This window comes from Amblyomma mixtum, chromosome 7 (genome assembly GCF_055824585.1).
Source record: "Amblyomma mixtum isolate Tamu chromosome 7, ASM5582458v1, whole genome shotgun sequence".
In the NCBI taxonomy this organism is placed as follows: Eukaryota; Metazoa; Arthropoda; class Arachnida; order Ixodida; family Ixodidae; genus Amblyomma; species Amblyomma mixtum.
Genome location: NC_143018.1, coordinates 83762326 through 83906504, shown reverse-complemented (window position 1 = coordinate 83906504; position 144179 = coordinate 83762326). Strand labels below are relative to the sequence as shown.

The following is a 144179-nucleotide window of genomic DNA, read 5'->3' as shown; positions in this document are numbered from 1 at the left end:
TTAAAAGCGTACGTTGTTGGGCTAGTCGGTCAATCATGGTGAATACAAGGGGGGTACTGCGCACAAAAAGACAAGGACAAGAAGATAACACAACAAGCGCAGACTCGCGACTAACTTTATTTGAAAACACGACACTCCTTTTATAGTTTCAAAACTGTCACATCACACACATGATGAAACCAAAAACCTGTCTTCATTGTGATACAGTTTGATAGAAGGGTCACTTACGCAATCTTTATCCTTCTGTTTGATGCAAAACGCCTCCGCCAACTCACGCGCCACCTGGTCACGGCTCCTCCTCAAAACTTTTGTATCTGTCAGCAAAGGCAGGCAAGGGTTATTGCGCGTAGCATCCGGGCATGCGCCACAATGCAGGGGTAAATTCGACCCTGTCCCTGATTTCATGGAAAGCTGGTGTTCTCTTAAGCGCTCATTCAGACATCGGCCTGTCTGACCGATGTATACCCTGCCACAGGTGAGGGGAATCTGGTAAACGACACCCGTCTGGCACCTGACAAAACGAGTGGCATGACGCTTCTCGCAGTCCGCTCTCCTCTTCCCTCCGGACGTGACCTGAGGGCACAATGAGGCCAACTTGCATGGGGCGGTAAAAACTACCGGCACGCCGTACCGTTTCGCCACGTTCTTCAAGTTGTGGGAAATTCTGTGAATATACGGTAGAACCGCTGGCCTCATTTCCTTAGAACGGCCACTATCCCGGCACGTCCTATTTTTCAGTTTGCGCAGAAGCTTCTCTGCCACTGCAACAATGATTGAAGCAGGAAAACCAGCCTTCGTCATCCTAATTACCTGATTATTGAGGCTCTCGTGCACCAGGTGAGCGCAAGACTTAGACAAGGCGCCCTGCAGACAATAGGTTCCGATAGCCCGTTTAACATTCTTGGAATGTGCTGACCTGAACGGCAACAGGTCTTTCCGTGCACGTGGTAAGTACATCCTAAACGCCTCCGCGTGAGTTGGCGGAGGCGTTTTGCATCAAACAGAAGGATAAAGATTGCGTAAGTGACCCTTCTATCAAACTGTATCACAATGAAGACAGGTTTTTGGTTTCATCATGTGTGTGATGTGACAGTTTCGAAACTATAAAAGGAGTGTCGTGTTTTCAAATAAAGTTAGTCGCGAGTCTGCGCTTGTTGTGTTATCTTCTTGTCCTTGTCTTTTTGTGCGCAGTACCCCCCTTGTATTCCCCAACACGCACACATGCGCACACACAGCGGTTGTCTCAACCCGCACACAGAGAAGGTTAGGACACCAGTCAGCACATTCCAGAACTTGCCATGTCCGTTCCCTGCATGTCATCTGCCATGCTGGCCTGTAAACCTCAATTTACACTATGACTGCCAAAGTTAACAAAGATCATCCAAGCACTATTCATACTCAAAACTTTTTCCGCAGTAGCGAAAGAAAAAGCAAACAGAAGGAACTTTCATTCTTCGAATCCGCTAACAACCCACGTCGTGACTCGAAAGGGTTCCCTATTCTTCAGCCGTGCCCTGCGGGGTCACAGACCAACATTGGCTTCAGCCGCCGAGACCCAACAAAAGCCGAACAGCTTAAGTGCGCGTTCACAACTTCGATGATGATGACCAATGATGATGATGATGATGAACAAACATGATGATGACCAACTGGAGGTCATCCACCGGAAAGTCATCAAGCGGGCTCTCGACCTCCCGGTCACCACGTCCAACCAGCGACTTCTGGCCTTGGGCGTGGTGAACACATTTCGGGAGCTTCGAGAGGCCCACTTAGTCAACCAATACACGCGTCTTGCACAGACCACGTCCGGTCGCCGCCTCTTGGACCGGCTACACATCAAACATGACTACCATATTGAGGAAAGGGAGAGAGTGCCAGCACCCTGGAGACGCGCCCTCCGGGTCCGACCCCTTCCCCGCAACATGTCCAGAGAAGACCATAGCGGTCGTCGCCAGGCGCGCGCGGAAGCGTTGGCGCGATACTATGGTAACAAACAACATGTGTATTACGTGGACGTTGCCGGCCCACACCACGGGGTGTGGTACACGGCCGCAGTCGTACACAACACAAACACAGTCAAAACGGGCTCACTTTCAAAGCCTACAGCGCAACACACGCGGAGGAGATTGCCATTGCTCTTGCTCTCACTACTCCCAAGTCGAAACACATCATCACCGACTCGCGAGGGGCCTGTCGGAACTACGAGTTGGGCTGGGCTCCCCCGCTTGCCTGGCGCATACTGGAATATAGCTGTCGATGTGAAGATCCAACTCCACGCAACCTGATTTGGGCCCCCGGTCACCAGGGACTCCAGGGAAACGAACAGGCCGATCAGGCCGCCCGCGCACTCTCTCCCCGGGCTATCTCCCTGTCCTTGGAAGGGTACTCCCAATCAGACAATCTGGCCATTACATTCAAACAAATCACCGATTACTACAAGGAGGAGCACCGGCGCTACCCGGCCCCTTGTAAGGGTCTGGATCGCGCTGACGAGCGCCTCCTCATCAAAATTCTTACTAACACTGTACTGTGCCCGGCGGTGCTTAAACATTTCAATACATCCTTTGATGGCGCGTGCCAGTTCTGTGGGGAGGTGGCTGACACCTTCCACATGGTTTGGGCGTGTCAGTCAAACCCATCTATCCCCCCCAACCCCAACCCCAGCAGAGAGGACTGGGAGGCGGCCCTGCTCGGCTGTCAGGACCTAAAGACCCAAAAGGCCTTGGTTCACCGGACGCGGGCGGCGTTGCTTGCCAATGGGGCCCCGGAATAGGGGCTCCACCTAGTATTGTTAGGGGAAAGGGCCAATAGGGCCTACCCCAATCACCTCTCTGTAAATATTTATTGTATTATAAATGTTTTTCACCACCACCACCCCGGCCGCGCGTTTCGTCTCCTGAGCAGGACTTGACGGCAGCGTGTCTCCACGCTTCTCGTAACGATATATCGTCTCGCTGCTCCACCTTAAAATTTTGAGCCCTGGATGTAGTCTGACATTGCTCGTTCCTGCCCTATACCAAAAGCTGAGGAAACAATCGGCTCCGCATTATCTTCCTCCTCGAACTCGAGTGTAGCCTCTGTTTTGTCCTCATCCACCCCGTGTGTAGAGCTCAGCTCTTGTTCGAAAACAGCTCTCTCTTCTGGCACGGCACACAACACTAGGACCCGCTGACTAGCTTTAGCAGCTTTCACAGCTGTAGACATCGGAACACAAATTAGATCAGCGTCCGCTACCTGGAGAACCACCCCTTCCTATTTTATTTCATCGGAGCACTCGCCCCTAGAAGCCGATTGAATTGTTTCTCCTGTTAGCGTTATTTCGGTCCCCGAGTCCACACATGTTTCAGTACTCTGATCTTTGGCATGCAAGTCGCCGCATGCCTGATCTATTAACTGTCGTCTCCGATTGGGAACACAGCTTGTCAGGCACCAGCATCCCCGCATGGGTTACTAGTTTGCACACCCCTCTCCTCACAGCCGAAACATTTTGTTCTCGCTTCGAGTTCGGACACTCAGTCATTAAATGCCCAAATTTCACGCAGTGAAAACATTGAACTGCAGAAAATTACACCTCGCTATCAGCTTTGGCTCCCTGTCTTAATTTGATCTGCATTGTGCACGTTTGATCTTTTCCAGCTCAGTTTGGAGCTTTAACTTTTCAATTTCACACAATTGAACCTTATGCTCTTCTTCTACAACCAACGGTTGAGTCATATTTGCTAGTGCCTGTTCTGTCGCTGGCACTTTCTCTGCTGACGCAGGTTGCCTGTTAGGCTCTAGACCATTCCCAGCGGCGTCCATCACTGTATCAGTCATTGCATCTACCTATAGCTCACAATCTCTACGCAGACATGACAACTTCGGAGAAAGTAGAAAGGTGTCCTACCTCTCTCGATGCTTCGTCGACCGCACTGCTTCCCCAAAGCAGGTAAAGCCGTGACTACGGACAACTTGAGACCCATCTCATTAACCTCGTGTGTGGGGAAGCTCATGGAGACGATGGTTCGGGATCGCCTCTCTCCATACATGGAGGGCAAGGGCCTCTTTGCAGACACTATGTTCGGGTTCCGCCCGCACATGTCTGCACAGGATGTCCTACTCCAACTACACAGGGACATAATACGACCCACAGCCATGCAACAAAACGACAAGGCCCTTCTCGCCCTCGATCTTAAGGGGGCGTTTGACAATGTTAAACATGGCACCATACTCTCTAACTTGAACACCACTAACTGCGGGGCGAAGGTCTTCGCCTATGTCAGAGACTTCCTCTCTGCGCGTCAGGCACTCCTCCGGATCGAGGACGAGGAATACGGCCCGTACTCCATGGGTACACGAGGTACACCACAGGGGGCGGTGTTATCACCGCTCCTTTTAAACATCGCCATGATGCACCTGCCCGGCCGACTGGCTCAGGTGGATGGCATAAAACACGCACTCTACGCAGACGGCATTACAATCTGGACCACCGAGGGGAGCCTTGGGGAGATGGAGGACCGCCTTCAGCAGGCCGCCTCCATAGTCGAAGCATATGCTGCCGACTGTGGTCTCCAATGTGCTCCCGCCAAATCAGAGCTTCTACACGTCAGGACAAACCACAAGGACAACACGTCTCTACACATATCTCTGTCGGGCGGTCCCATCAGAGAAGTGGCGGAGCTCCGGATCCTGCGTCTGCTCATCAATAACAAACTTAGGCCGGACTCTACTATAGCGAAACTCAAGAGCATAGGTGAACAGGTAGGGCGCATGATCCGCCGTGTTTCCAACAAGCGGTGTGGTCTGCGGGGCAGGGACGCGCTACGGCTCGCCTATGCCTTCGTGACCAGCCGGATCCTCTACGCCGTGCCGTACCTACGCACCACCAAACAACAAGATGAGCGCATTGACGCCATCATCAGGAAGGCAACAAAGCGAGCACTGGACCTCCCGGTGGCTACCTCCAACGCCAAACTGAAGGTGTTGGGAGTGGTAAACTCCTATCAGGAGTTGCGGGAGGCCCACCTCGTGAACCAATATACGCGGCTATCGCAGACGGTGCCTGGGCGCCGCCTGCTAAACCGCTTACACATCCAACACACATGCATACCAGAGGGGACGGAGAACATCCCGGTGCTGTGGCGCCACATGCTCTTGGTCGCTCCGCTCCCGCGTAACATGGACATGGCTTCATATGAAGGCAGACGACAAGCGCGGGTTCGCACGCTTCAGAGGCAATATGGCTATAAAGAGGGCGTCTATTACGTGGACATCACAGGGCCGTCGCCCGCGGGATTCTTCACGGCTGCCGTAGTCCACCGGGGAATGAATGCCGATGGGCTATCTTTTCGGGCCCCAAATTCAACACGAGCGGAGGAAGTCGCAATAGCTCTTGCTGCCGCCGATCCAAACTCGAAAACGGTTATCACAGACTCTCGCCGGGCCTGTGAACATTATCTTGCAGGCGAAATATGACCTCTTGTTCTAAGACGCGCTCTCGCCGATCCAACTCGCACAAAAGTGATCTGGGCTCCTTGCCACCAGGGTCTACGAGGCAATGAGGCCGCTGATGCGCCCGCCCGAGCGCTCACACACCGGGCTCCTCATCCTAGCTCTCATGGCCCAGAAGCTCATAAACCGCTTCTGCGGTTCCGCGAAATCCTAATTTATTGTTGCGACAGCCACCGTCTCTACCCGGCACCTGCCAAGGGGTTGAGTAAGGCGGAGGAGCGAACTCTGCGGCGCCTGCAGGCAGGAACCCTTCTCTGTCCTGCAATAGCAAAACACTTCGATCCGAACACAGATGGGCGCTGCCCGCACTGTGGAGAGATCTGCGATATCTTTCACATGGTGTGGGCATGTACTCAGAATCCTCACCTTCCCCCCTCCCCCACCCCCACCCGAGAGGCATGGGAGACTGCCCTCCTCAACTGCTCCACACTGGAGTCCCAAAGGACTCTGGTCAAGCGGGCGCGAGACGGGGCCTCGTCATGCGGTGTCCCGGACTGAGGATACCGACCATGCAGCAGGGTTTTTTTTTTACCCTCAAGCTCTCTTTGATTAAAGTTTTTCACCACCACCACCGGGAAGGTATAGACGCACACGGGTGCGTCCCACTGCAGCTCACTGCCTTGTAACTCGATTCGCTTGGTCGCCTGGTTCTTGCTCTGAACCTTTCGATGTGGACGCCTGGTTCCTTTCAGCAACTTGCTGTCTCGAACCCTCGACGATTTGCCTTCGCCCAGCTCCTTCAGCTCCTCGCCGACTTGAGCTTCCGGCGTCCTCTCGAACTCGACCTGCGTTCTTGAAGAATCTCGACGTCTGTTGCTCGACGCAGCTTCGCGTTTCCTCCTTTAGGACGAGCTCCTCTGTAGCTTGTCCACCGACTTGTTCTTCTCACCTTCCGTCCAATGCCTCGAGTAGAAAGACGTTGCGATCCTGCCACGACTGCGCCAGTTGAAATCCTGTCATCGTCTACGCCAGTTGAGATCCTGTCTCTACTGCGCCAGTTGAGTTTCCCCTTCAGGTGGTGACGTGAGGAAACACTTGATGATGATGAATAATAGATGGTTCGGAGTCGAAAACAATCACGTTACGCGATGGCGGGACAAGAAGGTTAAGTATTCATTAACAAATGAATAAACGAGAAGAAACAAGCTAGGAGAAAAGTATTTTCAACATGACTGAAACGTTGATTACACGAAATCGGCCCCACTTAACCGGGAGCGTTCCGTTGTAAGCCTTCTGTCTCCGCCCTTGGCGGGGACAGCAACCAATCAGATACTGGGGAAAAGATACCAGCCAATCAAATAGCTAGGAAAGGAGAGGTTCCGAGCACGCACACAAAAAATGGCCCGGCTTAGCTTATGGTTCAGCCTAGAATGCGAAGCCTACCGCCGGCGGATGCTGCGCGTCCGCAAGCGAGCGCACGAGTTGAGCCCCAGCTTTCACAGCTGTTGTGACGTCATATCACGTGGTGCGCCGACGTAGGTCAAGTGGTAGCTACGCGGCCGCGCGCGGCACAGCAAGGAAGAGCTCGGTTTTGCGGCTAGTATGCTTCACATAAAAGCACTGAACTCGCCGCGTTCCGAACCTCCGCCTTCCTCTTCGTTTCCCCTCCCGCAGACGTGCATACGAGACGCACGTATGCCACGGGAACAATCACCGAAGGCTCCTTATACAATAAAAAAAGGAAAGCTGTCGCTGAGGGATCCAGCGTCCAGTGGCAACAAACGACTGCAGGCGTTCAAACCTGCACTGTAGAACGCCTCGTGCTATAAAGTATCTGTGGTGGCCCGACCGCGGCGGCCGCGTTTCGATGGAGGCGAAACGCAAGAGGCGCCCGTGTACTGTGCGATGTCAGTGCACATTAAAGATCCCCAGGCGGTCGAAATAATTCCGGAGACCTCCACTACGGCACCTCTCTCTCTCTTTCTTCTTTTACTCCCACTGTTGGGCTCGACGCGCCGTCTGCAGCGACGACAGTGGCGCCAGCGGGACTGGGCTACGTGAATAACGGCCGGTTTCAGCACGCTGAGTGTGTGTGTGTATTTGTGTACGCGTTTGCTTCCGGTGTCCCGTTCTGGGAATTGTTTTGGTCGCGCACACGTGCGCCCGCCGGTGGCTCCTTACCCTCTCCTTCGAGGTCGAGAAACGGCCGTCGCCCCCTCCTTTACGGCCGAGAGACACTGCTGGCTAACCTTTGCGGCAGCCTTTGTCGGCGGCTGCGGCGGGGGGGGGGGGGGGGGAAGCGTGGCGGCGCAACCAGGGGACGGAGGCCCCTAAATCGGTTGTCGGCGGAAACGCGTCTGTTTGGATTCTCAAGTTCGCTCAAAACCGACGGCGGACCGACAACGAAAGGGAGTCCATCACGGTGCGAACGGCTCCGACTTGACAGCGAGAATGTGTATATCACCTTAGTTGCCGCCAAAGGACTCCTAATTCCACGGAACGATGGGTGAACAAAATACACAAATCGACCATCTGTGCGTGGGAGGACCGGCGAGAGTGTGAATTTCCCGCCTTTTTGTCACGGTGGCGAGAGGGTGATGTTCCGCCCTTTTGTGGGCGGGTTTCGTCAAGGAATGTGATTGGCGACGTTCGAACAACCAAGTTTCCCCCAGATAGGTACCTAGGGAATCGAAAATGTATAAAACGTGGCTTCAGTGTGCTTCTAGAGAGAGACTCCTGATAACCTGCTTTGTAAATAAAATCGTCTATCTTGTCTGGCAGTAACCGGCTGCATCTTATTCCGCACGTTGCTGGAGAGAAGAACTTCGGAGACCATCCCGAGGTACGAACAACATTGCACTAAAACATATCTGGCGCAGTCGACAGGATCTCCGGCGATGGGCGAATGAGAGCAGCAGCGGTGGACAGCGGACGAGACTGGTGGCGTGGACGGCGGACCCGAGAACGTCACTGAGGAGCCAGCGGCCTGCCAAAGCGAGTCCCTCCAGACTGTGGAAGAAGAGAGCACCGCGGAGCGACTCTTCAGAAGTCAGGCGAGTGCCTCTTGGTTTCCTGTCGGGCGCAGTTGATGACAATGCCATATAACTTGCGAGACAGGGAGGTTAACACCACAGATGCGGAGTCGGACGGGGTTGAAAGCTTGCAGGAGTTGGCGGTGACCAGTGACGCGGTGGGGGATCTGAGTAGCGCCATGGCGGAAACAGCGTCGGAGCAGCAGATGAGAATGCTGGAGCTTCGATTCAAAATTGCTGAAGCAGAAAAAGAAAAGCAACGCTTAATTCTGGAGAGCCAGAAGTTGCGAGCCCAAGAGCGGGCTGAGTCCCACGAAGAGGGTAACAGCGGAGCGCTAGCTGTGGATAGGTCAGAGGAGGATAGGCGCCTAAAATATGCATCCTTATTGAAAGGAGTACTAGCACCGATGCCGAGTCGGGAATTCCTAGTGCCCGGGTGGTTTGAGGATGTGGAGGCGACTCTTGATTCATATGACGTCCCGTCTGAGTGGCGGGCCGGGCTTGTCTTGCCACAGTTGAGTGAAAGAGCACGCGGATTGCTTTCTACGTTGACAGCCGAAGAAAGAAAAGACTATAAAAAAATGAAGCAAAGTATTCTAGATGGATTGAGGTTGTCAGCAGCAGAATATAGAAGGATGTTTGAGAGGTCGGCAAAAGCAGCAGATGAGACATGGGGCCAATTCGCAATCCGGCTGGGAAACTATTTTGAATACTATACAAAAACCTCGAAGGCTACCACTTTTGCAGAATTGAAGCAGTTAATGGTCACAGACAGGTTGAAGGACTGCTTAGCAGCTGAGGCACGGGCTCATATTGTTGTCAATGAGAATCAGAGGTTCCTTTCTCCAGGCGAAGTGGCCAAGCTGGCGGAGAGTTTCGATGAAAGCGTGAGATGCAAACCAGGGTCAGCAGCTCATTTGGGAGGCTATCGAAAGAGGCCGAGTGGGGACCAGAAGGAGCGGGCCGGTGCAACACCTCATCAAAGGGAGAATTTTTCTTTAAGAGGAATGAAAGGACGGTGCTTTGAGTGCAAGTCACCAAATCACTTCGCTAGAGATTGCCCTCTCAAAAGGACAGGGGATAAGGCAGGCAGACGAGGCCAAGAAAAACCAGGAGACCGCGCCGTGGTGGCTAAAGTGAATGCTCCTTTGGAAGAAATAGCTCCCGCGAATGAGGTTGGCATGCAGGAAACAGAGAGGGTAGGTAGGAATTGCCTCGAAACTGTAACATTGAAAAGTTCGGAACAAAGCATTAATGCTGTGATTGATTCCGGGACTGAAATGACTGTTATCAGGCGAGCTCTAGTGCCGAAGTATGAGGTAGCTGGTTCCACAATAAAACTGAGGGGAGCTTTCGGCGATGAAGTAAGAGCTGAGCTTGCGTATGTGCCTCTCAGAGCAACAGAAGGTGCACCGTTTGTCTCGTTAGACAAACCAGCTTTGCTATGTGCGCTGACAGACAAACTGTTGGCCGGAATAGACGCGCTCATAACTCCCGCAGACTACAGACAACTCCTTGAAGAAAGGGCAGTTGTAAATGAAGTTGTTTCAGAGGCAGAGACCGAAGGCGGTGAAAAGGAGACGACAGAGCATAATAATCAGCAGACGGGTGCGTCCTTGGCGGTTACGGGAACAGACGAAGAAACCGAGAAAAAGAAGAGCGCGCGGCAAGTTTTCCGTGAGGCTCAGGAAAATGACTCGTCGCTGCAGGAGGCATGGAAGCAGGCTAGAGCTGGCACACATGGAATGATAATCCAGGATGAGTTACTCTATCACCAGGAGCACGTAGTGGGACGGATGTGCACACAGTTGGTGCTGCCATCGCATAAACGACAGGAAGCACTAGTGAGGGCACACGATTCGCCTTGGGCAGGACATTTGGGAGAGCGAAAGACTTTGCAGCGCATAAAAATGTCATTTTATTGGCCGACCATGGGCCGGGAGGTCAAGGAGCATTGTCAGTCCTGCCACCAGTGCCAAATCAGGGCCCCTATGAAAACACAGGACCGCGTACCCATAACGGCATTGGCCAGGCCTAGTGCACCATTCCAGGTGGTATACATGGATTGTATCGGTCCACTGGACCCACCATCAGCAAGGGGACATCGCTACGCACTGTGTGTAGTTGAGTTGCATACTAGATGGCCTGAGGTTGTTTGTTTGAGGTCCTTAACAGCTAAGGCTACCTGTGACGCGCTCACCCAGATATTTTCCAGAATGGGAGTGCCAGAGACCATATGCTCAGATCAGGGCACAAATTTTACATCAAATTTAACGCAAATTATGCTGCAGAAAATGGGAGCGACTCCCAGATTTTCCACTCCCGATCATCCACAAAGTAATGGACTGGTAGAGCGGTGGAACGGCACTTTTAAAAGGATGCTGTTTCACATTGTAAGTGAGCATAGACGCGAGTGGGATCGAATGGTGCCATTCCTGCTTTGGGCTTATAGAGAGGTGCCACATGCCATCACGGGCAAATCACCATTCCAGCTTATGTATGGTAGGATGCCTGTCGGACCTCTGGCTATACTGCAAAAGACGTGGTCAGGAGACTGGGTTGTTCCCGACTCATTGGCAGTGCCAGCAGCAGACTATCTCGATAAATTGAGGAATGATCTCGAGGAAGCCAGTAGGGAAGCGGCAAAAGGTAGCGAGCTCACGCAGCAAGCTTATGTGGGGAGGTACAATTTGAGGACCACCGACAAACAATTTTCTCCAGGTGACCAGGTTCTTTGGCTGGAGAAAGAAGGCGATGGGAAGTTAATGGCACACTGGAAAGGTCCAGTAACAGTTGTGGAAAAGGTGCGGCCATATAGCTATACGATTGAGCTAAGTGATGGCAAGCGCCGATCCGTGCATGCAAATAAGCTTAGGCCATACAACGCGAGGGTCAACACTGTAGGCATAGTATTTGAAGGCGACACGGAGTTTGGAGAACTTCCCGCGTGTTCAGATACAACGACAGCAGTTGAGCAGCTGGAACGGGTAACTCTCAGCCATTTAGATCTGCTGCAGCAAAGGCAGGTAAAGGAACTAATCGGGAAGCACTGTGCGGTGTTCAGTGATAAACCTGGCCGCTGCAACTGGGGAGTGCACAAAATCAAGCTAAAAGATGGGGCGCTGCTGAAGCGTGCGTACCCTTACAAGGTGCCCATGGCACTAAGAAAGGAAGTTGACCGACAGGTGGCAGAGCTAAGGTCGTGGGGTTTGATATATCCGATAGAAAGCTCCCATGCACATCCCGTGGTGTGCGTTGCTAAGAAAGATGGCAGTGTCAGGTTATGCTGTGACTATCGCAAGCTGAATGAAGCAACGGAGCCTGATGCGTTTCCTATGAACCTGCCAGGTGACCTAATTTACGAGGTAGCGCAGGCAAAGTACATAACCCTGCTCGATATGCTAAGAGGATATTGGCAGATTCCGTTGGACGAAAGAGCCTAGGAGTACACAGCATTTGTCACCTCATCTGGACAGTACGCTTGGAAGGTTATGCCGTTTGGACTGAGAAATTCGGCAAGCACCTACCAAAGAATAATCAATCAGATCCTTGTACCACATCGTGAATATGCGTGCGCATATATAGATGACATGTGCGTCTTCTCGCAGACATGGGAAGAGCACCTCGAACACCTCGGAAGGGTACTGGCTTCGCTAGCGGCCGCAGGGCTCACAGTTAATGTCACTAAGTGCCATTTCGCGCAAAAGGAATTGCGGTTTCTGGGTCATATCGTGGGGTCAGGAAAACACGGCGCAGATCCAGAAAAGCTTAGAGCCATTCAAGAAATTCCTGTACCACAAACAAAAAGACAGCTGCGTAGCTTTTTGGAGCTAGCAAATTATTACCGGGATTACGTTCCGGAGTATTCAAAGGTGGTGCTACCACTGACGAACCTGACCGGAAAGCGCGTGCCTCAGAAGATACCGTGGAAGGAGGATGCCGAGGGTGCTTTTATAATTGTAAAGGAGTGTTTGACAAAGGCCGCAGCGTTGAGCGCACCCGATCTGAACAAAGAGTTCATTCTGGCCACTGATGCTTCAGATTATGCCGTCGGAGCATGTCTAGCACAGTTGGATGACGAAGGAAAAGAGCAACCCATTTCATTCCTGAGCAAGAAATTAAGCCCGGCCCAGTCACGATGGGCTACAATCGAGAAAGAAGCCTACGCTATCATTTGGGCGCTGGGAAAGCTTGACACGTGGCTGTTCGGTGCACGAATCAGGGTAATTACCGACCACAATCCCTTGAAATTTCTTACTCTGACCACGCCACTAAGTGCGAAGCTGACAAGGTGGGCGCTGGCTCTCCAGAAGTACAACATTGTAGTGGAGTACAAAAAGGGGTCTCTAAACGCAAATGCCGACGCTATGTCGCGTATGGTCGCCAATGACGAAAGCGAGTAAAGATACCGTCGTCCGTTTTCGCGGCCTCGGTTTGCGAGAGGTATGGCATTGTTCGGTGCTGCGTTGGCGGGGGACCGAGGGGTACTTGTTGACAGATGAAGTGGGAGCAATGCGTCGAGCTCCTGTGATTGTTGTGTGCAGCAAGTTCGAAGACTGTGCCGCACAGTTTTGTGGGGAGGTGTTGGGCTCGACGCGCCGTCTGCAGCGACGACAGTGGCGCCAGCGGGACTGGGCTACGTGAATAACGGCCGGTTTCAGCACGCTGAGTGTGTGTGTGTATTTGTGTACGCGTTTGCTTCCGGTGTCCCGTTCTGGGAATTGTTTTGGTCGCGCACACGTGCGCCCGCCGGTGGCTCCTTACCCTCTCCTTCGAGGTCGAGAAACGGCCGTCGCCCCCTCCTTCTCGGCCGAGAGACACTGCTGGCTAGCCTTTGCGGCAGCCTTTGTCGGCGGCTGCGGCGGTGGGAAAGCGCGGCGGCGCAACCAGGGGACGGAGGCCCCTAAATCGGCTGTCGGCGGAAACGCGTCTGTTTGGATTCTCAAGTTCGCTCAAAACCGACGGCGGACCGACAACGAAAGGGAGTCCATCACGGTGCGAACGGCTCCGACTTGACAGCGAGAATGTGTATATCACCTTAGTTGCCGCCAAAGGACTCCTAATTCCACGGAACGATGGGTGAACAAAATACACAAATCGACCATCTGTGCGTGGGAGGACCGGCGAGAGTGTGAATGTCCCGCCTTTTTGTCACGGTGGCGAGAGGGTGATGTTCCGCCCTTTTGTGGGCGGGTTTCGTCAAGGAATGTGATTGGCGACGTTCGAACAACCAAGTTTCCCCCAGATAGGTACCTAGGGAATCGAAAATGTATAAAACGTGGCTTCAGTGTGCTTCTAGAGAGAGACTCCTGATAACCTGCTTTGTAAATAAAATCGTCTATCTTGTCTGGCAGTAACCGGCTGCATCTTATTCCGCACGTTGCTGGAGAGAAGAACTTCGGAGACCATCCCGAGGTACGAACAACATTGCACTAAAACATATCTCCCACCTTCCTCCTTTCTCTTACGGCGCGGTTCAGGTGTCCGCCGAGATATGTGACAGATACTGCGCCATTTCCTTTCCTCAAAAAACAATTTACCAATTTACCAAATCGAGAACAAGCGTTCTGGCGACGGCGCCGCCAGCAACAGCAGCAGCCATCGACGCGCGTCGCGCCGTGCGTCCGCGATGCGTCCATCGTGCGTCCGCGGTTCCATGCACTGTGCTGGAGGCTGGATGGCACCGCAGAAAATCAGACAATCTGGCCCTTACATTCAAACACATCACCGATTACTACAATGAGGAGCACCGGCGCTACCCGGCCCCTTGTAAGGGACTGGATCGCACTGACGAGCGCCTCCTCATCAAAATTCTTACTAAAACTGTACTGTGCCCGGCGGTACTTAAACATTTCAACGCATCCTTTGATGGCACGTGCCAGTTCTGTGGGGAGGTGGCTGACACCTTCCACATGGTTTGGGCGTGTCAATCAAACCCATCTATCCCCCCCAACCCCAACCCCACCAGAGAGGACTGGGAGGCGGCCCTGCTCGGCTGTCAGGGCCTAAAGACCCAAAAGGCCTTGGTTCACCGGACGCGGACGGCGTTGCTTGCCAATGGGGCCCCGGAATTGGGGTACCACCTGGTATTGTTAGGGGAAAGGGCCAATAGGGCCTACCCCAATCACCTCTCTGTAAAAATTTATTGCACTATAAATGTTTTTAACCACCACCACCAGAAAATTCAGCGAACTTAACAGCTGTATAGCTTTCCTCTGTAGCCGTATGGCTGCGCTTCGGTGGACGTCAATGAGTAATTACTCTCTTATTACAAATCTACTCCACATTTGGGGATTCCCCTAAACATTTGACCAACACTGTTCCCACTTCGAGTTATTGATCAATTCGCTCTCGCCCTACCATAAGCTTGCCGTCCCGGTTAGCTCAATTGGTAGAGCGACTGCTCCGGTGAAGCGGTGGCCCGGGTTCGAACCCCAGACCAGGACGAATTTTTCTTTAACTGCGAAGTTTCTGATAAAGCTGTATAGCTTTCCTCTGTAGCCGTATGGCTGCGCTTGGGTGGACGTCAATGAGTAATTACAGAGCCTCTCGCCAGCTCTACCCCCCCCCACCCCTCCCTAGATAACAGACACGCAACACTCTGGCGCAGATTACAAACACATACTCTCCCCTCGCCCCTTACCCTAACCCACTATCATCCCTCCTTCCCCACTCCTGCTTGCGCCCTATGCCCAGAACCCTTCGCTTCTTCCCTCCACATCCTTTCCCTCTGCCCGGCGGACCCTCCCCCGCGGGACCTAGAGAACCTCAAGACCTGGGAGGACTGGGAGACCCTGCTGCGCTCGGAGGACCCGGCCGTGCAGACCATCGCCACCGGCCGTGCTGCCAGTGTTATGGACCTCAGGAACATAAACACTTGAGTGCAGTGGGGTCGTGCGGGGACCCTGGGGCGTGCCCCGAATTCCTTTGTAAATAAAGTTTTTTCTCTCTCTCTCTCTCCCTTATTATCCTTTCAAACATGTGTCTTTCTTCTTTCACTCCCACCTTCCTCCCTTCCCTCACGGTGCGGTTGTGGTGTACACCAATAAGTGAGACAGTTACTGCTCCATTTCCTTTCCTTAAAAAAAAAACAGAAACACTAATCGAAGGGACTTCGTATAGACGTTCTGTGGCACCATGCAGAAATGCAGTCAAGCATTTCTTATGCTCTTCGTGATAGTGTTCTACAGGCCATGTCTTGCGATGCATACGAACTGAGCAAATAATAAGTACGGGACAATGACCGTTGCCGAAATGTAGCCCTCCGGCGTAGGCTGGCATGCCACAGAGGCGTGCGGCGTGCTGACACTAAATGCACTTAAGTTGACAATGTGAAGACCACGAGTCAGGGTGCTGTTGTTAATACATTCTTCCATTTCTTTAACAACATATGGCTCTCATGTACTGTGCTCGAACTGTGGTACTGAGACATTCTTAATTTCGACATTTTCACATTCGTGACATCCATATTCCGTAACTGTGATACTCACAAGCCAAAGTCGTACTGAAATTCACTGAACAGCGGAAATCATCATGCTATTTGACGAGAAGCCGCGTTTCCCCTTGGAACAAAATAAGCCGGCATATATGAATGTCATAACTAAATTAGTACATTTTCATCGATGCAGTTACGTAACTTCCACACAGGGTGTCGAATGGTTTATGGGGTTTAACGTCCAAAAGCGACTAAGGCTATGAGAGACATCGTAGTGGAGGGCTCCGGAAATTTCGACCACCTGGGGTTCTTTAACGTGCACTCACAACGCGCAGTACACGGGCCTCTAGAATTTCTCCTCCAAAAAAATTCAACCGCCGCGGCCGGGATCGAACCCGCGTCTTTCGGGTCAGCTGAGCACCATAACCACTGAGCCACCGCGGCGGCGCATTTCAACTTTAGAGTTGCCAACCCATAACCATGAGTTCTTATTATAGCCTATCAAAGATGGTCCATCTTGGAGCGTCTATTCACCGAGTGCTGCCCAATCCCTAACGTCTAGGGCTTAGATCCCTGTCCGGCTGCATGCACAGTGACATGTAAAGCTATACAGTTGTGCCGACATTAGCTGGCGAACAGGCTTCACGACCGCACCTGTGTTTGTAACCACTCAAACCAAAATCCATTGGTCTGTCAGGTGGGCACCGCTTTCGGCACTATCCCCACGGCAGCGATACGCAACACTTCCCGCTCTACTGTATGCAACGAACGTGAGGTTGAAATATTGAAGGCCTGCTAAATCGACGGCAAGGGCGTTCCCACTAAAATGCTACTGGACGAAACTGCAGCACATAGCTCAGGGGTCCTGAGCGTCGTGCACGCACCGCACTCACTGATTACGGCTTTCTTGGTCCCGAGCACTCGAAAAGCTTGTGGCGACGATGACCTTTAGAGCTGCGATGAACTCCTGTGCCACGTTCACGCCCTGAAAATCTCGTGTGCGCTGTAGTCTTCTACTTCCTTTCCCGATTGGTTGGTTGGTTGGTTGGCCTCAAGTAGAATGGCACATACCCACTACGGGGGAGTGGCCAAGACACAGGCGGTGAACTGATGAAATGATTAGGAGCTTTAGAGGAAAAGGAGTATTAATAGGGTATAGGCTGACAGATTGGACGACGCAACGAAAGGGGACCTGTGAGCAGGGAGATCGAAGATGGGAGGACGGCATTATGTGCAAATTTGAATGCAACATCTGGAATGGTTCAATTTTGTATTGACTGAAAGAGAGACAGAAAAAATAAAAATAATAATAATAAACTAAAAGTTTGACCTCGTAGTTCGTGCCGTTTTTTTATCCACATTTTCTTCAGTCGATGTTCCGCGTACCCCAGGGGACGATCAGCCGAGAGTTCTTTAACGTGCACTGACATCGCACAGTGCACGGGCTTCTAAAACTCCGGTGGAGGAGAAATTCGAGAGACCCGTGTATTTTTCGATGCCAGTGCACGTTAAAGAACCGCAGGTTGTCGAAAGCCCTTCACTACAGCGTCCCTCACAGGCTGAGTCGCTTTGGGACGTTAAACCCGAATAAACCAATCCAAACCGTTTTTTATTTACATATTTAGATTCCAAACAAAATAAAAAGGTCTGCGGTTATCAATACGAGAACTTTGTACCCTGCAAGTTTTCTTTAATATTCTAGATGGTTCACATCATCATCATCAGCCTGACTGCGCCCACTGCTGGGCAAAGGCCTCTCCCATGTCTCTCCAATTAACCCTGTCCTTGTAGATTACACCCCACTTACACCACACGAAACCACGGATTTTTGGCTGCATATCCAGGCACGGAACAATATAGCACTAAACAAGACTTCAAGTTGAAAAAGTAAGGAAAAAGTGGTCGGTGTTTAACTTGGTTAAACCGAGTAGACGTGCGAAAGCATGTGTTAATTCTTCAATTGGAGGGGGCACTTAAGGTCCGCCTTAAGGGTAAGAAGTGATAGCCTTAGTCGGTTAATGCCCTTGTATGTACAGTTGGTCATTCTCTAACTAGCATTCATAAATAGTGGCGTGTCCTCATACCACTACCAGAGCAGTGGTGCAGCGGTTAAGCGATGTGCCACTGCCCTGACAGGTGGCTCTCTCTATCACAGCCACCGGTAGGGACTGCGCGACCCATGTTTCCCTTCCCGAGCGAACTTTCGCGACCAACAAATAATTTAACTCTCACCTGCCTCCCATTGGGTACAGCTGGCGCGGCGCTCCTCAGAACTTACCCGAGCTTCCTCTCCTCCGAACTAACCCCAGCTTGCCGGAGTAACTCGAGTAAGCTCGGTTTAGTTCGGAGCACGGAACAAGCCAAGATTCTTGGTGGGGTTGGTACGTCTGGAGTACTGTTTTCACACTAACAGCAGCAGCCGAGTTACGCACGCTCTTAGAACATACATTACACACCAGGGTTGACACTGGCCCAACCTCGGAGCCCCTGCTGCATAACTTGGACAACTTTGGATCCACCATACTAGCCGGCCTCATGATGGTCCGGTCAGAGACTTATAATCACATTTAGAGGTGGCATTGTACCCAAGTAAGTCCTTCACCATGGAGCCATGATCCGATGGAGTATGGAGTGCCCACCACCCCAAAGCAGCGAGGTGTCGGAGACGTATTTTCTTAGCATGACAACTGGATCTATTTTAATATTTGATGATTGCCTGCATCTCAGGTATTCGTCGAGCAGGAAGTCATGCAATTCATGGCAGCTTTAGGTATCTCTAATAAGGCTGCGCTGCCGTATCCGATCCTTAAATTTTTAATTGCAGAGGTCTAGTGTGGCGCTTTCTCCCATCTGCGCATTCGGGGGTGAACAGGAATCAATGGACTGTTTCTTGTTTTGTCGCCGCTTCGACATGATGAGAAGACGGTTTTTAGAAAAACCACTGCAACAGCTTGGGCTCAGTTTGAGCAGCCGTACCATATTGTCGTTTGGCGCCACCATACTTGGGTACAGCCACAGGTCTGCTTTTACCGGCCTTCAAAATTTCTTACTGGAATTTAATCGGCTGCCTTGCTAACATTATTATTATCTTCTTTCTTTTAGGCTTCATTCTTTTAGCTCTTAGGCTCCCGTTTCTGCGTTTCGCGGCGTCGACGTCACCGTTGTCCGTTGTAACCAGCAGTGGACACCTTAGTCGCGCTTTAAGCCGCGAAATCAATGGAGCGGGAGCTCGGAAAGCAAGGGAAAGGCGCATAACTGCCCTCTTGGAACAGTGGACACCTGAGTCGAGCTTTAAGCTACGTGGCGGTAGTGACAGATGTGCGCCGCATGCGTTGGCATTGACAACATTCTACCATTTTAAGGAAAGGAAGTGCGCATAACTGGCTACCTGGGTCAGTTGACGCCTGAATCGCGCTTATAGGTACGTGATGTGATGAGAGAGAGATGAGGGCTGAAGGCATTGACAATGTTGTGCCAGAAATGCGGCGCTGAAGCCATAGGCCGTTGGCGTTCTTGTGTTCATTGCAGTTGGCGTTGACAACATTTTACACTCCGGTATTTTTTAAGGAAAGGAAGTGCGCATAACTGGCTCCCTGGGTCAGCGGACTCCTGCATCGCGCTGATAGGTACGTAGGGTGATGAGAGAGAGATGTGGGCTGCATGCGTTAGCGCTGACAACAGTGAACGAACTCTCACGATGAACCATTAACTGCCACCTGCCAGGGTGGCAGGGTGGGTGGGGACTTTAATGTACATATACAGACAAACAAAAATTTCTTATCACTTATGCGGAAGAACATCCCGTTCCTCTCCCACGTAACGCCTCCAACGGCTGTGACAACTTCGCGAAGTACTTGCATAGACCTCGTATTTAAGAACCAGGCATTGGCGCAGCTAGTCGAGCATATATCCATCTATTTCTCCGACCACAACGCTTCCTTCATGACAATCAGGAACTGTTAATGGAGGGTTTCTTGAAAAAGGAAAATGTGTGAAAATAACAAGTTGTATGGAATTGTACATACATGTCTTGCTCGAATTCCTTGTCTCAATCTATCGAAAAGCTGAAAGAGCTGATGAAATGTGCTCAAATTTCGCTTTAGGAAGTAACGTAATCGTCGGCAATTTTTTTAATTGCTCGGCTCTAAATCCCAGTATCCATCTCCTGCGTACGTTATCCGTTTCGTGTTTTATTCCTGCGTTTCTTATTTTTGTTTACTTCTCTCTTCCCCAGCATTCATTTTATTTTCGTCAATAAAAAAAATTCATCTCAAAAACCCTCTGTGCACCCCAATTAATGGCCGATCCCCATGTGGGCATGCGCCATTGTATGAGGATAACAACAACAGCAGTCGCCGCCTATGTCTCAGCCAGTCTCCTTCAGTGGGCATACGCCATTATCTTCTGGAGGACAACAACAACACGTCACGCGGTGAGGAAGTAGAAGTCTACACCGAGCACGTCTGGGTTCCTGGTCATGCAGGCATTCATTCCAACGAGGTGGCTGATTATTTAGCAAGGTCAGCTCTTGACGGGCCAGTAACGCATCCCGTCCCGAATTTCAGTCTGCTGGCGATCTCCAGGTTTCAGCGGTTCCAACACATATCAGCCAGGTTACGCGATCCCCTACTAAATACTGCTGATTATCAGCACTTAGCGTATAAATGGAACGTCCGTTCGTGTAAAACCAGGCAGTGTGAAGAATCTACATGATTACATAATTGCAACTGGTAGGTTTATTTGCTAACTCCTTTAAAAGTCTCGGAGTTTTTTTTTGTTTTTTTTTAATTATTATTATTCTCGCCAAAATGTTCTTTGTTATTTCACTTCAAATATTCTTCTGTCGTTTTTCATGAATACATTTTTCAAAATTCACGTTTAATCCTATGAAAATTTTCTTTTGTATACCACTACACCTTGGCCAATCCCCCCACGTGGGTATGTGCCATTATAAAGAGGTGAAGAAGAAGAAGAAGAAGCACGGAGCCGGTTTCCAGATCGCTGTTTCCAGGGTCGACGTCACCGCTGGATCCTAGGAACAGGGCAAGCCAGCCCACAGTGAGTGCGACGTGTTGATGACGCTCCGTGAGCTTCCTTATAGTAGCAGCTAGGTTTATGCCTCGTAGCGTTTTCGCAACATTTTCTGTGGGTGAAAATAATTTGGAACACGCGTCCGCAAAAGAGTCTGAATGGATGAAAGTGCTGCGTGTTAGTGTTCGGTGGCAGCAGCGGTGACCAAAGTGCCAAAGCACGCATGTGTGAAATTTGTGTTAACTCCGCTTCTGTCGATATGGAAATGCACTGAGAAGCAAATGCTGGGCGTAGTAATCTGGCAGAAAAGATCTTTTCAGACCGTGTGATACCTGCAGGTACCGCCGATGGCCGCCGTCGTTGCCATATCAAAGCGATTTCAGCGCTCGCTGTCGCAGAGAGTTGCTAATAGTGTACAATATTGTGCAAGCTTTTTAAGGCAGTAATACGATAGCGCCACAGGGAGTGAGAACAACCTGTTCTCGAAACTTTGTTCCTTTTATCACGAGTATGGTACACGCTATAGCGCTGACGGGCAGGGATTGTGTAATGTTAAAGGTGGACTAACTGGTCTGTTCATGGTTGCGGCCATGTATAACACCAGGGTTGCCAAATCCTGTTCTGGTGAGGAAGTGCGTTGCCGGTTCTGGTCACCGACATCAGGCCGCACTCCAGGCCTGGTTATGCGGTTCCATCGACACACTAAGTTTTTTTTTTTTTAACCTGGTGGAGAATTGCCTGGCACCGGGATTCGAGCCCCGGTCCTCATGCATGCGAGGCGGATGCTCTGCCTCTACGCCATCGCTGCCATCCAGGACAGGGTTAACTGGAGAGACATGAGAGAGGCCTTTGCCCTGCAGTGGGCATAGTCATGCTGATGATGATGATGAAAGGTGTACTAGCACGCTTGCTTGGTCACCGATGAGAGCTCGCGTGTGAATCGCGTTTTGATGGAACAAAGGGTCTGGCCAGAAGCGAATGCAAAATTTGACTGGAGCTAGAGCAGATAAGCTTCATTAAAGTGTCAGGCAGTCACTCTATACGCGACACTTCGAGAAAACTGTAAGCGAAGAAGGCGTACTTTTTTGATGGCTGACACCCTCTATAATGTTGTTTAGCGCTTCTATTTTTTGGCGCTATTTTTTTCTTTGTTTGTCCTTCGTAGTTTAGGAATTGTTACGACGCGATCACATATCATTTATTAGATCCGTAGTTTTTGGGGCCCACAACTGCGTTGAAAAGTTGCTCTCACTGTTTTTTTTTTCTTTTCAACCTGTGTTTTATACTCCTTACTACATTAGTTAAGGAAATAGCTGATCCTTTAAAATGTGTTGTTTGCAATTAAACGCGCAATTCGAAATATGGTCCTTGTCGTATCAGTCCTTTTGGGGGCGTTCTTCGCCTTCTTCCGCTGTAAGCGGTAGATTCTGGTCAGAGTTCATTACTCCTGTTCACAGTGTATTGCGAGTATTCACGGTGAAAGGCGATTGTTCGAACCGCCAATTTCCCTATTGCGCTACGCTGCAATTTGAAGACAGCGGCGCAGCATGTAGCAAACAAGCTCTAACGTACCGATAACGCCTGATGCTTCAGAAGGGAGAGCTGGTGTCCGGAGGGCTTCGTATTCTTTTGCTCGATTCATCGCTATGCGAACCGTGTAGCAATAATCGGCCAACACATGCGTGATCTCATATTCTGCTTAGGCTGCCTTTACTAACCGGTAATTTCCCAACTTTTCCAGGTGTCGAATAAAGCGGCCTGAAAGAGGAGCAAAAATGGAGTCGCCTAGAGACCTTTTGACAGTGGATTGTGGGGTAAGAATAAGGAACGTAATCTCCTTCAGCAGCTGTGCAGCAACGGAAGTTGCCACCAGTAGCAGAACATGTTAGCGATAAAACTATAACTATTTTTTTTAATTACTGCCCTGCAGAAAAGTATTTTTCAGAGACTGAGCAGTCTGCGAGGTAAAATTCTGACAAACGAGATGACCTACTTTAAGACGCTATTGAACTATGCTTCAAAGCACGGCTATAATGATATTAGTAACTAGTATTTAAACTACGCGCTCCTGCGTTTAACGCTGTTAATAGTTTTCCAATTACGGTACTGGAAAGCATCTTTACTATGAAAATATAAGCTGCGTTTTCACGTATCTCTAATTTTGGACGCCGTTTTATTGATTTTATGCATGATCTTGCATTCCAGCAAATGATTATAGGCACTCCTTTTTAAGTAAACTATTGGACGTCAGTTTGTGTTAAAGGTGCCAGCTTACCTCTTTGTTATCTAGTTTAGTTTAGTTTAGGGCTGGCAAATTTTAATGTCATTGGAACATCCCGTCTCTTTGTTGCAATTACTTCCGGCTTCGAATTACGTTACAACACTGTCGAACCCAAGGTACGCGGCTCCCTGCTGTACCGAAATATTGGTTTGCCCTGGCGACCTCTCAGTCAAGCTTTTCGGCTCAAAGCGCAGTGAAGCGTTTCTGTTCCCCTACTGCCCATATGCATATTTCTCTCTGCGTATAGACCAGATTTTTTTACGCTCGCACGCAGGCTGCGGGCGCGCTCCTACTCTCGACACCAGTCGCCATCTGTCGGCCCGCGCGGCCCGAGGGACTGCGGGTCGCGCCAGCGCCGCGCGTAGAACGCATGTTTACGTGTTCGCTTCTGCCGTTTTGTGCTCCATCAGCTAACGTATGAGGGTGTGTGCTGTGCGTCACTACTCACATTTGCCCTCTTCCAGACAGTGCTGCGGTTATCTTGTGCGCAGTTACTCGTTAACGTGACATCCGAGGGTAGGCGACCAGGTAGTGTACCGACTGGAAACCGGCACTTCGAAGCAGATTTCTGCGCTGTCGTGTCGTTTGTTGTCGCCTTTTATGTGCGATATATCATCTATGATAATTTTATGCATCAGAATATAGATCTATTGATTTGACTCAGTGGAATAGTAACTGGATAGGCGAGCTGCAGACTGAAGGTTGTCCCGACGGAGCGCGTGTTTTCGATCACTAGTACGTGTTCGGCATCCTTGCGCTGAGCTTGCTCTTGTTCCCATTAAACACATTTCATGCGCAGGATTGTAAGCACGACCGCTACCGAATCCAGCTGCTTTTTCCGCACACATGTCAGAGGTATCTGGGGGGTAAAGGTTTATCTATATTATCTTTCTGCTGTTGGTATCTACCTTAGCTTGGTTTGGTTTATTAAGGTTTTACGTTCCAAAGCGACTCAGGCTGTGAGGGACGCCGTAGTGAAGGGCTCCGGAAATTTCGACCACCTGGGGTTCTTTAACGTGCACTGACATCGCACAGTACACGGGCCTCTAGAATTTCGCCTCCTTCGAAATTCGGCCGCCGCGGCCGGGATCGAACCCGCGTCTTTTGGGTCAGAGCAGAGAGCCGTAACCACTGAGCCACCGCAGCGGTGCGGTATCTACATTATTCATAGGAAAATATGCGCGATTTCATTACATTTTCCACACTTAGCCAAACGCCTACGCAACGCTCTCACACGCGGCGAGAGCTCCTGAATAACATAACGCGACTTCGGACCTCAGAATTAGTGAAAGCTGGATTAGCTGCTCATATCTATTCAAGCTTTTATAAATTAAGCGAAAGTACGTTTTTATGCACAAGGTTGCATAAACCATGACAAAATTTGTTTTCTGTTGGCGCTACGACTCAGTTGAGCTCACAGCGGTAATTTGTTGATAAACTGGCGCGGCGACAAGAAAGCCGTTTGTGGAAGTGGGGGGGGGGCTTTATGGCCGGCAGGAAGGAATAAGAGCGCATGGGAATTGGAACTGCATACTAGCCGCACACCTAATTCTTGATATTGAATAAAAAGTTTCTTTGCGGTGGAGCACCAAGACGGAATTCGATATAAGCACGAGCGCGTTCTAAGCGCCGGCACAATTAACCTGAATGTCAAACTAAATGTCATTAAAACGCGTCAATGTTATCGCTTTGATAACGTAAATACTTCCTGCAACACAGCCACGCAGCGGAAGTATGCTCGACAATGTTTTTTTAGCGCCCGAAGCGCGGCTACATGCAGGCGCGGCCGCGGAACTGCCGCAGCCCCGCAGTCCCCAAAGAAACGCCCGCACCGCGGCGCGCCAGTCGGTGCAAAATGGCCGCGCCCAGGAGAGGCTCAAAAATCTGGTCTATATGACTAGCCTCGAGAACCTGAGCCTCCACAACCTAGATGTCTTGCAGGCTTAGAAGCCTTGCTGTGCCAGCCGGCAAGTCACGTGATTTATTACGTCCTTGCGCGTGGGATGTGGTCGGGTTCTAACCCGGGTAGTCCGGCTCAGTAGACGAGCGCCTTAACCACTGAGCCACCACGGCAGAAGCAAAAACCTTGATTCCCTGACTGGATCATAGATGGGCTTTGACGCTGTCCGCTCGATGAGAATAAATTATTTTATTCGAGCGCTTTTTTACTTTTTACGATGTTTAACGTGAGTGAATCTTTGTCATCCCGCTCACATGAAAAAGAGTGATGCACTTTTTTAACCCTGCTTCGTGAACAGTCGCATTGTTACGGTTCCATCAACGTCTTCGGCTCAATGGTAGCTAAGCCAACTATTAAGATTCTACTAACCGTATTCCCGCGGTGAATGAGCCGCCATGTCACCACATGTCCCTCTCAATAAGTGCATAAAAAATGACTAAGAAAGACCCGTACCACAAATCATTCCGCACACCGTTTGTACAGGCGGATTGGCAAACATCTTAGCATCGGATATCGAAATAATATCGGGAGAGTATGTACGTCTGGCAAACGTAGTATTGCGAAAGCAATACTACGCTCACTAACGGCCTTTCGCGTAGCGGCGGCCGGTAGCCACGTCTGACCTTTAGAAGGACCTCTGACGTGACAACAGTCGCGGTGGACACCGGAACCGCACCGTACAAGAAGGGAGGCAGTGGGAGTGAAAGAAGAAAGACAAAGAGGGGCCGTAGTGAAGAGAATGAAAATTGTATTTGAGGAAAGGAAATTACGCAGTAACTGTCTCGCATCTCTCGGTAGACACCCGTCATCCGTTTGCAGAGGAAGGGAGGAAGTGGGAGTGAAAGAAAGAACAGAAAGAGGGCTTGTAGTGAAGAAAATAAATTAGAGGAAAGGAAATTACGCAGGAGGAGGTTGTGCCGCTGCGCGGAAGAGAGGCCACAGTTGGCACGATTCCTGCGCACGGACGGACACCGCGAGAATGAACGGACGCCTCGAGCATGAACAGACGCCGCGAGCATGAGCTATTAAAGGCTTTCGCCTTAAAATGAATTAGAGGAAAGGAAATTACGTACAGGGGCTAGTGACGTTATGGCGTGACGTCATACCAGGAGCGAGAGACGGGCTACCAACTCGGCTCCTCGGGTAACGGCGGCTGCTTGCCACGGCGCGCCGCGCTCCTCCCGCTAGAGGCGCTAGTGACGTTATGGCGTGACGTCATACCAGGAGCGAAAGACAGGCAACCAACTCGGCTCGTCGGGCAACGGCGGCCGCTTGCACGGCGCGCCGCGCTCTTCCCACTAGAGGCGTTGCATGTGCAGTATAAAACACCTGCTTTCGCAACCTAGCTGGCTTAACCAAAGCTAAGCACCCGCCAATTTTTTAACGACATGCCACAGACACTTCTGCTGCGAACAACTCCACAAGTCTTATTTTTTCTCGTCTACACTGAGCCACTTCATCTGGGGTTTGTTCGACAAGGGCGCGCTGCATTAGGGTACATGGGATGAGTCCATGGTCGCAAAGGGAAGAATAATGCCCGTATAGCGTCGCCTTTGGTTTCCCTTCTTTTCAATGTAAACAGCTGTCACTGTCTGTCTAGGACGTGAGTCAAAAAACCAGAGAGGTGTACGTCTCCCAAAACAATGTTTACTACAACAGTCAACAACAACTACAAAACTAAAAAAACAGAGAGTTGCATGACATAAATGAACATGCACAAATCAGGCAGAGTTCCCACACGCAGGTGGTTTCTAAGAACAACGTCAAATAGTTCTAATTAGAGTCTTTTGAGTCCGTGTAGCAATCGAAGGAATGATAATGAAAACAGTCCAATCGGTACTTAAGGTGGATGAGGAATGTCGCTAGAGGAGACCTCGCCGGGGCCTGCGGTGCGTAGCCGAAGGAGCGTCACGACGGTCCGGATCGTTGCCGGGGTGCGTCGGCCTGGGAGGGCAGCCTCAAAGCGTGTTTCCTTCACCGGCGTCAAAACTCGAGTCCCTTTGTCTACCCTCGGGGCGGCCGCACGGAGGGGACGCCGTGGCATACCGACCTCCTCGCCCCGCGGGTGCGTTGCGCCCATGTATCTTCGCGGCCGTGGTTTCACACGCACTTGCGGTCCCCAAAGCCGCGCGCCCACGCCGTCTGGTTTTCTTCGGTCTCCGTGTAAACGATTATTGCTTCCGCGCAAACGCGCGCACTTTGCACCGTCTGCTTCGCTCTTTCCCCGTGGCTACGTCGGTTTCGTCCGCTGCGTGCCACAGTTTCTATCTTCGTTTCCTTTCTTGGCGGGGCGTCTCGCACTCAGCCGTGACAAGTACCCCCCCACTTAAGAGTTTTCCTACGAAGGAAAACTGCTCACTCGCGTAATATGCACAAACACGCACACACAAAAGTCACAAGAAACCGCACAGTTCACACGGTATGCACACAAAGAACAGCAAAGCACGAACATATATAGATACTTCTTTCCTGCGGATATGTATGCATGCTAAACACGCTGAAAGCCACCCTTAGTTCAGCCTGCTAAGGAAGTCTGCTCCCAAGTTTTCTCTTCCTTTTATGTATTCGATATGGAACTCGTACTCCTGGAGTGTTAAGCTCCATCTCATCAATCTTCCGTTCGACCATTCGGTTTTTGTCAAACACTGTAGGGGCTGGTGGTCTGTTTGCACCCTGAAATACGTTCCATACAGGTACAAATGAAACTTCTTTATTGCCCACACAAGTGCTAAACACTCCTTTTCTACAGTCGAGTAGTTTTGTTCGCATGCACTGAGCTTCTTGCTAGCATAGGCCACAGGGTGAAGTATTCCGTCTTCCTCCTGCATCAGCACTGCGCCTAGGGCTGTCCCTGATGCGTCTGTGCGTAAAACAAATTCTTTGTTTACATTAGGGGCCAGCAAGACGGGCGGTTGCGCCATTCTTTCTTTAAGCTTGTTGAATGCTTCCTGCTGTCGGTAACTCCAGTTTACTGTATTTGGTGCCCCTTTCTTTGTCGTCTCCACCAGTGGGAGAGCTATGTCTGCATAATGTGGAATGAATTCTCTGTAGAATCCAGTTAATCCCAAAAAGGACTGCACCTGCTTTTTGGTTGTCGGCCTTGGTGCCGCCTGGATTTTCTCTACGATATCTGGCTTCGTCGCTATCCGCCCCATCCCTATCTCGTGTCCTAGAAAGGATACCGATTCAAATCCGACCTCGCACTTTGTGGGGTTCACCGTCAGGTTTGCCTCACGAAGTCTCTCAAACAGGGTTTCAAGCGCCATCAAATGTTCCTCCCACGTGTCTGTGGCAACCAGAATGTCGTCTATGTAGTGGTGTACATCATGAAGACCACCCAGTACCAGTCTCATTAGCTTTGTGAACGTGGCCGCTGCAGTCTTCAGGCCAAATGGCATGAATCGAAACTGAAATAGGCCGTTAGCGCATGAGAAGGCTGTTTTTTCCTTGGAACCCTCCTCCATAGGTATCTGCCAATACCCTTTCGCGAGGTCGAACTTCGAGAAAAATTTCTTTTGTGCGACGCTCGCAAACACCACGTCAATTCTTGGAATGGGCTCACTATCGGGGATTAAGACGTTGTTGAGCCGCCTGAAGTCGACACACAGTCGATTGGAGCCATCTGTCTTCTTGACGACTACGAGGGGTGAGTTATAGGCGGACTCCGTGCGCTCAATTATGCCCAGTCTAAGCATTTCCTCTACTTCTTTCTCGACTGTCTTATGTGTAACCAGTGGCAAAGGGTACTGCCTGACGTGTATAGGCTGCTCAGTGGTCAGGCGCAGCTTGCACTCAAGAACCTTCGTCTTTCCAGGCAGGTCTGAGAAAACGGTGTCGTATCGTTCGAGAAGACGCTTAAGTTGCGCCGTCTGTTCTACTTCTAGGGCGGGGTTAATCACCGCGTCCTCTGGTCCCGATGTCTTCCTTGCATTGAAAGTGGGCACTTCCTCTCCATCCGGCTCTTCACTGATGACCATGCAGGCGATCATCTGGTCGGCATTAGGGCTTCTTTCTTCATATCTCTTCAGCATATTTATGTGGAAGATCTTCTTGTTTCCGTTCACTAGCAGCTCGTAGTCTACTTCATTCTTCTTCCTTGTTACTGGAAATGGACCTTTCCACTGCATAGTGAGCTTGTTCTTGTCACTCGGCAGCAGGATCAAGGCCTTTTCACCTGGCTTTAGCTGTCGATTCACCGACTTGCGGTTATAAAATTTCCTGTACTTCTCCTTGGCAGCATCAAGGTTGCGGTGCGCAATCTCGCATGTTTTATCCAACCTCTCTCTCAGCTCCAGCACGTAAGTATACGTGGTTTTCTGTTCGGCTTCCAATTCCTTATTTGACCAAAGCTCTCGAAGGATAGTTAGTGGTCCTCTGACGGCTCTGCCGTACAGCATTTCGAATGGCGAGAAGGCCAAACTTGACTGCGGAACCTCTCGGTATGCAAATAGCAGTGCTGGAAGGTAACGATCCCAATCAGCAGGTCTTTCCTGGCACATTTTCTTCAACATGTGCTTGATGGTCCCGTTGAAGCGTTCAACCAAGCCATTACACATCGGGTGGTATGGGGTTGTCAGCAGCTGCTTCACTGACAGGAGACGACTTATTTCCTTCATTAAGTCTGAAGTGAAATTTGATCCCCGGTCCGTGAGCATCTCTTTCGGTACTCCGTACCGCGAGAACATTTCAAGCAGCGCTTCTGCGACTTCGACTGTGTCAATAGATTTTAACGCGATGGCGTCTGGATATCTTGTCGCCACGTCCACCAGGGTGATGATGTAGCGATTTCCTTTCCTCGATGCAGGAGCTATGGGTCCAATAATATCGACTGCCACTCTCTGGAATGGCATTTCAATGGTAGGCATAGTTCCAAGTGGCGCCTTCCCGACTTTTCCTTTGGGTATCGTCCTTTGGCATACGTCACAAGATTTGACATATCGCTTCACGTCACTTTGAATGCCTGGCCAGTAGAATTCTTCTGTTATTCTGTTTGCCGTGTTCTTGGCCCCTTGGTGACCAGCCATAATCGAATCATGGCCTAGACACATGACAGCCGGTCGTAATTCTTTGGGTATCACTAGCTGCAGCACTTCTCTTCCTGAGCTGAACTGACAGTTTCTGTATAAAATGCCGTCTCGTATGAAAAACTGAAATGTCGTTCGGCATTTCTTTCTTTTTATAATTTCTCCAACCTTTTTGAAACAGTCCGCCAGTGACAAGTCGTCTCTTTGCCCCTGCGCTACACTCTCGGGAGTCACCTTCAGCAGCTTCGCCGCAGGTACCTTCAGTTTAGATGTCTTTCCCTGCGCTGCTTTTCCTGCTCTGGTCTGTACAGCTGACGAAATCATCGGTGTTTCGTCCCTTTTTTCTTCCGCGGGCTCCAAACTGCCATTTCCCTCGAGCGAAACTTCGTTCGCGCGGGTCTTTACAAGTGTTTCCTCTTCACTTCTCTCCCTCAGGCCTGGGTCTTGTTTCGCACTGGGGGTCCAGTTGGCATCTGGGTCGTCAACCTTTCTTACGCCCTTGATATTCCCTAGCACTAAGTCGTACAGCGGTTCGTCTAAGCATTTTGCTACCACAGGTCCCGCGTAGTATGGAGTAGAAATGCAAATAATTGCCTCCGGAAGGTAGCGAACCGTGCTGTCCACCAGCAGGACTGACGCCAACTGACCGGTAAGCTCCTCCTCTTCAACTAGGCTCCTTCTCACCAGGACAGTATTTGTGCCACTGTCTCTCAAAACGGTGATGCGCTGTCCATGAATTTCGCCCTCGACTACTGGCATCGGCAACTCTCTGACAGCTTCGTGCTTAGCTGTTTTAGTTTCCGGCATCTCCCGCTCGGCCTTTGCGTCCGTCTTACGGGCTTCCTCGGCGCCTGTGTCATCTTGTCTCGGATGCACGATACATGCGGCCTTCTCCTGAGTTCGAAATCTGCATTCTTCTTTTCGATGGCCTCTTTTGTTGCAATTTTGGCAGATTAACTGTGTCTGCCCTCTGTTTCCTCCAGACCTACAGTCCGCGGCGCGGTGTCCAATACGATTGCACAGGAAACACCTCGGGGACAGCTTGAATGTGCCACTTTGCACTCCTCGCTTTACTGCGTCTGCATCGGAACTTCTGCCGACGTCTTCTTTAACCTTGCTTAGGTTTCTATGGCCTTGGGCTTCCATGAACTGGTCTGCGTACTCTGTCAATTCTTCCACTTTCTTCAACTTCCTCTCTTTTAGAAATACGGCCAGCCTTGGGTGACAGCAGGACAAAAGCTGCTCTGCCACCATGAGGTCTTTCACCCCTTCGTACGATTTTTCTACCTCGGCCATTTCCAGCCACCGTTCAAAGTAGTTCGACAATCTCGATGCGAACTGCTTGGCTGTTTCCGCATCGTTAGGTTTGCTACCTCGAAACCTTTCACGAAAACCTTCTGCGGTTAAGCGGAACCTCTGCAGAAGTGTCTTCTTCACCTTATCATAGTCTGTCGACTCTGATGCGGGCATTCTCCCGAAAACTGTTAAGGCCTCGCCCACCAGACAAAGGCTCAAAGCTGTTGCCCACTCGCTCTTATCCCATCCTTGTCCTACTGCTATTCTCTCAAAGCGATGCAAATAAGCATCTAAATCGTCACGCTTATCGTCAAAAGGGGCCATCAGCTTTCTTGGACAAACAGCTGTTGATCGCGGTGCCACAACACCTGACGAAACTCCCGTCGCCTCTGACACAGCTTCCACGCTAGTGTTAGCAAGGCGTAACTTGAGCTCAAGCACTTCTTTCTCCTTTGCCATTCTCTTTTCTTCTAGTTCTGCCATGCGCTTAGCTCTCTCTTCTGCTTCAACTGCGTGTTCACGAGCCCTGTCGCTCTCTTCAAGCGCCTGCTTATGCGCCAACTCCCTTTCCTCTTTGTGTCTCGTTTTCTCCTCCTCATAAAGAGCCATCGTTTCCTCTTTCGTGAACCCAAGCTTTTCGGCTCTCAACATAAGCTTGTGGAGGTCCATCTCTCTGGCTTCAGCACGAACACAAGCGTGTTGACATTAACGTTACGACAGAATGACAAAAGTGGATCCTGGCAGGCTCGCCATTAATTTTATGTCACTGTCTGTCTAGGACGTGAGTCAAAAAACCAGAGAGGTGTACGTCTCCCAAAACAATGTTTACTACAACAGTCAACAACAACTACAAAACTAAAAAAACAGAGAGTTGCATGACATAAATGAACATGCACAAATCAGGCAGAGTTCCCACACGCAGGTGGTTTCTAAGAACAACGTCAAATAGTTCTAATTAGAGTCTTTTGAGTCCGTGTAGCAATCGAAGGAATGATAATGAAAACAGTCCAATCGGTACTTAAGGTGGATGAGGAATGTCGCTAGAGGAGACCTCGCCGGGGCCTGCGGTGCGTAGCCGAAGGAGCGTCACGACGGTCCGGATCGTTGCCGGGGTGCGTCGGCCTGGGAGGGCAGCCTCAAAGCGTGTTTCCTTCACCGGCGTCAAAACTCGAGTCCCTTTGTCTACCCTCGGGGCGGCCGCACGGAGGGGACGCCGTGGCATACCGACCTCCTCGCCCCGCGGGTGCGTTGCGCCCATGTATCTTCGCGGCCGTGGTTTCACACGCACTTGCGGTCCCCAAAGCCGCGCGCCCACGCCGTCTGGTTTTCTTCGGTCTCCGTGTAAACGATTATTGCTTCCGCGCAAACGCGCGCACTTTGCACCGTCTGCTTCGCTCTTTCCCCGTGGCTACGTCGGTTTCGTCCGCTGCGTGCCACAGTTTCTATCTTCGTTTCCTTTCTTGGCGGGGCGTCTCGCACTCAGCCGTGACAACAGCAGAGTCAGCTGTTCCCTGGTAATCCAGCTGTATTCGCGATTTTGCTGGCTGGATGAATTGCTACATTTAAAAAAAAATCTATTCTGAACATGCACAGCACACCTCTCGACTTCATCGCTGAAACTAAAATCACAAGCCCAGGGACGGATTAAGCAGCGATATTTAACGAATAACATCGCAGATGATCAGCAGTAGATTTTTTTAACAGAGCACATGACCAAGCAAATAACAGCAAATGTGCACCATCTGAACTCGCTCTCTCAGTTATCCGTGACTGATGCGTTATGTTAGTATTACTAGTAAGCGTAATGGATGCATATGATAACCGTTCCGCAAAGACAGCCCCGAAAACCTTCCCACAAGGCCGTTTATCTTATGCTTAAAAAGAATAGAGTTTTACAGTCAGCACTTTTTTTATTTATTCCGCAAGGGCTGTCTACCGCCAAGCCAAGTAGTCAACGAATGGTCCAAGAGCACAGGCCACCCAAACGATCAGAAGAGTGTCTTCTGTCGTTTCCCCGTGACCATCCTGCTCTTCGGAGTACTCGCCATCGTCCTCGTATTCTGCTTGGTCGCCTTTCTCACATGGGCCGTTCGAAAGGTAAGTTCACCTACCTGCAAAACCAGCGTCAGAGTTGGTTCCAGTGCAGCGGCAACCAGACAGCTGTGGGGAGGATTGCACGCTTAAGTGGATATCAGGCAAAAACAAAAGGAGCAAGTAGTCACTGACCTGGCTAAATAAAAGTACGTTGCAATAAAAGTGAAGAAGTTAGCGCAAAAAACGGACAAGGGACAGAAGAAAGGAGACAAGACATTCACGAGCGCTACTACCAACTGTTGGTAGTAGTTGGTAGTAGCGCCCGTGAATGTGTTATGTCCTTTCTTCTGTCCCTTGTCCGTTTTTTGAGCTAACTTCTTCACAAAATGCATCACCAACTATCCCAGCTTGCTATCCTGAACTGGAATAAAAGGCCGGTATAATATGGCGATTCAGATGTGAACACATGCCATTTCTTTTACTTTCCTCTTTATGACTGGCTCTCCACGCCCCTATTTTATCTTCATCAATAGTTGTGACGCAGCTATATCAAGGACCGGACGGACGGACCCTACATAGGCCGTAGAATGCAGAAAAATGCTTTACTGAATTTAGAGTTTGTATATAGGTGTCAAGGTTTACTTAGTCCTACTGAAGTTTGCTTTGGTTTATGCGGTTTAACGTCCCAAAGCGACTCAGGCTATGAGGAAAGCCGTAGTGAAGGAGTTCGGAAATTTCGACCACCTGGGGTTCTTTAACATGCACTCACGTCGCACAGTACGCGGGCCTCTAGGATTTCGTCTCCATCGAAATTCAACCGTAGCGGACGGGATCGAACTTGCGTCTTTCGGGTCAGCAGCCGAGCGCCATAACCACTGAGCCACCGTGGCGGCTTAGTCCTACTGAAGTCTTCTAGACCAACATTACCTCTCTGAAGCGCAACCCCCAGGCAGTCCTCACTGCCGGAAGCTACTGGTGAGCACGGAGAAAAAATTGTCAGTGGTTTAGCTCTGGTTAAACCCGGAAGATTGCGACAGCGATGAGGAGAGAGAGAGAGGCGATGGAGAGCGCGCGGCAGCGGCGGCGGCCCCGGCACGCTAGCTATGCGTCGCTGCTGCACGTGCGCAACTGGCAAGCGAGGCGGCGGCACCTCTGAGTCACCCGCGCAGCGACGGCGGCGGCGCGCCAGCTGTTCACCGTGTGACGCCACTGCTCCTCGCGCATGCGCAGTATGGCCTTTCCTCGGCTCGGCGAAATGGCTCGGCGACTAGCGTAGTGTTGCTTTCGCAACAATAAATTCCAACATTTGTTCGAGGCAAATTAGGGCCCCGCCGCTGTGGCTCAGTGGTTACGGCGCGCGGCTCCTGACCCGAAAGACGCGGGTTCGATCCTGGCCGCGGCGGACGAATTTCGATGAAGGCGAAATTCTAGTAGCCCGTGTACTGTACGATGTCAGTGCACATTAAAGAACCCTGCATGTGGTCGAAATTTCCGGAGCCCTACACTACGGCGTCCCTCATAGCCTGAGTTGCTTTGGGACGTTAAACCTCAATAAACCAGACCAAAGCAAATTGGCACTGCTAAAAGCTTGCTAGTATAGTTTCACAGATCTCTCATGAAATATTTGTCTGGCAGCCGTAATCTCAGTTTTGTTCTTCGAAGTTCAAAAAATTTAATTGACAGTTGATATATGTAGTTAAGCCAAATGCAAATTAGCTGCGCGAGCACTTCGGTTCCAGTGTTCCGATCCATTGTTCATGGAAGCTGGGATAGCAGTAATGGGTTAATGCCCTTATATGTGTAATTCGTAATTCTCTTTTGCACATCCATAGATCCCTGGGAGTCCAAATGCCACTCCTAGCGCAGTGGTGCAGTGGTTAAGCGATGCGACACACAGGTTACTCTTCCCGAGCAACCTCTCGTAACCAATCATTATTTGAACTGCGACCTGCCACAGACGGTAGCATATATGTATATGCTACCTTCTGGAGGTGCCCTCAATCCGGTGAACAGCTGAGCAGCCTGCCATAAGGCAAGCTTCAGCCATCGGGTTTTTGCGAGAATTCACGTAGTAGTGCTACTTTAGTAAAAGATATCGTTCGACATTAATGCTGCGTGCGGAAAGGTTAACAGTGACCGTAAAGAACCAGCCCATGGTTTTGTTATCTGAAAGAAGTCAAGAGTCATTAAAAGCATGGACGGCATACGGAATTGTTCTTCCTTTTAATGCGTCACCATCTCGAGTGACTGTGCAAACGGAAATGACGACAACCGTCACGCGTTACGTGGTGTGAACCTTGTGGCGTCATCACAACCTTCACACCGCGGCACACATCCTGTCCACCGGATGTGAGCGAAATGCCTACCGTGGCAGGAGGCAGCTAATGACTGAGTCGCGAGAAGAGCAACTTGGGTCTCACAAGCGCCACCCGTGGCTGTGTTTGAAACAGCCACCTGCCAGGGCAGTGGCTCATCCCGTAAATGCTGCAACACTGCGCAAGGAGTGGTATGAGGGCTACCAGCAATCTAGGAATGTAAAGCAGAGAATAATTAATTCCGCATACATGGCAATTAAACCACTAAAAGTACCGCCGTAAAGAACGTTCAAATTCCGGCACGCACTTTTTTAACCTATTGGTGCTCTATTTTCATGTTCTCAGTAAGCAACTTTCTAGAAATTCTTTTTTTTTTGTTTTTTTTTGTTGGCTTATGGGGTTTAACGTCGCAAGGCGACTCAGGCTATGAGGGACGCCGTAGCGAAGGGCTCCGGAAATTTCGACCACCTGGGGTTCTTCAACGTGCACTGACATCATACTCCTTCATTCGGACAAAAGGGAAAGGTATCAGTAATAAAGTATGTATGTGTCACTTCTGCGAAATGATCCCGCGAAGCGAGCAATGGTCGCCTTTCATATTCGATAGACTCATCTAGCAACCCTGGCGATTTTCGGCGTGTTTAGGGGAGACGCGGGTCTTGAAATGAGCACAAAGACCGAAAATTTCGATTTTGCAAAAATTGTGTAGTAGAAATCAATACATACTCTAAAGTTCCTGCCTAAAAAGTTTCAAGGCCTAAATTTGACATGTAACTACAAAAATGTCTGCATATTTCGCGCCTACGAAGCCCGGAAATGGCGATTTCGGGACGAAATGCGGCAGGCCTTCGCGCCCGTCACTTCCCACGACCGCGTCCCCGATGGCCGCCATCTTGAATTTGCTTGAAAGCGGTCCCTTCTCCACTGCCTAGAATGATTCACTATTGTCAAATATTTTTGGAACGTCCGCATTCGATGTTTTTGGAGGCCTCTACAACCACCTTCGAATTGCTGGTGCGCGCACTTCAAATGCGATTTTCTCATCTTCGTGTTTTTTGCTAACGTGGCTAGCCTTGCGGAACTTTTTGTTTTTATGGGGCAATTTCTTTTAGTCTACCATTGAATTCAAATAGAACTAAACTTTGGCGCCGCGCTATCTTTGTTTTCCCGAGTCAAATATTTCAAATTTTGTGAACCATAATGTCACCTAACTATACTGCATATTTATGTTGCTTGAACAATATTTAAAGGTGCTCTCAATATTGTTGCGGTATACCTAGAGTGCTAAAGGACCCCGCTTCACAAATATTCTCCAGAAAGAATTTTTAGTGCGTTTTGTGGGAGCTGACTGGTCTGTATTCAAAATTTGAATTTCCGCGTTTTCGCGCCTTTCTCTCTGCTCTCGTCACTTTTGCACATTTAAATATCTCAACTCCTCCGTCGGCCCCACCCACTGGGCTCCTCCCCAGGGGGCGAGGCTTCCGGCCATGGCCTTGGTAGCGGCGTGACGTCAGAAAGAATTCGCAACGGCGTACCAATGAAAGCTTTCCGCTGCTGATTTAACGAGCCGTTCATGACGCGTTGCGCGCGGATTCGGGCGAAAACCCTGCGTCGTTGGCTGCCCCGAGGAGTAGAAGCGCGAATTTTTAAAAATATATTGTAAAGGACCACCTCGCTTTTGAGGTCGTGTACACGGCATCAACGCTTGGTGGCCTATACTATACATAATGCAACCTTATTATTACCAACATCAAACACCCTTTTCAGGGACCCTTATAAAATTTTATTTGATGATGTACTCCAACAACAACATAACTAGCATAGCTCCAGATGACAGTTCTTCGGCTACAGGCACATTTCAGTTGAAACCAAAAAATTTAGAAGTGTCGTAACGACCCGTAAGAATTTAACTAATTACGCTTCAGTTATTTTCGATACTTTGGCGACTGATTCAGATATACTTAAACTAATTATATTTTTGAAAACAGGAAAAACTAAAATATATACTTACCTAATTCTATTACGATATATTTAATAAAAAATGGTCAATTCAAGACCCGCGTCTCCCCTTTAGGTGCCCGATCAACACTTTTTACTCTGTACAAGAGAAACAGTGCAGCATGTTTATGAAAATGTGGCTCATTCCATGCGCTGAGATGCAGCGACTGTTTTCAGTTGCCCTCTTGACAAGAGAAGAATGAAGGGCGAGTTTTTGTTTTAAGTAAAGTCGAGAAGGGCACTACACTGTCGCAGTGAACAACGGTTTTTTTTAACGAGCGCAAGAGAAGACCTGAAGAGAAATGTTGAGGCTGGCAGTATTTGGGTATTTATTCAAATACAGTTTAAGAGAGCATGCTGCTGGGCTATTTGGTGCTGCATGTTTTCAAAGAGACAGCTCGAAGTGCAGTGTCTTCTCTTCTGTCCCTTGCCTATTTTTCGCGCTGACTTCTTCCCAACCTATTAAAATACAGGCTTGGACATTGCGAGGGCCATGATATAGATGCCCTAAGTATTTCCCGAGGCTTATTTCCTTTGCAAATGTTTTTTTTTTTAAGGCAAAAGTCTTTAGTGCCTCATCGTCGTCTACAGAAGGTTGTCAGCAGAGGTGTCACGCTTTTCGGTTGGTCGATATGGTTATGAAGTCACAGAGCGCAGGTTCGAAGTATTGAGGTCACCCACGGATGCCTGACGCCCCCTTTTGGAGCAGACGACAACTAATAAAATAGTTGTCCGCTCTGACAGGGGACGTAAGGCGTTCGTGGGTGACCACATTACATACTTCATTGCTTCGAACAGAGCCATGGATACAACCGAACTCATCGAAGCAGAGGGAAAGTCGTGCTAAAGGAGCAGTCAAAGTTGGCAGTCAAAGTGTGTAGGTGTAATGTGTAGTCAGTGTGGTCAAATAAAGCTCTAGGACAGCAAGAACAGACTCACAGTCAGTTCCAAGCAGTGCGCCAAGAAAGGCTTTCGCCTTGCAGCACTTTAGTGAGCCAAATTGCCCCCTGAATTTTTTTCTGTGCAGACCATCTCAACTAAGGTCGACCTCAGCCTTCGGAATAAAGGAAGTTACGGTGACATGGGCGAGTCTAGATACCTTGCGGATCCCCACGGTTCCGGCGGCTTGGAGGCCTCGGTTCCCCTAGGAGCGGCTGAGCTCACGATCAATCGAGAGCTGATCACGGAGGCCTCGAAGGATGCCTCATCGTTGATGCGTCCAGCAACAACACGCCAGACAACGAGGCGGATGCCGCCGAGCTCCAGTCGGTTGAAGCGCTCGAGAGTCGCGGAAGCCTATGCTAGGAGTGTGAAGACATGTAGAACAGCCAGCTGTCACCGCCAGCGTGATTATTTGAGGAGTCAGATGAACTTCTTCGCTGAACCATGCCATGACCTTTACGACTTTGTGTGTGGCAGATACCGGGGTCACCCGGACGGACCTTACACACAGGTGATTTATAATTACCTATTTTGAAGCGTGAGGGTGTGGTAGATGGTCCTTGGCGATCACAAAATGAACAAGGGAGGGGAAAACCTCACGTTGCTTGAGCCAACGTTTCGACAAGGGGACTTGTCTTCGTCTGGGCAAAGCGTTCATCATTGGCAGGGATTGAAGCGTGTCATTTTTTATCCAGAGGAACAATGCATGCTACCTGCTTCTTATTGCTATTTTGCTCCTCTCTCAGTGTCTGTTCTTCTTACCGATGACGTTTCACTTTTGCACCTAATATACGTTCAACTTACTACTTGGTGTTCTTACTTTGGCCGTGAAGATGCCTAGGGCTGTTGCCTAGACGCAGGTGGCAATGCATGAAAATTGTGCGTAATAAATTCAAAATTACTCAGTGCTTCACCTAAAAAGACATCGCTATGCCAGAGTTTGGCGCAGATTTTGTGGATCAGGGGCCGTATGCTATTAGCTGCCCACTTTCCTTTCTCCATTTCTCGTCCATTCGGTCCCCTGCCAGTGGTCGCTCAGATATACCCGCGGATTTCAAGCGTCCGTGCCAAGCACGCAACCGGACCTGACAACTGGCTGCCACTGACTGCCATATGCAGCCAATGGTAGCCAGCGGACAGCTCTGGTCGGCTGTTGTTTACGGAGCGCTGCAATGCACCCCATCATTGGATGCATTGGATTCAATTTCAGCCAATGGTAAGCTCCGGTCGCCTCCCACCAAATAGCTGGGTCGCTTGCCACAGATGCTTAAAATCCACGGGTTTATCTGAGTGAGGACCGAATGGACGCGAAATGGACAATGTAAAATGTCCTACTTATGGAATACCTCCCCTTGCAGGTATGCGAAAGACGTCCAACACACGCTCGACATACTTAATGCGGTGTGACTGGTTAACGGCTGTCTCATATTCAGCACTGGAAAGCTGGATGCGGGACGGATAGGGGAACATCTGTCACTACACATATTTTTGAACCCAAATGCCGTTATTTGCCATCACAGCCGGGCTCCAGAAAGTGCAGTACTTTTAAACTCATGCCAGCAGCTTGTTCGCGCTACTTAATTTTGGGTAATGTTTAACAGTCCACTCAGTGCACTTCCAAGGTGATCACATTCAGGAGGATTACTGCCGGACTGCTAGCAGTTTTTAATATACAGGAAATATCTACGCGTCTATCGGAAGGAGCTTTTTGCAGTCTTCTAAACAAACGTATTGTGACGTAAATTTTCGCATTCGCAATGCTTAACAAAACAGCCTACCTTAGAGTTCCTGAAATGTGAGTAGAAGACGAACGGAGAGAAGGACGGCAGGGCTTATTTTCTGTCCAGGAAAAGAATTTCGTCGGCATATTCCTTTGCAGGCCCCGCTTTAATTGGTTGAACTACTTGATACATACGTACGTTGCTATTGGATCTTAGGGAGGAAAATATGATGGCTACGTTTCGCCCCATTTGGCTGCTGGTTGGGTTGTTAAAATCAGTGTCATATGTTGGACACGTGCGCTAGACGCCAAGTGAGCAGCATGGCATGGCTGTATAACCAGGCCACTCCCTCTGGGCTTTTCACCACTCAGAAATCCTGCACTTAAAATCCTCTTGCACTGAAACGTCTTTCATTCACGAAGTGATTTTGGCGCCCATCGTCCAAAAATTCTATCGTACACGGTCAAGAAAATGCGGCGAATCTGAAATCGAACATAACGCTGTCATTATGCAAGAACTTCAATACTTACCATAAAAGTTACCATGCTCTAACTCAAAGCGGCACTCTCACCATCCCCGTGCAAACACCGCTGCTTCATTCTTCCGATGCCTTAGACCAGTCTGTCATCACCGCAACCTCTATCGCAATGCATTCTAGCTCGTAGCCTCTCAAGCTATTTGTAGTAAAAGGTCGTCTTCGTCATCCTTCATCTGTTCACTCTGCGCTTTCAAATGCTCTAAGCCAGTATTGCATCCACCACGGCGGCCATTTATTCGTTTTTAGTCAAAATATACAGACTCGAGTATGTCGCCAATGACCGCTTTACGTAGCCGCACACAAAGGTGAGAAGGCGACCAAACACGCCGGCAATACCGATGAAGGACAGGTGCGCGCTAAGACGCGCAGGACAGCGAAAGCAACGAGGGAAGCTGAGCGCGCTGCCCATGACAAGAAGCAGACGCGGCTGAGTGCGGCGGCACCTAAAGCATCAAACGCAGCAAAGGAAGCCGACAGTGTGGTCGGCTGTCAACCACACTGTCCACCTAAGAGAGGCGGCTGGTGGCGGAAGCTCTTCAAGCCACGAAAGCAGCGCAAAGACAATTCACGCTGCCAAGCTAGAAGAACAGATGCGGGCGCATTCAACAGTTGAAGGCCCTTGCCGCTATAGCTTACACAGATGTCCGACTGCCACCATCTACGAACCGTCCAAGAATGAGCTATCCTTTCCGGCCATGCGTTTGAAGCTTACATCTTCTCTCGATGACAAGATAGATTGCATTTTTTAAGCGGTTATCTTCTTCCAACTTATGTGTTTGACTCACAATGTGCTTACATACCCCTAAGATACATGGTTAAGGGCAGCTTCCAACATATTCGGTAGTTCAACGCGTATATGTCTTTCAAAGACAACGCTCAGCTTTGTAGTTCAAAAACACACCATTTACAAAACAAAAAGGTGCTTTAAAGCGCGGCTTATTGCAGAGGTCTTCATTGTTTACCCATCTTGCCACTTAGCTTGCAATCCTGCACATTTTAAAGTTACTGTGACGGAGCTCACCTGTTCTTTTCAATTATGTTACCCGTACACGCAGGCCGAGAATGACCTACGAAGATCCACAATTTCTGCCCTCGCCGCTCAAGTTGTGCCGGCCAACGGCCAAACTGCTTGGCAGAAAGCCGCCGGACTCTTCCAGGCCTGCCTTCTGATGGCCAGTTCCTACAGGGATAGGGTGAGCTGCGGGAAATTTAAGGACACAGACTTCGACGGATATATTCCATGTCTCATGATAGGAGGCAATGAGCAGGGGTATTCCAGCGACACGCTTCTTGTTAAAAAAAAAAGGTTAAATGGCAATTTGTTTTCGCGTTAAAGAACCCCTTTCCCAGAAAAGGCGGCCGACAGCCCCGGGCTCTCTGCCATTTCTGTTCTTCGCAGCAGTATGTTCCACAACTTGGGGTTCTTTAACGTGGACTGACACCGACAACAAGGGAAACTGCATTTCGCTTCATTTCGTTCTTATTTCCTTTAAAAGAAAACCCTCTTGGGGGTTTTACATAAGTGGTGGGGTTAATACGAGGGAGCAAAACTTTATTTTCATGATGACAGGTGGGATGTAACTTTTTCTAGGAAGGTTGAAGGGCAGGTGATGGCTGCAATTTCATGGAAATACGTATCATTACTCGACTATGAAGCCGGAATTTGGATGCTGATGAAAAAACTTCTAATAAAAACTTCGGGGACGTTTAAGCTTCTCCTTTATGAGCAGAACGAGATAGTGTTATTGGGTCCCGTTGGCATCGGCTACTCATATATCACAACTGCCGCAGTGGTGCGGCGGTTAGGTGATGCGCCAATGCCCCGGCAGTTAGCTGGTTCAAAAACAGCCACCGCTGGAGCTTGTGCAAGCCAGGTTGTCCTGCTTGCGCTCCATCAAGGCTCCCTTACGGTCGCTGATGCCATGGTTTTCAAGTTGCAATCCACCCTGGCAAGTGGCAACTTTTTATTTTTCGTAGATTTTTCGCTCATTGACGACGACGACGAGGCTTTTCTGCGACGCGAGACCCTAAACGCTATCACGTTAACACTGAGATACCGCAGTGAGCTATGAACAGGAAAATGCCGATGTAAAACGGAGAACAGATAACATACTGTTCTTTATGTTGCATGTGCCATCCAAGCGGAGGTAAACGTAGCAGGAGGTGACAGTGTCAGCAGTGCGGATGGTACCGCAAAGTTTACGAGGCTAAAGCACCCGCACCTAGCGCATTGCAGGGCAGGTAGTAGAATAAGTCAACAGAAGAAGAGCCGCCCTCCCGCACCACTAACGTGTAATGGTGCAGTTGGGCTGGCGATGATGGTGCACCGATGTGCGGCTGCCGCGGCCGAGATTCACTCCGTATACCTTGGGCTGAGCAACCCGAACACCATAACTACTGGAAACATATCCGAAATCCACTATCAAGGAATTCCGGTTTGCCTACCTGCAGGTTCGAAATGTCAGTCCCTACAGTGAAGTACAGTGGTGAGCAGCCTTGTCTAGAGCGCTCGGGCGGTGCACTTCCTTGCAAACAAATCCAGATTTTGTGGCAGCCTCTACGGTCCAGCTGCAACGCTTGCACGGAAGTAGCGCCAGATAGCCTCGTAAGCAAAGCAGGCACGAAAACTTTGCCCTGTAATGAGGGGCTGCTCTCTAATTTCGGTTTTTGTTACCAAGTGCGCACTGCTCAAGCGCTCTAGACAAGGCTGCTCACCACTGTACAACAGTATGGTTACTGACCACTGTGCAGTGCTGTGGGGCCCGAAGGTGTATGCATTAAATTTGTTTGGTTTTCGTTTTACGGGGTTTCACATCTCAAAGCGACTCAAGCTATGAGGGACGCCGTAGTGGAGGGCTCCGGATAATTTCGACCACCAGGGGTTCTTTAACGTGCACTGACATCGCACAGTACACGGGCCTCTAGCATTTCGCCTCCCTTCAAATGCCACCGTAGCAGGCATCAAACCTGCGTCTTTCGGGTCAGCAGTCCCGCACCGTGACAACTGAGCCACCGCGGCTGCCATAAGGATTTGTGATCGCAGAAACTGAATGAAAGTGACGCAACGAAATAGGAGTTTCAGTGGGACCTGTGTGTTCAACGCAGATGTGGAAGAAAGGTTGCGATGTGAAAACATGTTCAAGGGACCATTTGCAGTTTTGTTTAACTCTATAGTCGTGGTGATTAAACAGGTCGTGTGGCCTTTTTGTTGGATGACAAGAGATTACCCATTGACAAATATTATGCCACACGTTTGGGGGCTACAGGACCATGTGACCAATCGGTCATGGGATCGATGACAATGAGTCACGTGGTACTGCAATGCGATAATGTTATTTTATGCGATGACCTTGACAATATCACAGGGAATGGTGGGGACGTAGTAATCTCGAGTGGTTAAAAAAGTATCCTTCTTCCCAAGAGTGTCAAACTCCCCAGCCTAATACGCGGAGGCCCAACCACATTCATAGTCGTCAGCAGCGAGACGGAGAGCCACACTTCTCAAGGAGAATTTCACGCGTTCCCCTTGTTTTGGATGCAATCATTCCACCTACGGTGATATGGTAGCTCTAGCACCCAGACGGCTCTTGACAAGGGCTGCCATCAGCGGAATCGATGAGTGTTTTACACCGCTGGCTGTTGATAGGACTTTCTTTAGGGCGAACTTTATTTGTATTGCTGACAGTATGTCCATACTGTAAGCTCTCCCGCGTACCTGTCAGCCGATGAGGATGTTACCTTACTATACCGTAAGATACATGTGGGCTGTGCAGTGGCTACCATCGATAAAGTGTAATTTCAGGTCACATGCTTCAGGCGATCTATATATATATATATATATATATATATATATATATATATATATATATATATATATATATATATATATATATATATATATATATATATATTGTCCTTCACCAAGGTGTTACGGGGTAGTTCCGCTTGGGATTGCAGACAGGGCGGACACGGAAGACAGGGCTTTCAAACCACAGGCGTTTACTGCAGGCACCAGCCGACACTGCTCGACCGTCGTCTTCTACACAAACTGAAGAGCTTCTTTCTCCTTCCTTATGCATGCACCGCCTAACGTAAAACTATATATATATATATATATATACAGGAGTAATGTCACAGAATTAGAATGTCACCGGAATAAAATTCACTGTTTTCGCATTAGTTGCACGGAATTTCCTTAAGTGTCCCCGGTAATATTTTAGTTATCTACTATTTGAAACATACAAAGCACGAAACCTAGCAGGATAACAAAGCCATGAATGTTCTGCATGCCGCTGCTGCCACTTCCGCTATTTTAAGACACATCGACATGTATCGAATAGCTCAAAGATCAGGGCTGGTTAAGCACAGACTTTTTGTATAGCGTGTACCACCATCGCTGTATCACTTAGCGTAAAGTACTAATTAATAGATCGCCCTGAGCACGCCAGTTGGCGTCACGTGCCGGTCATACAGGGCACAGGTGAGCGGTAGCGATGATTATGACGAGCTATCAGCAGGAGCAATCCGCTGTGTGCAACAAGGGACTCTTAGGTTTACCGGGGCGAGGGGGGGGGGGGGTGCTCCAGCGCATTTATTGCCAGGCTGCAAACTTCAGAGCTAACCAGTGCACACGCTGAACGTTCGCAGCTTACAGATTTGAAGTCGTGGATGGTGTCGCTGAACCTGGACCTGCTCAATTTAAATACCGTTCCATTGGTCGACCCTTTGGACATGACGGTGCGCCTGGCGATCGACATCGGCGTTCCCGCCATCTTTGATTTCTGGTTCTTCGACGACGCCTTCATCGAAGGAAAGCGGGCCGTGCAGGTGAGCGTCTGGCCATGATGTCTAATCATTGCTACGCTCCGGTCTGTGGAGCAACCCGCCGCGTGGCCATACGGACGAATGAAAGGAACTATAATCGAGCGTCTGTGGGATCCAGTCTGCTTAGACTGCTCATTTCCCACTGCGAGAGTTTCTTAACAAAAGTTCCGCGCATCAAGAAAAGCAGATGCACGCAATCGTTTACGACAATGACTTGACCTCTTGTGCCGTAAATTTTAATGCAACTGCATGATCTGATTATGTTGGCAATTGCGTAATAACGATGCTGTCGCACAGAGCGCTAGCACTTTACTCCGCTCGAGGCGCAGTCGCACCCCTCGTCGCTTTCCCTTTCCTCTTTCCTTATACCCTACACCTCTCGCTCTTGTAACGCCAATCTACTCGTTTGAGTCGGCGCTTGTACCTCACTCCTCTTTGTGCACTGTGGCTCTGCTTAGCTTCTCTCTCCGTTAGTACCCTTATGTCGGGTACTGTGTGAGCACCCTTATGCCAATCGACCCGGCCATTGGACGACTGGCGACCGGACCTCACCATTGGCTCCTTATCGCAGCCAATGCCAGCCAGTGGTCAGGTCTTTTTTTCGGCGTAGCATTGGCAGCGGTGTAGCGCGCATCAAAATGCAGCTAAGGCACGCTAACTAGAGGGCTGGTTGACTAACTTCATCCTTAAAGGTGCACTGAAGAGGAATCTGCACTCGTCTTTTTGCCGCGGGAACTCGATCTACACGTTCCTAGCATTCTTAGAAACTGCGACCTATTGCCCTGTGTGGCCGACTTCCCTAATTAAATCGAATTAACGTCCGGCTCCCGCCTTTCCCTCGTACGGTGGGCGACCAACGCGTGGAGTCGACCAACGCGTGGAGTGCCCTTCAGCCAGCTCCGTGGAGGCTTTGCTTTCGCTTCATTTTGTTTTTTAGGTTTCCTTGAACAAATAGCTTCATTTGCAGATAATATAACCGCATAATAAGCCCGCAGAAATAAAAATACGCGCGGACTATTTGCTTCTACGGACTACTACGTATTACTCCGCCGACGGCAGAGCGGCAAGCCGCCACGGGACTGGGTGAAAGGCACTCCCCGCGTTGGTCAGCTCCGCCCACCGTACGAGGGAGAATTAAAAAAAAAGGCGGGAGCCGGACGTTAATTCGATTTAATTAGGGAAATCGGCCACACAGGGCAATAAATCGAAGTTTCTAAGAATGCTCGGAACATGTAGATTGAGTTCCCGCGGCAAAAAGACGAGTTAAGATTCCTCTTCAGTGCGCCTCTAACTTTTTTAAAGTGATTGTTCTTTTTATTTACTGAGAGGCATGTAGCCCACTGTAATTAATATTCATTTCAGTTATTAGAATATTTAAAGCGCATTAACCCTCGCCGTTGTGGTTCATCATATTTTGGGCATTTCGACGAGTTACCTGCACTGGAGGTGTTGCTTGTCCTGCTAACTTTTCGAAGGCACATGTATTTTGGCGCCATATAGGCCAAATCTGCGGGGCCACATCGCCCAAGGGTAATTGCGCTTTCGAAATTTTTAAAACTGATATGACTTTTACTTATCGTTGGCTACATGCCTCTCAGTAAATAAGGAGACAACACTTACAGCTAAAAAATCGGCAATTCAATATTAGTTAACTCACCTAAGTTAACTAAGCACGTATTAGGTGACTTCTGCTGTGCTACACCGCTGACAATGCTGTGTGGAGAAAACAAAGGCGGTCTTCTAACGAAAAGATCCTATTTCAAAAAATTGCAGGTCATCTTAGGTGAAACTCCCGGTATGCGTACACTCTGTAAACACAAGCACTGCCGTGTCCTTTATGACTGTGTATCACGCGCGCGGGTCACGATGTTTTTCTTATAAAGCTGTGTTAAAGAAAAAAAATTGCCCGTATCTTCTTCGCCTGGCCTTGTTAACATTTTTTTTTAATAGCCTTCGGTCCTACGGTGCCGAGAGTTTCGACACTGCGAACGCATGAAACACTCCCTCGGTCTCCGCAGCTGCCAACTGGGGAAGGAAATCACATTTTTCCCCATCTAGTACCTCATGTTGCATGAAGTACAATTTTATACGACCAAACATTCAACCGCTATAATTGAAAGTGTAAGCCCGATAATTTTGTAATTACTGAACTAATCAACACATTGTATTTAATTTGTAGGGTATGCTACTTCCGCCGCTATAACCGCTACGCAACGATCATCTTAATTCTGTTTTTTTTTTTTTAACTATCGCGTAAGTGTCCCCGCAAACACCCTGTATGCGTACATACGACAATGTACTGTGCCTCCGATGGCGAGGAATGGATGTGACAGATTCTTTGAATGCAGCTACCTACGATAGAGCTTTAAATTTGTGCGTAAGGCAAACAAACAAAAAGGCAGTTTGTTTTTCTGTTTGTTTCTTTTTCTAATTCTGTGTGCAGTTCAGGCTCAGCGGCTTCCAGCAAGCGTGGCACGAGAAACGGGACGAACTGAAGAGGCAGTCGCCCAACAAAGTCACTGAATACTTCTCCGATCAGCTGCGCCTGTATCCTGGCTACGACATTAAGAAGGATGCCAAGTTTGCTACAGTATTCAGCAATTATGACGAAGCACGTAAGCGTATATTCCCACTAACGTTTACACTGAAGTTGCCTCTTTCCGATATGTCATGTGGGATGCTTTCACATCGTTTACTGCAGATCATAAAAACAAGCTTGAGAAATTGCAAAATGAAATAGTAGGATTAGTTTGGTAACCATGACAGAAACTTTAGTATGTCCTGGAATAAACACACCTTTTTGTGGAATGAATTGAAAGATCACCGAAAAAATGGTCATCTTACGCTAAATATAATTTACTGCTCACATGAAAGCATAGATGAAACATGCTACCTATGTTTCGAATAGAAGGGACTAAAATTAAAACCTCAAACTGTAATAATTTGATATAAACCCATTTCCCTCCTAATTTTTCCACCGACGGCCATTAAGTGGAATACTTTGCTACCTGATGTTGTTTCCAGTACTAATAGCGATGCAATTCTCCGCTCTTTAACACTGCGTAAATTTATTGTTTAATTCTCTGGTTTGTTTAGAGCGATCTAGATATTAAACGAAAAAAAAAGTGCCTCTCTACGGTGCTTAGCCTGTCTGCTGATAGATCACTGCAACTTGCACTTACAGAAAATACCTGCGCCGTGATGAACAACTAAAAACAAACGGATAAGTTGTTCGCATCGATTTTAATATCAGCCCAGACCTGCTGGAAGCCAGCGAGGTCGTAGTTGGAACAAAATCGCAGCATTTTGAGAGGTTAAGATTTTCCTGCATTTTCTTACAAACTAAATGAAGCAAAAGGTAGAAGCCTGCTGAAGTATCGAGGTGGGCATGTTTAAGGATTTTGGTGTATGATTAAATGTATTGATGATTTTGTCTCTTGGGTTTTTGCAGTGGTCGCTGCTATAAATAAGTACGTAAACCCGAATACAAAGTTCGTCATTCGAATCATCGAAAATATGGGAAAAGAGACTGCGCCAAAGGTCATGCCAGGTGAGTGCACGATCACCTAACGGAGATAAGATACGCGGCTGAAGCCGCCGCTGTCTCCGTTGTTTCAAAGCATACGCTTATCTGTACTGGTTAAGGTACCCGATATGTCCCCAGGCATAGACCTATAAATGTTTCCGTCTTTTCTGCAAATAATTCGTTTTCGCAATCGTAGAAGTACCAGTACAACTGTGCGAGCGTCTGCGCCACTATGCTCTTTGAGGGAAGAGTTATTTGAAACCAATTTTTAGTTGCAACGCGCGTATGTAGCCATGAGGGCTACTTGGGTCTGAAACCTCTCGATCACAGTCACGTGAGTCTGCGGTGAATGCGAAAGGGCTTACATGTGGTGATGCTGAAAAAATTGATGCTTCTTTGCATGAAAATGGGGCCTTGGTATCTAGTAAATCATTTTAAGTCGGATTATATAAAATAGGATGTCATGAAGTTAATTTGATCACTCTGTAACATTTTACTTTCAATCAAGGTAGATTGTCACCCTTCGTATCACTGGTGCACGAGTTCATGAAGGGCTCCTCGCATTTACTGCCATTTAATATTTCCTTCAAGGAAATCGGGGACATGAAGGCTTCTGCCGAGGGAACTTCCGGTAGCATGCTGAGGAGGAATGTTCTTTCGTTGTTCCTTCCAGTCGACTTCTCTATCGCTTTATATCTGTATATTTCAATATCATAAAGATAACTTGTGTGTGCAAAAAGTCAACCCCTCAACACCTGCCACATTTTTAATTTTATGATAAAATCCCTCAGGCTGCTAACAGACACCACCTTTATCGTACCTTCCTGGTACTGCGCGTGGTTCCCGGAGACGAGCCTTTTAACTTGGTAGGAAGACAGCGCAGAAAACGACAACCACAGGGGAGGACAAGACACAAAAGAACGCTTTCTTTTGTGTCTTGTCCTCCCCTGTGGTTGTCGTTTTTTGCGCTGTCTTCCTACCAAGTATGAATTACCAACTAGCCCAGCACCATGTTTTATTGGAGCCTTTTAAGCTAGCACCGTACGAGAGCAGAGCGCTAAGGGGCTCTTCTGTCTCAGCCGCCACTAGAAAGCTTGCGGTAGCCGTGACATGGAGGTAAGCCTCTGCTCCTCTTTCTGTTTGCAGAGAAATGGTCCCACACGGTTGCCAACTACACCAAGGGCATGTACAGAAGCACCGACATGATCCACTTCCAGGAGGAGCTCCTTAAAGCACTCGGCGAACTGCTGCAGGCCTCCGACTGGGGCGAACATGGATTCCGCACCGTACTTGCTTGGCGCCTCTTCGACGCCCTCAGCGATTATGTGCAGCCTACAAAGCTGGCCGTCGGGAAGGACAAGCACGAGGTGTGCTACAACCATGTTCAGGAGGTGATGCAGTTCGCCATAGCCAGCCGCTACCTCCGATCTCGTAAGTCCCTGCAGCATTTCCTGGAGCCTCAATTGCTCGCACTTGGGAATAGCATAGACTGCTAAGGACGTCGTGTACATTGCCCTAGGTGGCGACATTATTTAATCAAGCGCTTAAAAGCCTGGTGGATGATGTCGAAGCGAGTGGGAAGGACATTCCTTGGTCGGTCAGAGCGTATCGTCTTTGCCAAAACTAACCGGGCAGTATGATCTGCCTGCCACTCGTATAGAGGAGCCCTGCTACTTCTCTATAAAGATCAGAAGTTCTTTAAAGGTGAGAACAAGGGTTTTTCTTACCTAGCGGATGTTTAGAGCTTGGGATGATATAAATTCTCCACTGTATTGCTGAGAAGCAAATAATGCTCCCTAGATGGTACACCAGAATGCGTGGCTTCATATCAATATAAGGCATTATTACGCAGTCATGCACTAATATTTGGACTCGTAGGTACCTAATATGTTGCTGCGGTAAATGTGCACACTTTGAAGAAAATTTATTAAGGGCTCGATTTCTTATGGATAGCTTTATTGTGACAGGTTTTTCTGTGATTAAAATGAAGCATCTGACTCCCCGAAGAAAATCGAGTTCAGACGCGGTACGAGGCTCCTGTTAGCCACTGCGGTTAGACGAACATATTCACGGCGAAAGGCTCAGTGGTACCAGCGTATATGGATGTTTTCTACAAGCTTTCAATTCAAAGTTTGCGAAATTTTTCGCCGGTGAAAAAGTTTCCCGGTTATTTTTAGCCGTATAAACTAGTCACAACAAAACGAGCATTCCAGTCGTCTGTCCACAGTCATCGTTCAGCTCTACTGGCATACATGTAAAACATCTTGAAGACCAATAGCTGTTGAGGGATATTTCTGAGGTATTAAAGCAGTGTTCGCCTCAATCGGCGCAGTATTTCCCATCTGAAATTGCTGGGTGTCCTTGCTGGCCAGCTGCAATATTGTGCAGGAGGGCTAGCTATTGGACTCGGTCGACATTGTACCCTATCGGTGTCCGTCCGGGCGAAACGATGTGAGTGGGCGGCCACGGAGTAAACATTCTCTTTGTTCTGGGCTGAGGCACATGTTGTTGTCGCTATTTGTACTTTGTACTTGAGGGGTCGGGCTAGTTAAGGGGTTACTTAAACATTTGGCTCTCATTGTGCAAACACCCTTTACAAACGACGTTGGCGTTAGAAAACGGAAGGAGACAGAGAAAATCTGAAGTGTCCTAGGTTTTCAAAGCAGCGGTGGTGTTGTTAAAGAGGACGCAGTTAGGGATAGTATGAATAACTAAAGCTGCACAGCAACACGCATGCTGTGCCGGTTTAAAGGCACAGCTGGTCGCCTTGTAGTAAATAGCAATACTTCGTGGCACATATATCATCGCTCACCCGCCGTGGTGGCTCAGTGGTTACGGCGTTCGGCTGCTGACCCAAAGGACGCGGGTTCGATCCCGGCCGCGGCGGTCGAATTTCGATGGAGGCGAAATTCTAGAGGCCTGTGTACTGTGCGATGTCAGTGCACGTTAAAGAACCCGAGGTGGTCGCAATTTCCGGAGCCCTTCACTACGTCGTCTCTCACAGCCTTAGTTGCTTTGGGACGTTAAACCCCATAAACCAAACTAAACCAAACTTCCGACACCGCTTCGATTCCCGGATAATTCTCGGAGTGGCCGAGTAGAGGGGGACGTAGAGCTGAGCCTTCCCTATGCGGTCACTGCTGACAGGCAACACTGACAAAGTAAACGTTTAAGCAAATACCTGTAGGCCAGAGGAGAATTTGTAGGCACATCTGTCATGAATACTGTTACGTGGTGGCCAGCCAAAGAACGAGGCGTGATTTTATGATTTAAGAGATGATTTAATGGCCACTTGCCTAGCGCGAGCGCTCCGTTCCGCGCCACTGCCAACTTCGTCTTCTTCGTAACAATATGACGATTTTGATTAATATAGCTTCGTGAGTAAATGTGTGAAATACTTTACTATAACGTCACAACTAGCTTTGCCATAATCCTAAGCGATAAATTCTAATCTATCTATCATCTGTTTATCTTTATGTGTGTCTGCTAGTCGATTTGTGAGAAGGAAATTCTGTTCAGATTGTTAGAAGGAAAGGCTGTTCCAGACCTTCACAAAATACTGCTTCGAGCACTTCTACACGAAAAACTCGTTTTCGTTTAAGATTCGGCTGCTTTGACGTGTCGCAGTGAGGATATGCTAGCATCCACGGCGTTTGTGATTCATGGCATAATTCTGAGTGCATATTCTGCAGGCGTGAGCTTGGATGCTGTGAGGGGAGCGGTGGACATGTTTTCCAATGTCCGCGAAGCCTTCAGTGCGGCGTTGAAGAACTCCAGCTGGCTTAACGGTACCGTGCTCGAATTTGCCCACCGGAACTTGAACAGGATTAAGTTCCGCGTCGGCAGTCTCGGCCAGATTCACGACGACTCCTTCGTGGATGGGCATTATGGTAAGTGGTTCACCGCACATGTATCGGACTAAGCGTCCGCCAATTCCGCTGAGTATAATTCGATATTTAGAGGAAACGACCTTTCCGTTTGCTCGCAACCGATGTCTTTTGGAAAGCTTAGTGTTCGAAGGTATCCGCGTGTTGAACATATGACAGAAACAGCCGAATGGTTATTGAGGAAACGAAAGAAGCCCTTTGCAACTGCTCCGCCCTTCAGCCAAGCATGCACAGCGCAATATAATTTGACCTCGAATGACTTAATTGGAGAGCAAGTCCAGGCGCCTTATCTTCCCGCGTTAGAGGAATAAGTTATAACTTCTAGTATTTTTGATTAGTCTGCCGGTGCATATCTATTCAGACCACGCCGTACGACGTATAGAGAAAGATCAGGAAAGTCATAAGGGGAGAATCCAGAACTTCCGAACACGGTCATGTCCAACATTCTACGACGAAAATTCAGAAACTTCAAAAATTTAAAGGTAATACATAGAAATACTGAGGGTAATGGTCGATTCTTCTGATGTGCAGCAAAATCTTTCTTTTTAATTGTTTCCATCGATAGCATCGAGTTAAGACTGCCATAGAAAACTAATGGGGAACGCTTTTGACGATAGCAAATACGTTAATAGAAAAAAAGGCAAGACTGCTCACGGGTTATCTGCAGACTCATTGATTGGTATAGTGAAACTTACATTTTATGAAAAATTGCATTCATAAACGGTTTCCGGCTCAAAAATAGTTCCGTCCAGAATTGTTGGGCATGTGGTGGAGTTTTGGGGAGCCTATGCCGCACCAAGCAGAGAAGCCGGACAGCGAACATTTACTCACTGCCGCTGTTCCAGAGGCTTCCAGGCAGGCAGTGAATATTCAGTAGGCCGGATCAGCTTAGTCGACAACAAGAGCTTAAGCAAACGGGCGCTTTGCAACGGGACAACCGCTGGAATTGCAGTCATCCAAACGCTAGTTAATTGAATCACCGCCAACATCGCTACTTCACAGCTACAATTGCACCGGAAGATTCGCCGCATCCACTTGTGCGCGAAAGACACACACTTGAATAGCCATCTTCTCGTGGGAACGATTAAGCTCGCCATAAGTAGCTGGCCACATATAGAGTTACCGTATAGGCGCGAGTAGAGACAACCTGAAGCACCCAATGCGGCTAGTGTGACTGTATATAGGCGCCTATACAGTCACACTAGCCGCATTGGGGGCTTCAGGTTGTCTCTGCTCGCGCAGCACAGACATCTTCCGAACTTAGAGTTCTCTGGGGCACAGATGTAACCGCTTGATGAGGTCGTAAATGGCACACTTCGTTTTCTTCTAGCAACAATGGAAGGCGCTGCTGTGAAGAACATAGGCCTGGTGTGCTTTACTGGTCGCATCAGTGTCTGCAGTAATTTGTAGGGTTTGATTTTAGAATGGCGATCTCCCAACTGTTATCGCAGGGTGTAACAAATACTGCGCTATGAAGTTACAACAAATGTACACTCATCGCCAATGGTATTAGGAACCGGATAATGAGCATTACAGATGCTCGTATGCTCTGCGGAGAGATACCCAACAATTCTGGACAAAATAAATTTTGAGCAGGAAGCCGTTATGTATGCAATTTCTTCATATAATGTAAGCTTTCACTATAACAATCAATATGTCCGCAGATCACCCGATGGAACTCTCGCATTTTTTATTTTATTAACGTTTTTCTTATCGTGAAAAGCTTTCTCCATTGGTTTTCTATGGCAGGAATAACCGCTCGATGCTGTCGATGGAAGCACTTTAAGAGAAAGATGTTGCTACATATCAGAATAATGGACCGTTACCGTCAATGTTCCCTGTGCAGTATCTCACAATTTTCCAATCTACAAAATTTTTATCCGAAAATGTAGGACACGATGCATCATCATCATCATCAGCCTGACTACGCCCACTGCAGGGCAAAGGCCGAGCAAACCGAATGTGACCCTGACGCCTGTGTTAGGCATCTCGAATTCTTTTTCCCGTGTATAGTGCGCTCTAACTGATCGAGTGCTCAAAAGACCAAACGCGATTCTGCCCGAGTAGAGTCGCATGTATATGGGAATATGGGATTGAGAGTCAAGAGTCGCTTGGTACATTCGAGGGGCGCCGACACTCTCAGAGGATCGTGGGGCAGCTCACCCGGCGTGGTCAGATAGCCACCGATTGTGCGAGGCTTTAGCAGAGCACTCACCCTTGTACATGCATTTTAAGGCGAAAGCCTTTAATGGCTCATACTGTCGTCCGTTAACAAAGCGTGTCACACGCGCTTAACTCGGGAACTAAAAAGGATAGAATAAAACCAATGGTTGCTTCAGATAGAGTAGGAAAAAATGAACCTAGGAACCAACAGCAGAACTGAGGATTGGTCGAGTTGGTGGTGATTCATCGCAAAAAACCAGCGCTTAAGAACACGGACAGAGGACAAGGTGAAACAGACTGACGGCGCTGAACTTACAACTGAATTTTATTCACACGTAGGGAGTCAATTTATACATTTACACAAACATGCGCAAAGGCGTCTTGTTTGATGACTGTAGATGACTGTTTGATGACTGTAGACAGTCACCAAGTTTGATGACTGTACATTTATAACTTAATTAATTATAGTCTAAATGTCGAAATTGCGTCGAAATAGCATGGTCGTCGATATAGCCACTTGAACGGTGTGACGTCACGTCCACCGGAAGTCGTCACATCAAGTTAGATGAAAAAATATATATTTAAGCGTAATTAATACTTAAGATCGACGAAAGATGCATAATTTGGGTATCGATGTAGCCAAGGGAACGGTGTGACGTCACATCCACCAGAAGTCGTCACGGCATAGTGTCCTCGGCTTTCGCCTCTTAACGTGCCCTCACAATTTTTTCGACAGAAGGTGACGTCACAAAAGCACTGCTAATTCCGTTCGGAAGCTTACCTTTTGTGCCTCTAGACGAAAAGCCTAAATGCAGGTAAAATGAAAGAAACGTTAAGCAACGTAGCACGGATGCAGTGTGGATCGCGGTTTTTTCGTAACCCTATACTCTAAACAGAAAAGGGTAAAAGGGAGTAAAGCTGTCCCCTAGCAAAAACACCCTTCTGTAAAAGGGTGTGTGCTAGAGGACAGATTACTCCCTTTTTACCCCCATATAGGCGTATTCCTCTTTAGAGAGTAGGGCTCTGTTTTATCTAGGGTTGTCTTGAAAGCCCTTAAGTTTCAAGCTCCTTCGAGACACGTAACGCATAATTCTAAGAACCCTAACCTTGGCAAAAAATAGGCGACTGAAAACGTTTAAAGTGAACAGTTTTCCTTGAATCGTTGATTGAAATATTGACAAAACTTGAAAAAGAGGCTAATGAGACAGCTTTTACGACTGTGTAGCAGCATAAGAAAGTAAGCAGAATTTCCCTCATCAAACGAATGGTGCCGGTATAGTTGCACAGACAAAGCTGCCGCATCACAGTGGACAACGGTCATCTTCGAAGTCACTCCCGAACACAGACTTCAATTACATAGAGCCAGCCCCACGTGACACCAGGCGGCGGCGTTGAGCATGAGTCGAGGGGTGTCTGATTGCACAAAACGGTCTGAGCCCTTGCTATCTGCCCTTTAATCGGCTTCTGCAAATAATGTTAACACCCTGAGCACGTCTGTCTGCTTTCCTGAATATGGTTTACCGATTATTCTTCAGCCGAAGCGGTGGCTCAGTAGATACGGCCCTCGGCTGCTGACCCGAAAGACACCGGTACTATCCCGGCCATGGCGGCCGAATTTAGATGGAGGCGAAATTCTAGAGGCCCGTGTACTGTGCGATGTCAGTGCATGTTAAAGAACCCCAGGTGGTCGAAATTTCCGTAGCCCTTCACCACGGCGTCCCTCATAGTCTTAGTAGATTTGGGACGTTAAACACCCATAAACCATCATTCTTAGCACGTTTACTGCTGCACTCAGAACACTCGCTTGATGATAGTCTGGCCATCAATATCTGTGCACGCACTGGGCAGGGCATGTAATGCGAAGGCAAGATAACCGCTCTTCCGTAAGGGTAATGGAGTGGATTCCAAGGGAAGGCAAGCGTAGCAGGGGACGGCAGAAAGTTAGGTGGGCGGATCAGATCAAGAAATTTGCGGGGATACGGTGGCCGCAACTGGCGAAGGACAGGGTTAATTAGAGAGACTAGGGAAAGGCATTTGCCCTGCAGTGGGCGTAGTCAGGCTGATGATGATGATGATGATGATGATCTGTGCACGCAGCTTCCTTCCCGGACATGGCACCGACCGGCGTGTTCTTCGCCGAATGGCTCAAAGCCCGATCGGCGAGGGCACGCGAGAAGTGGTCCGACCTGACGCGCATCCACTTCGACGTGAGCAGAACGAGCCCGTACTACGCAGAGGGCAGCCACGCCGTCATCGTGCCGGCGGGGGCACTGCTGCCTGTTTTCTTCGAGCCTGAGGGCAACGCTGCTTTGAACTACGGGAGCCTGGGCGATGTGAGTCTGCGCAAAAGCGAATAAATGTTTCACAAGGGGACACAACCGTTCGGACAGGTCCACCGAGAGCACCAACTTTAAACGGCCCATCTTCTCGGCACGCCTTGGCCTGCGCGATCAGTTCAGCATTTAAATTGTTTAGATTGATTAGAAAACACCAGTTGCTTACTGTATGAAATGTTGAAAACAAAGAGATAGCTCTAGCGATTTACTGACAAACGCATTTTGATCATGCTGCATGTTGCCACAAGCATCTTGTGAAAGTACACAACTGCAACACACAAATTAAAATAAAGAAAAAATACGTGCAAGCTGTGGCTCCAAAAGGCTAACTTAAAAAAAAACAGCTTTTTAAGTGATCATCATCCTGCCGCGAACATTATTCAAGAAAGCGTGTCTTTGAAAGCTTTCAAAAGAAGATCGCTTTGTGCTTGTCACTCCAGGCGCAATTATTCATTTCATTTTATTCGCTTCTTCTCGTGTATTTGCTTAACAAAAAAAATGTATAATATAAAACACTACTTTACAATGTAACTACTCAGCCTGCATTTCTATTTTGTTTGTTTTGTGCGCTGAATTTCTCGTACTCCTGAATGGGGACAAGAAGGGGGCAAACTCTTCCTCAGGCATTTATCTGCCTTTTTAGGCAGACCAAAAGATTGATGTGACTGGAGGTGGACGACTTTCTCGAAGAATAAAAATAAATATGTGAATGGTCAGGAGAAACAACCCCCGAAAGCAGATTTGACAGCCGTCCCCGTAGCTCAGAGGTAGAGCACCGGACGCGTAATTCGGAGGTCGTGGGTTCGGATCCACCGGCAGCATGTGGTTGTTTTTTCTTCTGCTTTTCTAATAAATTAAATTTAATCGATAACATATTCAGTAATATTCTAAATTGATCAACACCACAAAATAAATAAAATAAATTAAAACTTTCCTGTGTTCCTTGGTTTCTGTGGCTGTTGGCTTCTCTTAAAAATGTGTAACCCTTTTCACACATTCCCCTCATACCCCTTCTCACACACACACACACATACACACACACACAAACACACACACACACACACACACATATACATAGGATCAAACCCCTCACGTGCCACATATGTGGTGGATACTGAAACGACTCGGCCATAACTATGGTGTAGGGAACAAAAATGACAGCTTCTGCGGCAGAAATTTGCGGCACTAGTGCCATGGGCTTTCCTTTGAGCACAATATTTCGAATTTTTGGCCTGAATCACCAGCAGGTGTGTGAAATGTATTGTGAAGAAATCTTCGCGATGCCTCTGCTCAGCTCTATACAGTCGTGTCCAGCGAACTGTTTTTAAAAAAAAAATTGTGAAACCGAACTGACAGCCTCCACTTCAGGGTAGGCCTTTCATATGCTCGCTTGTATTGTTTATAATGGTCAACGGGTATTCGTAGTAAACTGCTCCCGACGTGAATTCCGAAACTCAAAGAAGGTGCGGGAAAACGAACAACCTGCGCTTAAACCTAGTCCGCTCTGACTGATCCTCGTAACGCCTGCGCGTGTTTACTTCAGGCCCTGGCCCACCAGATTATGACCGGATACGACGTCACTGGCCCAATGATTCACTGCTACCAGGAGCACACCCGGGGCCCCTTCAACCAGAGGGTGAAGTGCCTGCGTGACTCGCACGCACAGGTAAAGCTGCTGTGCCAGGGGATCACGCGAACCTTAGCAAAAAAATGAGTTCTACTTTCACGCCGAAAACATTTCCGGCGACAACTGTATTCACCGACGCTGATTTTACAAATACATTGCGTTTGTACACAAAGTTTTTAACAAAACCACAAAGCCCGCGATTCAGGACAGAATCATGATGAATCATCATCATCATCAGCCTGACTACACCCACCTCAGGGCAAAGGCCTCTTCCATGTATCTCCAAATAATTCTGTCCTTTGCCAGTTGCGGCCAGTGTATCCCCGCAAACTTCTTAATCTCATCCGCCCACCTAACTTTCTGCCGCCGCCTGCTACGCTTGCCTTCTATTGGAATCCACTCCGTTACCCTTAAGGACCAGCGGTTATCTTGCCTTCGCATTACATACCCTGCCCAAGCCCATTTCTTCCTCTTGATTTCAACTAGGATATCATTAACCCGCGTTTGTTCCCTCACCCACTCCGCCCTCTTCCGATCTCTTAAAGTTAAACCTATCATTTTTCTTTCCATAGCTCGCTGCGTTGTCCTTAACTTAAGCTGAACCCTCTTTGTTAACCTCCACGTTTCTGCCCCATAGGTGAGTACCGGTAAGATACAGCTGTTGTATACTTTTCTCTTGAGGGATAATGGTAAACTGATATTCATGATCTGAGAGAACCTGCCATATGCGCTCCACCCCGTTCTTATTCTTCTAGTTTTTTCCCTCTCATGATCCGGATCTGCGGTCGCTACCTGCCCTAAGTAGACATATTCTCTTACATATTCTCATATTCTCATATTACATATTCTCATGATGAATGAGGCTATTGTATTTACAAGACTTGATGCAGCGGCGTGGCCAAGGTGTGGGTGCTACGTCTTCTTTAACTAACTTGTGGGCCTCCTTCGTCCTCTGTAACAGATGCTTACCATAGCCTTCAACGCCCATCACCGCTTAGCTCGCTACCTTTTACCACAACCACATTGCATGCACGCTGTGGGTTGAAGTTGAGTTGCGGAAAGACAAGGCCATCGTGACTGTTGAGTGGACCTAAGCGGGTCAAAAACTTTAACAAGGTAACCATGTGGGCTAGTTGGTGTATATCAGACATAACTTCTCCAGCGAAAGTACATCAAGAGAAGAACACAATGTGTGTCAGCGTTGTCCTCGGTTCTTCTTCTCCTGGTGTCTCGTACTTTCGCTGGTGAAGTTATGTCTGCGTGCACCAACTAGCCCACATGGTTACCATGTTACAGTTTCTTTCTTCTTCAGTTGGCGACTTTCTACACTTTGAATCTTCCGGTTGCCAGATTTCCATGTGTGCCAGCGTTGTCCTATGTTCTCCTTGTGTCTCGTGCTTTCTGTTTGGTTTGGTTTGTGGGGTTTAACGTCCCAAAGCGACTAAGGCTATGAGAGACGCCGTAGTGGAGGGCTCCGGAAATTTCGACCACCTGGGGTTGAAATTTCCGGAGCCCTCTACTACGGCGTCTCTTTCGCTGGTGAAGTTATGTCAGAAACTTGTAGGCTAACGAGAAGTTTTGAAGTTAGGAAGCGGCAATGATTTGTGTAACGTTACCGAATCGGAAGGTAGGAAGTAAAAAAACTTATCTGAGGCCAGTACTAAGGCCCAGTGAAGAAGAAAGGGCGCTTGTTCCGTCAACGCCCGCTGATACTCTGCCGAGCCCGAGTGAAGCCAAGCACTCCAGGAAGGAGGGGCAGGGTAAGAGAAATAAGGAAAGGTAATGACAGTGTTACATGAGTAGAGAATGTACTCTGTGTCTGCCTCTCGACACTCGGGACAGTGAGCTGTGCCACGGCATCCGAGGTTGTAGAGCGTTAGTGGGGCAAGGAGAGTGTTAGTTTGAACTTTGCGAAGAACGTGTGCTTGTTCCGCGATAAGTTACGGGTGAGGTTGAGGTAAAATTGTGCGATTTTCCCTGATGTTCGTAGTCTACAGCTATTTGCTCTTTGTATATTGCGGCGTCCTCCGCTGACGTTGGATTTGGCCAGGGGATCGAAGGCGAACGGATGTTGGTTTCGTGGGCCCGTTGATGAAACCAACTTATTTCCCTCGATCCCAGCATGACCAGGTATCCAATGCAGGGTGGTTGTAATGTTCGGATTGCTGTTATAGAATTCTACTAAAATGTCATTAGGGTGAGTTCCCAGTAGTCTGTTGTATTTGCGGTCGGCTTTGCTGGAGTCGGTATAGATATTCATGTCAGTGGTCTATTGTTTAGTGAGTAAATATGCTTCCTGTATGGCACATTACCGTGTGAGTTTCTAGACTGATTATTTTGGGTGGGTTGGAAAATGGCCCAGCTGTGCTGGTGATTGTTCCTATCTGTGCGGGTGCACATATTACATACACGTATGATCCCATATTAGACCGTGTGGCGTCCGTGAATATCATCATCATCATCATCATCATTTATTGAACCCTTAAAGATCCCGTCTGGGACATTACATAAGGGGGGGGGGGGGAAGACAGTGATGTGAAACAGTCATACAAAAGCATGTAAGCATAGAAAAGCATAACAAAAGAACAAAAAATAACAAGAATAACAAATTTGACGTGAAGTTAGCGTCAGGTGATTCAAATAGAACAGAATATATATGGCAAAACAGTAGTATATAAATTACACATTAAAAAGTACGGAAATGAAATAAGTGGGAAAACACTTGGGGGGGGGGGGGGGTCGCAATAACACAAGCAGTTCAAATTGCACTCAGAGCATCGCGAGGGAAGTAGCTATAGTTGGATCAAGTGGTCTGTTATTAGCTGCCTAAATCTGGTGGGATTAGTTTCGATGACAACGATTTCAGGAAGATTGTTCCATTCCTCTATGGCGATGGGAAGGAAAGATTTGTTGAAAGCGTTGGATGAACCATGCAACCGCTGAATGCTGAGGGAGTTGAATAATCGGCGAGATGAGCGTAAGGGAGCAGATAACAAAGTTTGGCGTAGTGCAGGGAATTTAAAGTATAGTTTGTGGAAAAGACAAAGAATTGATACTTTTCTGCGGAATGCTAATGGTTCAAGGCCGAGAGACGATTTTAGGTTGGTAACGCTGTGTCGAGACGAATACTGCGACGTTATGAAGCGCGCTGCCCGATTCTGGATAGCTTCGAGCAGTTGTATTAAGTAGGCCTGGTGAGGGTTCCATATTGCTGAGGCATATTCCATTTTAGCGCGAATGAATGTTTCGTATGCTTGTTGTCTGATTGGTGGGGGGGACATTGATAGTGATCTTCGGATAAAGCCAAGTGCTCTGGAAGTGCTTGCGCAAAGTTTGATAATGTGGTCTGACCATGTTAATTTGTTCGTTATTTCGACGCCAAGGTACCTGTAAGAATTCGTTACTGACAGCGCCACAGAGTTCAGGGAGTACTGGAAATTAGTAATGGAACGTTTGCGTGATATGTGCATGCATTTACATTTCGAAATATTAAGCTGCATGAGCCAGTCGGAGCACCATTTCTGTATTTTATTTAGGTCGTCCTGTAATAATTCCTGGTCAGTGTTATCAGATATTCGGCGATAAATGACGCAATCATCCGCAAAAAGACGAACAGATGACGAGATTCCAGATGGCAGGTCGTTGATGAAGATTAGGAAGAGAAGTGGAGCAAGGACGGAACCCTGGGGTACACCGGAGATAACTACGGTAGTTGCAGATGCGTGATTAGCGATGACGGTGAACTGCGAGCGATTAGTCAAGAAGCAGCGAATCCAGGAAAAGACTAGAGGGTCGAGTGACAGGCATGCGAGTTTACAGATGAGGCGTTGGTGAGGAACGCGATCAAATGCTTTAGAGAAATCTAGGTAAATGGCGTCTGTTTGAAATAAAGAATCTAGACTTAGATGAAGATCAGTTGTGAATTCGAAGAGTTGAGTTTCACATGAGAAGCCTGCCCTGAAACCGTGCTGTTTGGGAAAGAAAAAAGAGTTTTTATCGAGGTGATCTGCAATATTGGAGTACAGTATATGCTCAAAGAGTTTACACGAGATGCATGTTAATGAAATAGGACGATAATTCGAGGGGTCAGAGCGGTCACCGGTCTTAAAAACGGGCACAACTTTGCTTGTTTTCCAATCGTCCGGAATTTGGCCGGTCTTTAGAGATTGGTCGAAAATGAGCTGTAGGATTTGGCTAGACAGTTCTTTGGTTCCTTTGAGGATTTTGGCAGGTATGTTGTCGGGTCCTGGGGAAGTAGACGGCTTGAGATTTTCAATGAGCTTAGAAATTCCCTCAGATGTGATGGTAACAGGTGGCATTGAATCAAGATTAAGTTGCGGTAAAGTAATCATGTTGTCCGGTGGTTCGTGGTTGAAGACTGAGGTGAAGTAGGAATTCATAGTATCAGAGCGTTCTGAAAGCGGAACGTGTGTGCCATCTTGTCTTTTCAAAGAAATGTTGTATGAGCTGTTTTTGTTGGGCGTTATCAGATTCCAGAATTTCTTTGGGTTAGAGCGCATTATGTCTAGGAGATCATGATTGTAGAATTTTCTTTTAGACGACCGTAATAACTGGGTGTATTCGCGAAGACTGGCGAAGTATTTGTTCCATTTCACAGATGATGTAGAATTTTTGGCATTACGGAAGAGGCGTTTTTTCTTCCGCGATAATTTGCGCAAAGCATTCGAAAACCAAGGCTTAGTGGCGTCGCCGCGGATGCATATGAGTGGTACGTAAGCGTCAATGAGCGACAAGAGTTTGTGCTTAAAAAGGCACCAGTTTTCATTAACGGATCTCGTAGACATGGATAGGAGGAAAGGAGCGAAAAATTGTTCGAGGTCGGAGTTCACACTGGCTAAGTCGGCATTACGATAATCGCGGATGTATTTGACGGAAGGTTGGTGGGCGGAGAGTTCAATGGTTAGGTCGAAAAACAAGAGACTGTGATCACTGAGTCCACTAGATTGCGAAAGTGATTGTATTAATTCTGGACTGGAGACAAGAATGAGGTCAAGGATGTTTGAGCCCCGTGTTGGCTCATGAACTGCTTGGAAGAGGTTGAATGTAAGGACGAGTTCAAGGAAGTCTTTAGATTGGCGAGACGATGTTGTCAAAGCTTCCCAGTCGATATCCGGGTAGTTGAAATCGCCACAGAGTATAAAATTGGCGTGGGGAAGTCGAGAATGCAGGTCTTGAAGCACACAGTGAAGGTCCGTAATGAAGGATTGATCTGTGTCAGGTGCTCGATAGCATGCAATTACTAGGTTCGTACGAGACGGAAGACAGATTTTAAGACATATTATTTCGCTGCGGCAATTAATCTCGATTAGAGCGGATGGAATGTTAGACTTGACAAGAGCAAGAATGCCCCCTCCCCTGCGACCTATTCTATCTCGCCTGTAGGAATGAAAGGACCGGTTGTCTTGCAACAGTTCTGCGTCTTGAATATCAGGTGTTAGCCAAGATTCGGTAAATACTGCAATGTCAGTGTTATGATCTTCAAGGACGGTTTCAACTATTTCTTTTTTTGGCAGGTAACTGCGTATGTTGGTCATCAGGACAGAAGCTTTCTGATAAGTTGCGGTAGGACGCAAGCGTTTGGATGGTTGAACCTGCGGTAAGAACGGGACACATGGTGCCTTGGCTAATCGCTATGGTTTAAGTTCTACAATGGAATCCGTTTCAGCGTTGAAAGTGAACTGTCTTTTGCCGATAAGTAACTTGTCGAAGCGGATCTTAAATGAGGCGTTGCTTTGTTGGCCGTAAGAAAAAAGTTTTTTCCTCGCTTGTCGAACTTTCGCGGAATAGTCCTCACGAACTGAGAATGAGGTATCTTTAAGTTTATGCCCTGCAACAAGAATTCTTGATTTATCTTTAAAATGTGCCAGTTTAACAATTATTGGGCGGTTTTTGTCTGTTTGGAAACGGCCCAGTCGATGCGCGCGTTCGATGTCTTGGCTATCTATAGTAATGTCTAGGTGTTCGGAGCAGAAGGAAATAATATGTGCTTCAGACTGTGCCCAACTTTCGCTGGGCTCATCCTGAAGACCGAGAAACAATAAATTCGAGCGGCGCAAGCGGTTTTCAGCGTCGTCGCACTTGTTTGTTAATGCTTTTACGTGTGAAGAAAGTCTGGCCAAGTCGGTGTTATTTATAGGTGCAGCTACATTTTCCGGATTAGATTCGACTGTTTTTTCCAGTGTTTCGACCCGCGCTGAAAGACGGCGGACCGAGTCTTCAATGTTTGTTTGAGCAGAACGGATCAAGGCAAGCTCTGCAATTACAGTGCTCTGAGAGGATTCAATGCGTGATATAGCTTCGAAAATTGATTCTAGAGACGGCGGAGCTTTGCTTTCGGTCGGGCCTGGGTTCAATTCGACGTCTCCAGATAATATGAGCAGGAGACAAGACAGGTGGACGTTGAGGCAGAAGGGGCAAGCAATATACAGCAACCTTTTGCAACAGTCAATGGCGTCAATGGGGCACGACACCGCTAGCAAGAACGGGTCACTAGAGCGGCAGGAAGCGGCACAGGGTAGATAACTAACCTGCAGTAGGTGAAGAAAGGGCGATTGCATGACGAGTTCCGATGCGGTGGCGTGCCCCAAATGGCCCCAGCGATACAGCGGCTTATGTAGGTGGCGGGTTCCTGTGTTCGTGCCCGGTTGCCAGATGACAGGCTGGTCCACCGCTGGAAGCAGCGGATGCAGGTCAGGGTGGTCGTTGTCGAAGAAGTCGTTGTCGGCAGGCAGCCAGGAGGACACGGTGGCGTCATGCGTCGCGAAAAAGCCTGAGCTTTCGGCGCTGATACTTGAAGTGGCGGGAAGCCATATCAGGATAGCCTGCAGTAGGTGAAGAAAGGGCGATTGCATGACCAGTTCCGATGCGGTGGCGTGCCCCAAATGGCCCCAGCGATACAGCGGCTTATGTAGGTGGCGGGTTCCTGTGTTCGTGCCCGGTTGCCAGATGACAGGCTGGTCCACCGCTGGAAGCAGCGGATGCAGGTCAGGGTGGTCGTTGTCGAAGAAGTCGTTGTCGGCAGGCAGCCAGGAGGACACGGTGGCGTCATGCGTCGCGAAAAAGCCTGAGCTTTCGGCGCCGATACTTGAAGTGGCGGGAAGCCATATCAGGATAGCCTGCAGTAGGTGAAGAAAGGGCGATTGCATGACGAGTTCCGATGCGGTGGCGTGCCCCCTGTCGTTTTACATGTCCTGTCTCTGAGGTGATGGTTTCTCATTCTCGCCGAACTAACGAGAAACCAAAGTGGGTCATCACACAAATGAGCAAGTTAGTGATACAATAGCTAAATTAAAGTAGAAGAGGTCATGGGCAGCTCATATAGTTGGATGGTGAGATAACCCTGAAGGGTAACCAGTGCATTCCAAAAGAATGCAAGCGTAACAAGGCCGGCAAAGAGCCTGGCGGGTGGATGAGATTTAGAAAGTGGCGTAGGCCAGGGTTAACTGGAGAAGTATGGGAGAAGCTGTTAAGAATTAGGCTGGTGATGAGGATGATGCGTGGTTTAAGAGGACTCGCATTTAGTGCAGACAATGAGTGGCGATGCATGTTAGTCTGACGGCCATGCATGGCAGCTCTCTACCGATAGGCCCGACGACCATCACAAGCTACGTCCTCCGGCTTGAAATACGGGAGTCATTATTCATTACCATTAACCCAAGCCCAGCAACACGACTAAAAATGAAAGCTATGCGGTTTTCACAAAACTTCACAGTTCAGGCAAAATTCGTTTTCGTCCGGAGATAGAACCCGGTACATCAGCTTGCCCGAGGCAGTTGCCTTACCAACTGAGCTAACCTGGACGGTTACCAAATGATAGGATGACACTGAATTGAACGACAGCTCAAAGTGAGAACTGTGTTAGCTGATTATGCTTGCGTGGATGCCAACGAATAATTACACCATTATTGCAGCCCTACTCTACCTTGTCGGCTTTCCGGCTTTATTTTGAGAGCCCGTGTAGCGTTGACTATAGCTTGTTTCACTTGTGCTAGCGGAGCTTGCATAGAACCGTAAGGGTTAAAAAAAGTGTTGTGTATCAGACGGACGCCAGGCTGAAACTGAACAAACGTTTATTGATACAGTGCCCTTTTTATAGGCCGATGGACATGTGATCTGCCGACGACTGCTTGCGTGGCTGATAAGCGATACATGAAAATGCAGTATTTAAAACATGCGCATGCGCTGTCAGTACACCACACTCCTTCCTCCTAAGATTATTTGCACAATCCAAAACTGACTTCCTAGACATCAATGCCATAACGCAGGACAGGTCGTCGAACACGCGTTGATCTTCGCGGCTCGACCGGTACTTCGGTGGCTTGGCCTGGACTCGCCCCAGGGATTGTTTCTGGGCTAGCAGACAGCGGCTGTGGCTGCCTAGCTGTAAGAGGAAGCCTGACGTGGTAGTCCTCACTTGTGGCTGGGTCAACTTCGAGCCGCGTCCAGGCGCGACTCAATTGGTTGCGGTGCCTGTGATGACGCTCGCCGTTGTTTAGCTGTACCACGTACGACACCGGACCTCTGACTGCCACAACCCTGGCAGCCTTTTACCTTGGACCTGGACAAAAGCTTTTAGCGTAGACCGCGTCCCCGACACGAAACCTTAGTCTCCGGTCGTTGTAGCTCAGGCGCGTGTTGCCGGTCCGGATGGAGTCTGTCTAATGCTGACCTCAGTCTTCGTCCGAACATTAACTCTGCTGGCGATTTTCCCGTGACCGAATGTGGCGTCGTGTGTTGCGTGAAGAGAAACCGGGAAATCTTGCACTGCGTCGAACCTTCCTGCTGCTTCTTCAATGCTTCTTTAACTTCTCTTACCATCCTCTCCGCCCTACCATTGCTGGCTGGGTGATAAGGTGCAGTGAAAATAGCACGCACGCCATTACACTTCAAAAACATTTGCAACTCTGTGCTAGTGAAAGCTGTGCCGTTATCTGAAACGATAACGTCTGGTACACCATGTGTCGCAAACATCTTCCTTAAGCTGTTGACGACAGCCGGAGGTTTCATGGATGGCATGATTTCGACTTCAGCCCAATTGCTGTACGCGTCTACCACAACTAAGAAAACTTCTCCTTTAACTGGGCCAGCGAAATTAATGTGTAGTCGACTCCAAGGCTGATCTGGCTTGATCCAAAAATGCACTGGAGCCTTGGGATCACTTTGCCGGTTACTCTGGCATGGATGACAGTGCACAACAAACTCCTCAATTTCGTGGTCCATTTTCGGCCACCACATGAGCCCTCTAGCTGATGCTTTCATGGCACTCATCCCTGGATGATTTGCATGCAGAAGTTGCAGCACATTCTCTCTTGCTGCGGTTGGAATTATGACGGGATTCCCCCACAGTATGCAATCACGATGCAATGGCAACTCCGACCGTCTCACCTCATAAGGCGCAAACTTGCTGTCCACTTGTGTTGACGGCCAGCCACTGAGTAGCCATTCCTTTACCCGGGATAGAACCGAGTCCTTTTTGATCAGCGCAGCACTGTCCGCCGCTTGCAGCGGTGCGCAGTCGACCGCTTCCAACAAGAGCACGTCCCCAGGCGGTCTTTGCTCGTCTTCGTCTCCCGGGGCTGGTAGACGACTGAGTGCATCGGCGTTGGAGTTGTCTTGGCCTCGTCTGTACTCAAGGTGGTAGTTATACGCAGACAGCAGTAAAATCCAACGAAGCATTCTGGGCGACACTACTTCGGGCACTCGCTTGTCCGTGTTAAACAGGCCGAGTAACGGCTTGTGGTCTGTTATCACTGTAAATTCTCGCCCAGCTAGGTACTGGTGGAACTTTTTTACGCCAAAGACCACAGCCAAACCCTCTCTATCAACCTGAGCATAGTTGCGTTCCCTGACGCCAAGAGTGCGAGAAGCATAAGCTATGGGCTGCTCCTTCCCGTCATCCGCACGATGGGCTAGCACTGCTCCCACCTCCACAGGCGATGCGTCGCAGCACAAAATTAAAGGACGCTTGCAATCGTAAGGCACAAGTACGGAGTCTGAGCTGAGTAAATTTTTCTGTCTCTCAAACGCCCGCTGATGCTCACCTGTCCACTTCCATTCGTGGTCACGGTCGAGCAGTCGATAAACGGTTCGGCCGCTTCCGTCCTGCCCTTCAGGAAACTGCTGTAGAAATTCAGCAATCCCAAAAAGGCTTGCAGCTCCTTTGTGCTTGCGGGCGCAGGCGCTTGCCGGATGGCGTCCGTCTTGCTTCGGCTGGGATGTACTCCTGAGTCATCAATCCTGTGTCCCAAGAATTCGATGCTCGTCTGGTTAAATTCGCACTTGTCCTTGTTTACTCGTAGCTGTGCCTTCTGCAGACGCGATAGCACAGTCTGTAATCTCTCGGCGTGCTCTTCGGCGTTACATCCAGAAATTAATATGTCATCCAGATAAGCTTTCACTCCGGGAATGCCCGCTAACAGCGTGTCAATGACTCGTTGAAAAACCCAAGGTGCGTGCGAAATGCCAAACGGCAGCCGCTTAACCTTGTACAGTCCCTTTATCGTGTTAACTGTGAGCACCTCAGCCGTCTCGTCGTCTAACGTAAGCTGCTGATGAGCTTGGGCTAGATCCAACTTGGTAAAAAACTTGCTTGAACTTAGAGCTGTCAGCATTTCAGCTGTCGTGGGCAAGGGGTATCCACTGCTCTTAATAGCTTTGTTTACGGTACTGCGATAGTCGCCGCAAAGACGTAAAGTTCCATCTTTTTTTCTTACCACTACCAGTGGTGTTACCCAGTTGGAGTAGCTGACGGGCTCCCATACACCTTGTTGCACCAAGCGGTCCACTTCGTTGGCCACGTCATCCTTGAGGGCCAGTGGAACTGGTCGACTTTTGAGGAACACCGGTTGGGCGTCATCTTTCAGTTCGATGTGAACTGGCGGTCCGTTGAAGCCAGGAAGGTCCCTGCGAAACACCTCGGGACATCGCGAAGGCACGTCCTCCACGTTTACTTGCTGTATTCCCCGCAAGCCAATACCTAACGAGTTAAACCAGTTTCGCCCAATCAGGCTGTTACCTTGCTTCTGTACTACGAGCAAAGGTAGCTTTGCCTTCCTGCCTTTGAATTCCACCAAGACAGTTGCTTGACCCAACACGGGTAACGCCTCCTTCGACGAGGTTACGATAGTTGTTCCAGAATCTTGCAGTGGTATTTTACTGTGATTCCCTTCAATAACCCTGAACGTATCTTCACTCACAATTGAGCACGATGCGCCAGAATCAACCTCCATCGGAACTTCTTGCCCTTCAATCACTTCTTGAACCATGAACTTCTGTTCTTGCTCATTCACTTCGCACAGGGAAAACAACGCACTCATTTCGTACACGCCCTTGCTCTTATCTCCTTTCTTTTGCTCATACGCCGTCTTCCGAGCAGTTCTATTGTCTTTCGACCGACAAGCCTTAGCTATGTGTCCAACCCTTTTGCAGTTGAAGCATGTCGCCTTTCTAAAACGGCACAAATGTGGAGCGTGCTTACCGTTGAACCGGTAACAGCTGGACCTCTCCGCTGGGGTGTCTTGCTTCGCACGGGTTGCTTGTACCATTTCCTGGCAGTCCGTCTCGTATCGACCGTGCTTGCGAATGTCTCGCTGTTGCTTAGCGGTTGCTTCTGCAGTTGTGGCCAAGTCATACGCAACCTTAAACTTAAGGCTGTGTTCTGCGAGAAGTCGCTGTTGAACCCCTTCGTTCCGGAGTCCGCATACGAAACGATCCCGCATCATGACGTCCAACGGTAGTTGGGCGCTGCCAAAACCGCAGTCTTCGGCTAGCTTCCGAAGCGCCGTGACGTAGTCCGCAACAGATTCCTCGGCAGCCTGGTTTCGCCTGTAGAACAAAAACCTTGCATACAGCTCCGAAGGCTTTGGATGCAGGTGCTTGCGAACGGCAGTCTTGATTTCTTCGTAGGTTGCTGCTGTCGGTCTTTCTGGCTTCACCAAAGTTACGATGAGCCCGTACACTTCTTCGCCGCAGCTGCTCAACAGGACTGCTCTTTTCTGCTCTTCTTTCGTTATCTGGTTCGCTTCGCAGAACATTTCCAGGCGCTCGACGTATTCGTCCCATGACGCGTTCGTGCCGAGACGGTACTCGCCGCTCCTGCCGACGGCCATCGCCGTCGCTGCCTCGTCGCCAACTGTTGTGAAACAGACGGACGCCAGGCTGGAACTGAACAAACGTTTATTGATACAGTGCCTTTTTATAGGCCGATGGACATTATCTGCCGACGACTGATTGCGTGGCTGATAAGCGATACATGAAAATGCAGTATTTAAAACATGCGCATGCGCTATCAGTACACCACAAAAAGGCAGCTCGATGGACGGATGTATGCATGCACAGTCTCTTGCAAAAGTTTACAGACCACAGCGCCACTGAAATCAACGGCGCGGTGAACTGTAAACTTTTCCAACACACGGTACGTATGTGTGCATGCATGTTTGCATGTATGTTGGTTCGTTTATGGTTTACTATGGTTTTGACGTCCCAAAGCGACTCAGGCTATGAGGGACGGCGTAGTGAAGAGATCCGGAAATTTCGACCACCTGGGGTTCTTTAACGTGCACTTACATCGCACATTACACGGGCCTCTAGAATTCCGCCTCCATCGAAATTCGACCACCACGGCCGGGATCGAACCAGCGTCTTGTGGGTCAGCAGCCAAGCGGCACAACCATTGAGCCACCGCGGCGGCAGTACAAAAGAACAACAAGAATCACCATTAATAGAAATACAGTCGAAATAGAACAGAAGGCAATAATACTGTAACAACCTACGCAAGAAAGTCAAGCAGTATAGTTACAGTAGGCGTCAGATTGTAAGATTTATCGCGATCAGTGCCTGTTGCTACACATGAAGGCAGAGCTCTCCGGTCAGTTATTGTGCATGGTATGAATGAATTCGCGACAGTTGAATTTCTGTTTCATAGAGCGAACATTTTTTTTGGAGCCTTCATGCGCACATTTCGTAATGGCGCTTCCGTTGTCGTTGGCACTTGGTTGCATTCCGCATTCGTACCTAACCTTCGCTACTCATTCGAACTGACTTAGCCGAATTGTGCTATGTTCATTAACACCTCTTTTTTTTGGCTAGTTGGTGGATACTTGTATTAGAGAAAAAACTCCTCGTTCTTTTCTGGTGGTGTGCATAGTTTGACGCTAGTTTTTCTCTAATTCAAATGTGCTATGTCCGATCAGACGAATATGCCTGGTTTTGTGTGCCTCTACACCGCCATCAGCTGTGGCGGCATCAGCATTTGAAAAGCCGCATTCCAAACTGTGGGCTTCTAATTCCTTGTTCAAATTCCGCTATGGGTGTAAGCCGTCCTGTTTTGATGCCATAAAGATGGGCTTCCGGTATGACTAAAACACAGTTCGTACTCCTTCTGCTCCTAAAAGAATGTTGTCATACCCAAACATGAAAGAGTTTACGAACGTAATTTTTTCATATTTGGTAAGATCTCACTATAATAATCAATATACCCGCAGATATCCATTCCACAGGCTTGCATTTCTTTGCTACTAACGTTTTGCGATCGTCAAAAGCGTTCCCCATTGGTTTTCTATGGCAGTCTTAACTGCTCCATGTGAGCGATAGAAAAACTTTAAAATAAAGACTTTGGTGCACATTGGAAGATTGGATCTTCGGCATTTTCATAACAGTACCTTACAATTTTGCAATATCCACATTTTTTTCCAGAAATGTTGGGCACGCTTCAGATATGTGTGTTACCCTCTCGGCCGCATGCTGTATGAACAGCCAATGAAATGAAAAGATAAACGCGGTACTGCCCGCGTTTTCTAACCCGATTCCTTCGCTGCAGGCGTGGTTGACAACCAGGACTGGCAGGCGCAGTGACCCGGCTGAGGCTGACAACATTGCAGATCTGGTGGGCGCAGCGACGGCGCTCGAAGCTTTCCAGAGGCTGCCCAGCGCCCAGCAGACCGACACCCTGCCGGGCCTCAACCTGACCCCGATGCAGCTCTTCTTTGTGGGCCACTGCATGACGACCTGCAAGCAGGACAGCCTCACACCCAATGGGCGCTTTGCGAGCGCGCGAGCGCGCTGCAATGTGCCCGCTATGAATTTGCACGCATTCTCGGCTGCCTTCCGCTGCAGCCGCGTGGCACGCATGAATCCTGCCGACAAGTGCTCCTTCTGGGGCTGACCGTCATAGAGGGCGCTGTACCCTTTTCGGGATTAAATTGGATTAATTCAATGGAAAAGAAGCATTGTGTAGAACTATATCATTTCATTTTATTACCTTAAAGGCCCCTTAAAAGTGGTGTTACATAAGGCGTGGCAAGAGTAAAAGTACAAATTCACAATAACAGGAAAGTTTTTACATTATCAGTGAAAAGACTTGTACAAGTGATGATGGCAACGTTGTTTGGAAGGCAGTTCCAGTCTGCGCCTGCACGAGGAAAGAAGGAATTAGAAAAGGTGACGGTGCGTGATCGTGGACGGGCAACTTGTAGGTGATGGCTGGTGCAGTGAGATATGCGTGCTGGGGGGAGAATATAAGGTGCGATGTGCATAGCGCTGTGGAAGAATTTGTGAAATAAAGACATGCTGCCAATACGACGGCGAGCGATAAGGGTGATAATCCGGATGCTGTTTTTAAGGACGAAACACTGATGTCATAAGAGTAGGATGAATGAATGAAACGAGCAGCGCGATTCTGAACAGATTCGAGGGCATTGATGAGATATGCTTGATGAGGATTCCAGATGGGCGACGCAAATACTGCAAAAGGCAGATCAGGAAGGAATCGGTCAAATCAAGTGGCAGTGCCCTACTCTTTGAAGCTAGGTCAGGGTAGAAGGCACAGCTACAAAAAAAAATGGCAGTGGTTTAGCTCTGGTTAAACCGGGAAAATTGCGTAAGCAATGGTGTGCACGTTCTGGCGATTCTTCGGCGCTTTGCGTTCGCCTGGTAGCACTGCGGCGTTCCTGAGCAGTCAGGTGTTGAGATTCATCGGTGACCGATGACGTGGAACCACTCTGCGAGGTAGAACGCTGTCGCCGAGCTGCATTCTTAGCACGACGCTTTGCAAGACGTTATTCACGCTGTTCTGGCGTTTCTTGTGCACGTTGTCGCTTTCTCGCTTCTTCCTGTCGCTGCCACTTCTCCTCAGAGGACTGCATAGCATTCACGCCAAGGCAAGCGTGCATTTATAGACGCTTAATAGCGCGGGAGGATGGGCGCCGCCATATTTGGTCACGTGACCATTCCGCCACGCTGCTAGGGAGTCCACAGAACGCCATCACCAGTTCGGCTGTATGCCTTGCTCGTCGGTATATTGGTTTTTGAGGAAAGGAAATGTATATGTGTCGAATATCTCGGGGGACACCTGAACCTCGCCGTAACAGGAAGGCAGGTCGATGGGAGTGAACGAAGACACCGTATTCACTAGACGCGTCTTTGTTCATTCCAAACTATGGAGCTGGCATGGAGGAGTGGTTAGCGTGCTCGGCTCGCACTCCGGAGACCCTAGTTCCATTCCCCAACTATACCAATTTCCTACTCAATGTTATTTTTTATTTATGTGGTGTGACTAGAAATTAGGCTAATTGCTTAACCGATAGCATTCTAATGCCACCCACGCAAGGCAAAGCGTTTCCTGGTGCGCTGTTTTTTCATATTTTAGTTTGTTTTCTTGTATTCTTTATTTTTGTCTGTTTTTAGGTTTTTACTTTTTCATTTATTAATTTTATTTTTTATTTCTTTCATTCTATTTATGAGACCCATGCATCAATAGATGAGCCTTTATTGACGCTCAAACCCTCAGCCTTCGTGGCGGAGTGGTAGCGTCTCCGCTTCAAATGCCAAAATGCTTCAAATGCCAACCTCGCCACTGTTTTTTTTAACAGAGCAAGCTGCTCTGCGCCATGGATAGGAGCGCCCCCTTTGAAACGGGGTGGTGGCAATTGCCACCATGCACAGCTTTTCTTTCTTTTTTTAACTGTGTTGTCAATTCTCATTAAGATTCGCCATCATCTTTACCTACGGTTTCCTACACTTGTAACCTTATGCCACATCTCTGCTTTTCAGCCACCAATCCTCCAATCGTTTTTGAAGCGGAAAGCTTCACTAGGCTCGTCAACACCGCGCTTCGCGTGAGCCACCCCTCGGCGCCGCCGCGGCGCGCGCTACGTCGCCACTTCTTCTCGCCATCGGTTTACCCCTCGCCGTTGCCGCGCGGTCGCCTGCGGCAAACGCCAATGGGGTACCTGTCTAGGCATATCCCACCTAGTGGTTGTAAGGGCGTGACCCTTCAGGTCACGACCCCCAACACCTCTCCCTATGATTTAATAAATGTTTTCACCACCACCACCACCACCACCACCACCACCACCCAAGAGGAGAAGGTTCTTTCGCAAGGCGTTGCGAGAACGCGTGAGCGGCGGCGGCGGCCGTAGAAGAGGCACAGACATTCGCCATGGAAGGAGGAAAAGTAGACCCAGGAGTGGTAGCGAAGGAGTTGGCTGCTGCGCGCTCGCCTCCTCGCCACCATTTGCCCTTTCGTTGCAGCCGCGTGTTTACCACAGTTGCTACGCATGCGGAAGGAGGGCTAATAACGCGCTTGCCTACACCGCTATCGTGGTGCTCCCAGTGCATTGTGCGCGAACTGCGACAGCCATGACGTCAAACAAAGCATAACTGCAGGTTTTCACTTGTATATCCGGGCTTAACCAGAGCTAAGCCACTGCCAATTTTTTGCTAACTTCCACTGACCATTGTTATCATGACCATTGTTGTTATTTACATGACCATTGTTATCGCGGCGCGCCGACGGCGCTGCCATCTGCCGGAGCGCAGCTGAAGCAACGCTGTTCAAGGTCAAACGTGGCTACCACCGGCCGTGAGCTACGCGACGAGCTGAAACCTGGCGTAGTATTGCTTGCGCAATAAAAAATTTAACTAAGATGATGACGCATGTGCTGTCTCTGGTAGATATGTAGAAACAGCTGAACACCTCATAATCAAACGCGATGGTATCCATCCGAATGTGGATGCAGACCTAGTCACTCTTCCCGATGCCCCAGGGTTTAAAAATAACAGTGGTCATGTAAATAAATCTGGGGTGGAAGTAAGCAAAAAGTGATTTCAAGATTGGTGGCTGAAAAGCAGAGAGGTGACGTAAGGTTAGAAGGGTAGGAAACCGTAGTGAAAGAAGATGGCGAATGTTAACGACAATTTACAACACAGTTAAACAAAAATAAAGAAAAAAGGTCGAGCATGGTGGTAACTGCCACCACCCCTTTTAAAAGGGGACGTGCCTATCTTCCGTCGTTCTATCCATGCAAGCAGTGGCAATAGGATCAGCTGCCTGCCTGCTCCACGTCCGTAGGGTGTGTCGTCAACTGAAGCCTTTCAAGGCAACGAGAACCCGCACTCTCTGAGAATCATTATTACCTACCGCGATAACTGAAGCTCTGTGCTGCTTCAACACTACGCTCGCGGGTTCATGTACAGCATTCTCGGACGAAAATTGCGAAAATTGAAAAATTGTACGACACTGTTATGGAAATATTGAAGGTAATGGTCCATACTTCTGATATGTAGCAAAATCTTTCCATTAAAGTGCTTCCATCGATCGCATCGAACAGTTAAGACTGCCATAGAAAACCAATGGGGAACAAGAACTGGTGGGCGAGTCGGTCATACATGTTAACTGTAACACAGCGCAACGGCTCGAATCCAAACGAGGAAGGGACATAACACAGCGGTGATGGGGGACGCTCTTGGCGATAGCGAAAACGTTAATAAAGAAATACAACACTGCCATCACCGTGAGCATAGTGAAATATACATTATTTGAAGAAATTGCGTTCATAATCGGCTTCCTGCTCAAAAATGCTTTTGTCCGGAATGGTTGGGTATGGTGCGCAAAGCTTCGCGGGGCGCGTTCTGGGAAAAGCTACGTAAAGAAACACAGGTGTGCAAAAGTATTGCACCACGTTAAAATTGTGCTCTTTCCACCGATGGACCTTATCCTCTAGGGCCCTTTTTCTTGTCACCCGGAAAATTTTTAAGTTGTACGCTCAAAGCGATATTCGCGTTCGGGGCTTCTTTCACTCCTGCCTCCCTCCCCTTACGGCGCGGTTCATGTGTCCACCGAAATATGCGAGACAGATACTGCGTCATTTCCATTCCACAAAAACCAATTTACCAATTTATTTACCGATTGAGGGAGTATATGTGGTCCAGCCTCTCAGAGCCGCACATGGGCTATGAGAGTCGCTATGTGGAGGGCTCTAGAATAAATTCGACCACCTGCGGTAATGCAAAGACCAACACAGAGGTGGTTTTGCATCTCGCCTTCACCGAAATGCAGCCGCCGCAGCCAGGGTTCACTACCGCGTCAGCAGTTTGAAGTTTGAAGTTTATTAAATTCTGACAATACAAGATTGTCATGGCGCCGGAGCGAAAGGCGAGACTATACCCGCCTGACTAGGCCCCTGGCGCCACGAGCACAGCAGACAACAGTGCACAGAAAAAATGTATACATAGATACACATAATACACACATATACATACTTATATATACGATAAACACAATTATACATACAATAAATCAATGCAACTTAATAGGTATAAATAATGCAACTGAACAAATGAAGATAAGGAAGGCCAAAAGCAAAGTGGGAATAAAAAGTCTTGCAACACATGAAATTGTATGTTAATCGAAAAAGAAAAAACAAAATAAATTACAAAAAAACAATAGTCAATTGTTGGAAAAATACAGTTTTGATTTCTTTCTGAATATGGAAATGGTTGAGGAATCTTGCATGATATCAAATAAAGCGTACTCATTATTAAGCAAGTTAGGAATCTGCCACTGTAAAAGCTGATTGCCGTAGTTTGTTCTAGTTTTAGCCTTAATAAAGTTCCTAGCTCTTAAGGTGTAGTTAGTTGTGGTATTAGTATATATAGAAAAAAAGTTCTCACGATTACTTATGAATTCTAAAAATGCTTTTTCGGATAACTTTTGTTTATATAGATTAGTGACACTCAAAATGCTGTCCTGGTGAAAGTACTCAGAGGTATGTTCGTACATCGATAGGTTATGAATAATACGAAGACACTTTTTCTGCATTCGGAATAGAGTTTCCAAGTTAGCCCTAGAAGTGACGCCCCAGATAAGTAGACAATAGTGTAATCTAGAATGAATAGTAGAAAAGTATAACTGACGTTTAAGTTTTAAAGGCAACAGCGTGCGATGTCTATTGAGCATACCAATTAATTGTGCTATGCTGCGTTTAATATGACTTACGTGATGCGTCCACCGTAGATTTTCATGGAAGGGTACACCCAAGAACTTGTACTGGGAAACCCTTTCAAGTGGTTGAGATTGAAATATTAAAGAGGATGCGAAATTAACTGGCTTATTAATAGGAGTAAAAACAATATACTTTGTTTTTTTAACATTTAGGCTCAACTGATTAGCCGATAACCATGCTGAAAGGGAATCTAACCAGTTGTTAATAAGAGGAATTAGAGTAGAGATGTTATCAGAGGAGAAAAAACGTTTGTATCATCGGGATATAACACAATATCGGGTGTTTCTGGTATTGCCACGATATCATTGATATAAAGCAGGAAAATCGTAGGACCTATAATAGAACCCTGCGGAACGCCGTACCTAATGTCTGCTAAATCTGATTTTATGCTATTGATTTCCACAAACTGGGAGCGGTGTGATAGATAGCTACGCAGTAAGTCTAAAACAATGCCTCTAATTCCATAAAAGGGTAATTTAGAAAAAAGTATGTCATGTTTAATTGAATCAAATGCTTTATTAAAGTCTAAAAATAAGCCTATTGTGTATTGTTGGTTTTCTATATTGGCATTCGCAGTTAGATTATCGAAGATTCGCAAGTCTGCTGCTTTCTCCTGAAGACGTGAGCGACATTGCATCTAGCGTTCCTTCAACATGACAGATCGGAAGCGAGCTATCACCACAGGTTTTTTACCAGCACGTGGATGCAGCCGATGAAGGGAATCAAGGTCAGAGTCTGATAGCTCGGGAAGCTCAAGCGCACGTGCCAGATAGTTCATCTTATCAAGAAGGTTTTCATTCTCTTCTTTTTGCATACCGTGAATCTCGATGCTTTGTCGGCGGCTGTACTGCTCCAATTAATTTAACTGAGCTTTCACTTCTAGGGCATTAGGAGAAGTTTCAGAAGTTTCAGACTCCAAATGCTCAACACGCTTCCTCAAGGCCGCAATTTCAGTACCTTGACTGTCAGTGAAAGGCCATATCCAAAAAGTGCCTACGACAGACGCAGTGTGGGCATTTAGAGACGAAAAAATCCATAATTCGAATAAAATCTTCGGAATCGTTAATATCATGCACTTTGTGACTAACTTTATAGGGAAGCTGAATAAAGTTTTGAGAAATAGAAAGTCTTGAAGAATTTAATACTGGGCAAAGTATGATAACTTTTTAAGGCGGAAGCCTTTAATGGCTCACACTGTCGTCCGTTAAAGCGTGTCATACGCATTTAACTCGGGAACTGCAAGAAAACCTAGCTCGGGAACTAGAAGAAAACCAATGGTTGCTTCAGATAGAGGAGGAAAAAATGAACCTAGAAGCCAAGTTTGATGACTGCAGATTAATTAGCTAATTAATGATAAGCAAAAATGTCAAAATTGCGTCGAAACAGCTAGGACGTGGATATAGCCACGGGAACCATGTGACGTCACATTTACCAGAAATCGTCACGGCGTAGTGATAATTCTCACAGAATGGTCGGAAAAAAGTCGAATTTGTGTCAAATAGATAGAGAATTTGTAATTAAGCATAATTAACACTTAAGATCCCAGAAATATGAATACTTTGGGTATCGATATAGCCACGGGAACGGTGTGACGTCACATCCACCGGTAGTCGTCACGGCATAGTGTCCTCTGCTTTCGCCTCTCAACACTTTAGTTGCCAAAGTGTCCTCGCAATTTTTTTTTTTTGCGTTGGCCACAGCTTGCCGCAGCTGTCTGGCTCAAATGAGTACTTAATTGCTCTTCGAGATGAGAAACGTGCTCCTATGAAGGCGACATGGTCATTTTTATTTTGCACAAAAAAAGCTGTAATAAAATTGTGTTCGTTTCCACTGCTCGAGATAAGCAAACTGAAGGCTATATTACCTACGTTTTTGAGTGCATACATTCGCCAGCTTCAATGACGCCTATTTTTGCTGCTAGCTGGTGTGATTGTTTTTCCAGTAGTGAATGCCCTGTTTTGTGTCAGCCAGAGTGTCTTCCTTTGCTCACACTCAGAGCAAGGCCCGCCGCGGTCGGCGTGCGCTCGGTAGTGTACGCGATCACGGGGTGGTGTCCGGCCAGTTTTTAACTTTATCAGCCGTGGTTACGCGGGAAACCGTATTTATCCCCCTATTACAACCCCTCAAGATATGGGTCTGGGCTAGTTGGAAAACCACGCTTGACATATAGCGCGCAGAAAGACACGAACGAATAAACACGACAGGCAAGCTCTCATCCAATTTGATATCAAGAGAGACAAAAAAAAGGAAACTTTAGGACATACCAGCCCAGAAACGTGTGCGACGAATTTTAATGATGTCGCTGCGTGGCGCCAACGGAAGGGGCCTTTTTCCTTGACTAGTGTTTTTTTTAAAAGAAACAATACTTTCAACTCCTTTAATTAAGGAAACTGAGTCACCCCTGGGGAAAAAGGGCTTTCGCCGTGTAATAAGTCTTTGACAAAGTGCATTTGAAAAGAGAGCTGGTACCTGAGTGGCAGAAGACGATGGTCTTGTAATTGCTCTGCTATGCACGTCGAAAATCGTTCAGCCCAAACATTTTGGACAAAAGGAGAGGAAACAAACAATACGGACGCCAGCTTTCAAGTTGAAGGTGTTTTGTACGCCTCAGCTCAGGCCAGTAGATATGTCCCCATGCGAACAAACCCGCCGAACGCGCATAAAATAAAATATTACGCAGTTATCAGGAGAAACAAAGTGCATGAGTACCGAGACTGGAAAGTTACCAACAAAAGGCTCATACTACGGAAAAGGTAAATGCGATGCTAAGAACCAAAAATTTAAAATAAAATGTGAAAGACTACATGTATGTTGGTCTTCGAGTGACAATGGCAAATCGTTTTTTTTTTTATTAGTTAGTACAGAAACCGGTGCCGCCCTTATAAAAATGGTCTGTAGAGAGCCTATGCAGTTGTTATAGGGTCTATTGCCTTCCTCTAAATATTTCTTTTTGTCTATTCATATTCTATATACTCTCTATAGACAAAAGTCTACCAAAAGTGTATGGGCATAATATGTAGATTGTGGGGTCGTGCGGGGACCCTGGGGCGTGCCCCGAATTCCTGTATAAATAAAGTTTTCTCTCTCTCTCTCTGTAGACGAACTATAGCATTTGTATTGCTTATAGACTGCTCTCTAGCATTTGACTAAAGAAAGTCTATAGACTTTATAGATAAACGCCTATGGACCGTATATAGACTGTCTAAAAATTTTGTAAGGGTGTACTCATGTTTCTGCATACCCGACTCCAAGCAGCAGAACAAAAGTGACGGCAAACAAAAGTAATGAGTTTATAACACCTTCAGTATAATGAAGGGGCAAAGGCGGTTGACGCCCATGTCTTGCGCAAGAGCGAGACGCGTGGAGAGCTGCCATGGAAGCGAAACTGACGCTGGAGTTGCACCGCACAGGCAAGCGAGCTAGACATCTCCGTCGAGAGCCTCTACGATAACAGCGTTGGTAGACGCTTGTTGTTCGAGGCGCGCGCGGATGCCATGCCGACGTTTACTTACCGCAAGCGCTTCGACCCCGCAGTTGAATACACTTCGCATATGGCATGCGGGACTAAGGACGAAACAACGGAACACATCGTCCAGTGCTGCGAGAAGCTACCCAACGCCACCGCAGGCGAGGGCTACGTTCCCGCAGGCGCTGGGTATCTGCTCCACCAGCGGGAACGTCACAGCGGGCGCAGCAAACAAAGGGGCAGTCGCAGCGACGAAGCGCCGCTTCATTCAGTGACTGAGTGGTGGGTGGTGGGCGCTAGTGCACTGTAGTAGGATACAACTCAAGAAAGACGCCGCAGATGCCCTTCAAAGGAGCCCCTCCAGGCAATGGCGTCGACCGATTTTCATGACGCCGTGGTTAATCCGATTGACTGCAGTTATTCCCCATTGATATGCCACCCCCCTGCGATTTCACTCTAGGAAGTCCAAGGGAATCGGCCAAGGTGGAGATGGGGAGAATCGGCCGCCGACATTGGCTGGAGGGGCTCTTTTGGGGGCCATTTTCCGCTTCGTTCTTGAGTTGTATCCGGCTATAGTGCGACTTTGATTGGCTGCTTTTTCACTGACACTGTTACGTCACTGTTTGTATGTGTGTTTGCCGCTCCGATGTTGTTGTTGTTGTTTTTGTTTCTGTGTGCCTATCCGGCCAGGCAACTTTTTGTTGCGAAAGCAACACTACGCGAGTCGCCGAGCCATTTCGCGGAGCTGAGGAAAGGCCATACTGCGCATGCGCGAGGAGCACTCACGTCACACGGCGCACAGCTGGCGCGGGTGACTCAAAGGTGCCGCCGCCGGGCTCACCAGTTCCGCATGCGCAGTAGCGGCGCATAGCTAGCGTGCCGGGGGGACCGCCGCTGCCGCAAGCTTCATTGCGTCTCTCTCTCCTCGTTGCTTTCGCAATCATCCAGGTTTAACCAGAGAGCTAAACCACTGCCAATTTTCTTAGGCGTCCACCTATTTCAAAGGGAAGGTCACACTATCGTATATGCTACCATCAATAACTAGGATGCCTCGATGCACGCACCCTCTCCTAGGGTGGGAACCCGCGAACCAACGCGTCGTCTGCTACGACGTCCGCCATGTTTGTGCCCACTCATCTCGCACGCTCGTTGAAACTGAACTTGCTACCTCGCAGAAATGTCGTTTAGCTCGCGGAGAGCAAAAATAAATAAGAAAACGCAGCTGCTGATGAATGAAATACGTTTTTACGGAGGAAAATGGACGCACTTTTTATGCTTGCGAACAATGCCCATAACTCTTGCACTCGCACGTATTTATTTATTTTATTTAGAATACCCATAAGGGCCCTAGTGCGAGGGTATTACATGAGGGGGGAGGATACAAGCATGAAAATACGGCACAGTCACATGAAATAACGAAGTATGAAATAAAGGTAGCAATTTACACAAAAAACAACAAACAACGCAGAATAAAATACTCAGTAAATGCACATAATGCAACAAAAATACAAAATCTGTTAGTCGATGGTTTCCTTTAACGAATGCTGAAATGATTGTAAACCTGTGTGTGATGACAGGTTATTCCAGTCTATTATGGTGCGAGGAATGAATGGTTTGGTTTTATGGGGTTTAACGTCCCAAAGCAACTCAGGCTATGAGAGACGCCGCAGTGAAGGGCTCCGGAAATTTCGACCACCTGGGGTTCTTTAACGTGCACTGGCATCGCACAGTACACGGGCCTCTAGACTTTCTCCTCCAAAGAAATTCTAGCCGCCGAGGCCGGGATCGAACCCGCGTCTTTTGGGTCAGCAGCCGAGCACCATAACCGCTGAGCCACCGCGGCGGCATCGAGGAATGAATGATTTCGCGTAAAGCAATGAACGGCATATTATGCGTTTCATTTTGTTATCGGGGTCACGGCAAGGATATCGTGGTCACGGCATAGTTTCATATTACAAACTTATTGTACGAAGGTGCAAATGTAATGCAGTGGTACGGTATGCTGCGCCGTATCTGCAACACCAGGATAATGTACCCGCATAATTCGCGCTATCTTTAATGTAAGGTGGCCATTTATTCGTTAGTGTGCAACGTTCTTGGTGTTTTTATTTACTAACACGAAATCTTTACTGAAAGTGCTGGCCTGCGTGTCAAAAATGAAGAAACTCGAGAGGAAGCGAGTGGTAACCATCGGCAGAGCATGTTTTAGCAAAGTAAGCATCCAATTTCAAAGCCAAGGTCATTTCATCTCAAAAGTTTAGGTTTGCGACCCATCGGCTCTTTCAGGAGTAGTGTTTTCGCAGCAAAAAGAATGCTTGAATACACTTGTTCAGCACTTGATTCTCGGACATTTAGGCGTTATCAACTATACTCCCCGGTGCTGGACCGTATATTTTTCGTCGCATTATATCGCACCGATAAGCAAGGCGCAAAAGCGAAACGCTGTTAAACTACCGAACTTAGTGCTCGAATGAAAGAAGCTGGAGCTTCGCAGAAGGAGATAACTTTTCGCCGCCCCTCCGCCGCCGCTGTAGAGGCTGATAACCTCGTTCGCGCGACTGTGCAGAGCTGCAGAATCACCGCTGTGTTCAAATCCCACGCGCTGTCTGCCAGGTCACGTGGCAAAGAAAGCTCTGCTTTCGCGGAATCTCTGCGCGAAGTGAAAGCCAACCCATTATCGCAAGCGAACAGCCTTTTTTTTTTTTCGGCCAGGTCAGAGCTATCGGTAGATCCCTGATGCGATTACACCGCCACTCACGCAATCGTGTCGCTCATGCAGTTGCTCTCGCCGATGCCGCTATGGAGGCCGCCGCGATCTGCTCCGGCGGCGCGCCAAAAGCGCGCTTCGATCGCGGAGGCAACGTCCCGCCATCTGGACGCTCCCCGCGTTGGTGTTCGTTTAGTCGCAAGTGCCGCCGAACAGCTCTGTGGTTCAGGAATGCACTGAAAAGCGAAGCTCCATCAGGTACGCCATTCAATTCGTCCTGCTTTTAAAAAAAGGAAAAAAATACGTCCCCATGTAGCGTCACGAAGGGCGCCACAAGTCTGAATTTGACCAATCCCCGTAAACGCGCGAAAACTTCGAAGCACGTGTTTCTACGCGGCGGGCTGTGCATCTTGTGGTGCGTAAATTTCTTGACATTCGATTAGACGGGCAACTGTTTTTATTTCCACTTGGCGTGTGTGCAAATGAATGCATCTCCGAGACATTACAGAAAGTACGTAGCTCTCACATAGCTTTGTCCCTGAAATTTTTATCCGCCTTGCGTTTCAAAACGCGTCGGGTAGACCGCTGACAACTTCAGTGCATTAGGAAGATAAAGCCGGTAGTGACGAGCATTCACTTCTCCCTGTTTCTCCTCGTGTTGGTGCATTAACTCCGCCCCCAAACCAAGTAGAATAGTGCTAATTTGCCGAATGACTTGCCGATATTTCTCACTGACGAAAGATAACATGAACCATAGGTCGATAAAGCGCGCTGCAAAGCCGAATATGGGTACCCGTTTCGGTCCTCTTTTGCCGAAGTGTTGTATGAAGTTAGCATTATCTTTAACTAATACAACTGCGCCGAAAGAGCGCTTGTGTAGTTGCTTAGATGGAAGAGTATAATAGCTGTATATTGTTGTTTGTGGCTGTAGTCGTTCGCGCCGCTCTTCCTGCATATGTATTAGGAACGAATTGTCTGCAATTATGTTTGCCAGCAAGCCCATCGCCATGCAGCTCGTGTGTAGTGCAGTATGTGAAAGCTTGGCATTGGCTATTGTGTTTGCACAAACCAACCCTCTTTTTCAGCAATATTAGTTTAAAAAAGAGAGCAAGGGTAAAGGGGAAGGGGCTGCTTTGCCGGGGTTACTTTTTGAGTAACCGAGGTTATGCTTCGAGCGACAGTATTTTGTCCTAGGTCGGGTCGCAAGGTTTATATTTATTTACTTAATACTGCTGACCTCATATGGCGCAGAAGAATGCGTTAAGGCTAGGAATAATCAATATTCGTAATGCCAAGAAATAATACAGTTCCATAAATACAATGGTTACAATAAAAAACTGCAAATAAATGGATTATAACAAACATGAACTAGAAACAGAGTATTGATAGTATTCTGAAGGGCATTTCCAAAATTTCATTTTCCACCCCTTGAGGTAATGAATTCCGGTCTGTTATAGTGCGCGGGAAGTATGAATAATTATATTGGTTAGTCTTTTGCAAAGTAGGGGACTAAGGTGCAATTATGCTTGTCTGTTCTTCCAAGTTACAGAGTGTGTGGCATAAGATTCCGGTGAGATTCCAAGTTTTCTATTTATCAGTCTGAATGAGGAAAGATCAGTGCAGAAATTTTGAGTCTAATGTGAAGGGGCTGTATTTTATTGAACGTCTCCGCACTTATGCCAGTTCTAAAATCTTTTTTTTTTGTTTGTGGATCCCAGACTATGCCTGCATATTCGAGTCTGGACCTAATGAGTGATGTATATGCCAATTTCCTAACACTGCTTGGTGTACGTTCCTTTCAGTTTATATCTAAATAGGCCTAAGTTTCTTTTTGCAGATGACATTATATAATTAATGTGGTCTGTTCAACTAAGCTGGGAATTGATTATAACATATGTCAATATTTGTTGCGTGTACCCTCAGAATTAGGCCTGTAATTATTTATAGAGTAGTTAAACCTCAGGGACATTTTCTTTGTTGTTGCGTGCATAAATATTGTTTTATCTACATTAACTCCTTATTCCCCATTTAATTGTCGCACCAGTTCATAACCTCAGCGGTGACCGAGTGGCATTAAGCATCTGCCTCGCATACCGGAGGCGAGGGGTTCAATCCCAGGGCCGAGGAGCACCCACCGGTGATACAAATGGGTGCAAGCTTTCCCCTGTCTTGTTGCTCAGCTTCTTTAGGGGGAAATATGCTTGGGAATTGGGTCTTTGACGTTGTCTAGAGAAGAGGAAAACACCTTTTGGCATGGCACTCTTTGGCCTCAGATGCCCTTGCGCCATAAAAATTTAGTCATCTTCATCAGCTCATAACAATGTTAAGAGCAGTATTTAGCAAGGCGTGGTCCAGTGATCAGTAGATAGGGTTATACAGCACACAACTGTCAGCAAAGAAACCACTCGCAGCACTGGGATCAGTGACAGAAACTGTATCATTTACACACAGCCAGAATGAAATAAGTGCGATACACTAAAAATTTTTCGATCCCTTAACTTTAACACCCACAGTGTAATAAACGAAACAACTATTTAGAAAACGTTGCAATTGCCCATGACCCACACGTAGTTGTAATAACAGAAACCTGGTTAAACTCTACGAAATAAGCCTACTTGGTTATCTTAGGAGTAACACACTTGTGGTGGCGGCTTCAGTATTTCAAGAGTCGCTGCGGGTGACAAGATTACCAGATTTTGCCGAAACAGAATCTGTTATTGTAGAGGTATTCCTGGAAGATACTAATAGGGAGTCTTAGTATAGCGTACGTAGACCTACGCAAAGGCATAGCGAACGCTATAAAATAACGTCATTCGTACTGCGCATGCGCCAAACGGTATTTCAAACCGAGGTTTTGCGTACGTTCGCGTTACGTACGCTGCTTTTCGAATTTAGCGTGCCTGTTCTTGCGTACGCTAGGAAAAATAGTGTTGTCAACATGGCGGCACCCACGTCACCCGCTTCAGAGAGAAATTGTCGGTGTTATTGGGTTTTTAGGCATATTCATTGCCCTTAAATGGTACATGTGATATTCGATTTGCCTCCTCTCACGGACGGCAGAACGAAAGAGTGGTAAACTTGCCCTATTTTGAATTCTGTGTAACGATTCTGCCGTTCGTAACCCTAACATAACACCGCCGACTGTGGATTGACTAGATTTGGATTTTTACGCCAAGGTAGTCATAGCCTTGCCAAAAGTAGCCGTTTCGGCGGTCAGCTGGCCAACGACTTGGATAAGCTTGGACAACGCCTTAACTAAGCGCGAAAAATATGACACAATGTTTTTACATTATAACTAGGGGTGTGCGAATATTGGATATTCTCGAATACATTTCGAATATTATATTTTTAGTATTTGTATTCGATTCGAAATACAAGTATTCATGTTGTCTCGAATATTCGACCCACTGCGAATATTCATATCAGCCGAATATTCTATGCGAGCACCGGCGTTCATTTAAGTTCGGAAGTCCTATCGACAGAGACATAACAACATGGCGGCGCCCAAAGCAATGCGTAAAGTTGGTAACGTTGGGCCATGACGTAGCTGACTGCGCTGGTGAGCTTCTTTGGGGTATAACTGCGAAGCTGGTATAGTCAGAGCTGTGCAAGAAGTACCGCGCAATACGTGCCAGTTCAGTGCCAAGTGAGAGGGCATTTTCTGTGGCTGGAGAAGTCGTTCCAGCTCAAAGGGAACGACCTCGGCCTGACCATGTGAAGCAGCTGGTTTTCCTTCACGACAGCCTTTAATGTTCATCCCAGCAACGCGCTTTTGTGCTTATGGCAAGCTAGCCTTAATCAATGCTGTGTACTAGCCGTTTTCTGATATTTCCACTCTTCTAAGGATAATGATCGTGACTTTGATACTTCTTGTGCGGTCACACACACCTTTTGTGTTCATGTAATCATTGATAGTTCAACTGTGATGTTCTTGGGTGCTCAAATAAATGTTTTGTTGTGGTTTAATGCGTCTGTCCTTGAATATTCGATATTCGATTCGATATGCGATTCGATATTCGATTCGATATTCGGAGCCAAGTATTCGGATCCAATTCGTATTCGAAAAATTTGATATTCGCACACCCCAAATTATAACACCAGATGGCGCCACTGCGGCTTTGGCTGTCGTCGCATTCAGGTTGTGCAGTAAACTAAAAGTGCTCTTGCGACTTCCACAGTGCCCTCCCGCTAAATGCTTGCGTATAACGTACGTAAGCGCTCATACACTATACTAAAAGTCTCTGTTGTATGATAGTGGATTTTATACACCGCCAGGCACTGGCAGCTCATATTTTAAACAATGGATTGAATTTTTGTGTTCATATAGGAGCCATTTGTGTAGCGTATTGCTCGGTGGTGATTTCAAAGTGCCGTCCACCTATTGGGCGGACGGTTTTGTTGCAGAGGCAACACTACGCTAGGTGTGAGCGATTTCGCAGAGCCCCAGAGAGCCCCAACTGTGCATGCGAGAAGAGAGTGTGAAACAGTTACTGCTTGATTTCCTTTCCTCAAATACGATTTTCATATTCTTTCACTCCCACTTCCTCCTTTCCTCTAAAAACAGATGATGGGTGTCCACTGCCTTCCTTTAGGGTACTGAGATGACAGAGAACTACTGCGCCATTTCCTTTCCTCAAAAAGTGTTCCATTCTAAGGGCAAGGCATATGCCGAATGGGTGGTAGTGGTGGCATTCCGTGGACTCCCTGGCAGCGCTCCGACACGCTGTCGCGTTCCACTTCTAAAGGCAATGTAGCAGTTAATTAGTATTTCGTCATTAATCAGTAATTTGCCATTAATTAGTATTTTGTCATTACTTAGTAATTTGTCATCAATTATGTGTGACGTCATCCAGTGGTGACGTCACCAGTCCCACAGAGGCAGTCAAAGTGCCCCTTGAGATGCCGCCGCCGCTGCGGTTGACCCGCCGTTGCCTCCGAAATTTTACTCGGGATGCACATTGGTCAAACGACAGCCAATTTTTTCATATACCTTTTCCCGAACAGCAGAACCACTTGTCAATCTTATCTCATTTAATGACCTCGCTCAGTAAGTGAAAATCCCCTCGAATCCAGAACATTGCATTTATATTAGACATGTTTCTTGTCAGTAGATAAATTCTTCAACAAAATTCTGAAATACACATTTTTTAGGGAATTTCAGATCGTGAGACAATGTGTCTCAGTGCAGCCGAATATCCTTCCACGATAAGAAGGGCAATAATGTGTTTTTCCAGTCTTTTCTCATGCTAGCGGTGTTGATGTCTACGCAGGGGCATCTGCAACATGCAGATGATGATGGTGAGTTGCGACACCACAGTTTTCCAAGCATCCGCAGAGACATCATCACAGGGGAATGTTGGTGAGCAGTGCGTCACTATGGACCCGAGCACCCAAGCTTAACTGTGCGTAGCTTAACCGTACCTGCAGCCATACCTTAATATTCCTGCAGGAGTAATATGTTTAAAGAATCAATGCTACCAAGAACGGCTCGCCAGTGGAATAGCTTATATCTGCTAATATTGTGCAATGTACAAGTGTTGTACATTGAAATATGCTCACCACAATTTTACTTGCTTTATTTTTTTTTACCAGACTGTGGCATCAAGTTGCAGTGTCTTTATTCTGATTTGTCATAATTTTTCTCATGTCTTGCAATTGCTTTTAGAATTAGCTTACAGCTGACTAATGTCTGCTGGTTTGCCTTTATGGCAATTTGTTGCGATCTCAAGTGTGAAATGTTCTTGATGCTATCTATCTCTTATTCACATACTTCTCCCTAAAGCCTTGAACTGAGGTTGGCAGTATTCTTAAAAATAGAATAAAAATAAACTTCAAAACAGTCAGGAGCCAAATACACTCCCCTGGGGAACTCCTGAGAAGGCAGGAAGAGACAAGGAACAAATGCCATCAACCTCCACGAACTGCGTGTGGTGTTTTAAAAAGGTGGCAGACTAGTTAATGAGGGCTAAACGAACTCTGGTTATCTTAAGCTTGTGAAGCAATTTAATTGTACGGAACCTTCTCAAACACCTTACTAAAATCAAGAAAGACTGTATCTATTTGTCAGGAATTATCTAACATGGTAATGAAATCATGAATAGTCAAAACTGTGTGACAGTAGAAAATCCTTTTCTGAAACCATGCTGGCACAGGCTTCATGCTGCGTATGTATACATCTGGGAAAGTAACCTTACGTTACCTGAGTTAAGCTGATGGACCTCATGAGGATGCTTGAATACAGCAAGCATACGTTCAGATTCTGAGTGCAGTTTAAAGATGTAGAAGAATGTGTGTACTGTGCACGTTGGGCAACAATGTGTTGTTTGAGAACACCTTGATTCTGAGGTCATTTTCTTGAAGCAGATCAGTTATGTTGTACATGATGATAGAAGTGTCCATAGCTGCAGCCACTTGCAGTAAGCACTGGAACCATGTGGCCAGCGCTTGTACATCACGAGCAGAAAACAGCCGTAGTAGATCTGAACAATGAGGAATGACCTAATGAGTGGCAACAGAAGTAACAGTTGCCTTGCCACGAGTTAGTGTTCACAACAGCTGTAGTCAGCCCAAGCAGTGAGAAAATAAGTTCTCTTCCCATGCGACATCACCGCTCATTGACTCATCTTCAGTCTTTTGAACACTCTCAGCTAACGCTAAAGCTCAGGACTGTCCTAGCGGTTAGCCGTAAAAAGAGAAAGATAGATTCAGTACGGTTAAGGCAGCCAATCTAGAGGATGCTTTGACAAGTATGTAACATCAAGCATCCAGCATAGTACTAAATGATTCCTCACACAAGTGCAACCCAATGGTGCGCCTCATTGGCTATGATGCCGACTGCTAAGGCATGGGCTTGAGGATTAATTCTGGACAGTGGCAGCCACATTTCATTGTGGCTGAAATGTAGACATCCATGTTGTGTTCATTGTAAGTGCACATGAGGAACCGCCCCATTGCAGTGGCTCAGTGGTTACGGCGCTCGGCTGCTGATCCGAAAGACGCGGGTTCAATCCTGGCTGTAGTGGCCGAATTTCGATGGAGGCGAAACACTAGTGGCCCGTGTACTGTGCGATGTTAGTACATGTTAAAGAACCCACCAGGTGATCGAAATTTCCGGAGCCCTTCACTATGGCGTCCCCATAGCCTGAGTCAGTTTTGGACTTTAAACCCCAATAAACCAATGAATAAAACATGAGGAACCCACGTTCATCAAAATTAGTCCGGAGCCCTCCACAACTGCGTTTCTAATAGTGCATGTGCAGCTCCAGGATATTAAATCTTGCATACCATGCTATGAGACAATCTTAACAAAAGCTTTTCTTGGGGTTTTAAGAGATACTGAGGCAATTTTTTTTCTTGGTTGGTACCGGTCGCCTAGCTCTTTGTGGATATATGTTGATGTCTGTTTGGCAGATAACGACACATTTATAAAATAAAAATATAAAATGAAACAGATTTTCTTAATCAATTCAGACTCATGGCATCAAGACCGAAAATTACTCTGTGGTCTCTGCCTAGAAGTGAATGACATTGTAGCGAAACCTGAGATTTGTGACGAAAAATCATTCTTCACTTTACCCCAGTTTGCTTGTGAGAACAGCCAGTGCCAGTAATAGCTCATGAAAATTCAATTTTTGGTGAAAGTAGACTGTGTGTCACCAGCATGCAATAATCTCTTTACACACTAACTTCAGTTTCAACTAAGTTTTCGTTATATGTACTTTCGAGGGGCTTAAAAAAATTGTATTGAATATCGTGAGCAGTGAATGCTGCAAGCCCTCTATGATTCTTAAGAAAGCAGCGAGAATGTGGAGTGCATTCCGTGTACTTTTGGCCAAAGGTTAGCAACAGTTGAGGGTGCTATTTTGGCACTCTTTTTTCTGCACTGTACTAATGACTTGGCAACTGCTAGCCCCTCGACAGAACCTGAATGAGCAGTAGTATTAAAGTGATAGCTTCAGGGGTCTCGTGTCGTAGAATATCGAGAGTCGGCTTTGTTGGCTGCGTGCGAAAAATTCATGAAAAAATCCCCGGAGAAGCAACCTAAGTTTTCCACCTAGGTTCCTTCCGGCCCACCTAGGTGGCATGTAGGCCATTAAGGTCATGTGACCTTGTGGCGTCATCACGACCTGCCAACCGTATTGTGAGCAAACTGCCCACCATGACAGGTGGTACCGTATTTACTCGCATATAGGTCGACCATGAATATAGGTCGACCCCTATACATTGGGCTCGCCGAGGAATAAAAAAAAATTATTCGAATCTAAGTCGACCCATATCTTGAAAAACATGCACATACGGCGTAGGACAAGCGCACACTTCATCTGACTTTAATCTCTAAAGAGCAAGCAACTATACAGAAACCTAGGCATGTGCAGAAATAAACCTGATGTGCAATCAACAGAACCGTTCAAGATATGAAATCGCAGCTTTAAAAAGGTTTACAGATGTATCACTGACACAACTTTTTCCTCTTTTTCTTAAGTGGTACGCCTCCAAAACTTCCCGTGCTTTACTATCACTGCTCCTGCCCAGAACGCCAAAATATACTGCTTCCTAAGCTGTCTACCACAATAACACCACAGAAATGAGCGAAAGAGCAATGCGGGTGCACACAGCAATTCACTGTGTGCACCCGCATGATGGAGACCTGCATCACGAATACAGGTCGAGGTTCTTTGGTCAGGAATATAGGTTGATAACTAATTATGGGCAACATTTCTGAAAAAAAAGGTCCACCTATATGCGAGTAAATACGGTAGTTAAATTATATGATTGATTGCGAGAGGTATCTCGGGAAGAGCAACCAGGGCCTCACAAGCTCCGCCAAGGGCAGCACCTGCCATCATGGTGCGGTGGCACGTCGCTTAACCACTGCACCAGCACTGGTATCAGAACCCCTAGCGATCTATGAATGTAAAGCAGAGAATGCCCTATTCCATATAATATGGACATAAACCCATTAATGCTATGACGTCATACACTTAAAAGGCAACTGCAGCACTTTTTTGAGAATTTCGCGATAATCAAGGATTCAAATCTATAGGCTGTAGGTAAAGCATGCCAAGTGTTTTTGCATTAGCATTCAAAATAGTGATTGAACTTTGACCTTCTTAATGCACCGCATGAGTGTAGGGAAACTCAGCGTGACATCACGGAAGGTATGATTTCAAATTCCAGCTGTCGTCAGCCACACCTTGCCCTGACTCGTTACACGCTGCCAAACAACTCTTGGCAGGGTTTGCCTTTGGTGGCGTTGGTTTTTTTTCCTTCAAAGCAGCTTAAAGGGCGTCTGGATTTTAATCGGTGATTACTTCACTATTTCAAGTGCTAGCCCAAAAAGACTTTGCATGCTTTGCCTGCAAGTTTCACGCATTCGACCCTCTTAAGCTCGTTGATTACTAAAAGCCATGCAGTTTCCCTTTAAGGCGGAGCTAAGTGTCTTCTCCAGAATTATTTATTTTCTGCAGACATCACCACTGCATTACTGAGGATCAGTGTGCTTCTTGTTCAGAAATCTCAACCCTCAGGGAATCCTTTTTAATTTATTTGTTCCACAGAAACCATGCGTTCATATGCACGCTTGATGCTGTCTAGCCAGGCAGTTGCAGTTTTGATCACCACAAACTGACAGGCATGTGTCGTGCCTTTAATAATGTGCTGCTTCTTTAGAGGGGCCCTGAGGACAACTTCATTAACTTATTTTTCTTTGTAAAACCTGATTCTTTCTTTCTTTTTGCCTGTGTTGATATTTGTCTGGCCACAAAAATGCATTGATTTCTGAAAAAAATGCACTGAAAATTTTCTACTCCACCCAAATAAAAATTGTGTAGCCTACGTTGGAAAGCACTCTATGACCACTGTTTTGAAGTAAATGGCATGTAGCTTAGCCTGTCCATCCTGCGGCCAAAATTTTATGCCGAAGCACGATAGTTTAATTCCGAATTTAGCTGGTGATGCCGACACCCGTATTTAATTTTTGTCTTTTCTAGGTTATAAAAGCTCCATTTTCAGTGAAAATAATGTATTTGTTATTCAGTTGTGGTTACTGATGGATGCAATTAGACTGATATGTTTGCAACGTCCCTATAAGGGAAGTGTTAGAAGCACGAGTGAGAGCTGATGGTCCATCATGCCACTTAGCATGAGCTACCCCTCAGTACTCACTCGCGTGAAGCTTTGTGTTTCACGGAAAGCATTGTTGTCAAAACTGGCATTTGCAAGTATTTCCATGATCTTATGCAATACTTTACTAAGCTTATTGTTTTAAAAGTCACAGCTAGCAGCTCCTTCATTCACTGTAACAAGCCTCCTTTCCGCAAAGTGAGAATGCGTGCAGCAATGACCTTGTGAAACACTCAATTGGAGCAGTTAAGGTCATCTCCTACTGCCAACGATTGTCTTTATTGTAAATGTAATGTATCAATGTGTTCATGTTTTTTTTCAGGCAATGGAGCTTGCATGAAGATGCCTAAGATAAAAGTTTGCAGTGCTTCAGAACAACTGCGGTCTATCTTCACTGGCCAGTTTCAGGCTGGGAGACAGAAACTAAAAGAGTATGTCTGGTGATCTTAGTATACGGTGTATGGGCAGTTCAGCTGTCATCCTTTTGAGCCAAGGGTAATAATACCGCTATGCTTTGAACTGTGACCAGCAGCGAGGCATTACGCAGAAATTTTTGTTGGGCCGTTTGTTTGAGGGTAGTTAAGGTAGGCTGCCTTTCCGGCCATTCAGTAAAGGACAATAAAGCATTTTCTGGTTTTTTGATAATGCTGGACATTCTCCTCATTCAGGATTATAATTCAGGGGATTCCTTAGAACATGTTCACATTTGTGTTTTTTTGTTGTTATTCTGTCTTGTTTGTTATGTTGCCACATTTGTTTTTATTGTTGATTGTCTTGATTCATTCATTTTGAGTTGCATTGTCGTTTTTCTACCTGGTAACCACGTATATTCTCATAGAGTTTTCGTGGTATTTTCTCTTTTCTGGTGCCATGCCTGTGTTTGTTACTCATCTCAAACAGCATGCATAAGCAGGGGGACTAATGAGAGCAAGTTACTTGCAACTACTAAATCATCCACGGTCGAAGAAGGCTGTTTATTAATGCGAAAGCCCTATATGGCTATGTCCGCAAAACGTGTCCACCAATTTTGTCTGCACAATTGCATTGTTCGCTGGAGATAAAATATGTGAACGTGGGATTGTTATAGATAGTGTGTGATACAATGTTGCCGTGAGAAAAATTTGGTTCATGAGGTGTAAATAGGTAATTAATTAAATGCGAAAAATACACTTAGATGTCAAAATAACCATAGCCGTCGATATAGTACATGGACGTCAGAACAGCCACATACTTCAATATAGTATGTGGACATTTTGCTTTCGCAATGCTCCAATGTGAGCCACAGCAGTGATCTCAAAGTCCTTTCTTTCCCTTTTTATTAGGGGTGTGCGAATAGCAAATTTTTCGAATGCGCATCGAATACGAATACTTGGTTCCGAATATCGAATCGAATATCGAATAATCAAGTACAGACGCATTTAACCACTACTAAACATTTATTTGAGCACCCAAGAACATCACAGTTCAACTATCAATGAACACAAAAGGTGCGTGTGGCTGCACAAAAAGTGTCCAAATCTCGAACATTATTCTTAGAAGAGTGGAAATATCAGAGAAGATGGCTGGTACACAGTATTGATTAAGGCTAGCTTGCCATCAGCACAAAAGGGCGTTGCTGGGATGAACATAAAAGGTTATCGTGAAGGAAAACCAGCTGCTCCACATGGTCAGGCAGAAGCAGTTCCCTTCTAGCTGAAACGACTTCTCCAGCCATAGAAAATGCCCTCTCACTTGGCACTGAACTGGCACGTATTGCGAGGTACTTCGTGCACAGTTCTGACTATACCAGCTTCGCAGGTATAGCCACAAAGAAGCTCACCAGCGTAGTCAGCTATGGCATGGCCCAACGTTACGCATTGCCTGTGGGCGTCGCCGTGTTATGTCTCTGTTGATAGGACTTGCGGACCGAAATGAACGCCGGTGCTCACAATAGAATATTCGGCTAGATACGATATTCGCGCCGGGTCGAATATTCTAAACAACACGAATACTTAGATTTCGAATCGAATACGAATACTAAAAGTATAATATTCGAAGTATATTCAATAATTTCGAATATTCGCACACCCCTACTTTTTATTGTTACAAATGCATCTTTTTTTGTATATCTCGAGATGCAACCTAGGTTTGCCACTTCATCACTGAACTTCAACTATTACTAGCTTCTGGGTGACATTTAATTTGCAGCTTTACTGTTTAGGCTTCCACCAAATTCCTGCAGCCTCAACACTTTGTGATGACCAGCTCATTTGGTTCTACGCAAGTTTGTGCACCTACAGTTGTCTTTAGTTTCAAAGACAGTTTGAAGTAGCTGTTTTATTGCTGTGTTGGGAGACGAGGTTACGTTACCTTTTCAGAGCAGGATTCTTATACTTTGTCATGTGTAATGTATTGCTTTGCTAGAGAGAAGCCACTCAGTACACTCATACTATCTAACTTTCCTTAAAATGGCCCATTTTATCGAACCATGTTCCTGGGCCAGCCCCGGCCACGTACTCCTCCCTTTTTTTTGTAGCTGTTTTTTCAACTGTAGCAAGCAGCCAAGTCCTCTCACAATCTCTTTTATGTGTCGTAAAAGACTAAAAAACCATCTCACCAAGGGACATTGGGGAGCTCTGCCTAGAAATGATACATTTTCTCTTTTAATTTTGTTTGTTTTACAGGTGGCAAGCCTCTCTTATGACATTTCCGATGATGTGCAAGTCAGTTCTACAACACTTTCTAAGACATTGTTGCTTGCTTTCTGACCATACTGCAACATAACATGTTCAAGACTGTGAGCATGCACTGTTGATTGCCCGGCATGTTCACGCAGAGTTGCCGCAAACTTGTTCATGCCTTTCTGTTCAACAATTGTAGCACACATATTTTTACTTTTTTATTCACAGAACTTTCTCTGCAGATGTACCCTGGTTTTTCTGTCCTTGGAACATTCAAACTGCACCTCAAAGTATCCCTAGCTCAGCTTCCCTGTAATGCACCTTCACACACTGTCATGAAGGTGCTTGTATATGACGAGGACAGATTGTGCAACAAGATGACTAGTAGGGCACTTGTCCAAAGTGTCAGCATGATCACTGTTTGATTTTATTTGCATCGTGTGAGTTGTGGTGCTCATGGTTGAGTCAAGACTGTGTGGCTGTGTGCCAGGCTGTAGAGTCAAGAAGCCGTGCAGTTTTGCTTTCCTTTTGCTGTTGCTGGTATACTTAACCTGAATGCATGAGATGCATTTTAAATGCTCAGGGAAGGCATCAGGGATTTAGCCAGTGCTGTAGAGACTGGATTAGGTAAAACCTGTTACTAATTGTGGATCAAGGGACAGTGATGTTTGTGATGTTAGACTAATTAGCATTATTTCAGACAGCAGCAGCAGTTATTATTTCATGACACTAACACAAATTGGAGGGCACAACGGAGATATTATAAATCTTTCTAAATGCTTGTGTTATCTGTGCTCTTGGTTTGAAGTTGTCATTGTACGATGTTGCTACGTGTGCTTGTTTTTTGTAGTGTACAGAAAGCACTGAAGAAAAAGTGACAAGCATTTTTTGTTGTATCATCCAACAATGTCTATTCACAATGGTATTTGGAGCCATGATAAACAGAATTTCTTCAATGTAAATTTTATGGAGACATCTGGTCTCATAGACATTCCACTTTCTCCAGCCAGGAAGTATGTCCTTGGCATCTAAGTGTAAATCTACTCAAAGGCGTAACATGCTTGACATGAGGATGTTTTGTCCAATTGCTTCTGGCAGTGGATGGTTTTGTACGTGGTGGAGTTTTGCATAGTTTATACCGAGTGCCCATCACTGTGTTCTGTGCTGCCCCAGCCCATGACAAGTGTGCGCAATAAACATGCTTGCGTATTCCTCTCAAGTGGCTAATTTTCATCGCTGAACACAAAATAATGACTTCAGAATTTCGAGACTCCTTTCCCGTGATGCAATAACCAGGTCTCTGCATTTTAAATCTGTTGCAAAAGGCGGGTAACTATGTTTACTTCCCCAAATATTACATTGTCTTTAGATTGTTGTGACAACGAAACAGTAATGTTTTGTTTAATGGCTTCCCCATGGCAGTCATTGTTCAGTTCTTGCTTTTCCTGTTTTTTTCTTATATACTATGCTTCTTTACTCCCTTGTAATAAAGTAACAGTTGGTGTTGTGGTGTCTAATCTTTCTCTCTAGCCCCTTGTCAGTTTTTGTATTGGTTGTTGCATTGTTTAGTACTCTTCGTACATTGCGGGTCACTGTGTTATTTTAGGCATTCATTGGGAAGATGAAACTCTGCCACTGAAACCCCTGCAATTATACCAAATTGTTGTTTATGAATTACTTATATAGAAATAGCCTTGTCGCTGACAAGGCTTGGCATTCATGCATGTTTTTATCTACAGCTAAGAACCAGTTTTCAGTTGCTTTGTCTTTTAGAACTGTTCCATATCTGCTTCGTCTCGCATATCTGCTTTGTTGTATTTCTCAGTTTAATGTGTGCCTCACACCTTTTCCATTTTGTTCTTTTTTTCAAGTTCGGTGTTGACATGATTGGAAAGGCTGCATCACTGTGTGCATAAGCGATAGCAGCAGCTGCAAGTTCACGCATGTTCTGCAGATTCTTGCTCTCGTGTGTTTAGGGGAAGTGGTGCTAAAACCAATTGTGTGCTTGCAATCTAGTTGCACTAGAGACAGGTCAGTCTCTGTGAACTAGCATGTACTGAATGCATGCTTCTCTTTTTGTAGCCAGTCATGTTATACACTGATAAAGTCATGCAATGACATGTAATGTTTTTAGTTTCTTGATCAGCTCGGCTGCAAAAGTAAATGTATTTTGAGTGATGTGCTCTTTATTAGCGGCCATTGTGATGAGAAACACATGCCTAGCTCAGAAGAGAACAGCTATTACTTTAGGTGTGCATGGTCTTAATTAATCAAGGCTTGGTTTTTTGATTTTGACAATATTGGCCAGCTTGAATTAGTGCATCCTCACCATTCATTAACTGCCTAGACCTAGGTCATCTGCTATCAATGCATTCAGGCATGCCCGTCATTTCTAAAAGAAAAATATATGCTCTCTTTGTGCAGGCCTGGTCATAGCTAAGAGCAGCCGCTCCTCGTCTCCTCGAACTAAATCTCAAGGTGGCAGAACGCGGCTCCTGTGCCCTGAGTGCGGCTATGCTACAGTGTATCCTTCCAAATTCAGGAGACACCAGAGAATCCACACCGGAGAACGTCCTTACGAGTGCAGCCATTGCAATGACGCGTTCAAGACCAAAAGCCACCTTGTAAGGCACATTCGCCTCCATACTGGTGAGAGGCCGTACCACTGTGATCATTGTGGTAACAACTTTATAACGAGCACCGCCCTGAAGAGACACCTCCGAATCCACACAGGCGAGAAGCCCTCCTAGTGCCACGTGTGTCCCTAGGCATTTGCAGAAATGGCGGGGCGATTTCATCATGTGCCATCTCACATGAGGGGAACTCTGTAGTAGTATTTTTTACACAAGTAGATTTTTGCACAGGCTGTGTCTGAAGTTCTGCAAATGTGTAGTTTATTCATCTAGAAGCCTTTGCTGTTGAAGTATGCTACAGGATGTTGTCAGCGACTGTGCATTTTAGAACGCGTCAATGTTGTCGTGATAACTTTATTGAAAAGATCGAGGAGGATATTTTCACAACAATCATGTTTACGTTATCTTATACATGGTGCAATATTTTTGGGGAAGTATGAGCTGTGAAAAAGTTTTATGATGAATGGTAGTATAGAAACTTGCATTTCCACGCATGAAATGAGAGCAGCAGCATTAGATGTGTTTGCAGGGTATTAATGCTTCATTTAGGTTTCAGATATCTCTAGCAGCATGCTTTTTATCTTTTGTTTCCTTTCAAGAGCAGTGACGGATAAAAGAACCAGTTCTGAAAAATCAGGCAGAGTGTGCGGAGTATGTGTCTTGTTTGCTGATGTTTTATTCAAGAATTTATTCAAGTTTTATTCTTTAAAATAGGATGGGAGAAATGTTTCTCTTCGTTTTATATTGCATGCAACAATTTTTGATAAAATGTGATTCTGGCACTTTCTTTTTTGTTGTTGTGTTATAAATTAGAATGGATGACCCCTGTTTTGAAATGATACATTGCACTTATTTGTAGTTGTCCTCGTGGAAATACAGAGTGATTGCTGCCTTCTCATTTTTAATTGTCTACTGCACTCTATGCACTGTGTGTCATGAGAGCATACTTCAATGATTCATATTGTATTGACGTCCACTGCTACAGCACTTGCTGACAGATTTTTCTTTATCCTGCTTTGAAGAGTTTTTCGTTAGCTATTTCATCTTATATTTTTCCCTCAGTGATGTTTGTTTGACACTTTTCTCTTATTTGCTTGCATAAGCAAGCCTTTGATTCAGGCAAAATCTTACATTTCTAGCACCTAAGTGGTTGTGCAGCTTTTGTTGAAGGTTGAGGGTAAATCTTGCAGCGGCAGCTATTAGCGATGTCCACTTCTCTTGGCGGTTGATTTTTCTATGATGCATGCAGCACTTTTGAACTCTCATAGAGATTTGATAGCATCCAGAGAGTTTGAAGTAAGATGTGTTAATTTATTGTAAATAATAAAGTATGGCCAGAAACCTAACCGTAACACCTTCCCATATTACAGAAGGAACGACACAAGACGAATTCAACAGTGAGTGTTCAACAGCGCGTGTTTTGATTGGCTGCTTATCAAAATCAGAAGACAATAGAGATGTAGAAAAAAAACAAGAATACTGAAGTAAAACACAGCTTAGGAATCATCTTGCTGATGTTAAGTATATAGTTAGCGCACCCCTATGCTAAGATGTACAACAAAACTAGCGTCTTTAAAGCTTTGCTAACTGTAGCACGGTCACCTTTATTTCTAATATGTAGTATGCTTTTGTGGATATCAGTAGCAAAAAAAAAGGGACTCGCACAGTGGAAGTAGAAGCAGCAGATGTGATCTGCAAGAATTAAGTTTTGGCAGTGACTGCTCAGTTGGGAGCAATGCCTTGATAGTGTGTGCATGAACTTTGTCATGCTAACTTCTTCAATGTGCACCATACAGCTGCTGGCCTTTTCGTTCGATGGATCTATTTCTTAGTGACAAATGCCCTTAAAGTTCGTAATAATTATCACAAAAATGTGACGGGAGCATAATCAAGGTTTTGCACTCATGACTGAATTGTCACTTTTCTGATTCATTCCCAGAGATCACTTCCTCTAATGCAACGGGATCTTGTCTTTGGGCTTCTGTGATGTCTGCCGCAGTAGTATCACTTTCTTGATCAATCAAGCCGCTCAGTGTATTCTATCTACTGCCTGCCCTGAATGACCAATTCCATGAAGTTTTACGAAAACGTTCCAAAAGTAAATGGCAGACAAAGAAGACCACGCGAGACCCGCCTACCTGTGTGTGTGACCATTTACATTTGAGGCCTTAACTTTAAAAAATCCCAAGCCAACTCACCAAACAGTACGTGTCAAGTGATTTACATGAGTGACGAACACAATGAATCTGTGTAGCACACTCTTGTGTGCCTTACCAGTTTTCAAATATTGTGAAAGAGATGCTGAGGTCATGCTGGCTTGCAGCAACAAATGAATAGGCATGAAAAATTGAGTACATGTAGCAACTGCAATCATTAAATGGTGAAAAATAAATATGGATGACTTCTTTGTCTTTCTCTGTAGCTGTATGGTAGAGAGAAGGTTGTTAGATGGATTTTCGTTCTTTCACCGTATGCTATGGACCTGCTGCTATCATTTCTCAGGAACCCTTGGCTTTTACACTCCTTCGTCCTTCCTTCCCCCCTTACTTTTATTTTTTTTCCTCCCGGTATTTCTTTCTGCCATGCTGCTCAATTGCTTTCCCCTGGTTTTTCCAGGTCAACGCAACCAGTCACACCATGCCTGGGCACACAGCCTTTCAAGCCCATGTTCGCTATCTCTCCACCATCCCCAATCCCCGCATTTTTTTCTGCTGGGCTCGATTTTGCAGGTCAAGCGGTTGATCTTCTTTTGCAGCCACCTGCCTGGACAAGATTTTCGAGTTCATACTTGCCCCATCACACCCTTCTACCCCACACCAGGGCTTCCTCCTTGGTGTGAACGCCCTATTTAAACCCCTCTAATGATGAACGCTTTGCCCAGAGGAAGACAAGCCCTCTTGTTGAAATGTTAGCAAGCACTGTGAGCCTTTCCCTTCCCTTGTTGACTTTGTGTTATCGGTCCCTGTATTACTTCATTCTCATTCTTTATTTTGCCATCAATAAGCGTGAATTGAGGAAAGAAATGTGCTTTTATTGGAACTTAGTTTCCTTGTGTCTGGGTCCATTGAGTGCCACGGTCATGCTGGGCACCATTTGTGCCAAATATTTTAATGCACGCCTGAAGTAGTTCTCCCGCTTGTTAGTTTCATTGTGTTATACACTGGCATCTCCTCCTATGATCGGTCGGTTATTTTTGCCTTCAGTGTAGAGCGAGTGCATTTTAGAACACTCAGTTTGACAACTGCGAATTTCTCTCCCTGGACTGTGTACAACTTGCTTGGATTTAACTATTGTTTCTGCAACCAGTCGATGTTTTTGTATTGATTGTAATGGCACATTTCAGTAATAGTAGTAGTAGTAGTAACAAACTTAACCTGGGACGCAAGGTTGGTGGCATATTGTATCGTGGCCAATTTGTCCTACATTGAAGGAGACTCCAGCCAGGCATGCTGGGAGATAGGTTGAAAATTGGGGTTGTGTACGGACAGTAGGTGGTAGGACATTTACACTGATTTTATTAACCTAACTGGCAAAAAGGCTATTATATAGTGGTGGTAGAGAGGATTAAAGATTGTTAACTACTAATTCATAATCTTTTTACTGATTTCAAATTTCTTTACAGTACCCAAGAAGAAATTCTGTAAGCACACTACGCAAATAATGCTGTGCACACCTTGGCTGCACGAGTGGTTGAATATGAATACATTCTTCTGGCTAAGAATAAAGTCTCTGTTAAAAGCAATGAGTACAAAAAATTTGATTTGTTATTTCACATGCATGTTGAGAATAGAATGAAAATGTAGCAGTTTTGAGAGTTCTTGGTCATGGACAAATTGGCTTAGGTAGGCTAGTAGTTTCTTTTTCTTTGCCTACTAATGTCCATTCTAAATCTACACAAAAACCACTGTACAGTTAAAATTAAGGTTTTAAACAACTGATCGAGTGGCTCCTATTCTTAGTCATGTATTCAACTGTAAGGTACGGAACTCTTTCTGTTTCCTTACATTAACATGATACGAAGAATTCAGTGGAAAGCCTACCTCTTGCTGTAATTCAGCGTACTTGCTTTGTTCTGGTGCCATGCTTGTATCTGTCGCGTATTCTGAGCATTCAGAGTAGTTGTTCTCAGTAATGTGTGGAAGTGAGACAAAGCAAATATTTTGTCATGATGTAGCTGCAAATGAAATATTTCTTTTCGCGATGCATCTCATTTTTTGGATCGAAATAATGTGTGTTAAGTGCATTGCATGCAACTCATATGTGCTGATGAACAGTTGAAACGGTCATTTGTACTGGCATCCAAATTCTTTGGCATGCATCGGCGTCTTTGCCTTCTGTTTTGATACCAAGTCTTGCCACTGTATAAAGATATCTTTGGTTCTCTCATCTTGTTGTTCACATATGTGTTTGTGTGCAATAAGTCTGATGAAAAAGGCATGAGGAAGGATGAAGGAAATATCTGTTTCGAAATAATGCATCTTCTCTTTTTGTTTCTTTGCTTTTTAGGGATCACACCTGACATGGCTGGATGAACTATGAGTCTCTCACTGCCTCACTCTGTGGAGTTTCACAGTGAAACTATGAAACTTTTGTTTCATATTTAGAAGATTTAAGGCCTTGCCTACACTTTTGCTAATTTTTCTCATATTTTTACTTTGTATTCTTAGGAGTTACTGCTCTGCTACCATGTTCCCTTTCACCTTTCCCTCTGTTCTGCATTAGAACTGTAGCTTGAAACATTCTTAAAAGGCTACGGCACACATTAACTTAAAGGTGATTGCATAAGCTTGAAAAGTTTATGCGGTGGCCAAACCAGTGAGATCAGATAAACAGATATTACCAGGGACCTTAACGACCAACACGTCACGGTTGGCCGAATGGCTTACAGAGGTTGTGTTTAGCATGTATATTTTGCGCTTATAGGAGTGTTTGTGCAAGAGCATTACCATAAGGGCTGTCTGTTTTCAAACAAGGTAAAAGTAAACAATTTAGGCTTTACGAAGAGATAAAAAATTTTAAAGCCTATTTTTAGCACTATCTTCATGCTATCTTGTGTACAGTGCCTAGTTGATGACTAGAAATAACTCCATCTAGTATTCCCATCTATGAGTGTACTGAACTATTTTCGTAAATCTGGTGTGCAGGAAAATTATTTGAATGATATCGAAAGAATGGTTGTATCTATGGTTGAATAAGAAGGCATTTTTAAGTAAGAATCAACTGTGTGTAAACGATAATATCAAGAATTTCGATTTCCTATTTCTTGCTAATAACGACAACAGAACGAAGCTGTAGCAGTACTTGCATCACTGTCATGGATGATGCTGGCTTAAATAGGGAGACTAACAGTTCCCCTACACATGCGTATCCTACTTGGTATTCACTGTCAATAATAAAAAGCAGATGTGTGTTGAATACAACAATAGAAATTGACTTGCACTCTGCCCATTTTCTTGATGTTGTTAATCAATTTGTATCAAAGGAGCATCTTTGTGAAATGGCCACCTTTATTTTAAATTGCTGTAACGAGGCGATTGCTTTAATTTTCCCAACACTTCTGCAGCCTCTAGATGCCTTTCTTGTGTTTCTAAACTGCAGTAGTGTTCTTCTTATGGCAGGCTATTGGTTATCTGTAATTTTGACAAGTAATGTATGCCAACTTAGAAAAAGCACATTATTGGTTTGAACAAAGAATCTCTTAATCTCTAGCCTATTGAATTGCACCACTGTGCCCAGCCCAATTGAGGACGTCTTCCTCATTCGTTAACTGTTCTTTAGGTAGTTAAACTGATACCAATACATTGAAGGACACCTTTTTAATTTGGAAAAATATGTGCTTTGTTTTATTGTGCAGCCTCACTCCCGGCTTCTAGTGGCTGCGGCTCTTCACCTCAACAAAGCTGGCAAGCAGGAGGGCTTCGGTTCGTGTGCCCCGAGTGCAGCTATGCCACTAATGTTATGTCCAACTTCAAAGCTCACCAGAGGACACACACCGGAGAGTGTCCTTACCAGTGCAGTACTGCAGCAAAGCTTTCAAAACAAAAGGAAACCTTATGGCACACCTCCGCATCCACACCAGTGAAAACCCATACCAGTGTAATCATTGTGGCAATAGATTCACACACAGAAACACCCTGAGGATCCATGTTCGCATGCACACAGGCGAGAAGCCACACCAGTGTGTTCATTGCAGGAAAAGCTTTGTAACGCGAACGAAACTGGGGATCCACCTTCTCACCCACACAGGTGAACGGCCATATCATTGCCCTCTGTGTCCCATGGCCTTCACACAGAAGTGGAACCTGCGTCGTCATGTACAATCCCACAAAAGTGGAACCCTGTTGTAGTGTACCTTGCTCAAACATATTCACTTGCGGGCTGCAGCTCAAGTACCATGACGAAAGTATGTTATAAGCACATCAGTGCATATGTGTGTTTTTCTGCCACCGTTTTGTGTTTCAACTGCAGGCAGCCATTGCACTAGTGAACTCTAAGCAGCAGGCTCAAGGAAGCCTACTGTCCATCTACTTTTGTGTTAGCTGTGTATTTTTGGTTTGTTTTGGTTGAGAATTTTTTAGCAGGTTACTGTTGGACCCTTCTGTGCTGAAGAAGCCTGCTTTTTAAAATCAAAGACTGCGTATAACACTGTCATTAAATGCTTCGTATGGTACAAAATGCTACCTACTTTTTGAATATCAGTTGGAATAAATTTTTTGTTTTCTATTGCATACAAAAAGTCGTACGGGAAATATGGTTCTTGCTCATAATTTTCCTTGTTAGTGCCTTGTTAATGGGAATGGTAATTCCTGACCTTATCATTCAGCTTCATGGCTTCTAAGCTAATCAAGTACTCTTTATTCTCGTTATTGTGTAAGTGTTAACTACCTTTCCTTTTCTCATTATCATGATGTATGCATGTCTTACTCACCCATTGTCACCTTATGTTGATAGGAAGAATTTAATAAAGTTTGATTACCTTTGATGCAGGAAATGCAAGCATAGGTTGTTCTTCCTTCTCCTCCTCTCTTTCAAATTGCATGATCCTGTACATCTCTAAGTAAATGCACTTTGTAAATCTTCTGGAAACGCTGATGTGCAAAATTTGTTCAAAGAAGCACTGCAAATATGGTAAATGGTAAAGCTGACAGGAGCATGCATAAGTGTGTCGACATTGCACTGATGAGACTGGCAGGCAGGTCCACATGTTCATATGCCTTAGCAAAAATCAACAATGGTCGCAAAATTTTTATTATCGAAAAATATATTTTTTATGATCGAAGTTAACTCAGTCCAGAAGAAAGAAACAAACTTTTTCATACCATGGGGGGGGGAGGTAATAAGGAGGGACAAATACGTTCTCCCTGCTTCAGCACGGCTGGCGCAGTTCAACACCGCAGGACCTCACACGGCGGGCCTTGCTCCGAGAGAACATAGGAACGACACACTGGATGACATAAACAAGGCATCCATAATGCCATCAGTACAGTAACAATAACGCCAGTTAGCAACAAAATACGCTGAGGAATCGAGGATGTCCGACTCCCCAGCGCGGTTACAAGCGAGCGTTCGCCCACGCCAGGGCAAGAGGGAAACTCTGAGGCCGGACGGGACAAGCTGGCGGGAGCATGTTCCCACCACGAGGCCGCCCGCCTGCGAAGAACGGAGCGCCGCGCGACACGTTCGAACGCGGCCAAATCCCGAGCCGAAGAGAGTCGTCTCCCTCGCGCGCGCTAAAGGGGGTGCATCGTGTGGAAGCGAACCACAGGGTTTGAGTAATGCGAGTCCCCACATTCATCACTATAGCTGCCACGAAATCTGATTTATACTTAAGTAACCAGTTACTAGAGGTACGGGTAAATTGTACTGCCAATCATAGGTGTACCTGCTCTGAAAAAGTAAAAAAAGGAGTGCAGCAGAAGTAAAGCAAACATCCAGTTTTTTATTTGTATGTTTTCCTTGCAGAGTTTAACTCGGTAGTGAGGCACAACTATTTCCCACAAAAACCCCCATAAGTATATGTAAACAGAACAAGGATAGACCTTTCCATACGTAGTCTTCAATGCTCCCAAGACCACATAGATGTGGCTTGCAACATCTCTGTCTGTGCAATGCATTCCGTTTCTTGAAGCTTGTGATTTTTTCTCAGCAGTTTCTTTTCGATTGGCTTTACCAGCTTTTTGCCCCCTTTTGAAGCATTCATAGGGTGGTCACGGCATGCAAGCGGCCGCACCGATTCGTGGTTTAGAGCACGAAGATGTGACAAAACAAAGTAAGGGTAGGCCAAGAACCGAAATGTGCTTGTATTCACTCCTTGCCCAAATTGCCAAACATTCTGGTACCAAATCAAGCCAAAGTCTTCTTCCCCCATTGAGTTCATTATTGATGTCAAGTGTGTACATATGGTGAAGGTGTTGTTTGTTTTGATTTCAACAAGTACTGCCAGACCGTATTTACAAAGAACAGCGGTTGCCTTCCCAACTTCTCTGTCTGCAATACTTGGTCTTATTATTTTGGAGAGTAGTGTTTTTAATTTGCCTTGAACCTTGGTGCTACAAAAATCGCCAGGACCCGATACTATATCAAATGCTTTTTTGGAGCACTATGCAGAATAGTATTCGAAGTATTTGTGTGTTATTATTCACCAGATCTTTATGCGAAGGATCTCTGCCGGGACTGTAGGACAGGTGAAATCAAACCTTTGCATAAAACCGAGAATAAAGCACACGTCAGCATTACCAACCTAGCTCTATCACTGACATTGAAGTCATGCAAAATTTTAGAGTAGAGTACACAATTCATAAACATCTATTAGATATCTTAGAGGAGTAGGATGTTCTTACAAATCTTCAACATAATTTCAGGCGCAGACTTTCTACAAGCACTCAGTTGAGTCTGTGCATGATTTCACAGAGTCGATTGCTCCGCCGCGGTGGCTGAGTGGTTACGGGGCTCGGCTGCTGACCCGAAAGACGCGGGTTCGATCCCGGCCGCGGGGTCTGAATTTCGATGAAGGCGAAATTCCAGAGGCCCGTGTACTGTGCGATGTCAGTGCTCGTTAAAGAACCCCAGGTGGTCGAAATTTCCGGAGCCCTTCACTACGGCCTGAGTTGCTTCGGGACATTAAACCCCAAGAAACCAAACCAAACAGTCGATTAATAAAGGCAAGCAGACGCGATGGCATTCATGGATTTTCGCAAAGCATTCGATAAGGCGTCATGCAACAAATTAGTACATCAATTAAGACATTATAGAAAAAATGACCAAAAACTTACATGGATCACAGCCTACCTTTCGAATCGAAGTCAGTTCGTCACCGTAAACAATACTTCTGCCTGTGCCCAGGCATAGTCTGGCATCCCCAAGAGATCCGTTTTGGGACCGGTTTTATTTTCATTATTTTTAATGAGATTCAAGCAGGGCTGTCCACCCATGTGAAGCTTTATGCAGATGATTGTGTTTTCTAGGACGAAGTCTCTTCATTTGACGATCAGGTGTGGCTGAATAATGACCTCATAAAGGTCACTACTTGGTGTGACCAATGGCAAATGTCCATTAATTTTAAAAAACTGTTTCATGGGAATTTCACACAAGAAAAGACCTCTTCAGTCTGTGTATGGCACTAACAACACACCACTACTGGAATTAACAGAGTACAAATATTTGGGCCTGTAAAAACTAGCCATTTTTCGCGGACAAAACTCATAGATGCTGTTGTAGAAAATTCCTTCCGTAAACTGTTTTTCATGAAGCGCTTACTCAAATCATCCATTCCTAGTGTTCGCCTTTTAGCATGCAATTCCCTTATGATCCTGTTGTTAGAATATGTCGTAATCTCGACCCTTTCTCCTTGGCCAGCATTAACAAACTAGAATAAGTAGAGGATAAGGTAGTTAGGTTTTTTTACAATTCATATGGCTGTACATCTGTCAGCGAGCGATTGAAACGCAATGGATCACCTCCAGTGACTGAGTGCAATCGTGTCTGCCGATTAAAGTTTCTTTTTCAGCTGGCGAAGGGTCCTTAAAAAATTAGTACTTTACAATTTTTTACTTACTCCTCGGGTTATAACATGATATGAAGGCACATATTAACAATAACGTTTTTGAATGCATGGAATAACTGTTTTAAGTATTCTTTTTCCCGATCACATTTACAGACTGGAATAACCTATATAACGAAAATTTTACCCAAAAATCTTTAATCATGTTTGAAAAATGCCTGCAAATGTTATGAATTTCAGTGTTTGCATGCTTGTACGTGTGATTGGTGTATACACACTACTTAATCTTGTACTAGATCGCAGTATCTATAAATAAATAGTTAATTTTTCTCTGCAAACATCAGAAGCCTTCCAGCTCCCTCAGGTCTTCGCAGTGATTGTGTGTGTTTCATAAGGCTATATATCCATATGAACAACTTGAAAGAAAAAATGCCAAAAAAGGGTCTTGTTTAATTGCTGTGATGACTTGACGAGCAACAATAACGAACGGAAGTACCGCTTTGGACAAGGATAGTAACTGTAGTGTGTGCGAACATTCGAAACTTCGAGTAGTCAATGAATAGCATTTAGTAATTGATTCCACTGCTCAAATTATTCGAGTAGCTTAAATGTTCAGAAATTGCAAAACTGCTCAAAAGCCTTTTCGAAACATCACATCATTTCCAAATGGAAGTATCCAGCCCTTTTCACATGAATTTATTGCCCTTGCCTCCTAGTATCTGCTGGTAGCACACGGCAAAAGCTCGTGCTCGGTAAGGCACAATTGCATAAAATCAATGCGCTGACAGCCTTCAAGAACCACCGTGGTGAACCACTGAGAGTTCCCTGGTCGGGAAACGATGTGCAGTGCCATGCAGCACGTTACTGTGTTGTGCCACGATGGAGTTACTGGCTGTGAACCTAACTGCCTTATCCACTGCGATAAGATACGGACGCTCGTGCAAGCAGCCCGGCTTGTGTGGGAAGGGGCAAAAGATGTGGCATGATTATCAGCTGTTGTTTCGTGGCGATTTATTAATGCGAAAGCATTATAGGGCTCAGTTGTGTCCGCAATACTTGTTCGCAAAATGGGTCCGCACGATGAGGTCACTGCATATGAATGAATGTGTAAGAGTTTAATGGAGTTGAGGAATAAATAATGAATGTGGCGTATGTGTCTTTATAAATATTATGATGTTACAATTCTAATTACTGAGGTAATTAAAAGCTAATTAGTGTAAATAAAAAGTTAGTCAGTTGATGTGCTGACGTTACTACTATACTACTAATTACCTTGACTGATTAATTACCGCACCAATGTCACGTGCCATGATGATTTGCCTTATTTAGAGTGATGACATCATGCCAAAGTCACGTGACAGGATTACACAAAATTTAGGGTCATGACTTCTCACCCGGCCTGAGTAACAATCGCTGCCAGGTGCAGACTGGGAAGAGGTGGAAAGATGGAAAGAGACATGCGGTGCAAAACCACGTCCTTTGAAATGAGGACACTGGTTTGGGCAACAGATATCGCATTTGCAGACCAATTCCCAGCGATGACACCACTGGTTGACCTCAATGTGATGGCAGTGTTCCCGTTCACATTCCCAAAAATTTTGAGCAACCGCTTGTCGTACACTATCCCAGGTGGTATCAAATGTGTCTATAGCTTACATGTTTTTGTCAAGCTGGAGGCTAACTCACGACAGGGGTTTGGACCGATGACTTATGCACCTTCGGTAAGCAGATTTAAGTGCCTTCAGAATTTTCATTTATTTGTTCAGATACCCACAGTGCCGGAATGGGAATTTTGGAGGGAGGGAAATTGAAATATGCAGGTAGCACAGCGCAACATGAAAACGCAGTATTGTGAGTCGAAACAGTAAGATGTTCTACATCATACAAAAATGAACATAAATGCTATAAAGAAAGCAGGCAAAAATCTCGCAATGTATTTACAAAGATGAGGACAGCTGTCTCGGCATGTAGACACCCACAGAAAAAAAAGGTTATGCCACTTAATTCAACAAGTATTTTCCTAAAGCATGGTCAAAATAGAATGGCAGTGTGCAGACAATCTCTTCCAGTAGAATGGCAGTGTGCGGACAAAATCTCTCCCTGTAAGCTGATTCAATCAGGGAAGGTTTTAGCAACATTGGCCGGTGATTTAGCATTGCTAAGCACGAATTATTGTGCTAAAGCATGGTTATGAATGTGGGCCCATCAAATTTCCAGGGGTGAGCCATGAAATTTTTGGGGTTGGCCAAATTCATTTTGATGGTTTCCCAAGTCGGTTCCGAACGTGGGACAGCTCAGTTTTCAACCGTGTGCCATCCAAACTTGGCGGTTGGCAACGACCTTTTTCAGGGTATTCGAGGTCCGTTCTGAACATCGGTCAACTCAATTTTCAAGAGTGGGCCACCCAAACTGCGGCGGTGGCCGAACACCAATTTCAGCATGTTCCAGGCTGGTTCCAAACATGGGTCAACTCAAATTTTAAGACATCGGGGGTGGGCCAAGCCAATTTTTGAGGTGTCCCAGGTCGGATCCAAACATGGGGCTCAAATGGTAATTGGCCACTCAAATTTCGCTAGTGGGCCAATCCGCCTTTCACAAGATGTGGCGCCTTATCGGGAGTGGCGATGATTTCTCTGCTAAAGGCTGCAGATGCAGGCGCGATTAGACTGCCCGAGGCAGGAACTGCGTCTGCACAAGGCAAGTGCGTGTTTGACAGCTGTCGCCATCTGTCGCATGCGCCTGTCTCTAACATGAACTGCTGCACAGTAGGAAATGGCGGTTTGTTTTCAACCAGTGGAACAGGAGGATGAGAGGCACCCATGAGATATGGGGGCTGTGTGAGAAATGCGGATTCTATTTTGATACACACCAAGCCTGCCTTACCTAAGGTCATTACATCAGGGCAAACCTTTTCGAGGCTCCAGAGACTCATCTACTTTTTCAGAAGTAGTGTTTTCGCCCTGAAATGAATGCTGAAATATAATAATGCATAAGCATTAGATGGCTATGACGACGCTGCAAGTGTCTGCAAAATGTCTCCAGAAGTTAGTCTCCTCTACCCTGGCCGCCGGCTTGCGAGATGACGTGATAGGATCACGCAAAACCCAAGAAGTAATGACGTCACTCACTGCCACGTGCAGTCGCGACAGCGAAGGAATGATAGCCACAGATGCGCGACGCAGTAGTGTCCGCCTAAACGACAATGCTGGTTTGATGAAGAGAATAACACAATCTGGCGGGCTAGTTGGTGGGAATCCATACGATTTCAGCAGCGCGAACACGGTTAGGAAAAGACAGAAGGCGGACAGGACAGAGCGCTGAACTATCAACTTTATTTCAAGAATGCCCAAGGCCCCGCTCTTAATTACACACGCCACAGAACAGGCCCACCTGGGGGATTTATCTAAGCACAACACAATCAGAGCGCGAAAGAGTAAATTATCACTTTTTCCCGGGTTATCAAGGATACAACGAGCATGAGTGCTAACAAAGAAAAGACTAAAAACCAGTGAAAGACATGTAAAAAGCATGGAACAACAAGGCTGAGGGTGCATGAAGGTTTGAAGAAAACACAATCATAAAAAAGCTAAAAACACAGGAATGACATTGCTACAACACGATGGGATAACAAAGCCGAGGAAGCGGAGGTTGTCAGATGAAATGGCGAAAACAACTGCTAAAAAGATTAACTAAGGATGAACGCCAACAACTAACACGGCTAAAACGTCAGAAACCATGTAAAGGATGCCACTAAAACCGGGTGAAATCAAATAAAACCAGAGAGAAAGGCGACTTCTTTTTCGGAAACGGAGATTGAAGGAGTGCTAACACAACCTTCCCTAGACTTCCTGATGTAGGCAGCCTCGACAATTTCGCGTGTCAACTGCTTTTTATGCTTTTTTAGCACAGATGTTCCTTCGAAACGGGGAACACATTTCTTTTCGCTATCACATCCCTGACAGTGGGCGGGTAGATTTCGTTGTGAGGAACCTGATAAATCGTTGCTGTGCTCCATTAACCTTTCGTTGAGGCATCTTCCCGTTTGGCTTACGTAGGCCTTGCCACAGGTCAACGGAATCCTATACACAACAACCTCTTCACAAGCAACAAAGGGATTCCGGTGCCGTACAGCACAGCCTCTTCTCTTTTTTGTCTTATTGAATTTGCTGCCGACGCTCGAGAGGCGCGACGGGGCGGAAAAAACTACTTCTACGCCTGCTTTTTTACCGATTGTCTTGAGATTGTGCGACAAATGATGAAGATATGGAATGACAGCAACCCTTTTTTCCCGCTGCTGCGTTTCGTCTGAGTTACTACGTCCGCAATTCAAGCTTTTCAGGAGTTTTTCCGCTACCGATGTGAGGAGGGACTGCGGGTATCCCGAATGCGTTAGCCTAATAACTTGACGGGAAAAACTGTCTGTCAAAAAGTGCTCACAGGATTTTGTGAGAGAACTTATGAAGGTTGATCTTACAATGTTTCTTTTTACCAGTTTCGAGTGAGCTGAATCGTAAGGGAGGATGGGCTTGTTGGCTCTTGGATCAAAAGACTAGCACGCGTGATTTTTTGAGAAAACTAACTGTAGCTCTAGAAACCGAATTGCGTTTTTTTTCCGGCCATTCATGCGTAAGTTCGAGGGGTGAAACCGTATCCGAAAAAACTTGAAGACCATTGGTTGCTTCTGAGGTGAAAACGTCCCTGTTGCAATCTGACAAGACCAGGTAATCATCAACGTAACGGAAAATTTTAAGAGCACGTGAGTTTTGAAGCTTGTCATTCAAAGACCTGTCATGCATAGCTAAGAAAAGATCGCTCAAAATGGGGGCAATGCATGAGCCTATACAAATCCCCTGCTTCTGGATAAACCGGGAGCCATTCCACTCGGTTACTGTTGATTTCAGGTAGGTACAAAGCAGCTCAATAAAACCGTCCACAGTAATGCCACACGCATTTTGAAAGGATACCACGCCGTGACTGTCAATGGCGTCACGCATACATCTTATGAGGACGTCATGAGGTATGGAATAGAACAGGTCTCCTTGCTGCTGCTGCTGGGGATGACGGCGAAGCAAACGCCAAAAGCCGCAGGTGTTCCCTATGGAGGCTTGCCTGATGCTGCCATTCCGACCGCAAGATTTTGCAGAGGCGGGAAGCGTGGCCGGCTGTGGGCTGGGAGCCACCGAACAGCTTCAGTAGTTCAGGCGGAAGAAACTTCCGTCTGATGCAGAAGCCGAGAGTACTTGCCTAGCAGGAGGATGCCGCGGCGAGGTGTACAAGGTAGCTAGGGTCAGCTTGAAGAAGGACAGGGCCCGTTGAACGAGAAATGAAATTGAATAACACAATCTGGCGGGCTAGTTGGTGGGAATCCATACGATTTCAGCAGCGCGAACACGGTTAGGAAAAGACAGAAGGCGGACAGGACAGAGCGCTGAACTATCAACTTTATTTCAAGAATGCCCAAGGCCCCGCTCTTACATACACACGCCACAGAACACGCCCACCTGGGGGATTTATATAAGCACAACACAATCAGAGCGCGAACGAGTAAATTATCACTCTTTCCCGGGTTATCAAGGATACAACGAGCATGAGTGCTAACAAAGAAAAGACTAAAAACCAGTGAAAGACATGTAAAAAGCATGGAACAACAAGGCTGAGGGTGCATGAAGGTTTGAAGAAAACACAATCATAAAAAAGCTAAAAACACAGGAATGACATTGCTACAACACGATGGGATAACAAAGCCGAGGAAGCGGAGGTTGTCAGATGAAATGGCGAAAACAACTGCTAAAAAGATTAACTAAGGATGAACGCCAACAACTAACACGGCTAAAACGTCAGAAACCATGTAAAGGATGCCACTAAAACCGGGTGAAATCAAATAAAACCAGAGAGAAAGGCGACTTCTTTTTCGGAAACGGAGATTGAAGGAGTGCTAACACAACCTTCCCTAGACTTCCTGATGTAGGCAGCCTCGACAATTTCGCGTGTCAACTGCTTTTTATGCTTTTTCAGCACAGATGTTCCTTCGAAACGGGGAACACATTTCTTTTCGCTATCACATCCCTGACAGTGGGCGGGTAGATTTCGTTGTGAGGAACCTGATAAATCGTTGCTGTGCTCCATTAACCTTTCGTTGAGGCATCTTCCCGTTTGGCTTACGTAGGCCTTGCCACAGGTCAACGGAATCCTATACACAACAACCTCTTCACAAGCAACAAAGGGATTCCGGTGCCGTACAGCACAGCCTCTTCTCTTTTTTGTCTTATTGAATTTGCTGCCGACGCTCGAGAGGCGCGACGGGGCGGAAAAAACTACTTCTACGCCTGCTTTTTTACCGATTGTCTTGAGATTGTGCGACAAATGATGAAGATATGGAATGACAGCAACCCTTTTTTCCCGCTGCTGCGTTTCGTCTGAGTTACTACGTCCGCAATTCAAGCTTTTCAGGAGTTTTTCCGCTACCGATGTGAGGAGGGACTGCGGGTATCCCGAATGCGTTAGCCTAATAACTTGACGGGAAAAACTGTCTGTCAAAAAGTGCTCACAGGATTTTGTGAGAGAACTTATGAAGGTTGATCTTACAATGTTTCTTTTTACCAGTTTCGAGTGAGCTGAATCGTAAGGGAGGATGGGCTTGTTGGCTCTTGGATCAAAAGACTAGCACGCGTGATTTTTTGAGAAAACTAACTGTAGCTCTAGAAACCGAATTGCGTTTTTTTCTCCGGCCATTCATGCGTAAGTTCGAGGGGTGAAATCGTATCCGAAAGAACTTTGGTTGCTTCTGAGGTGAAAACATCACTGTTGCAATCTAACAAGACCAGGTAATCATCAACGTAACGGAAAATTTTAAGAGCACGTGAGTTTTGAAGCTTGTCATTCAAAGACCTGTCATGCATAGCTAAGAAAAGATCGCTCAAAAGGGGGGCAATGCATGAGCCTATACAAATCCCCGGCTTCTGGATAAACCGGGAGCCATTCCACTCGGTTACTGTTGATTTCAGGTAGGTACAAAGCAGCTCAATAAAACCGTCCACAGTAAGGCCGCACGCATTTTGAAAGGATACCACGCCGTGACTGTCAATGGCGTCACGCACACATCTTATGAGGACGTCATGAGGTATGGAATAGAACAGGTTTTTAACATCGATGGAAAAGCCATTCAACGCCTTTGTTCTATTTTCATGCAGAAACCTAACAACCTCTTGGGCGTTTTTAGCAAGGAACGGGTCGCTGATCGGGAGCTTCTTGAGAAAGCCCTGAAGAAATTTGGCAACTTCTGTCTGCCAGGTCATCTTCTCCGACACGATCACACACAAAGGGCCACCGGTCTTATGTGTTTTAGCTGTACAGAAAATTTCCAGACTGCCATTCTTCTTTCCTTCTATTTTGCGTGAAAGGCTATCTAAACTAAGACTTCTACATAGCCTCCTAGCGTGGTCCACTCCGTCCGCGAGACAACGGTCCCCTTCCGCCTCTGGGGCTAGGCTGGGGACTTGCCTGACCATGGTCAGCATCTCTGGCGCTGTCCTCCTAGGTTCCACGGCGAACTTAGGTCCGTGGCTAAGGAAACGCTGGACTTCCCCTGGGATGCTCGCACCTCCCACGTGGTGGACGGGAACCCCGGTCGTCTTCCTGCTTCGAGGCACGAAGGCGCGCAGGCTCGGAAGTACCTGCTGCCACATCCACTCTGTCGTGCTGCTGACCAGCGTCGCAACTTCCCTCCACCTCCTTGCTGCTGCTGCTGGGGATTACGGCGAAGCAAACGCCAAAAGCCGCAGGTGTTCCCTATGGAGGCTTGCCTGATGCTGCCATTCCGACCGCAAGATTTTGCAGAGGCGGGAAGCGTGGCCGGCTGTGGGCTGGAAGCCACCGAACAGCTTCAGAAGTTCAGGCGGAAGAAACTTCCGTCTGATGCAGAAGCCGAGATTTGATTTCACCCGGTTTTAGTGGCATCCATTACATGGTTTCTGACGTTTTAGCCGTGTTAGTTGTTGGCGTTCACCCTTAGTTAACCTTTTTAGCAGTTGTTTTCCCCATTTCATCTGACAACCTCCGCTTCCTCGGCTTTGTTATCCCATCGTGTTGTAGCGATGTCATTCCTGTGTTTTAAGCTTTTTTATGATTGTGTTTTCTTCAGACCTTCATGCACCCTCAGCCCTGTCGTGCCATGCTTTTTACATGTCTTTCACTGGTTTTTAGTCTTTTCTTTGTTAGCACTCATGCTCGGTGTATCCTTGATAACCCGGGGAAAAGTGATAATTTACTCGTTCGCGCTCTGATTGTGTTGTGCTTATATAAACCCCCCAGGTGGGCGTGTTCTGTGGCGTGTGTAATTAAGAGCGTGGCCTTGGGCATTCTTGAAATAAAGTTGATAGTTCAGCGCTCTGTCCTGTCCGCCTTCTGTCTTTTCCTAACCGTGTTCGCGCTGCTGAAATCGTATGGATTCCCACCAACTAGCCCGCCAGATTGTGTTATTCAATTTCATTTCTCGTTCAACGGGCCCTGTCCTTCTTCAAGCTGACCCTAGCTACCTTGTACACCTCGCCGCGGCATCCTCCTGCTAGGCAAGTACTCTCGGCTTCTGCATCAGACGGAAGTTTCTTCCGCCTGAACTACTGAAGCTGTTCGGTGGCTCCCAGCCCACAGCCGGCCACGCTTCCCGCCTCTGCAAAATCTTGCGGTCGGAATGGCAGCATCAGGCAAGCCTCCATAGGGAACACCTGCGGCTTTTGGCGTTTGCTTCGCCGTCATCCCCAGCAGCAGCAGCAAGGAGACCTGTTCTATTCCATACCTCATGACGTCCTCATAAGATGTATGCGTGACGCCATTGACAGTCACGGCGTGGTATCCTTTCAAAATGCGTGTGGCATTACTGTGGACGGTTTTATTGAGCTGCTTTGTACCTACCTGAAATCAACAGTAACCGAGTGGAATGGCTCCCGGTTTATCCAGAAGCAGGGGATTTGTATAGGCTCATGCATTGCCCCCATTTTGAGCGATCTTTTCTTAGCTATGCATGACAGGTCTTTGAATGACAAGCTTCAAAACTCACGTGCTCTTAAAATTTTCCGTTACGTTGATGATTACCTGGTCTTGTCAGATTGCAACAGGGACGTTTTCACCTCAGAAGCAACCAATGGTCTTCAAGTTTTTTCGGATACGGTTTCACCCCTCGAACTTACGCATGAATGGCCGGAAAAAAAACGCAATTCGGTTTCTAGAGCTACAGTTAGTTTTCTCAAAAAATCACGTGTGCTAGTCTTTTGATCCAAGAGCCGACAAGCCCATCCTCCCTTACGATTCAGCTCACTCGAAACTGGTAAAAAGAAACATTGTAAGATCAACCTTCATAAGTTCTCTCACAAAATCCTGTGAGCACTTTTTACAGACAGTTTTTCCCGTCAAGTTATTAGGCTAACGCATTCGGGATACCCGCAGTCCCTCCTCACATCGGTAGCGGAAAAACTCCTGAAAAGCTTGAAGTGCGGACGTAGTAACTCAGACGAAACGCAGCAGCGGGAAAAAAGGGTTGCTGTCATTCCATATCTTCACCAATTGTCGCACAATCTCAAGAAAATCGGTAAAAAAGCAGGCGTAGAAGTTGTTTTTTCCGCCCCGTCGCGCCTCTCGAGCCTCTGCAGCAGTCAATAAGACAAAAAAGAGAAGAGGCTGTGCTGTACGGCACCGGAATCCCTTTGTTGCTTGTGAAGAGGTTGTTATGTATAGGATTCCGTTGACCTGTGGCAAGGCCTACGTAAGCCAAACGGGAAGATGCCTCAACGAAAGGTTAATGGAGCACAGCAACGATTTATCAGGTTCCTCACAACGAAATCTACCCGCCCACTGTCAGGGATGTGATACAGAAAAGAAATGTGTTCCCCGTTTCGAAAGAACATGTGTGCTAAAAAAGCATAAAAAGCAGTTGACACGCGAAATTGTCGAGGCTGCCTACATCAGGAAGTCTAGGGAAGGTTGTGTTAGCCCTGCTTCAATCTCCGTTTCCGAAAAAGAAGTCGCCTTTCTCTCTGGTTTTATTTGATTTCACCCGGTTTTAGTGGCATCCTTTACATGGTTTCTGACGTTTTAGCCGTGTTAGTTGTTGGCGTTCATCCTTAGTTAACCTTTTTAGCAGTTGTTTTCGCCATTTCATCTGACAACCTTCGCTTCCTCGGCTTTGTTATCCAATCGTGTTGTAGCAATGTCATTCCTGTGTTTTTAGCTTTTTTATGATTGTGTTTTCTTCAGACCTTCATGCACCCTCAGCCCTGTCGTGCCATGCTTTTTACATGTCTTTCACTGATTTTTAGTCTTTTCTTTGTTAGCACTCATGCCCGTTGTATCCTTGGTAACCCGGGAAAAAGTGATAATTTACTCGTTCGCGCTCTGATTGTGTTGTGCTTATATAAATCCCCCAGGTGGGCGTGTTCTGTGGCGTGTGTATTTAAGAGCGGGGCCTTGGGCATTCTTGAAATAAAGTTGATAGTTCAGCGCTCTGTCCTGTCCGCCTTCTGTCTTTTCCTAACCGTGTTCGCACTGCTGAAATCGTATTGATGAAGAGATCGCTGGTGCAGACAAAATCCGCGCCCAGCGGTGTCATCACTGGTTCACCTCAATGTTGTGGCAGTAATCCCGTACACATTGAACAAAATTTTGAGTAACCGTTTGCTGTTCAGAATTCCGGGTGGTGACGCACCAGTTCTCTTTCCACATAGCTAGCTTGCATGTTTTAGTCATGTTGGAGGCTAGTTTGCGACAGGGGTCAGCCATGTGCACCTTCAATTGCATTTAATTAGTGGTTGAGATGTTTACGGAGATGTCAGATTTGAGAGTTACTGCGCCCTTTTCCTTTGCTAAAAACCTTTCCTTTCATCAAAACATGCTTTCGCATAATCAGACAGGTCTCCGCAGAATTTTTCATTCAGCACTTAATTGTATTCTCGGGACCTTTTGGCATGGTCAACTACTCCTCGGTACTGGATCCTCGGCAATCGCACCGATGAGAGGTGCAAAAGTGGATGGTGATAAACGACCGAACCTACTGCTCAAGCGAAAGAAGCTGCAACGAGCTGCCCAAGAGACAACTTAATTTTCGCCGCTCCTCCGTCGCCGCCGTAGAGGATGCAGTTCGCTGCGTTCAAATCTTGCGCTGCGTGTGCCAGGTCTCGTGCCACTGCCTCCCGTGGAATTCCTGCGCTAACCCCGTCCATTTTCACAAGCGAACAGCCAATTTTTTAAGCATGAAATGCTTTTAGCTCCCGTTGTCGGCAGTGTGGTGATGACGTCACGCCGAGACCGAGAGCCAGCATCCGGGCACTGAATTCCACTCATCCGGGCACTGAAACGAGAACATATCCGGGCACCGTACGAGATTTAACGAGACTCTCTAAGCCCTCCTACAGGACCGGCATACAAGCGCCGGTAGCTTCGCGCGAACGGGTGTTGGCGTTCCTCCCTTCCTGTACGGTGCAGTTCGGGTGTCCACCGAGATGACAGAAAATTACTGCGCCATTTTCTTTCCTCAAAAAGCGTTGCGTTCAAAGGGCAGGGCATCGCGCCGAACGGGTGGTGGCGTTACTCCCTTCGTGTACGGTGCGTCTCGGGTGTCCACCGCGATGACAGAGAATTACTGCGCTATTTCCTTTCCTTAAAAAGCGTTTCAAAGGGCAAGGCATCGCGCCGAACAGGTGGTGGCGTTCCTCCCTTCCTGTACGGTGCGGTTCGGGTGTCCACCGCGGTGACAGAGAATTACTGCGCCATTTCCTGTCCTCAAAAAAATTCAGGGGGCACTTTGGCTCTCTAAAGTGCTGCAAGGCGAAAGCGTTTCGTGGCCACTGTTTGTTTTTATTACTTTTTTATTTTTCATATTTTGTTTTATTTATTTATTGTTCCTTTTCTTAATTTTATTGTTTTTGTTTTCATTTTCACATGTTATATCTATGTTGTTTTTATTTTGTTTTTGTTTTCTTATTTTTATTTTTTATTTTCCTTTTCTTGACTTTACTCCTTTTATTTTATTTATAAAGCCCATGCATTCAATAGATGCGCCTTTATTCATGCTGGAACCATGAGCCTTTTAAGCAGTGACGCCGAAAGGCGGACGAATCTGACGACGCGTCTGTCGACACGGCTGCCGACGCGTCTGTCCACACTTCTGCCGACGCGTCTGTCGACACTCCTGCCGACGCGTCTGTCGACACGGCTGCCGACGCGTCTGCTAACGACAGTATGAGGCATTAAAGGGTTTCGCCTTAAAAGCGTTGCGTTCAAAGGGCAGGCCATCGCGCCGAACGGGTGGTGGCGTTCCTACCTTCCTGTACGGTGCGGCTCGGGTGTCCACCGAGATGACAGAGAATTACTGCGTGATTTCCTTTCCTCAAAAAGCGTCGCGTTCAAAGGACAAGGCATCATGCCGAACGGGTACTGGCGTTCCGTGGACTGCCTGGCAGCGCTACAACACGCTGTCGCGTTCCACTCCTAAAGGTTAAGCGTCATTAATTAGCAGTTAATTAGTATTTAGTCATTCATCAGTCATTAGTCACACGCAATTCAGTGGTGTCATCACCAGTGTCACATAGGAATTGTGGTGCGCAAAACACTTTCGCCTCTACGCACTTTAGGCAGTTTCGAACGCGCTGCATACATTCTTGTCAGGCCTGCGTCTCGTCGTGTCCGCGTACGCTTCGTGTTATGCCCGTAAACATTTCATGCTTACTCTACTCTCGGTTGCGGGAGAGGCAGAGATTTTTAAGCATGAAATGCTTTTAGCTCCCGTTGTCGGCAGTGTGGTGACGTCACGCCGAGACCGAGAGCCATCATCCGGGCACTGAAATCCACTCATCCGGGCACTGAAATCCACTCATCCGGGCACTGAATTCGTCATCCGGGCACTGAATTCCAGTCATCCGGGCACTGAATTCCAGTCATCCGGGCACTGAAATCCACTCATCCTGGCACTGAATTCCAGTCATCCGGGCTCTAAAACGAGAACATCCGGGCACCGTACGAGACTTAACGAGATTTAACGAGACTCTCTAAGCCCTCCTACGCGACCGGCATGCAAGCGCCGGTTGGTCTCCAAACGAGACAAAAAATAACTGCTGCCAGTGCCTTCTCAATGTTTATCAAGATATCAGTTGAGCTGTGGGTTTGATAATGCACGGAATTATAATTTCCGATTTCTAATAACGCGTGCAAAAAGCACATAAATGCGATTGTTACACTTCGTTGTCATACGTGATCCGGGGGAGAAGCGCTGCGTTCAAAGGGCAAGGCATCGCTCCGAACGGGTGGCGGCGTTCCTCCCTTCCTTTACAGTGCGGTTCGGGTGTCCACCGAGATGGCAGAGAATTACTGCGCCATTTCCTTTCCTCAAAAAACCTTGCGTTCAAATGGCAAGGCATCGCGCTGAACGGGTGGTGGCGTTCCTCCCTTCCTGTACGGTGCGGTTCGGGTGTCCACCGAGATGACATTAGGCCCGTAAACATTTCATGCTTACTCTACTCTCGTTTACGGGAGAGGCAGAGATTTTTAAGCATGAAATGCTTTTAGCTCCCGTTGTCGGCAGTGTGGTGACGTCACGCCGAGACCGAGAGCCAGCATCCGGGCACTGAAATCCACTCATCCGGGCACTAAAATCCAGTCATCCGGGCACTGAAATCCAGTCATCCGGGCACTGAAATCCAGTCATCCGGGCACTGAATTCGTCATCCGGGCACTGAATTCCAGTCATCCGGGCACTGAATTCCAGTCATCCGGGCTCTGAAACGAGAACATCCGGGCACCACACGAGACTTAACGAGATTTAACGAGACTCTGTAAGCCCTCCTACGCGACCGGCATGCAAGCGCCGGTTGGTCTCCAAACGAGACAAAAAATAACTGCTGCCAGTGCCTTCTCAATGTTTATCAAGATATCAGTGGAGCTGTGGGTTTGATAATGCACGTAATTATAATTACCGATTTCTAATAACTCGTGCAAAAAGCACATAAATACCACGTTACACTTCGTTGTCATACGTGATCTCTTAGGGGCTTCGCGTATCGAAGCAAAGCCGCGCAGGCGCACAGGGGCCCGGGGGAGAAGCGCAGCGTTCAAAGGGCAAGGCATCGCGCCGAACGGGTGGTGGCGTTCCTCCCTTCCTTTACGGTGCGGTTAGGGTGTCCACCGAGATGGCAGAGAATTACTGCGCCATTTCCTTTCCTCAAAAAACCTTGCGTTCAAATGGCAAGGCATCGCGCTGAACGAGTGGTGGCGTTCATCCCTTCCTGTACGGTGCGGTTCGGGTGTCCACCGAGATGACATTAGGCCCGTAAACATTTCATGCTTACTCTACTCTCGTTTACGGGAGAGGCAGAGATTTTTCCCCCAGCTGAGAGTGGATCGACGGATCTCTGGTGCCAGGCTGTACCCACGAACTCGTCTAGATCACTGCTGCCATCCGCAGACGCATCTCCGCGTTGGTATTAGCGGTCAGTCGCTGGTGCCGCGCCTAACAGCTCTGTGATTCAGGAATGCTCAGCGAAGCGCCGTCAGGTACGTACGCCATTGAAATCTTCCCGCTTGAAACAAAATTCGGGGGGGGGGCAATATGTTGACCTACAGTGCGGTGGGGCGAAGGCCTTAAGCGCGGTGTTGCTGCTTGTGTCACTGATGTGTGAATAAGATGTCAAGCTTCTCCTGGAACGCGACAACGTCTTGCAACGCTGCCAGGGAGTCCACAGATCGAACGCCATTGCCCGTTCGGCTCTATGCCTTTCTCGTCGGTAAATTGGTTTCTGAGGAAAGAAAATGTATCTGTCTCGCATATCTCGGTGGACACCTGAACACTGCCGTAACGGGACGGGAGGAAGATGGGAGTGAACGGAGACACCGTATTCACTAGACGCGCCTTTGTTCATTCTAAACCATCGGCGGGAATGGCGGAGGGGTTAGCGTGCTCGTCTCGCACTCCGGAGACCATGGTTCGCCCAATTTCGTACTTGGTTTTATTTATTTATTTATATACTTTGAGCATCACTATACCATCCCTTTAACTGGTTGCATGGTTAGCAGCCGAAGTACAGTTGGCCCCGTTTGAAATTAGCGTACTGTGACGTCACGACAATTTCGAAAAGCGTGACATTTCTGCCGACAGCTCCTGCTTACAGCGATGAGGCATTAAAGGCTTCCGCCTTAAAAAAACGCAAGCACGTATACGCATGTAACATCATGAACGGCGCCACAAGTTAAGGTGTGAGCATTACGCTCGCAAACCGCAAACTTAGAAGCATATCGGTGCTACGCGGCGGACGTGCATATTAAGGTGCGTAAATTTCTTGACATATTCGACTAGGCGCGCAACTGTTTTAGAACGCAGCTCTTTGGCACCCGTTCCTGCGTTTCGCGGCGTCGCCATTGTCCCTCGTAGCTCCGCAGCTGGTGCAGCGCGCTGCTCTATGCGCGTTCCTGGTGCCATTTCTCCAGCACGCCCAAGCCGAAACGCATAGCTGCCGCGGTTTGCTACGGCGTGTACCGCCCCCCGCCCTGCCATCCTTAGTAGCATATCGGGGCTACGCGATGGACTGTGCATCCTAAGGTGCGTAAATTTCTTGACATATTCGACTAGGCGCGCAACTGTTTTAGAACGCAGCTCTTTGGCACCCGTTCCTGCGTTTCGCGGCGTCGCCATTGTCCCTCGTAGCTCCGCAGCTGGTGCAGCGCGCTGCTCTATGCGCGTTCCTGGTGCCATTTCTCCAGCACGCCCAAGCCGAAACGCATAGCTGCCGCGGTTTGCTACGGCGTGTACCGCCCCCCGCCCTGCCATCCTTAGTAGCATATCGGGGCTACGCGATGGACTGTGCATCCTAAGGTGCGTAAATTTCTTGACATATTCGACTAGGCGCGCAACTGTTTTAGAACGCAGCTCTTTGGCACCCGTTCCTGCGTTTCGCGGCGTCGCCATTGTCCCTCGTAGCTCCGCAGCTGGTGCAGCGCGCTGCTCTATGCGCGTTCCTGGTGCCATTTCTCCAGCACGCCCAAGCCGAAACGCATAGCTGCCGCGGTTTGCTACGGCGTGTACCGCCCCCCGCCCTCCCCAACTTAGTAGCATATCAGTGCTACGCGATGGACTGTGCATCTTAAGGTGCGTAAATTTCTTGACATATTCGACTAGGCGCGCAACTGTTTTAGAACGCAGCTCTTTGGCACCCATTCCTGCGTTTCGCGGCGTCGCCATTGTCCCTCGTAGCTCCGCAGCTGGTGCAGCGCGCTGCTCTATGCGCGTTCCTGGTGCCATTTCTCCAGCACGCCCAAGCCGAAACGCATAGCTGCCGCGGTTTGCTACGGCGCGTACCGCCCCCCGCCCTGCCCAACTTAGTAGCATATCGGGGCTACGCGATGGACTGTGCATCCTAAGGTGCGTAAATTTCTTGACATATTCGACTAGGCGCGCAACTGTTTTAGAACGCAGCTCTTTGGCACCCGTTCCTGCGTTTCGCGGCGTCGCCATTGTCCCTCGTAGCTCCGCAGCTGGTGCAGCGCGCTGCTCTATGCGCGTTCCTGGTGCCATTTCTCCAGCACGCCCAAGCCGAAACGCATAGCTGCCGCGGTTTGCTACGGCGTGTACTGCCCCCCGCCCTGCCCAACTTAGTAGCATATCGGTGCTACCCGATGGACTGTGCATCTTAAGGTGCGTAAATTTCTTGACATATTCGACTAGGCGCGCAACTGTTTTAGAACGCAGCTCTTTGGCTCCCGTTCCTGCGTTTCGCGGCGTCGCCATTGTCCCTCGTAGCTCCGCAGCTGGTGCAGCGCGCTGCTCTATGCGCGTTCCTGGTGCCATTTCTCCAGCACGCCCAAGCCGAAACGCATAGCTGCCGCGGTTTGCTACGGCGTGTACTGCCCCCCGCCCTGCCCAACTTAGTAGCATATCAGTGCTACGCGATGGACTGTGCATCTTAAGGTGCGTAAGTTTCTTGACATATTCGACTAGGCGCGCAACTGTTTTAGAACGCAGCTCTTTGGCTCCCGTTCCTGCGTTTCGCGGCGTCGCCATTGTCCCTCGTAGCTCCGCAGCTGGTGCAGCGCGCTGCTCTATGCGCGTTGCTGGTGCCATTTCTCCAGCACGCCCAAGCCGAAACGCATAGCTGCCGCGGTTTGCTACGGCGTGTACCACCCCCCGCTCTGCCCAACTTAGTAGCATATCAGTGCTACGCGATGGACTGTGCATCTTAAGGTGCGTAAATTTCTTGACATATTCGACTAGGCGTGCAACTGTTTTAGAACGCAGCTCTTTGGCACCCGTTCCTGCGTTTCGCGGCGCCGCCATTGTCCCTCGTAGCTCCGGCGCTGGTGCAGCGCGCTGCTGTATGCGCGTTCCTGGTGCCATTTCTCCAGCACGCCCAAGCCGAAACGCATAGCTGCCGCGGTTTGCTACGGCGTGTACCGCCCCCCGCCCTGCCCAACTTAGTAGCATATCAGTGCTACGCGATGGACTGTGCATCTTAAGGTGCGTAAATTTCTTGACATATTCGACTAGGCGCGCAACTGTTTTAGAACGCAGCTCTTTGGCACCCGTTCCTGCGTTTCGCGGCGTCGCCATTGTCCCTCGCAGCTCCGCAGCTGGTGCAGCGCGCTGCTCTATGCGCGTTCCTGGTGCCATTTCTCCAGCACGCCCAAGCCGAAACGGATAGCTGCCGCGGTTTGCTACGGCGTGTACCGCCCCCCGCCCTGCCCAACTTAGTAGCATATCGGTGCTACGCGATGGACTGTGCATCCTAAGGTGCGTAAATATCTTGACATATTCGACTAGGCGCGCAACTGTTATAGAACGCAGCTCTTTGGCTCCCGTTCCTGCGTTTCGCGGCGTCGCCATTGTCCCTCGTAGCTCCGCAGCAGGTGCAGCGCGCTGCTCTATGCGCGTTCCTGGTGCCATTTCTCCAGCACGCCCAAGCCGAAACGCATAGCTGCCGCGGTTTGCTACGGCGTGTACCGTCCCCCGTCCTGCCCAACTTAGTAGCATATCGGTGCTACCCGATGGACTGTGAGATTTCTTGACATATTCGACTAGGCGCGCAACTGTTTTAGAACGCAGCTCTTTGGCTCCCGTTCCTGCGTTTCGCGGCGTCGCCATTGTCCCTCGTAGCTCCGCAGCTGGTGCAGCGCGTCGCTCTATGCGGGTTCCTGGTGCCATTTCTCCAGCACGCCCAAGCCGAAACGCATAGCTGCCGCAGTTCTCTACGGCGTGTACCGCCACCCGCCCTGCCCAACTTAGTAGCATATCGGTGCTACGCGACGGACTGTGCAGCTTGAGGTGCGTAAATTCTTGACATATTCGGCTAGGCGCGCAAGTGTTTTAGTAGTAGTAGTAAAAACATTTATTGTTGCAAAAGCAAGAGTTAGTAAAAACATTTATTGTTGCAAAAGCAAGAGTTTGGGGGTGGAGGATAGATAGATGTGGAGCTTCAGTGGTCGGTCTTCCCTATTGCAGGATCCCGTTGGCCGCCGCCGCTGCCTTGGCCGTCGTCACCAGCATGAGCTGTGTGCTCAGGTCGGAGTCAGTCAGGAGGGCTCCCATTGCTTTAGGCTAGGGCTGTTTATCTTTGGTAATAAAGGGCTTTTTTCACAGCGCCAGGTGGCGCACTGGTACGTTAATTGTCGCGTAGTTCCCACACCACACGCACTCTTTCGCGTACCTGTTCGGTCACATTTTATGATACATAGCTCTGCTCGGGTAGGTGTCTGTTTGTAGTCGTCTGAGCGTGGTGGCCTGCTCTCTGTTGACGATATCCGCCGGAGCCGAATACTTCTTGCGCGCTCCCAACAAGGCCTTCATTGCCTCCCCGTAAGATTCTGGCGTGCAGGAGGGTTCGACCGCCAAACCCGCCCTCCGTTTCGTGAACCCGCGGACAATGGTGTCTACTATGAGATTTTCCTCAACCCCAGTGTCAGGGACCTAAATGATGGTGTGTTGAATGTTTGTGTTGCTCGATCCATGTCTGTGCTGTTTTTGTTCGAAGAGGATCCTCGCGGCTTTTCGGCCGATCCTTCCATCTCTGTATGCCCTCGCTGCAGCCTGATAATCCGTCGCTATCCAGGAACTCAGCCCCTGCCGATTGGCTTCAGTCAGGGCTAGAGCTATGGCGATATCTTCCGCTGCTGATGCACCAGTAATTATCTTCCCTCTGGCGTTCACTACTGCTACCGCCCTAGCGTTTTCCTTCGTTCTATACTTGGACGCGTCAACATACAAAACCATCTGTTTCTTTTTTAAGAACTTGTCCAACTCCAATGATCTCGCCGCCCGTCTTCCTTCGTGGTTCTTCAGGTCCATGTTTCTGGGCACTGGTTGAACTAAGAAAGCGCTCCTAATTTGGCTGTCAATGTCTGTCTTGTGCCCTCGTCTTCTGCCGGGTATCCTGTACATTTAGCAGTAGTGCGCGGCCAGCGGCTGTTCGTTTGTCTTTCCAGGCCGCGGTGGCTCAGTGGTTATGGTGCTCGGCTGCTGACCCCAAAGACGCGGGTTCGATCCCGGCCGCGGCGGTTGAATTTCTTTGGAGGAGAAATTCTAGAGGCCCGTGTACTGTGCGATGTCGTTGCACGTTAAAGAAACCCAGGTGGTCGAAATTTCCGGAGCCCTCCACTACGGCGTCTCTTATAGCCTTAGTCGCTTTGGGACGTTAAACCCCATAAAGCAAACCAAACTAAACCAAACCAGTTGAAATCTGAGCATGGTTTCGCTGTGCTCCTCATATGTGCCGTACACCCCCATGTTCATCAGCTTCTCTGTCGAGGCGCAGGTCATGACGCCTAAGGCTTGCTTATACGCCTTTCTGATGTATGTTCCATTTTGTTCTTTTCCCCTCTGTTAGGTTGTAGGTACGGAAGCGCGTACGTCATCCTCGGTATGATGTGCGCAGAAGTGATCCGTAACGCATCTCGCTCCTTCACCCCTTTTCTCTCGTTCGTAATCCGGCTTAGCATCCTGCATATCTGTTTCATTGAGTGTTCCAAGACCTGGATGGTATGGTCCCGTTCGCCTTTTAAGGCGAAAGCCTTTAATGTCTCATCGTTGTAAGCAGCAGTTGTCGACAGAAATGTCACGCTTTTCAGTTGGTCGAAACAGTCGTGACGTCACAGTGCGCCAATTTCAAACGGGGCCAATTGTACTTAGGCTAGTAATCATGCAACCAATTGAAGGGATCATATAGTGATGCTCCAAGTGGGACTGAGCTTAGTTAATTGCTTAATTACCCAATTAGCCTAATTTACGTTTCTAGTCAGGCCATATAAATAAATAAAACCGAGTATGAAATTGGTCGAGCTCGGGAATCGAACCCCAGTCTTCGGAGTGCGAGACGAGCATGCTATCCACTCCGCCATGCCAGCTCGATTGATTGGAATGAACAAAAGCGCGTCTAGTGAATACGGTGTCTTCGCTCACTGCCATCCTCCTCCCTTCCGGCGAGGTTTAGGTGTCCACCGAGATATGAGAGACAGATACATTTCCTTTCCTCAAAAACCAATTTACCGACGAGCGAGGCGTAGAACCGAATGGGCGATGGTGTTCTATGGACTCCCTGGCAGCGTTGCAAGACGCTGTCGCGTTGCACTCAGAGGCGAAGCTTAACATCTTAACCACACATCAGTGACCGCACTTTGGGTCAAAAAAGTGCACCCCCCCCCCCCTGAATTTTGACGGGTGTCCACCGAGATATGTGAGACAGTTACTGCGTAATTTCCTTTCTACAAATACAATTTTCATTTTCTTTATTACGGGCTATCTTTGTCTTTCTTTCTTTCTTTCACTTCCACTTCCTCCCTTCCTCTACGGTGCGGTTCAGGTGTCCACCGAGATGACAGAGAATTACTGCGCCATTTCCTTTCCTCAAAAAGCGTTGCGTTCAAACGGCGGCATCGCGCCGAACGGGTGGTGGCGTTCCGTGGACTCCCTGGCAGCGCTACAACACGCAGTCGCGTTCCACTCCTAAAGGCGAAGCTTAAGCGTCGTTAATTAGCTTTTAATTAGTATTCAGGCAATAATCAGCAATTAACCATTAATTAGTGATTTGTCATCACTTAGTAATTAGTACTCAATTACATGTGACGCCACCAGTGCCACAGAAGCAGTCAAAGTGGTGCGGAAAACGCTTTCGCCTCTACGCTCTTTAGACAGTCAATTAAAGTGCCCCTGAATTTTCTCCTGCAGCCACATTCCCTAGATGCGAAGCTTATTTGTCCTTGTTACAGGTTGTCCATCTATCTCTAATTCTATCGTTCCCCTGTCTGCTTTGTTTTTGTGAAGTCTAATAAATTCTGATTTTTCTGGGGAGCACAGCATCTCGCTAAATAAAGCAAATTGACCGATCTCATCCGCCGCTCTTTTTAGTATTTCTTGCTTGTTTCCCGTCGATCCTTTTGTCGTCCACACTGTTATGTCGTCCGCATAAATTGAATGTTCTGCATCTTTGATGTTTTTCAGTCGCCTAGTTAATCCAATCATTGCTATTTTAAAGAGCAAAAGTTAGATTATGGATCCTTGTGGTGTCCCTCTGTTTGGCGTTGTCGTCTTTTCTGACCTAATGTTGTTAATGCCGATCGTTGCTGTTCTGTTAGACAGGAAGGCCTTTACGTATGCGAAGATCCTCTCCCCACAGTTTGTTGCCGAGAGTTCTGTGAGAATGGCGTTGTGGCCGATGTTGTCGAAGGCCCCCTTCAGGTCTACAGCCATGATTACACCTCTCGAGTTCCCGATATTGGTTTTAGTACCGTGTCTCTTAACTGGAGCATCACGTCTTGCGTGGAGAGCCCCGTTCTGAACCCGAACATCGTATCCGGAAACAGACTGTTGTCCTCCATGTAGTTGCTCAGTCGAGTCTTCACCACTTTCTCGTATGGTTTACCAAGACATGAAGTTAGTGATATGGGCCTAAGGTTCTCTAAACTGGGTATTTTCCCTGGTTTAGGTATCGCGATAATCTCGGTGTGTTTCAGAGAGCCCGGCTGCAGTTACGGTGTGTGTTTCCCGCGCTGCGCACCTGTGGCGCTACTGCCACTGTGACGTCATACCAGCTGTAGATTGTTTTCTTTCTCGCAGTCGCAACAACACCAAAAACAAAATATTAAAAAAAATTACCCAAGGCGCTTTCAGTCGTCGCGCAGCCGCGGCCGACGCGTGACCTGTAGACGCGGCGCACTGCGTTCCTTTAGTTGAAGGCGCTGCGCTTTTGTTTTCGCAACCTACCAGGCTTAACCAAAGCTAAGCCCCCGCCTATTTTTTTTTGTCTCCAGTTGAGAGCGGATCGGCTGATCCCTGATGCCAGGCTACTCCACCACCCACGGACTCGAACGCTTTGATCACGGCTCAGGTGCTGCGCCTAACATCACTATGCTCAGCGAAGCGCCGTTAGGTACGTACGGTACATACGTCATTGAATTTTTCCCGCTCGAAAAAAAAATGTCAAGCACGTACGCATGTAACGTCACGAGCGGCGCCACAAGTCTAAGTGTTAGCAATCCCCGTAAACGCGTGCCAACCGCAAACTTGGATGCATATGGGTGCTACGCGGCGGTCTGTGCAGTCAGGCCGGAATGAAACGCGAACAGAGCATGTCGAGAAAACAAAATATTTTGCCTGCCTACTTTCAGCTGAAGTGTACAACAAGCCTGATTCATGTGTCTGAGTAAGGGGCCTACTGAAATGCATAATCGAAAATAGGTTGTAAAGGAATATCTCTCTGCAAAGCTGAAATGTATGACATATGCGTGTTCGCGTTTCATTCCGGCCTGACTGTACATTCCTTGACATTTGACTAGACGCGCAACTGTTTTCGAGCGCGCGGCTCTTTGGCGCCTATGCGTTTCGCGGCGTCGCTGTTGTCCCTCGTAAGCAGCTCCGCAGCTGGGCCGGGCAGCACGCTGCTAGCTGCGCGCGCTCCTGGCGCCATTTCACTCGCACGCCCAAGCCGGATCGCATAGCCGCCGCCGTTCGCCACGGCATGCACAGTCTTTGTCAAAAGTAACCACGCTGCGTGGTTTGCTTCTCATTCGTAAAGTACGTCCCTCACATCTCTAACGATCGAAAAGTTCTTTGAAAGTGAGAACAGTGGTTCTTCTTACCATACAGAGATTTAGAGCCTGAGGGCTGGCATAATAGCTTTACTGTACGACTGAGAAGAAAAACGTGCAGCCTGGTTACTTTTGACAAAGAGGCGAAGCTTAACATCTTAACCACACATCAGTGACCACACTTTAGGTAAAAAAAACTGCACCCCCCCCCCTGAATTTTGACGGGTGTCCACCGAGATATGTGAGACAGTTACTGCGTAATTTTCGTTCCTCAAATACAATTTTCATTTTCTTCATTACGGGCCATCTTCGTCTTTCTTCTTTCACTTCCACTTCCTCCGTTCCTCTACGGTGCGGTTCAGGTGTCCACCGAGATGACAGAGATTTACTGCGCCATTTCCTTTCCTCAAAAACCGTTGCGTTGAAACGGCAAGGCATCGCTCCGAACGGGTGGTGGCGTTCCGTGGACTCCCTGGCAGCGCTACAACACGCTGTCGCGTTCCACTCCTAAAGGCGACCCAGTAAAAAAAAAACCATTGGAACCAATTGGACATTCCAAATGGAACTAATTGGACATTCCCATTGGTTCCAATTCGAATTCCTAATTGGAACCAATTGGTTCCAGTTGTGTTTTTAGCCCCCAACCAATTGGACCATATGGACTAGACAATTGAACCCATTAGGCCAAGCAGTTATTTCACCCAGAAAATATTCACAAAATATGTTATGTTCATTGAGAGGGGTAGCTAATGTTTGTGAATAATATGCTCTAGAATCTTGGATAAATATTTCTACAACTTAAGATATTATAATGTGCAAAAGGAAAACTGATTTGATGACTGCAGGGAGATGCTGTGTCAATCAACATTTTCTACGGAATTGAAATTAACATGTTTTTATGGAAATCAAAGCCAACAGGCACACATCACACACAAGCAACACGGCACATTCAGGCACTAGTAGCATATATTACCTCAATATGTACATCCAGAGAACATACTTCTGCTCCAACTTATATACCCCATTTGTGAGGCTCTCATGCTGGGGCCAGTGGCGCTTGCCCACTGAGCGCAGTTATTTAATTTAATTTCAGCTGCAGTGGTGGTGCAGGTGATGAGTACAATTTAGTAGGTTAAGCTGCTGATAGCTCTTATTATAGGAACCATATTGGTTCTACCTTGTTTGTTAAAAATGCAAACATTAATTGGAAAAATTGGGTGCAGTGTGGCGGTCCAATTGGATGCAATGGGTAAGACCAATTGGGCCCACCAATTGGAAACCCAACTGGTTCAATTGGATAGACCATTTGGACCATCCAATTGGAAACTCAGCTAGTCCAATTGGAACCATTTGGAAATTCAATTGGTTCCAATGGTTTTTTTGACTGGGGAAGCTTAAGCTTAACTAGCAGTTAAGTAGTATTCAGGCATTAATCTGTAATTAACCATTAATTAGTGATTTGTCATCACTTAGTAACTAGTACTCAATTACATGTGACGCCACCAGTGCCACAGAAGCACTGACAGTGGTGCGGAAAACGCTTTCGCCTCTACGCACTTTAGACAGTCAAAGTGCCCCCTGAATTTTTTTACATTTGTGATGTGCACACCACACTGTCGAGGGATTTTTGGAACGCGGCGTGTCGGTTGTGGTGCGTCCGACAGCGGAGCGCGCACCGTGCGTGCCAGCCCCGTGTTGCGCGTGTTCGCGTGAATATGGTGTGCGCGAGGCAGGCACGAGGAGCGGAGAGCGGAGTTTGTCAGCAAACCGAGGAGCAGAGGAAGACAGCGCAGCACAAGTCTGGCCATTCAAGCGTGGAAGTGGCAGCTGTCGGACTTTGGGTCCGTGCTGCCGGTGACTTCCCTTGAATCATCGACGCAAGACCATTGAGCCCCAATCAAGCGTGAAGGTGGCAGCCGTCAGACTTCGGGCCTGTGCTGACGTGGACTACCCTATAATCAACGACGCAGGCCTCCTGCGTCCCTTTCGATTTCGGACATCGCAGCAGATGGAATGAGGGTCCTTGCTGCCGAGGCTTCCTTGGATAGGCAGCACAAGCCTACGGTGTTTTGGAACGCCGTCGACAGGACCTGGCTACGGTTTTCCTGCTACAGCTGCCCAGTTCCTGGCGGCGTCTGACAGGTGTTCTTCAGCGTCTCCCGTACGTTCATATCCGTTCCTCACCTACCACCACCTCCCTGGACGCAACGCCAGCGACGCATTGCAAGTCGCCAACCCACGTTCTTGCTGCCTGCAAGGCATTCCGGTCCACCTGGGACGCTTTTGTATCCCGTCAACACTCTCCTTTTTACCCTTGGTGTTGTACGCGTGTCTAGTGTGTGTTTTAATTCCTTGGTGGTTTCGCTTCTTTTATTGGCTCCTTTCTTTTAAAGTATAAACACGGCTTCGTTTTGTTTTTTTGTTTCTTTCTTCGAACCTGCACGCGAAAACGTTCCCCTCCAGCCGTCGGGGACGCGTCACCCCAATTCGCGACAACATATTAAGGCGAAAGCCTGTAATGCCTCATACTGTCGTTAGCAGACGCGTCGGCAGCCGTGTCGACAGACGCGTCGGCAGGAGTGTCGACAGACGCGTCGGCAGAAGTGTCGACAGATGCGTCGGCAGATTCGTCCGCCTTTCGGCGTCACTGCTTAAAAGGCTCAAGGTTCCAGCATAAATAAAGGCGCATCTAGTGAATGCATGAGCTTCATAAATAAAATAAAAGGAGTAAAGTCTAGAAAAGGAAAATAAAAAATAAAAATAAGAAAGTAAACAAAAGTAAAAATAAGAAAATAAACAAAAATAAAACAATAAAGTTAAGAAAAGGAGCAAAAAAAATAAAAACAAACAGTGGCCAGGAAACGCTTTCGCCTTGCAGCACTTTAGAGAGCCAAAGTGCCCCCTGAATTTTTTCTACTATAGACTCGCAACTGTTTTAGAACTGAGCTCTTTGGCGCCCGTTCCTGCGTTTAGCAGCGTCGCTGTTGTCCCTCGTAACCAGCTCCGCAGCAGGGGCCGCCGCGCTGCTCTAGCTGCGCGCGCTCCTGGCGCCAATTCTCCAGCACGCCCGAGCCGGAGCGCATAGCCGCCGCCTTTCGCCACTGCGTGTACCCCCCCTCTCTCCCCCGCCCTATTCCTCGGTGGCAGCTACAGCGCAGTGTTTTCCGGTTACTGCCGCAGCGGCTCGGCATCAGCGGATCAGGGTGCGTGCATCCCAAGCCGAAGCGCAGCGCCACGTTCACTTGACTCGTTAGCAGCGTCAGCGGCATCAGTCAGTCGCTGATACCTCTTCGCCGCACGACGTTCCTATGTGACCTCGCCATAACTTGATTGCTCTCTCCCCCCCCCCTCGTCCAATGCCACCCCTGTGCGCCGGCAATCAGAGCGCCGGATCGGTGTCGGCTTGAAGGTGTATGTGTGAAAAATAAGTTGTCTGCAATTGTACATACATGTCTTGCTCGAATTATTTGCCTCAATCTATCGAAAAGCCGAAACAGCTGATGAGCTGTGCTCAAATTTCGCATTAGGAAGTAACGTAATCATCGGCAATTTTTTTATTTATATCCCCTGAGTGTTTTTGCGAATGAAAGCATCTGCGAGACGTTACAGAAAGTATAGATGTCTCATTCATAGCTTTGTGCCTGTAATTTTTGTCGGCCTTGCGTTTCAGAATGCTTCAGGTATCCCCCTGTTTCTCCTTTTCTTTATGCATTAAATCGGCCCCCACACCAGGACAGGAGGAAGTGCTGTTAGATCCTCGCAGACAGCCTGGAAATTGATGATGGGAATGTCTTGCCGATATTTCTTATTGAAAAAAGATAACAAAATAACATGACCCAGCACAACCAGAGGTCGATAAAGCGTGCTGCAAAACTGAAAATTGGAAACCGTATTGGTGCTCTTTTGCCGAAGTTGGGCATGATGATAGCGCCATCTTTAACTAATAGAACTGCGCCATAAGGGCACTTTCAACTATCATATATAAGTTGTTAAAATATATATGTGTGGAGTTATATACATTAGATAGAAGAATATAATAGCTGTATATTGTTGTTTTTGGCTATCGTTCGCACCGTTCTCTACACGAATTGTTTGCAATTATGTTTTCCCGCAAGCCCATACCTTGCATTTATTGCCAGCTCGTGTCTAGTGCGCAGTTTGTTAAATCTTGGCATTGGCTTTTGTGTTTTCATAAACGAACCTTCTTTTTTTACCAATAATAATTTATAAGAGAGCTCGGGTAGAGAGGAAGGGGCTGCTTATGATGGGGTTACTTTTTGTGCATTCCAGACTATGCTCCGAGCAACAGAATTTTATGGTGCAGAAATTATGGTTCATTATATTGTCTGTGAATATTTTTTCTTCTTTTTCTACTGCCATGACATATGATTTTGTTGTAACTCTCTCACCCCCACTATAATACCAAACAGCTGCTGTGGCTAATGTGCAAGGAGTTCAAAACCATAAGCAACCTTGTAGAGCACATTCACATCCCCACAGGCGAGAAGCCATTCTGGTGCCTCTTGTGTCCCTGGTCCTTTGCACAAAAGGCGGGGCCACTTCATCATGTACAATCTCAAAAGACGAAAATTCTGTAGTAGTTTTTTTATACAAGTATATTTTTGCACAGGCTGCGTCTGAAGTTCTGCGAGCGTGCAGTTTACTCATTTAAAGGGGCGGAGACACCAAATTTTGAAGCTATAAAAAGCCTGCTATTGGATTCCTATGTATGCAAGGGCACTCACAGCCAGATGTTGGACGCAACAAACGTTTAAAAAATATTTTAATTCGCTTCCAAAGATTACCTAAATGCTCACTCTCACGATCTAGACCCATCGCTAGCGCCATCAACCATGACGTCACAAGGGGTAAAGAAAAATTAAAGTTTTAGTGACGTCATACCAAAATACAGTGACGTACGATGAGCGGGGCACAGCCGAGTGAGCGCAGTCGACGCACTCGCTCGGTTTGCGGCGCGCTGTTGCGAACAGCGTCGCAACGTCCGATCGCAGCTCGTCGCCTGCGTCCGGCCTGCTAGATGTCAACGGCGGGCCGCTCGCGGCAAACGCAACGACGGGAAGCGGCAGCATCATGACGACATATAGGGCGCACTCCTTGGAGCCGGGCGGCCTGCGCCAGTCTTCGTGCCGACCGCCGGCATCTGAAGAACGCGATAGTATTGTTTGTTCACGTTCATAGCAAACCCTGGGATATATGAATATCAAAAATGCATCGTTTCTGACGATCGTTGGCAAATACCGAGTTCCTGGTAGAAGTGATGACTGCGATGCAAGCAAATTATAGCCGGTTCGCCTGCCGTCTGCTAGCTCTGTTGCTGAAGACGTCGTGGAAATCGAACATATATTTTATTATGGGACGAGTTCACAGTAAAAGGGTGCCGAGCGGAGCACGTTTCTGAGCGCTGGCCTACGCTGGCCAGTCCCGAAGCGCCCTCAGCTGCGGAGTCTGCGAAAGCAGCTAGGCCTAGCGACGACTAGGGCAGTCTGGGACCAGCGCGCAGGTCTTCGGCCGGCGTTGCCGCAGGCAGTGTCGCTGCCGAAAGGTCCACTTTTAGCACAGTCATGCTGTCGTATCTCGAATCTAGAAAGCATCCTTTCTGGTAGCATGGCTGTTTTGTATTTTCTTGTGCGGACGTGAAGTACGCCGAGTCTGCCGGCCGGTAGGTCAGCCTGGATACCGTCTGCCGACGTCATAAAAGCGAGCTAAAGAGTGTTCTTGACGTAAATAATAAACCATGGGACAAGAAATGTGAAAAAAGTGTCATTTTTGAGGATCGCTGACCAATACTGAGCTGCTAGTAGAGGTAACAACTGTGATATGAGCAAATTTCTCACAACCGTGCCTAGCAGCTGCCGCTGGCGCGACGTTGGGGTCCGGCTCGCCTGGCGCCCGATCGCTCCGCTGCCGAAGGCGTAGAGGAGATTGACCATACTATTATTTTATTGTGAGATGATTCTGTTAACACTACAGCTATTTGTGAAAAGTAGGCCTTTTATTATAGCGCAGGCGACTTCCGAAGCGCCGGCCGCTTGCTAAACAGGCTATAGGCCTAGCGACGACCACGGCAGCCAGGCAGCAGCAGAGCTCGTCGCCCGGAGCGCCCGCGAGCGGTGCTGTTGCCGAAAGCTCCCAACATAAGCAGACATGCTTTGTCGCTGCTCGAGTATAGCTGGCAGTTCTGATAACAAGGCGATCTTGTCTTTTCTTGTGATATTTGTACACCATCCCAAGCAGCGCTCAGGTACTGCTGCACGGCAGCGAAGTGTGACACCGCGGTTGTGGGCGCAGCTTGGGTAGAGCGGCGTAGCGATGCTTACTGGCATTTTGCAAAGTGTTTCGCATCCTCACGCGAACCCGCGAAGGCGATATTAGCGCGCGAACAAAAAACAAAAGTCGACGTCCTCACTCATTGGAATGAGATCTGTCAGAAACCGAGCTGCTGGGACTAGACATGCAGTTGTTTGCTTTCATGCGCTGGTCAGCACGTGTGTGAGAAAGCAGACGATGCAGCAGTAGGTGCCGCGTCACAACTTTTGTGGGCCCACGTGACCAAGCGAAGCAGTTGATCTTCCCCCTCTGTGACGTCACTGTACAACTCGGCGTTCCGAAACCGAAACCGAAAATCGTTCACCTAAAAATGCTATAATAAATTATTCACTGTGAATATATGAATCTTTGAGTGTGAATCATGCTTCCTGGAGCCATAAGAAACGTTTGAAACTAAGAACGCGCGAACCACAAATTTGGTGTCTCCACCCCTTTAAAGGCATTTGCTGTTTAAGTATGCTGCAGGGTGTTCTGCCAACGTTTAGTGATGACGTTCTGGTGGAAACACAGAGTGGTCACTTCATTCTTGTATTTAATTCATTTTTATATTTAATTGCCCACTGCACTCTATGCATTGTATCTCATGAGAGCCTGCTTCACTGTTTCGTATTGCCTTCATATTCTCTGCTTGTACTTTACTGGTGGAAATGAAGCTACAAAACTTGCGACATATTTTTCTTTATCCTGCTCTGAAAGAGTTTTTGATTTGCTCTTTCAACTTGTATTTTTTTCCTCAGTGATATTTAATTAGCAGTTTTCTCTCATTTGCATAATCTAGCCTTTGATTCAGGCAAAATCTTATCATTACAGCACCTAAGTGGTTGTGTAGCTTTTGTTGTTGTTGTTGTTGTGACTGGGAGAAGGATGAAAAGGAAATTGCACGGGCCTGCCTACAGGCTCGAGCTGAGCCACCACCGCTGCCACGTGCAGACAGAGGATGATGATGAAAACGTTTATTAAAGCCTTAGTTGAAGGGAAGGCTGATCGGGTCCCTAGTCCGGGACGCCGTTGGTGAAAGCCGCTGCCCGTGCTCTGGCGACGAGGGCTCGTTGTTCCTCGAGGTCCGAGCTGGACAGGGCCGCCTCCCAGCCCTCCCGCGTTGGCTGATTTATGATCTCAATGCTGTCATTTTTCTGACAAGCCCATACCATGTGGTATAGGTTTGCCTTCTGGCCACAAAATTTGCACTGTGCCGAAAAGGACTCGGGCTCAATGGCGTGAAGCGTGGCTGGGTTATTGAAAGACATAGTTTGTAGCCTGCGAAGGTGACATTCAGCTAGCGGCGTGATTCTGCCACGCATATAGTTTCTATAAGCCGCCTGGAAATCTGTAACTATGTATTTAGATTCGGAGTGCGTTGCGGCTAGGGCTATCGCTACTTCCTCCATAGCCTGTGTATCCCCGTTACGAACTGAAAGCCCGTCCACGACTTGCATTCGGTGCACCACTGAGATTGTTGATATTCCTTGTACAGGACCCGCAGCGTCCACGAAGAAGGCTCCTTCTCTTGTTGAATAGCACTCGTTCATCTTCTTTCTCCTCGTAACCCAGCCACGCTTCACGCCATTGAGCCCGAGTCCTTTTCGGCACAGTGCAAATTTTGTGGCCAGAAGGCAAACTTGTACCACATGGTATGGGCTTGTCAGAAAAATGACAGCATTGAGGAGAGTTAAAAGATCAGAGGAAAGAGAAAAAGAAAAGAAAAGACGCGCGTCACAGCAACAACCGCGTCCGCCGAAGCGGACGCTGCTGAAAAAACAGATAAGCGGCCGAAGCCGCGATCACTCCCCCACCTCCCCCTGAAGAAGGTTAAGGATAAATCTTGCAGTGGGAGCTATTAGCGATGTCCACTTCTTTTAGTTGTTAGTTTTTCTACAACGCATGCAGTACTTTTGTGCACACATAGAGATTAGATAGCATCAAGAAAGTTTGAAGTAAGATGTGTTAATTTATTTCAAAAAATAAAGTACGGCCAGAAACCTAGATGTAGCATCTTGGCATATTACAAAATGGACGACAGAAGACGAATTCAACAGTGAGTGTTCAACAGTGTGTGTTTTGATAGACTGCTTATCAAAATCAGAAGGCAATGAAGATGTCGAAAAAAAACAAGAATAATGAAGCGAAAAACAGCTTAGCAATCATCTGACAGATGTTAAGTATATAGTTAGCACACCCTATGCCAAGAACTACGACAAAACTAGCCCCTTTAAAGCTTTGCTAACTGTAGCACAGTCACCTTTCTTTCTGATGTCCAGTATTCTTTTGTGGATATCGGCAGCAAAAAAAAACGGGACTCGCACAGTCGTAGTAGAAGATGATGTGATCTGCAAGGATGAAGTTGGGGCAGTGAATGCTCAGTTGGGAGCAATGCCTTGATAATGTGTGAATGAACTTTGTCATGCCAACCTGCTCAATAAGCACCATACAGCTGTGGGCCTTTTAGTTCGATGGGTCCATTTCTTTTGCCACATCACACCCTTCTGTACCACACTAGGGCTTCCTCCTTGGTGTGAACGTCCTATTTAAACCCCTCTAATGATGAATGCTTTGCCCAGGAAAAGACAAGTCCTCTTGTTGAAATGTTGGCAAGCACTCTGAGGCTCCCCTTTCGCTCGTTGACTTTGTGTAGTCCATCCCTGTATAGCTTCATTCTCAGTCTTTATTCTCTCATCAATAAGCGTGAACTGAGGTGGGCAATGTGCTTTTCTATGAACTTATAATTTCCTTGTGTCTGGGTCCACTGGGTGGCATGGTCATTCTTGGTGCCATTTGTGCCAAATAATGTCTTGCATACCTGAAGTAGTTCTCCTGCTAGTTAGTTTGTTTAATATACACTTGCATCTCCTCCTATGATCAGTCAGTTATTTTTGCCTTCAGCGTAAAGCACTTGCATTTTAGAACCCTCAATTTGACAACTGCAAATCTCTCTTCCTGGGCTGTGTACAACTTGCTTCCATGTAATCATTGTTTCTGCAACCAATTTGTGCTTTTGTATTGAATGTAGTGGTGTATTTTAGTAGTAGTTGTAGTAACAAACTTTGCTCCGGACACAAAGCTGGTAGCGTGTTGTATCGAAGCCAGTTTCTCCTCTGTTGGAGGAGACTGGGAGACAGAGAATTGGGGTAGTGTAGGGACAGTAGGTGGTGAAACATTCACACTGATTTTATTAACCTGAATGGCAAAAAGGTTATTACATAGTAGTGGTAGAGAGGATCAAAAATTGTTGATAACTACTGATTTATAATCATTATGCTGATTTCAAAGTTCTTTACAGTATCCAAGAAGAAATTCTGTGTGCACACTGCAAAAATAATGGTGTGCACAGCTTTGTTGTACGAGTGGTTGAATATGAATACATTCTTCTGGCTAAAGATCAATAGTTTCGGTTAAAAGTAATGAGTGCAAAAAAGCTGCTTTGTTATTTCACATGTATGTAGAGAATAGAATGAAAATGTGGCAGATTTTAAAGTCCTTGGTCATGGACAATATTTGCTTTGGGAGACTAGTAGCTTCTTTTTCTTTGCCTACTGTTCATTGTATATCTACACAAAAGACACTGTAGAGTGAAAATTAACGTTGCTTTAAACAACTGAGTGGTTCCCCATCTTAGTCACATACTCAACTGTAAGTGATGGAACTCTGCTTTCTCTTTCCTTACATTATCATGATACAAAGGATTCAGTGGAAAGCCTACCTCTTGCTGTAATCCAGCGTACTTGCTTTGTTCTGGTGTCATGCTTGTATCTGTCGCATATTCTGAGCATTCAGAGTAGCTGTTCTCAGTAATGTGTAGAAGTGAGACAAAGCAAATACATTGTCATGCTGTAGCTGCAAATGAAAGATTTCTTTTCGCGGTGCATCTCATTTTTTGGATTGAAATAATGCGTCTTATGTGCATAGTGTACATCTCATATGTGCTGAAGAACAGATGAAACGGTCAATTGTACTGACATCCAAATTCTTTGGCATGCACTGGCATCCTTGCCTTGCTTTCTGATACTAATTTCTGCTATTGTACAAATAAACCTTTGGTTCTCTCATCTTATTGTTCACATCTGTGTTTGTCCGCAAAAAGTATGACGAAAAAAGGCATGAGGAAGGATGAACGGAATATCTATTTCGAAATAATGCATCTTCTATTCTTGTTTCTTTGCTTTTTAGGGGTCACACCTGACATGGCAGGATGAACTACAAGTTTCTTACTGTGCCATTTTGTGGATTACTTTTGGCCAAGAGATTGTGACTTGCCCCATCACTTCATTGTGGTGGAGCATGTTAAAGTTGTCTGTCTTCTCTGTCTCATTCTCTATGCATTTAGAAGGTGTCGCAACAAAACTATTGCACTTTTGTTTCACATTTTACAAGATTTCACATCTTGCTTACACTTCTGCTGATTTTCCTCATACTTTTACTTTGTATTCGTAGGAGGTACTACTCTGTTGCCATGCTCCCTTTCACTCTTTTCTGCATTAGAACTGCAGCTTGAAATATTC

General features: G+C 47.2%; 4 protein-coding genes across 4 annotated transcripts; 2 read left to right on the top strand and 2 right to left on the bottom strand.

The window, feature by feature from the left end:
• The first annotated feature begins 8449 nt into the window (after positions 1-8449).
• LOC149336659 (uncharacterized) lies at positions 8450-18468 on the top strand. Its single transcript, XM_089554198.1, has 2 exons — positions 8450-10578; positions 18357-18468. The coding sequence occupies exons 1-2, from the start codon at positions 8519-8521 to the stop codon at positions 18466-18468; spliced, it is 2172 nt and encodes a 723-aa protein (XP_089410324.1). The 5' UTR covers positions 8450-8518.
• A 9540-nt stretch (positions 18469-28008) lies between these two features.
• On the bottom strand, positions 28009-30034 carry LOC149336658 (uncharacterized). The gene is made up of 2 exons (XM_089554197.1): positions 28352-30034; positions 28009-28029 (listed from the first exon to the last, which is right to left on the bottom strand). Exons 1-2 carry the CDS (start codon positions 30032-30034, stop codon positions 28009-28011), a joined length of 1704 nt encoding a protein of 567 aa, XP_089410323.1.
• A 2489-nt stretch (positions 30035-32523) lies between these two features.
• Positions 32524-73582, top strand: LOC149336656 (neprilysin-1-like). The gene is made up of 12 exons (XM_089554195.1): positions 32524-32556; positions 33416-33586; positions 38864-39289; positions 42093-42230; positions 45685-45864; positions 48305-48476; positions 49313-49411; positions 50534-50818; positions 53080-53277; positions 57535-57770; positions 59317-59439; positions 73238-73582. Exons 1-12 carry the CDS (start codon positions 32524-32526, stop codon positions 73580-73582), a joined length of 2406 nt encoding a protein of 801 aa, XP_089410321.1.
• LOC149336657 (uncharacterized) lies at positions 70280-71528 on the bottom strand. The gene is made up of 2 exons (XM_089553038.1): positions 70898-71528; positions 70280-70323 (listed from the first exon to the last, which is right to left on the bottom strand). Exons 1-2 carry the CDS (start codon positions 71526-71528, stop codon positions 70280-70282), a joined length of 675 nt encoding a protein of 224 aa, XP_089409164.1.
• Positions 73583-144179: the final 70597 nt, after the last annotated feature.

Excerpts from the sequence above, each read along its gene's own strand:
- LOC149336659 (XM_089554198.1), top strand. The coding sequence starts at position 8,519 with ATGACAATGCCATATAACTTGCGAGACAGGGAGGTTAACACCACAGAT. Across the intron at positions 10,579-18,356 it reads AGGGGACATCGCTACGCACT|GGTTGACACTGGCCCAACCT; the intron begins GTGTGTAGTTGA and ends ATTACACACCAG.
- LOC149336658 (XM_089554197.1), bottom strand. The coding sequence starts at position 30,034 with ATGCCTACCATTGAAATGCCATTCCAGAGAGTGGCAGTCGATATTATT. Across the intron at positions 28,030-28,351 it reads GCGAGGTCGGATTTGAATCG|ACGCATCAGGGACAGCCCTA; the intron begins GTATCCTTTCTA and ends TTTTACGCACAG.
- LOC149336656 (XM_089554195.1), top strand. The coding sequence starts at position 32,524 with ATGTCGCTAGAGGAGACCTCGCCGGGGCCTGCG. Across the intron at positions 32,557-33,415 it reads AGACCTCGCCGGGGCCTGCG|GGCTGTCTACCGCCAAGCCA; the intron begins GTGCGTAGCCGA and ends TTATTCCGCAAG. Across the intron at positions 53,278-57,534 it reads CTTCGTGGATGGGCATTATG|CTTCCTTCCCGGACATGGCA; the intron begins GTAAGTGGTTCA and ends CTGTGCACGCAG.
- LOC149336657 (XM_089553038.1), bottom strand. The coding sequence starts at position 71,528 with ATGGCCGTCGGCAGGAGCGGCGAGTACCGTCTCGGCACGAACGCGTCA. Across the intron at positions 70,324-70,897 it reads CAGCTGTTACCGGTTCAACG|GGACCTTCCTGGCTTCAACG; the intron begins GTAAGCACGCTC and ends GGTGTTTCGCAG.